At 38.8% G+C, this 115,606-nt stretch overlaps 5 protein-coding genes across 7 annotated transcripts; all 5 read left to right on the top strand.

The window, feature by feature from the left end:
• The first annotated feature begins 2,084 nt into the window (after positions 1–2,084).
• Positions 2,085–15,559, top strand: LOC121389555. 3 transcript variants are annotated; one of them, XM_041521225.1, is made up of 4 exons: positions 2,085–2,927; positions 10,912–10,948; positions 11,854–11,940; positions 13,660–15,559. In XM_041521225.1, the coding sequence occupies exons 1-4, from the start codon at positions 2,424–2,426 to the stop codon at positions 13,665–13,667; spliced, it is 636 nt and encodes a 211-aa protein (XP_041377159.1). In that variant the 5' UTR covers positions 2,085–2,423; the 3' UTR covers positions 13,668–15,559. The 3 variants fall into 3 exon arrangements, with proteins under 3 accessions (XP_041377159.1, XP_041377160.1, XP_041377158.1); XM_041521226.1 differs by lacking the exons at positions 10,912–10,948; positions 13,660–15,559 and having other exon boundaries at positions 11,854–11,933; XM_041521224.1 differs by lacking the exons at positions 10,912–10,948; positions 11,854–11,940; positions 13,660–15,559 and adding an exon at positions 7,960–8,295.
• A 5,748-nt stretch (positions 15,560–21,307) lies between these two features.
• Positions 21,308–36,218, top strand: LOC121388090. The gene is made up of 4 exons (XM_041519306.1): positions 21,308–22,216; positions 28,347–28,383; positions 30,537–30,623; positions 35,525–36,218. The coding sequence occupies exons 1-4, from the start codon at positions 21,656–21,658 to the stop codon at positions 35,917–35,919; spliced, it is 1,080 nt and encodes a 359-aa protein (XP_041375240.1). The 5' UTR covers positions 21,308–21,655; the 3' UTR covers positions 35,920–36,218.
• A 2,902-nt stretch (positions 36,219–39,120) lies between these two features.
• On the top strand, positions 39,121–39,754 carry LOC121388443 (CD40 ligand-like). Its single transcript, XM_041519762.1, has 2 exons — positions 39,121–39,130; positions 39,360–39,754. The coding sequence occupies exons 1-2, from the start codon at positions 39,121–39,123 to the stop codon at positions 39,752–39,754; spliced, it is 405 nt and encodes a 134-aa protein (XP_041375696.1).
• Positions 39,755–63,529: 23,775 nt separating this feature from the next.
• On the top strand, positions 63,530–74,363 carry LOC121388091. Its single transcript, XM_041519307.1, has 4 exons — positions 63,530–64,423; positions 70,423–70,459; positions 72,080–72,196; positions 73,744–74,363. The coding sequence occupies exons 1-4, from the start codon at positions 63,893–63,895 to the stop codon at positions 74,133–74,135; spliced, it is 1,077 nt and encodes a 358-aa protein (XP_041375241.1). The 5' UTR covers positions 63,530–63,892; the 3' UTR covers positions 74,136–74,363.
• A 9,342-nt stretch (positions 74,364–83,705) lies between these two features.
• On the top strand, positions 83,706–88,160 carry LOC121388442 (CD40 ligand-like). The gene is made up of 3 exons (XM_041519760.1): positions 83,706–83,718; positions 85,205–85,291; positions 87,549–88,160. The coding sequence occupies exons 1-3, from the start codon at positions 83,706–83,708 to the stop codon at positions 87,944–87,946; spliced, it is 498 nt and encodes a 165-aa protein (XP_041375694.1). The 3' UTR covers positions 87,947–88,160.
• The last annotated feature ends 27,446 nt before the right edge of the window (positions 88,161–115,606 follow it).

Here is a 115,606-nt window from a genome sequence, read left to right as displayed (position 1 = left end):
ACTTGCCACTACAAAGCTTTGTTTGTGTTTGTTTGTTTGTTTGTTTTGTTTAACGACACCACTGCAGCACATCAATTAATTAATCATCGGCTAGTGGACGTCAAACATCTGGTAATTCTGACACCTAGTCATCAGTAAAGTTTGTTTTTATATAACGACGTCACTAGAGCACCATGACCTAGTCATCAGAGGAAACCCGCTACATTGTTTCTGATGCAGCGAGGGATCTTTTATATACACCACTACGTGATGATGATAACTAGTTTAACGTGCCCATATACCTCTTGGGTTTCGAACAAGATCGGTGGCCCGACTCGGGATGGGGGGGGGGGGGGGGGGGGGGGGTAGTGTTGAAAATAGGCAGAATTTTTAAAATTAGCAATAAAAAAAAAAAAATTAAAAAGTTACGAGCCAAAAATAAAAAGAATTGACTGCTCGGCCGAATATCTAAATAATTTGGAGCATTTTAGTAGAACAGTCCAAAAATAAATAAGAGAAAGAAGAGAGGATCGGACTATTTGATAATATTTTTAAAAAAAGAAGTAATTTCGACATAAAATTTTGAACGACGGTCTAAATATTTAAAGTCCGATGTATATGTCCACGTGAGTGGCCTCGTTAAGGCCGTTAGGGTACGGAGGTTGAGCCTACGGCGAGCTAAGGAGCAGTGTCACACTCTGGGACGGGGGCAGATGTCGCTTCGTGGCCAAGTCTATCATGACGACACCACTACAAAGCCGTCTGCCATAAAATAATCAGTCAAACAGTTGACTACTTATGCGGATAGATTTCCAAAATGGAAAGATAACTGTGATCAATGATCATAACAAAAATACCCAAGTTTATACTGAAATAGAATCGAATGTGTCGCTTCAAATAACTAAGCACTATGTATAGTAGAAGACTGTGTTAAAGTCTAACAGGAAGTTACGGGTATTTCGGAATAGCAGTGCTATTTTTAGAGTAGTTCCTGTATATACCCGTTTCTCTGAGAATGTATGCGTCCGATGAATTACTAGATACATTCCCCGAACCAAGCGACATATTAAACTATACCATAGCTGTACACATACCTTTAACGTTCTAATTCAACACATTTGTAAGAACGAAACTGATTGGATCTCTACTAAAATAATAATAATAATTAAAAAATAACAAAAAAACATTAACATTATTAACATTAAACAAAAAATGAACCGAAAACCTGTAAATGATTTAAACTCATAATTAGAAATATATATATATATATATATATATATATATATATATATATATATATATATATATATATATATATATATATATATATATGTTTTTACTCAGATGATCGTCTTTCCGGGAGTGCATGCCCCCGTACCTCCCTATGAGTCGTGACTGCTTTGCATTATTATTTATAACCTGCTAAACATTATGTCCTTTGAACATTTTTTCTAAATAAGCCACTGTAATTTTGAAGATGTTTTGGGATGGCGCATTCTCATCTATGAAATTTTCAACTGGTTTAATCGTGCCAGTGGCGTAGGAAGGTGCCAAAAAGTGGGGGGGGGGGGGGGAGGGCAAACTTTTATATTTACACACTTTTACACTATTACAAAGAAAAATATCTGAAAAAGTGGGGGGCACATGTTCTTTCCCCCCCCCCCCCGCTTCCTACGTCAGTGCATGCGATATACCGGTTGCAAGTTATCAGGTCGATCGGTCATTCAATCAATGAACCATTTGACCCGTGCTTATTTCGCTGAAGGTACAAGGCGACTGTCTTGGGCACATCATCTGAAATTCCCCTAGATGTGTCCAAGACAAGGGGCTTGGTGGGGGTAATAAGGGTATGGAATTTACAATTTAAATTAGAAGAGAAAGACCTTTTACATCGTTTATAAATACTGATACTTCACCGAGATGCAATGCCTTCAAATGCTATTGTGTGAATATAACTTCCTTGATGGTCGCCGAACGGTGACATCATCTGTTGACATATTATTAATATACTACTGGGCGAAAATCGGAAAACCCCGTCTAAATTTAAACACACTAATCCAGTTCATGTTTTTCCAGGAATCGACTGAGAATATCAATTCATTCAATGACAGCGACTGTAATAGTAATGGTGTTCTTGACCTACATTGAGGAAGAACATATTTGAGTTCACTGTTGATTATTTAACACTGGTGAATTTTATTTATTTGTTTTACTGACACGTCAGTATACTGAATGTCTCAAGGACTGGCGTTCAGTACAAAGGTGAATTATATTTCTAATATTTCTAAAGGTGGATATTCATTGTGCTAGTGTTTACGCTTCATTACGATCAGCGAGTTGCTACTAGACACAACATAACCTCAGCAGTTAGGGTACCGCATTTTGAAAAATAACAAAATATATTTTGTATTTTAACTGCTAGCAAAACGACCGAAACGAAAGAGATGGATTCGTCAGTCACAAATTGCGAGGCTGAATTCTGTGACAGTGTCCATAGTCTGGAACTTCACGCTGATCAAGACGAGTTTCACAGTACGGTTTCCAGATTATATCTAAACTTGAAGGACATTGATAATGGTCAAACGTCATTAAACGAGTCAGACGTCTCTTTAATAAAACCAGAAACAGAAAAAAACGTCGTGATAAACCAGAATGTTGAAAATAAAGACAAACAAGACGGCCACCTGTGGAGAAACCTGATCATTAGTTTTGGTCTGCTGAATCTCATCTGGATCTCGGCCATAGTCGTTCTCCACGTGGAAATCATTCCACCGACCGGCGTCCGAACGCGTCACGTGTTCACGGAAGTTCACGACGACTTCTGCGTCCCGTGCGATGCTGTGTATCTTACAGAGGACGACGTCCACGACAACATTCACCGCTTTAAGAAACGCGACGACGACTGCTGTGTTGGAAAGGAGTCTACGCTGACTGACATCGTAACCAAGGTAACGTACTAGCTAGTATATTCATGAGCTGAACAATATCACGCAGTTTCCATTCACTGTTCGGAATTCCGCAATAAATGATGCAAAATATTAGGAAGGAAGAACAATTTTCATTTAACGACGCACTCAACACATTTTATTTACAGTTATATGGCGTCAGATATATGGTTAAGCCAAATATTCGGATTTTGTTTTTCAAGTTCACAATTATTTTTTAAAGTATTAAAGTATGTTTTTATGTTACGAGCCATTACTAAGTCTATTGGCTGTATTTGTCAGCAACCAACCAATGAACATGTTTCTCACAGTCAAGTAAACTGAAGCGAAATCTATAGAACAAATTCTATGTTACGTTTTTATACTCGGGTAGTTTATAGATTATTTTTTTAAAGAGATTTTCAAATAGTATAGATTGATGTTCCTACAGAACAAGCTTTGGTTGTATGTTGATACATGTATGTTCTGTATTGTCATCAATATGCATTCATTCTACTTTTAATACATTTATTAATAACAGTGGGCCTGTGGATGTTTTTTAGTATTCACTTTTGCCTGCCTAGAGCAAAATATCCTAGACAGGACAATCCCTTTTGTCCAGCTCTTTCTTTCATTAACTTTATTAACGTGCCTATATCAAAATAAAAGTGCCGGAGTGCACCCATTTTTACATTTGCATTAGTTGGAATTACCACAAAAGTCATGTGTTGTCAAGTTACAAATTACGTTTGCAAACTACATGTTTTATTTCTGTCAACTTCAGTCTAATAATTGTCACTTCAAAGCCGTCTGCCATAAAATAATAACAGTCAAACAGGAGTCTATTTTTGCGGATATATTTCCAAAAGGGAAGATAACTGCGATCTGTGATCATAACGAAAATCCCCAGAGGACTGTGATAACGTCTAACAGGAAGTTACGGGTATTTTGTACTAATATTGCTATTTTTAGAGTAGGCAAAACCCAGTTTCTCCGAGAATTCGTTCATCCGATGAATTGACCCCTCCGTATGACGAGTTAACCACGCCCACCGTGACACGTGATACAAGGTTAGACAAACTTTCAATAATGGCTGCCAATTCGCATAGGTCGATAACAAAATCAACCTATCTGTCGATTACGTTTTTGCCTTAATTTATTTACAAATATCGTTGTTTAATTAAAAAGCCGACAAGAGATATTCAAGTATTTTACTACAGGGTACATTTACGATGACAACGTGATTTAAATCGACGAAACCAGTTTTACTTCAGTAAATTTTATCGAAGCACAAGAACCCGGAAGTGAACGTCGAATGCAACCAAAAGAACATTTAAAACATCCTATGCTAGTTTTTTTTTGTCAGAACTGATAAATTAAAATGTCTTGTTTGTTTTTTTTTTTTTCTTCTTTTTCATCTTAACTTTTGTTGTTGTTGTTGTTGTTCGACTTTTATATTAATGGAATCCCGATATGCCGAAGAACATGACCCGGCCTCGATCCGTTTAAAACCGTCTTTATTTTTGGTCGGGTTGCGTTAAATGTTTTGTTTAAAAAAAACTAAAGGGAGGGACGTGAGCAGTAACATTAAAATACAAGGCGTGTGGGAATGCTATCAGTATACCATAATTTTATGCACGAAAGGTTACAAAACTATAGCAGGATAGTCGCCTGTTCCAAAATTATGCAGGCAGTGGTTTAGATTGTGGGGTTGCGATGTTTATGGGGGTGTGTTCTTACATAGCTGCACTACTTGAATCAACCGATATACTGCACTTTCCCTATTTATGAAACCAAAGACATACACGAAATTAAAAAAAATAAAAATAAAATTAAAATCACAACTGGCCCTCCAGTTATGTATACTGACATATTGGGGTCTCCGTTCTGACAAGACATATTAGGGCTGTTTACGTCTGGGTGCCCCATCCCTTTATAAAATCTGGCTGTCTAGCACACTCTTTTGAAAAAGTTGGACACAATTACGAATGAAAATATAGAAAATGTAGGACAAAAGTAGGAAAACGTAGAACAAAAGTAGAAAAACTAAGTATTCTGAAGAAAAAGTAGGAAAAATAGGACAAAGACCAAAAAGTACGAAAAAGTAGGATAGCTGGACAGTCTGTAAAATATTTGCCAATTAAGCCAGTACAACAGTGTTTAAATAAATTATAAACTCGTGTTGTGGCAACAACTGTTGGGAATCAAACTTGAAGCTTCTGCCCCCCCCCCCCCCCAATGTCACACACCCCGCCCATTAGTTATCCTACTGTCACACAAACTGTACTCACAAAGCTTTATCTGTTCTAGAGGCATAGCCAGATAAAAAAAATAGTAATAAATATTATAAGACAACCCATGCCTACAGAACAATAATAATAATACAAAATAAAAATTTAATTAAAAAAATGTATATATATATATAACCCCAAATAAGAGGCAAAATTATATATATATATATATATATATATATATATATATATATATATATATATATATATATATATATATATATATATAATGAAACTAAACCACAGATTGCAGTTTGCACAATTTGTTTAATATTTATTATGAGAATACTTCCTAACATTTTCCTTTTTCTCAAAGAGAGGGTCTTTACATATTAATCCCCATGCAATCTGGTACAGGTAAATATAGGATTACCATTTGATGGGTGGTGTCAAACTGAATCCCAAGTCTTGGAAGTCTGAATTACTCCTTAGCAGCAATATGTCAAACACAAAAAAAAAAAAAAAAAAAAAAAAAAAAAATATTGTATTAAATGAAATTGTTGAAAGTGTTTCATTTTCAGCAGCAATTTCATCCCCTGCCCCAGTTTTTCTTTCACATATCAGTTGAAACTGTTCTATTATTTCTATCATTCTGTTCTCATATCAATATGCAATGTAATTTGTTTAATAGTTTGTCTTCAGAATCTCATTTTCGACATATAATCAATGACTCCACATCCATTGGTCCAGTTGCTGAAATATATAAAAACAAACATGTTAAGTATTTCACATCCATTTGAAGAAGTACATTAGTCTGTAACTTAATTACATATCGTTGTATTAATTTAAAGTTTAATTTAATTTTAGGAAAATATTTTTTTAACAGGAAACAAAATCAGTGTGACTAAACAAAGTATAACATTAAAAAGTATAGCAGTAAATTAAGAAAAGTAATAAACAATGTATTTAACTTTGATGATGTTATTTGATTTCTATTAGAAAGTTGCACAAAGCTACATGTAAGATGACATGTGGAAGAAGAAAAATGCCCATGCTTTGCTAAAATTTGGGGTATAAAATAATGATGAAAAACAAAACTACTGTCTCCAAAAGAAAATCATATTTAGGGTAGGTAATAAAAAAACAGATGTAAGTGCCTCATCTAGGTGGTTATCGGTTTGAAATGTTTTGAAATTAGGGTTAGGACATTACATTTCAAGCGCATGACCATTTATAAACCAGTTCTTTTACTATCATTTATCTAAACATTAAAAAATATATCTATTAATTTCCAAGATTTTAGGGTACATAAGTTTAACCTCAGTACCCTCTGGCAGAAACCATTAAGTTGAAAATTCTAAGAACAACAATAAAGGAATAATAAAATGTCTTTTAAATTACCCAAGATTGGTAATTGATCTGCTGTTAGGTGAGGAATTGTTTTAATATATATTATGGTAAAATTGGGTTCTTTTAATTGAGGGGTGGGGTGGAGGGGGACTAATGAATAAGTTAAAGTTTGTTTTGTTTAAAGACACCACTAGAGCACATTGAATTATTAATCATCAACTATTGGATGTCAAACATTTTGTACTTTTGACATATATAGTCTAGAGTGCAAACCTGCTACATTAGTAGCCAGGTATCTTTTATATATATATACACCACCCAACAGACAGAATAGCACATACCACAGCCTTTGATATACTAGTCGTGATGCACTGGCTTAAATCGAATCAAACCGAGAAACCGTAACTGGCAGATATGTTCCGATTGCAAAAAATCACAATTTTTTTTTAAATTTTATTTTGCTTCGAAACATTTCAGGGTCCGTCCCAACATAAAATTTGCCTAATTTATAACTTTCCAGACAATACTTCCTTATCCCCCTAAAGCTCACAACCATATAGGTTACTCCCTCACCCCCCCCCCCCCACACACACAAAAGCACATACACACACTCACGCCTACAAACAAAAAGAAAAGGAAAAAGGCTAATACTTCCAAACGTTTCAGCATTCTTGTTAATACCATCACTAACCCTAAACCTAACTTAAGCCTGAATTAACTGAATGCTGGAACGATCGGAAGTCTTGCCAAAACTTTTATTTTGGCCATTCATCTGACTGTGCAGTTTAACGACGGATTCTTAACGACAATATATACATTGAAGACTGATTAAATGAGTCAGTAAATTCCATTACATTAGAGGGAAAGTGATTCTTAAACTCTTACCTTCGTACAATATTAGTTGAATTTTGATGGATTTTGGCAAAACTTCACTTTCAATACCATGTGACAGTTTCGCAGGAAAACACTGATTTTACGTCAATCGTAGGCTCATCGCCAAGCCCGTAGCCAGGATTTTTGAAGGGGGGTTGTTTTTGGTATTAAAAGGGCACTTGCGAGCGTAGCGAGAAACACTTGGCTGGGGGCTGCCGGGGGGGGGGGGGGGGGGGCTCTAGCCTAGTTTGAAAGGGCACTTCAGAAAAAGGGGGGTTCGTTCGAACCCTACGAACCCCCCTGGCTACGGGCTTGATCGCTGTTAACACATGTCAGCAGAAGTATATGTTTACTATGATTATAATTCAGTTGGAGGAGACAATTATTTTAACTAATTTTAATGCTAACTATACAAAAACGTTACACATCGAAAAAAAATATGTTGTCTAAGGGGGCATACTTTTAGTACGTACGCATTTTGGGGGAGTGGGGGGGGGGGTTGAAAATTTAAGAGCCATTTTGCGTACGGGGGGGGGGGGTGTTATTAGGGTAAAATTAAAAAAAAAATATATAGTTAATTTGATTATTTACTGACGTTCTAGATCGTCGGCGCCTGTTTTGTTCGCCATACTAACCCTTTGCGTCATGATGATCCTGAACACTTCAACGGTGACGCAGTCTTAACTGAGGAAGCAGAGCCTGTATTTGCACCGCCGATCTACAGAAATATTTTTGAGGCCCTTGGTGTACCTTGGGAGGCATTGGATGAATAACACTACAAATTTTCTTATTGATCTAGGCAGTCCTATTGTTTATCAATATTTTGTTGTCATGTGCCCCAAAAAGTTGTACCTACTGGTACTAAGTTCCGACTTTTAGGTTTATAGTTCCGAGTTAGTTCCAGTTTTATAGTTTTGTGATTAAATCATTAAACATGATTTGAATTTTTTTGTAATTAAAATAGAGCAGACGTTCCGGTTTATAATACATTTAGAAACATTTTATTCGTCGTCAAGCGTTGTTTAATACATTTGTACAATGAGCAGTAGTCATTAATTATAGTATACCATGATGACATCGACGGTGGCATTGTCTACATTTACTGGTACTGACTGACGATCTTTTGCGTATGTACGCAAGGGGGGGGGGGGGGGGTATGGGCACTGGCGAACGCATGCGGGGGGGGGGGGGGGGGGGGGGGTGCAAAAAATAGGAAAATTGTGCGTACGTACTAAATGGATGACCCTAACCTAATGGCGTCCAAGCAAATTTGAGCCCGCGGTTTTTGAACCGCGAAACATGATTGGTCCAGTGCGGTTGTCAATCACGCCGTACGGAGGGGTCAATTACACAGATCAACGCAGACGATCTCGATCGATTCCCCGAACCAAGCGACATGTTAAACTATACCATAGTTGTACACACCTATAGTCCGTCACACGGGGAACGCCTTTTTTTTCTTCATACTATGGAATTTAGTACAAGTTATTTATTGCTTCGCCGATTGATTTTTAATTTGCATATAAAAAATAGTAATTTGTTGTTATTTCCAAAACACTTTTCTTCTTACGGCAAACCAAACTGAAATTGTTTACCAAAAAACATGTATATAGAGTGATGGGACGAACTGTACGTATTTAACCGGAACATTATTGAAAGCCCCCCCCCCCCCCCCCCCCCCCCCCGGAGAAAATCTTCAAATTCGGGTATAAACAATAGAGAAATTTGGGCCCCCCAAAGTTCACCATGTATTTTCATTATTCTACCGGAGAAAATCTTCAAATTCGGGTATAAACAATAGAGAAATTTGGGCAAAATGAGCTGACCTGAACACTCTTCACCATGTATTTTCATTATTCTACCCAAAATATTAGTTGTAACCCATGTCAAAATACATTGTGATACCATGGGCGTACATAGGATTTTGAAAAGGGGGGTTCCAAAATATATTGCAGAGATATTGGGCATATATTTCTATGTTGAGTAAATATAATAATGTCAGATATCAATGTCAGATATATTAAATTATAAAAAAAGCGATTTCAGGAGGGGTTCGGTCGAACCCATCGAATCCCCCTATGTACGCCCATGGATACGTTTGCAACCCTTTATAGCTGTTTGGTAGTAATGCTAATATGAATAAAGGAAGGAAGGAAGGAAATGTTTTATTTAACAACGCACTCAACACATTTTATTTACGATTATATAAAAGAAAGAAGTGTTTTATTTAACGACGCACTCAACACATTTTATTTACGGTTATATGACGTCAGACATATGGTTAAGGACCACACAGATTTTGAGAGGAAACCCGCTGTCGCCACTACATGGGCTACTCTTCCGATTGGCAGCAAGGGATCTTTTATTTGCGCTTCCCACAGGCAGGATAGCACAAACCATGGCCTTTGTTGAACCAGTTATGGATCACTGGTCGGTGCAAGTGGTTTACACCTACCCATTGAGCCTTGCGGAGCACTCACTCAGGGTTTGGAGTCGGTATCTGGATTAAAAACCCCATGCCTCGACTGGGATCCGAACCCAGTACCTACCAGCCTGTAGACCGATGGCCTGCCACGACGCCACCGAGGCCGGTTACGATTATATGACGTCACACACATATGGTTAAGGACCACACAGATATTGAGGGGGGAAACCCGTTGTCGCCACTTCATGGGCTACTCTTTTCGATATGCACCATCCCACAGACAGGATAACACATACCACGGCCTTTGGTATACCAGTCGTGGTGCAGTGGCTGGAACGAGAAATAGCCCAATGATCCCACCGACGGGGATCGATCTCAGACCGACTGCGCATCAAGCGAACGCTTTACCACGTCAAGTCATTTTGTAGTACTTTGGTAACTGTCTACGCTGACTGATATCGTAACAAAAGTAACGTATCATACTAATATTCATGAGCGGAGATTTTTCACCTATTAGAACATGGTTAATAGGTTTGGTAGTGTCGGTTATTGTTTTTGTTTTCTTTAACGACATAATTAAAGCACATTGATTTATTAATAATTGGTTCTGGGATATCAAACATTTGGTAATTTTGATATATAGACTTAGAGAGGAAACCCTTTATATTTTTTCATTAGGAAAATTGATATTTCATGTGCATCAACACACAAACAGGGCAGCACATACCACGACAGCAATCGTGGTGCACTGGCTAGAACGTGAAATAGCCCAGTGGGTCCACCGACGGAGCGGTGTCGGGTGCTAGGCATTGATAATTATTATCATATACCAGAAATTGAGCAAACCTACGTTTTGCGGATTCACACGGTTTGCGCATGTTTGTTTCTTTATTTGTTGTTGTTGTTGTTGGGGGGGGGGGGGGGGGAATTCTTTTAGTTATTGCTTTTGGTGTGATGGTTGTTTTATTTCGCTTCATTTTTGTCAGTTGCACCTTCCCTTTAATTATTTAATTAGTTATTTGGTTTTTACCCCACATTTATTTGAGTTTGTTTATGTATTTTGTTTCTTTTGTGAACGCTTTCTAATTGCATTTTTTGTGATTTGTTTTGTTTGGTTTTGTGTTTTCAGTTTGCAGATAAACAGTATTGTCAACAGAGAGCAAGAGGTAAATATCACACCTGCGTATATAAATGCATCTAAATACATTCCTCTTAGTCCAGAAACTTTAAACTTAAACCTATACGGTCCGTCCCATCATTCATTAAAACTAATAATTTCATTTTATTGCGTGAGAAGAAAATCTACGGTCAAAAAAACCCATCATTCTAACAAACAAAAAGCCAAACTTTTGTTTTTAAATCTTTCCAGGTCTTTTGGAATTAAAAAATTAATCCGCTATCCATGGAAAATGTTAAAATTCATATATATATATGTGTGTCAATTTTGTATAGATGTGCCATTGTGTATATGTGTGCATTGTGTGTGTGTGTCATTGTGTGTGTGTGTGTGGCATTGTGTGGCATTGTGTGTGTGCGTGTTTGTGTGGCATTGTGTGTGTATCATTGTGTGTATGTATGTCTGTCATTGTGCGTGTGTCATTGTGTGTGTGTGTGTGTGTGTGTGTGTGTATATATATATATATATATATATATATATATATATATGTGTGTGTGTGTGTGTGTGTGTGTGTGTGTGTGTGGAAAGAGGGTGTATGTATGTAATTCTTTATTTAGAAATACTTATTATACAGATTTTGATGCCGTGTGTTTATATGATACTATATTTAGAAATATTTATTATACAGGTTTTAAAAAACGTGTTTATATGATACTATGTTTAGAAATATTTATTATACAGGTTTTAAAGAACGTGTTTGTATGATGCTGTATTTAGAAATATTTATTATACAGGTTTTAAAGAACGTGTTTTTATGATACTATATTTAGAAATATTTATTATACAGGTTTTAAAGAACGTGTTTTTATGATACTATATTTAGAAATATTTAGTATACAGGTTCTGACGCAACGTGTTTGTAGGATGCGGTATTTAGAAATATTTATTATACAGGTTTTGACAGCGGCCGGCCGGATGGGACACACACGGAGTTGAATGATCGATCAGCTGAACTGAGACAAATCGACGTGCATCAGTGCGGTAAGTAACCCAAAGGAATTGGATCAGTCTGAACTGGAAAGCAGTGAAATATATTTGTATAATGAAACCTTAGTACTATACAGAACAGTTTAAGAAATGAAAAACATGTAATTTTAATAATAAAGCACCCATGGCCACAGGTTTTCAGTTGTTAAACTGTCGGTATGTGTTGGTGGACCGAGTATGCATCTTTCCAACACATAAGGCTCATATTATTTGACCTGATTGTTCCTTTTTGATGATTTGTGTAAAATTCCGAACAGACAGGAAGTGAATCTGATTGGTCAGCTGATTTGAAAGAAGTTGGCGGTCTGATTGGGTCGACAGATTGGAAGCTGCACTGAAAGACGGGTAGCCGATGGCGCTTCTATGAATAAAATGGATCGATCTTTGACAAATAGGGAGCTACAATTCGACAAACTAAGTCAAAATTATTCAAATAGTCCCCACGAACACTGCGCAATCTTTTATATTTTGGACGTAATCCTACGGGACATTCAAAATTCAATAGCACCACCAATGCCCCCGTCCGCTGTTTAGGCTGCTGCTTGCAGTTGCAAGCGTGGGCTGTCCCTCCGCCAACCCACCCAAGGCCGTTCCTGCGCCGATAACAGGCGTGCGCTACAACAGCTTGCTCTGAATGTCCACATTAAACCTTTAGACCACACCTTACCTGAGACATAGGAACAATTTGTCCAAAATGCCGCAATCGGTGGCTATGAGAGTACCGTGTTAACACTCGGTCGATTTAAAACGGTGAATTTGCATGTTAAATATCGCGCAAATGCGATGTGGCGAAATTGTTCGCATCATCTTCTAGTTCTGTATATAGATCTGCAATCTAATTAAAATTAGCTCCACTATTACATGTGGATCTAAAGACAGCCAGTTGGAGCTCATGTCCACCAATCAAAACCTTACTTGCAGAATCCTGCCAGTGATTTAAAAATAATTTGAAAACATTCCGAATTATCCTGAGGGTATACGACATATTTCGTGTGAATTACGAATGCCTTAAAACATGTTTCATTTTATAAAATAAATAATTTGTAATGTAAAACTGAAGACTGATTTTGTTTTTTTAAATTTTATAAATAAATAAATAATTTTTAATGTAAAATTGAAGACTGATAACCCACCCCGTACGTATTGGTATGGTTCGCTGTACTGCGGCCACTAACATAGACTCGCCCGATATTTTTAGAATTTGTATGCTCCCAAATAACGTTATAAAAGGCGAAGTGTGATTGGTCAATATTTAAATTATTATTTACAGACGAAATGTTACCTGGACATTGGGGACTACGCAGTGTTGTTAGTTTTAAATCACTGGCAGGATTCTGCAAGTAAGGTTTTGATTGGTGGACATGAGCTCCAACTGGCTGTCTTTAGATCCACATGTAATAGTGGAGCTAATTTTAATTAGATTGATAGATCTGCAACCAGGGAGCCATTTAACAACGTGATCATTTAGCGCTAAAATAACCGTAGGTGCTTATGATAGTAATCACTTAAGGTGATCTTAGCGCTAAGATCGCTTCGTAAAACGGGGCCCAGATTCTGACGTCAAACTCGGTTGACGGCAAATGTTTCGGACTAATTAAAACTGCACTTGTGTTTGTATTTTGCATTAGTAAATGATGTTATAATAAGGCGATACGTGCTTGTAAATAAACACTAAGCTGTTACATGTCTTTCTTTTCTTGGTTTTCTGCTCAGTAAGCTAAGATGGAAGACGGCATCGTCGTCCATTGGACGGAACATAACGTACCTCCAAGATGGTGGCCTGCAGGTGAATGTTGCTGGGTTGTATCACATCTACTCACGGCTGGTGTTTGTGGATGACGGGAAGGACACAGCTGACAGAACGTTCTCTCAATCCATCTGGCTGCGCAGCCCGGGCAAGGAAGACGAGAAACTATTGAATACAATGGACTCTGCTTGCGGCGAGTGTAAGATGACGCCATCAGCTAATGGCGTCATTCCAAGCTTCCAAAGCGGAACGTTTGTGCTGGAAGTAGGTGATATTGTCGGGGTGCGCATGAGTGATGTGGCACATCTTCAGAACGATAATTATTTTGGACTTTATTATGTGATGTAGGGAAGATACCAGTAACTGGGGGAGGGAGGCAAACTGGAGAGTCCCATTATAAAATGTGAGGTCATATATATAATATCTGAAAACCCGAAACCGAAATTTCCTTAAAACTAAACGTCTCTGACGCCATATAACGGTAAATAAAATGTGTTGAGTGCGTCGTTGAATAAAACATTTCTTTCCTTTCCTTTCTTTCATAGTCCCTTTTTAAATATCAGTAGAGAACAAAACCTCTTTAAACCGAATACCCCTTACAATAGAGCTTTTTACTTGGTCGTGGAATTACACATACACACACATAAGCGCGCGCGCGTACTCGCGCACAAAAACTTGTTATGTGGGATTGAACGGCAGTGATGTGGGATTGAACGCCATTGTCATTACTAATATATGTATCTGCGGCTGTGACTCATCAATCAGAGTTGGCGGTGAAATTTTGAAACTTGCTTTATTCTACCTGTCTTTGACAAGGGCAAAACCAAGCAAGGGAACCTGCCCCCCCCCCCCCCCTTTTAAAAAGAAAAATTAAAGTACCTCTTTTCTGTACACTTTTCCACAATTTTCAACAGTGCCGTTTTTAGGAAGTTGGCGTGTGTGTTCTTTTTGCACTAGGTCTCCTCTGATATATTGTCTTGGTCCACCCTTGTTTAAGTCTAATGCATCAGAAATAATAACATTTCGCCAATTCTGCTCCAAGTGGTTTGAAACTGAATTAAGTTTTGAAAATTAACAAAATTGCCGCGTCAACTTTGAAAAATTATATGTCTACATTTTTGTTAATTTTTCCAACTGTGATTAAATCATACTAAAAATGTTTAATTAAATAACGGAGCCGTTCATGCCAAGACGTTTCTTAATTCTTGGTAATATTTTACAATATTTATTTTTACACTAGAATAGTTTGTGTAGACGCCATTTTAGGTGTCCGCTTATATTTTTCAAATTCTAGCTAGGCTAAAATGGTGATAACTTAAGTCTCAATACACGGATGTTATCCACAGTAGAAATACATATAAAATCGCTAAACTTTAAATTATCAAAATTGCCCATATAATACAATGGTTTCTTGTTGGCTCCAAAGACATATACCAAATTGGAGATATTTTATGTCTTCATTATCACTCCACAGTTAAGGACATTTACGTCTCAGATTTGTTTGCTATTGTATCGGTAAGTACAGTTGGTGTAGGAACCGATTCACACCAGTCACCTGTTCTGCTGTACGCTCGTGTCCCAAAACGTTCAGTGCCCAAACTTACAAAATAGCATGGGTAACTTCTAAGCAGAGGACTTATAAATGGGGTAAAAAAATCATTCGAATGTTTTTGCTATTACTAGAAGTGAATATGTGAAGCACACCTAGTATCAAAATTACGAATTATTGAGGTTGAATTCATTGACCCGTGAAGTGAGACTTAACATTATTCTATTGTGATGTTATTTTTACAATTATACATATATGTATATGTATATGTATACATATGTGTATGTATATGTGTGTGTGTGTGTGTGTGTGTGTGTGTGTGTATATATATATATATATATATATATATATATATAATGTATCTTATGGTTTGTAGTATTTTTGTACTTTTTGTAGTACTTTTTATTTAAAATGTTTTGTTTTATATATATATACATATATAGATTTTATAGCATTTATTAATATTGCATTATATTACTTTTTACTTTGTATATTTAACAACAACACTGAACACGTGCTAGGTTTAGAAAGTAAATGCTACTCAAAATTCACATTTTGATTTCTGATAATCATGTAGCTTTTAATTTCTTTTTTTTCTTCTTTTTTTTCGTTTTGGGATGGGGGTGGGGGTGGGGGGGGGGGACAGTATTCCAGATATATCTAAAAGTTCTGATTTTGAGAAGTGATAATATAAAATTTATTTAATGATAAACTTTTATTTTTCTCAAGTTTTCCGCATTGCTGTTAAAAAGGGGTTACACTATGAGCAAATAATGAGTTTACTTTGTAGAAATGCTTCTAATATATGCTTCTGCAAAGTGAATTTCCAGACTTTATCAAACCTACATACCAGGTGTGTGTATTATGTGTGTAGGTGTTGTAGGGTTTTAACGTGGATTTCATATTTACAGTTTTCACTGTGTGTCAATAAATATTTTTTCTATTTTATATATTTTAGGAAATGTAATAATTATGGGATATTGGACGAACTTCTGTTTTGTATGGTGTTTGTATCCCGAGTGAAATAGTTTTCAGTTGTTACCAGCTTTAGCGAGTGGCACTAAGAATTGTTTCATGAGGGACATAGGCGTGATGCAGGATGGTGGCGAGCTTATTATCCTATTTATTACTCATAGTCGAGCTTAATTTATATTACTCAACTTGTTTGGTTGGCGTCCATGGAAGGTTGTAGTGCGATAATCGATGATATGTAGCAAGATTTGCTTTTGACCATATGTGTAATAATAAATGCTTCTTTTTTTGTGTTTCTAAAACAAGCTGGCTAATCGTTTGAACAACTGGTCCCAAAATATATCAATATATGACTGTATATATGGGCTGATGGCCTTACATACAGTAAAATAATTGATTGAACAAATATAGGTGACAAGATCAAATATTATAAATGTTATAGTAGTAGGAGAGGGAAGGGAGACAGCATAACGGGTTATTGCCTTCTGACGTGCGCTATGGGTTATAATGGAAGACCCTAAATCTGGACTCGGTCACAAACTTAAGATCATCACAACCTAACTTGAATGCCCTCTAGCCCAGCCCTGTTTGTATTACACGTGAGGTTACGACCAGCGTACGTAGTGTTGGAAAGTAATATTTTCCAACGACTAAGATGTGGGTTAGTACTGTGTTTAAAATAGTTTTATCATGTTCGAGTATATTTATGAAAATCTTCTGGTATCAGGTGGCGGGTTTCTTCTTGTATCGTTTTTACTAGATACCAACGTATCAATTTACAATCGTGACTAAAATTCAAATTTAAACATCTGTGGCGTCAGATTTAGAAAATTTTGCGAATATTTTAGACAAAGGACTTGGGTTAGCAAGTAAAAAAACAAAAATTGACAGTTTTTAACACTACGTACACTCTACCCCTGATCTCACAGGTAAACAGGACAGAACTAGAGGGCACTCCAGCTAGCCGCAACCTTGGATATAATTCTAGGCTCAGACTGTCAATTGTCAGGATGAAGTTGACCAACTCGACGGTTACGTTGTAGTTTATCCATCTCTCGACTTACGACGGGTGCGCTCAGACTAACAATGCATGGGTTATACGACGAGAATCGAGTTGTAAGAGCGCTCAGACTAACAACGCATGGGTTATACGACGAGAATCGAGTTGTAAGAGCGCTCAGACTAACAACGCATGGGTTATACGACGAGAATCGCTAAGAGCGCTCAGACTAACAACGCATGGGTTATACGACGAGAATCGAGTTGTAAGAGCGCTCAGACTAACAACGCATGGGTTATACGACGAGAATCGAGTTGTAAGAGCGCTCAGACTAACAACGCATGGGTTATACGACGAGAATCGAGTTGTAAGAGCGCTCAGATTAACAACGCATGGGTTATACGACGAGAATCGAGTTGTAAGAGCGCTCAGACTAACAACGCATGGGTTATACGACGAGAATCGAGTTGTAAGAGCGCTCAGACTAACAACGCATGGGTTATACGACGAGAATCGAGTTGTAAGAGCGCTCAGATTAACAACGCATGGGTTATACGACGAGAATCGAGTTGTAAGAGCGCTCAGATTAACAACGCATGGGTTATACGACGAGAATCGAGTTGTAAGAGCGCTCAGATTAACAACGCATGGGTTATACGACGAGAATCGAGTTGTAAGAGCGCTCAGACTAACAACGCATGGGTTATACGACGAGAATCGAGTTGTAAGAGCGCTCAGATTAACAACGCATGGGTTATACGACGAGAATCGAGTTGTAAAAGCGCTCAGATTAACAACGCATGGGTTATACGACGAGAATCGAGTTGTAAAAGAACACAGACTAGCAACTGGACAGTCGTGACAGCAGAAAGTTGGCCAAGTTTGTGCTGGTAGTTGGTAGTCTGAGCCTAACATAAGCAGATTAAATACGAATGGTTTTAACTTGGATATATGTATACATTTTGTTGTTCCGATTGTTAAGGTTTTAGCATCCAGTCCAGATCACGCGAGGATTTAAATATTCTATCGATCATTTTCTTTCAAAGCCTCTACCGTGATAGTACACTATTTTGATGGAGGAGTGATAATTTGATATTTTAATTCTTGGACCTTCTGACCGAAATACTGGCACGTTTTGATCACAGAGTGGGTACGTTTCGACTAATAATGGGTAGGTTTTGTTTGCGCATGTTTCTAAGCGGGTACATTTTGACCTGCTTCTGAGAATTCGCCATTCGACCTGAGCAATCGATAGGAAGGCAGTAACTAGGTGGGGTTTTTATGTAAATACATTCAGAGCAGACGTGTTATATTCAGTGTTGTAGGTTCCACACAGTGAATTGATTTTCAGTAAAATCATACCCCGAAGATGGGTGCTAACCTACAATATTGTTTCCTAGCGGGGTCGGAGGTGAGGGCGGGGGTGGGGAGGGGGCACTAAACCTTACAGATCATAGCAATATGTATTTAGAGAGTCGTTTTGAAAGGTTGGGACACTAGGCTTTCAGTTAAATTATTATTATTATTATTATTATGCTGTTTTTGTTGTTTCTTTTTGCATAGCAAATAACTTGGCTTTTGTTACATTGCTTTGTGTCAAATAAAGTGTGTTCTTGTCTGTGTTGTGTTGTTGTCAACTATAGTGGTACGGTGGGTTATAATTAGTTAATGTACTTCAAGTGAATAGACCACACCCAGGTTTGCAGTTTTCAGTCTCGGTGAATTTCTAATATTTTAATTTTAAATTACGCTATAGTTGTATATAATATTGTTAAGATGTTTGTAGGGTTTTTTGTTTGTTTTGTTTTAGTAGGGTTTTGTTGTTGTTGTTTTGTGGATGTTTGTTTGAGTGTGAGGTATTTGGGGTTGTTTGTGTGTTGTTGTTAGGGTTTTTTGTTTGTTTTTGTTTTGTTGTTTAGTTGTTGTTGTTTTTTTTTTGTTTTTTTTTGTTTTGTTTTTTTGGGGGGGGGAGTTTGGGGGGGGGGAGGGTGATTATTAAATGTTGATTTTAGAATATAATGATACACCCAAGTCACAGGGTATACGGAATGAACGTAAAACGTAAACAAATCAACAAACAAAACGACATGCACCCAACAACCACACACCAACTTACCTTGAGTAGGATAAAACTAAATATTCAGTGTTAGCGTCAAATATCTTGTATATGTACATATATTTTGTATACTTATATAACGTGTTATATAATAATAATAATACAAAATAATTTGTATACACACATAACCTGTTATATATATAAAAAAATTCTCATTATGACTTTTTCTTATTATTTTGTTTTATTTTATTTTATTTTATTTATTTATTTATTATTATGATTTTATTATTATTGTTAGTTTTTAAAATTTTATTTTGCCTATTTATTTGTTTTGTTGTATGTATGTGTGTGCCTTTAGTTTCCTTATGCACGTGATGTGTTTCTATTTCATATCTTCTTTATTACTACCCACGTAAGTATTTACTAGGCATGTGTGTTTGGTTTATTTTGTTTATTTTAGACATGTATTGAATTTTATGCGTGCGTGTGTTTTAGATAGTGTTAAAGCGCTCCCCACCATTATCAAATATTGTAAATAATATATATATATATATATATATATATATATATATATATATATATATATATATATATATATATATATATATATATATACGAATAGAAAATCCTTCTTTGTTGCTGGTACCTCTCCTCTAAAGTAGCAAGGGGGCTTCATGAAAACATGAATTCATGCAGGATGGTTTGACTTCTTTTAGCTTAGTTTTAAAATTTCCCTGAACAGGCGAAAATTTGAATTAAAGAGGGGTATATGACTTTTAAAGGAGGCTTCTGACTTTTTCTTTATATAATATATATATATAATTTTGTACTGGTATTCCTTGGTTCAGTCGAAAATAAGTTGTATAATGAGTGTACACTCTTTAACGCCTGTTCTGACAAAGTTTCGCATGCTAATTTAAAATTACTAGTGTAATTAAATGTAATACGTAAGTAAGTAAACGGATAACAATATTCAACCATGTAAGTTGGTAACACCATGGAAATACTTTGGTAAATTTACGACTTTCAAACACCTATTTGTGTTTTGTTTTCATTTAGTTCGAGGTCTCACATATCTGTAAATCTCTTTCCGATTTAGAAACTAAAATCGTTTTTTGCTTTAGAAACTAAAATCGTATCGTCTGCATAAGTAAATAGAAATCCTCTAGTAATCTAATTGGATCGACGATATCACAAAATTCAGACTGTATATCATTAACAAGCATAATAAATATCACAATAACGAAATGTGCAACTTGTAACTACTACTCCGATATAGGACCTTTAAATGCAATATATTTTATGGGGGGTGGGGCAATCTGGCAATAATAAAATAAATAGATTTGAGTACATGTACGGTGGTGTGTGGGGCAGACGGCCGGGCACCTAGCCCCTCAATACTTCTGAATCAAACATATTATTGGTGGTAAATCTTAAGGGAGAGATGAATTTTACTTGTAGAATGCAGGATATTTTACAAAGAAGCATACCCCGAACCCCTTAGAAGCTTTGCTTTGCGCCCTCGATCTCAGTCAAACCCTCCCCCCCCCCTCCCCCAATCTCGGTCAGCCCCCTCAATGTCTACTTGCTTCCGCCGTGCCTGTAGTATCATTATTAATTCGTTTTAATTTTTATTTTGCATTGTTAACGACAGTTATAATTTTGGATATGGGAATTGATCAGTTTGTTTAGCGAACAACTTAATTTATTACCTGTGTTTTTGTGTTTGATTCTACGTGCTTTATTATTTATGCTAATAATCATTAACACACCTCCATCGACTTTGATATCAACGTACACACTCCTTAAATGAGGCTGAATTATCTAATACTCGTTTTGCTTTCACAAAATTTACCAAAACGTCATAAATACTAAAACTGCACTCAAGATGCAATGCCTTCAGAAGTTCTAATTTCATTGCTGCGTGAATTTCACTTCCTTGAGTACGGCGGCGCCATCTATCGACACATTATTATTAATATACTGCTGGGCGAAAATCGGAAAAACCCGTCTAAATTTAAATACACAGTAATCCAGGTGTTCTTTCCAAGAATCCATCGATTACTGGTATACCCAGAAGTGACGACGACTGTAATAGTAATGGTGTGTATGCACTACATTGAAGAAGAACATATTAACACTAGCGGATTTTATTTATTTATTTTACTGAAACGTCAGTAGGCCTATACTGAATATCTCAAGGACTGGCGTTCAGTACAAAGGTGAATCATTCACTGTGTTAGTGTTCCCATTTCATTGCGATCAGCGAGTTGCTACCAGACAGAGCATAGCTTCATCAGTTACTGTACGTTCAAACCGAATTTTGAAAAATAACTAAAGATATTTTGTGTTTTAACTGCTAGCTAACCGACCGAAACGAAAGAGATGGATTCGTCAGTTATGTTCATGGGTCCTTTACTTATTAATGGTCAAGCCACCTTTCACAAAATGGTTTCCACACCAGACTATAAAGACATTAATAATAGTCAAAACGAGTTTCACAATACGAATTCCAGATTATATCCAGACTTGAAGGACATTGATAATGGTCAGACGACAACACAGTCGAGTTCGACGTCATCAAACGGGTCAGACGCCCCTTTAATAAAACCAGAAAAAGAAGAAAACGTTGTGATAAACCAGAATGTTGAAAATAAAGACAAAGAAGACTGCCACATGTGGAGAAACCTGATCATTATTTTTGGTCTGCTGAATCAGTTGTGGATCTCGGCCATAGTCGTTCTCTACTTGGAAATCATTCCAGCGACAGACGTCGAAACGCGTCACGTGTTCACGGAAGTTCACGACGACGGCGACTTCTGCGTCCCATGCGATGCTGTGTATCTCACTAAGGACGACGTCCACGACAACATTCACCGCTTTGAGAAACGCGACGACGACTGCTGTGTTGGCAAGGAGTCTACACTGACTGACATCGTAACCAAGGTAACGTACTAGCTAGTATATTCATGAGCTAAACAATATCACATAATTGTCATTCACTATTCGAAATTCCTAAATAATTGATGCCAAACATTCAGATTTGTTTTTCAAATTCACTATTATTTTCAAAGTATTAAGTATGTTTTTATGTTACGAGCCATTACTAAGTCTATTGGCTGCATTTGTCAGCAACCAACCAATGAACATGTTTCTTACAGCAGGGCTTCTAGATTATGGTAGCCCCACTCCCATTGCTAGTGATATTCAATGTTGGGCTAGTAAAGAACTACTATTGCCATGCCCGACGGCTGGTGATTTTTGAGGGGTCCAATGTTGTAGTTGAGTCTTATTTTGTAAATATGAATATCCTGCCCCAACTCCAACGTTAGTGTTTAAGATCTATCTCCCTATTTAGGTGACATATCTGATTATTACTATTATTTAGTAAATTTGTATTAACTTTTAAAAAAAGTAGGGCTAGTGAATTTTTAATTGTGTCTAGTAGATTTTTTAAATCAATGATCCAATGGCTAGTGGATTTTATAAAAATTCTAAAAGACCTGTTAGTCAAGTAAGCTGAAGCGAAATCTATAGAACAAATTCTATGTTACATTTTTATACTCGGGTAGTTTATAGATTATTTTTTAAGGATATTTTCAAATAGTATAGACTGATGTTCTTACAGAACAATCTTTGATTGTATGTTGATACATGTATGTTCTGTAAAAACGTATTGTCATCAATATTTCATTCATTCTCCTTTTAATATTTGTGTACGTCTTTTACAAGAAAGAAATAGTAGTCCGTAACATAAGTAAAAGTAACCTTACGAATGTCTAGGTAATATGCATAGGTTACGCATACCGCATTTTTTCTTCCTTTGTTTTTCCCCCATAGTCCTATATGAGGTACAAGTCCGGCGGAAAAATGCGATTTTTCTAGAAAGTCAAATTTGGGGTATTAAGGTGTTGTTTATTGTTGATTTTGTTTCAGTACATATCCTAGAACATATTTCCAGCGAATGACATTCTGTCACCTTTGGGCATTTTAATTTATAAATATCTACATAAACAGGCCATACTCGTCAGCATAACATTTAAGCGTACGAGACGGGGCAGGGGCAAAACTTCAAATACGGGAAAACATTATAGAGATATTCGGGAAAATGTGCTAACCTGAGACATTTTTGCTATGCATTTTCATCATTCTACCCTCAAAATTAGTTGTAATTCATATAAAATTGCGTAGACATTCGTTTGCAAACCAATTTATTCATATTAGCATTACTACCAAACATTTAACTGTTTGGTAGTAATGCTAATATGAATAAATGCTATGCAAATTCGGACGTCGTCCCCCACCTCCCACAAAAATGAGAGCCCGTACGCCTATTATCGTCAGCAATATTATAAGGTCACAAACTGCAATTATTTACGTTATATAGGATTCTATATATGTGTTAGTGGCGATAGTACATTTATTAATATCAGTCGGCCTGTGGATGTTTTTTTATACCTTTGCCTGCCTGGGGCAAAATATCCGAAACAGGACAATTCCTTTTGTCCACCTCTTTTGGTTTAAATAAAACCTACTTTCTTTATTTTTTTAACTTTATTAACGTACCATAAAATAATAACAAACAGGAAACTACTTTTGCGGATATATTTCCATATGGGAAGATAACTGCGATCTGTGATCATAACGAAAATCCCCAAGTTTATACTGAAATAGAATCGAATGTGTCGCTTGAAATAACCACCAGTAAGCACTATATCTAATAGAGGACTGTGGTAACGTCTAACAGGAAGTTACGGGTATTTTGTAATAGCACTGCTATTTTTAGAGTAGGCAAAACCCAGTTTCTCCGAGAATTCATTCGTCCAATGAATTACCCCGATAAACGCAGACGATCTCGATGATTCCCCGAACCAAGCGACATGTTAAACTATATACCATAGTTGTACACACCTATAGTCCGTCACACGGGGAACGCCTTTTACTACAAGGAATTTACTACAAGTTATTTATTTCTTCGCCGATTGATTTATAATTTCCATATAAAAATAGTAATTTGTTGTTATTCCCAAAACACTTACTTTTTTTCTTATGACAAACCAAACTGATAGTATTTGCAACAACAAAAAGCCAACAAAAAAACCACATTTATATAGAATGATGGGACAGACTATGCGTATTTAACCGGAACATTATTGAAAAGGTGTGTGTGTGTGTGTGTGTGTGTGTGTGTGTGTGTGTGTGTGTGTGTGTGTATTATTGGTAAATATGTGAAATATTTGTTATTGGCGAACTCGAAAATGATTGATGTAATGGTATTTAGCGTCAAATATACATAAGCGAGACAGGGGGTTTAACATTGCCAGATTCGGGCACTTTTGTTTAATTCGGGCAAAAATCCTCATCCTCCCCCCTTCGAAAATGGGTTATTAACTGTTGTATTAGAGTTATCTCTGACGACAGATTGATTATAACCGTCCAAATGTCCGTCTAGCTCTATAGGTTCTAATAGCCCAAATCAATTCCTATTGTGGATAATGTTAACGTTTACTAATAAAACTGATATAAGCAGGGCATCAGCACACATAGGAAGTACAGCAATAAAAAGTGTGGCACCTCACATCTAATCTACCTGCAAGAAAATGGAGGATGGGGGGGGGGGGGGGTGTCACATACCATTTAAGAGATTTAATTAATGTTTTAATAGCACCGTAATTTTTGCTGAAAATTACAGTACCCCGCATTGGTTTCAACCTCTGGTATATACTGCATAATAACTGTATAACAAATAAAAGTGTATTTATTATTGTCAATGGATAATAGTATTTGCACAAATAATCAGTGTCACATGTTATTACCAATCACATCCACAGCTGCTTTTATTCCGTAAATATTTTACGGTGCACCTCGAACTTTGACAAAAAAACTCTCTTCTTTGGTACCATGCAACCTCAAACGGCAGAATCCGGTTGTAAATTATCAGGTTGAGATACGTCACATGTGTTGAAGCCCAAGATGTCCGGACATCGACCCAAGATGTCCCAATTCTAAAACTTATGTACCAAAGCGGCCCAAAATGCCCCAACTGCTCACTAGTGTGTTGAAGTTTGTTTTGTTTAACTCATCGCTAGAGCACATTGATTTATTAATCATCGGCTACTGGATGTTAAACATTTGGTAATTTTTACATTAGTAGAAAGGGATCTTTTATATGCACCATCCCACAGACTGGATAGCACATACCACATGCATTTGATATACCAGTCGTGATGTGTGTATGTGCGTGTGTGTGTGATGAATATGTTAATCTGAATCAGAAGTTAGAGGGCGCTCATCCTACAAACAAATTGTAAATGCACTTTGTTCTGTCCCATTCTTTTTGAAAAGCAAAATCCGCATGGTGGTTTTTCAATCTGTATTTCTTGTTCTTTTTTTCTAATTTGTTATAGTTTTGTTTTTTGTTTTTATTATTGGAGGGTTGGAAGGGTAATCCGCTGGTTTTCAATTTATTTGTTTTCTCTGATAGAAATTCTGGATACACTACATGAACAGTGTGTGATAGGGCCCACTGACAAAACCATCATATTTAAGCCCTTTTATATTAAATGTCTCCTAAACGAACTTGGGTTGATAATTCGAGTAGTGCTACATATAAGACCACTATGTTATCTGAAGAAGACATATGCTAAACACACGAACTATCCTTCGGACATTTAGTTTGAGCTTAAAATCCGAAGACATGTCCATTTCTTATATATTAGATTCCAATACGTCATAAGAATTCATACAAGGAGAGATACATCGCGGTGTCCAGCAAATACACCACCAAATACTTGCCTCAAAGACTGACCAATATCCTAACTTTTTAGGTATTGCCAAAAAGTCTTCGACAAAAAGTATTAATCGCATGTGGATTCTCAAGTGTTCCAAAGATTTACTTGAAATCATTCACTCTCAATCCAGATCAAGTTCACTGATATTAAATCATTTGAATATTCAGCATTATACACAACAATCTCTCATAACAACTGAAGTAAAAACTCCATTTCTTAATCAGCGGAACAAACATTTGTTACAAAGAACGGTGAACGCAGGTATATGTCCATTCTAATCTTCCATTGATCTGGACGATTCGTAAAGACCGAAAGTGAATCCAGACTACAGTATACTCGGGAAGACATAACGTATAACTTTGCTCTTCGCTATATTGACGATCTTATATCATTCAATAATAGCAGAATTACAGATTACCTTCCATTGATTTACTCACGATGGTTTGTGTCACGGGTCGGTATCCCAAAAGAAACAAGACGACAACTCAGGAATCATTCATACACATTTATTTACATAACACTTTACCCTCCCAACCAATACATATTGCACTATCACGCATGTAATATATATCACATGTAAATTAAACTATGAATCAATATTAAATAGAGTAAAAATCAATTTAACCACAAAATAATACTAAAATGTCTGTCTTCCACTATTCATCACATTTCACAATTCATCATCATAAGTCACCCTCATCATCATCCTTGTCATGATCATCTTCACCATTCCCCATTATCATTATTATCATTCACTAGAATCATCACACCTCATAATGATCATTCACTGATCACCGTTGTCGTTTACCATTAATACCCCTGTCGTTCACCAGAATCACTAACCCCCTCGTCACGGTCATTCACCATAATCATTGGTACCCTCATCACGATCCTTCACTGATCATCTCCTCCATTCACCAGTATTACCACCATCATTCACCCGAATCATCAACACTCTTTGTCAGGATCATTCACAGATCACCTTCGTCGTTCGCCAAAATTATTGACACCGTCGTCACGATCATTCACTGATCATCTTCTCTGTTCACCATTATCACCACCGCCATTCACCAGACTCACTCTTCGCCAACTCCCAGAATACATCATCTACGTTCGTCATCACCAGGACCCAATACACAAATACACTGAAATACAATATACCCTAATCAAAACCATGTAATATTTATATTACCATATCAGATGTTAGACAATTTTCTCTTAATATAATGTCCGCACTTCACAAGTGTCTTAAATATTACATAAATCAGATTTACTTAAGACTTTTGTTTTGCAATGACGTTACATACAACTACTAACACATATACACAATAGTATACCACAGTTATACAACAAACAAACAAAATCTACTTACGGTTGTCATCAACCCAGAGTTATACAGAATAAAATATTTCACAATATCTTAACACACAGTTTCTCTCTCAAGAACGTTATGTGACTGCCCACAACTCATTACATCTCCCAACTATATTCCCACTATGCATGCCTTCACTCACAAACAAAAGTGTTCACCAATGTAAGCCCAAGCCCAAGTTCTTTACAAACACCTCTGCTGGTGATTACAGTATAAAAATATAGTTTGCCTTAGCAAGCTATGACACACAGTTCAACAATATATTCTCAATTACCCAAGTATTTACAATAAATGTTCTAAAATATAATATGGTTCTTATATTAGTACCCTTGACTTGTGACAGTTTGAAATAAAAGAAACATCTAAAGGTATTAGATCAGCTTCACACCTCGATCTATGCATAGAGATTCAAAGAGACAAAGGTTTCCAAACAAAGCTGAATGAAAAAATGGATGACTTCAGCTTTCCAGTAGTCAATTATCTCTTTATGTCGAGCAATATACCTTCAGCTCCAGCATTTGGTTCCTAAATATAACAACTTGCGCAAGACATTAAAACAACAATGGACCGGTTGGCTTCTATTTCAGGCAGCAACAATAAAAACAACAACAAAATAGTAGTAGTAGTAGTGGTAGTGGTGGCGGTGGTCGTGGTGGTGGTCGTGGCGATGGTGGTGGTGGTGGTAGTTGCAGTAGTGGTAGTAGTTGTGGTGGTAGTTCGGTAGTGGTAGTTGTGGTGGTGGTGTTGGTGATAGTAGCAGAAGTAACAGTACAGTACAGTACAGTACAGTACAGTACAGTACAGTACAGTACAGTACAGTACAGTGTACGATACAAGATTACAGAAGGCCCACTTTTGTAAAACAAAAATTATGAATGATGAAATAAAAAATTATCTCTTTTTTTCGTTTCAGTTTGCAGATAAACTGTATCGTCAACAGAGAGCAAAAGGTAAATATCACACCTCTGTATATAATTAAATCTAAATACATTCTTCTGAGTCCAGAAATTTGACCTAAATATACTGCTCTTTTCACGTTTCTGGACTACATATATCCCTCTATAAAACTACTATTTGAACATTGCTATCTAAATATCACGCCATTGTATAAAATATATACATGGAGGAGGGGCGGTAGGCGAATTATTTTTTTGTTTCAGTCATTATATTTTTTTTAAAGTATCTTTTTTAGTATACCCGCACACAAAATAACATCTTATTGAAACGATATGTTCAAAGAATGGACAACAAATCTAATCCATACGCCTCCACAGATTCACACATTCTTCCAGTGAGGTAGGACAATGGAAAAGCGCTCAGAATGACTAACATGGTGTCTGGTACGAAATTTGGCCTCAAGTCACAGTTATTTCTCCATTTGGTGGACCAAAATCCAGAAATATATCCTCGCAAGTAGTCTGTTGTTTGACTGTGATTATTTCATGATAGACAGCTTTGAAGTGGTAACTATTAGACTGAAGTTGACAGGAGAACATGTAGTTTGTAAATATGTGTAACTTGTTGACATTGAAGACTTTTTTTTATGGTGCTAATTCTGGCCCATGCAAAAGTAGTGCTTTTTGTGTAAAATGGGTGTACTCCGGCAAGGTTTAGTGGGTGTGTTTGTTTAAACCAATATCCTGTGAGAAACAGCTGGACAACAGGGGTTGTCCTTTTCACGGTATATTGCCCTCAGGCAGGCAAAGGTGCATAAAAAACAATCCATGGGCCTACTGACTCAGCTATATAGCAACATATAAGTCATATATACAAATTAGTTATGAAAGTGTGTTTGCAGCTACACACGCCAAAAAACGAGTCGTCTAAAATCGCGGACACTTCATATAATATGGTATAAGCTTTTAAAATGAGCTTTTTGGAGAATTAATAATGAAATATATTCTTCAAATTCCAAAAACTTTAATTTTGGTGAACGGCAGCTTTTAAAATCCCTGTGTATGTACGCTAAACAGTGAAAGAAAAATTATAGATACCCACATGACATGAAACAATAATTACAGTTCCTCCCACCTCCTCTCCCCACCCACCTTCCCAATGTGTTTGTATCATACTATATTTAGAAATATGTATCAAACAGGTTTTGATTCAATTTGTTTGTACGATATTATATTTAAAATGTTTATCTAACAATTTTTAACTATGTGCTTGTTTGCAGGGGTCGAATTTTACGCTATTCCGCAAATAGTAAATTTCAAAACGGAATAGTAAAACAATTCTTCCAGTATTCCGTCATGAAAGTGAAAATAAAGCTAGGAATACCGAAATTCGCCTGCGACTATTCCGCTTACGCTTTTTCTTCAGCTACATTTTTCTGCAGAACAAATCTTAGCGCTACTAAGACCTTTCTCGTGCACTCACCGGTACAAAATAAACGTCTTTTTGATCGAGACTAATGTTTGGAGTGAGCTTGTTTGTAATTCCAGCTAGTACGCAGTAATGCATAGACTGGTATATAAACAATTGTTCGTTACGCAATGTTGTACAGGGCGACGTAGCACAGTCAGGAAAACTAGTCGTACATTAATAATTGAAGGGATAGTACATTTTTAGACGGAATAATGTTTTTTGAAATTCACTATTCCTTTGGGATAGTGGTAAAAAAAAAAAAATTTCAACCCCTGGTCTGATGCTATATTTAAAAATAGTTATCATACAGGTTTTGACGCAATGTGTTTGTATATTACTATATTTAGAAATATTTATCATACATGTTTTAACGCAGTGTCTTTGCATGATGTTATATTTAGAAATATTTATCATACAGGTTTTGATGCAATGTGTTTAACTGATACTATATTTAGAAATATTTATCATACATGTTTTCACGTAGTGTTTATATGACGCTATATTTAGAAATATTTATTATACAGGTTTTTACGCAGTGTTTATATGATGCTATATTTAGAAATATTTATCATACAGGTTTTCACGCAATGCTTTTCTATGATTTTATATTTAGAAATATTTATCATACAATTTTTGAGGCAATGCATTTGTATGATGCTATATTTAGAAATATTTATTATACAGGTTTTGACAACGTGTTTGTATGATGCTGTATTTAGCAATATTTATCATACAGGTTTTGACAGCGGACGGCCAAATGAGACACACATCGAGTTGAATGATCGATCAGCTGAACTGAGTCAGCTCGACGTGGATCAGTCCGGTAAGTAACTCAAAGGAATTGAATCAGTCTGAACTGAGGCAGCTCGACGTGGATCAGTCCAGTAAGTCACTCAAAGGAATTGAATCAGTCTGAACTGAGGCAGCTCGACGTGGATCAGTCTGGTAAGTAACTAAAAGGAATTGAATCAGTCTGAACTGAGGCAGCTCGACGTGGATCTGTCTGGTAAGTAACTAAAAGGAATTGAATCAGTCTGAACTGGGAGCTCGACGTGGATCAGTCCTGGTAAGTACCTAAAAGGAATTGAATCAGTCTGAACTGAGGCAGCTCGACGTGGATCAGTCCAGTAAGTCACTCAAAGGAATTGAATCAGTCTGAACTGAGGCAGCTCGACGTGGATCAGTCCAGTAAGTCACTCAAAGGAATTGAATCAGTCTGAACTGAGGCAGCTCGACGTGGATCAGTCTGGTAAGTAACTAAAAGGAATTGAATCAGTCTGAACTGAGGCAGCTCGACGTGGATCTGTCTGGTAAGTAACTAAAAGGAATTGAATCAGTCTGAACTGAGGCAGCTCGACGTGGATCAGTCTGGTAAGTAACTAAAAGGAATTGAATCAGTCTGAACTGGGAGCTCGACGTGGATCAGTCCTGGTAAGTACCTAAAAGGAATTGAATCAGTCTGAACTGAGGCAGCTCGACGTGGATCACTCTGGTAAGTAACTCAAATGAACTGGATCAGTCTCAACTGAGGCAGCTCGACGTGGATCACTCTGGTAAGTAACTCAAAGGAATTGAATCAGTCTGAACTGAGGCAGCTCGACGTGGATCACTCTGGTAAGTAACTCAAAGGAACTGGATTAGTCTCAACTGAGGCAGCTCGACGTGGATCAGTCCGGTAAATAACTCAAAGGAACTGGATCAGTCTCAACTGAGGCAGTTCGACGTGGATCAGTCTGAACTGAGGCAGCTCGACGTGGATCAGTCCGGTAAGTAACTCAAAGGAATTGAATCAGTCTGAACTGAGGCAGCTCGACGTGGATCAGTCCAGTAAGTCACTCAAAGGAATTGAATCAGTCTGAACTGAGGCAGCTCGACGTGGATCAGTCTGGTAAGTACCTCAAAGGAATTGAATCAGTCTGAACTGAGGCAGCTCGACGTGGATCAGTCCGGTAAGTAACTCAAAGGAATTGAATCAGTCTGAACTGAGGCAGCTCGACATGGATCAGTCTGGTAAGTACCTCAAAGGAATTGAATCAGTCTGAACTGAGGCAGCTCGACGTGGATCTGTCTGGTAAGTAACTCAAAGGAATTGAATCAGTCTGAACTGGGAGCTCGACGTGGATCAGTCCTGGTAAGTACCTAAAAGGAATTGAATCAGTCTGAACTGAGGCAGCTCGACGTGGATCACTCTGGTAAGTAACTCAAAGGAACTGGATCAGTCTCAACTGAGGCAGCTCGACGTGGATCACTCTGGTAAGTAACTCAAAGGAATTGAATCAGTCTGAACTGAGGCAGCTCGACGTGGATCACTCTGGTAAGTAACTCAAAGGAACTGGATCAGTCTCAACTGAGGCAGCTCGACGTGGATCAGTCCGGTAAATAACTCAAAGGAACTGGATCAGTCTCAACTGAGGCAGTTCGACGTGGATCAGTCTGAACTGAGGCAGATCGACGTGGATCAATCCGGTAAATAACTCAAAGGAATTGAATCAGTCTGAACTGAGGCAGCTCGACGTAGATCAGTCTGGTAAATAACTCAAAGGAACTGGATCAGTCTCAACTGAGGCAGCTCGACGTGGATCAGTCCAGTAAATAACTCAAAGGAATTGAATCAGTCTGAACTGAGACAGCTCGACGTGGATCTGTCCGGTAAGTAATTCAGCTGAATTGAATCAGTCTGAACTGGAAAGCAGTGAAATATATTTGTATAATGAAACCTCAGTACTATACAGAACAGTTTAAGAAATGAAAAACATGTAATTTTAATAATAAAGCACCCATGGCCACAGGTTTTCAGTTGTTAAACTGTCGATATGTGTTGGTGGACCGAGTATGCATCTTTCCAACACATAAGGTTCATATTATTTGATCTGATTGTTCCTTTTTGATGATTTGTGTAAAATTCCGAACAGACAGGAAGTGAATCTGATTGGTCAGCTGATTTGAAAGAATTTGGCAGTCTGATTAGTTGGCAGATTGGAGGCTGCACTGAAAGACGGATAGCCGATGGCGCTTCTCTCAGTGGCGTAGCGTGCGCTTAGTAGGCGGGCAGAAAATTTTTGGGGAGTGCTAACAGGTCCACTGGTTAGGGGGTGCAATACTTGCCTTGCTCCTGGTGCCTTGCGCCGAGCGCTGGCAACCCACGCTACGCCACTGGATTCTGTGAATAAAATGGATCGATATTTGAGAAATAGGAAGCTACAATTCGGCAAACTAAGTTAAAATTGCTCAAATAGCCCTCATTTCTTTTCGATGAACCGTTCAAAATTACCTCATGAAAACTGCGTAATATTTTATATTTTGGACTTAAATGAAGGGACAATTAAGGCATTTGACCTGGTATGCATATTCAACGATATATAATGCACATTATTTCTTAATATAAACAAATATAATCGTATAGTTAATTAATAAAACAGTTAAATGTGACGGCTATTATATAATAATAATAATAGATTTTTATTTCAGATCAGAGATCCATAGAACATATATAAACATCACATACAAAACTGATTACATAATATACAGCAGCTTGTGCAAGCGATTTACACATACAGATTTGACGTACACAGTTGTACACCTCAGGTGGGCAAGTAGGTCGTTTGAAGTTGTTTCGATTCTGCTCTTCAGCGAATATGCTGTTGAGCGAAGTAAAGCGCCAAAGCGTTTTACTCGATGACTGACAAACATCTTGCTGGCACTGTATGGTCGTCGTTGTCCGATCATCCATCGGTATGCATTATTATAACATATGTTAAGATCCTTCATGGTATCCTGCTTAAATTTCACCCATAATGCACCCGCGTACAAATTACTACAATAACTCACAAATAATTGTGTTTAAACAGATTCTGAACATTTTGCAAATCGCCGCAACAACATGTTTGCACGTACACAAAGGGCTCTATACTGTCGTTTAATGTCTTTATCGTCTTTCATGTTTTTGCATATAATATGACCTAGATATTTATAGTTGTCAACATATATATACCGGGTGCAGACATTTTGTACCATTCCAGTGAATACGCCCTCTGGCTAGCTGGTGGTTACGTAATACCTAACGTGTTACGTCAGGAATTAGTCTTCGAACTGAAGAAACAAAACATACCTGATTTTTGCGGATGCATCGCAATATTCTGTAATAATAGCCATCCCAGTAAGCCACCAACAATTATATATTATTTTTAATACTAAATAAACCACCATTGCCAAAGTGTTGAAATAACTGTATTATGTTTTGTACATAAATTAACCCACGTACTGAAATAATCGGAGTGTTTTCTTAGTTAATTGGTATTTTCTTTCCGTGACCTGTACCTGTGGTTCCTGATTGGCAGGTGTATATTTTGACGGTCCCCAGACACTGTGTCTAGACACACTAAAAAGACGTGCCTCTTTTATTAAGATCACAGGGTATTGTGTGACAACCGCACGGACACCCGTCTAATCGTAATTGACATTATCAGCCGTCCTGCTTTATTACTGTAAGTAATTCTGTAAAACCTTTGATTAAGTAGACTTTCCCATCTAAAATCACAAAACAGACTAATTATGTAGTCCCAAAGAAAAGAAAATTATCACTTGGGTGTCGTGAGTGGTCGTTTTTGCTCGAACGTAGCATACCAATATGCCTAATAATATGCATTGTTTTCTTTGGATTTTTAAAAAAAGAAAAATACTATCACTCCATTTCATTCTATTGATGCAAATTGAAATATATTTAGTTAAATAATTTATGATACTATCAAGTCATTTATGTTGTTTTACAAGTTAGGTTGATGAATGCGAAGCGCCTTGTCGCAAATTACAGCGTTTGTTTACACTGTGCATAGAGGAGATGGACGGAGCTGATGTCACTTCGCCCCAAGCTATACCACCGGACGTCACAAAAACAAAACAAAATGGCTGCCCCCAGTTAGCAGGAATAATCATGGTTTTTTATTAACTCTAAAATTACGCGTTTTTCGTTTCTTAAAGTGTCAGTATGTGTTGGTGGTCCGGGTATGCATCTTTCCAACACATAAGGCTCTTGTTTGAGTTTACTCTCCCTTTAATCCTACGGGACATTCAAAATTCAATAGCACCACAAATGCCCCCGCCCGCTACCGACCCTAGTCGGGCTGCTGGTTCTCTCTTGCACTTGTCAGCTCGAACAGTCCCTCCTCAAACCCACCCAAGGCTGTTCCTATCCTGGACGGAGGAGCCGGCATGGGTCAATACCTGCGCCCATAATAGGCGTGCGCTACAACAGCACGCTAAACCCTTAGACCAGACCTGACCTGAGACATAGGGATAATTTGTCGAAAATGTCGCAATCGGCGGCTAGGCGATTACCGTGTTAACACCCAGTCCATTTAAAACGGCGAATTTGCATGTTAAATATTGCGGAAATGCGATGTGGCCAAATTGTTCACATCATTTTCTAGTTATGTACATAGATCTGTAACCAGGCAGCTATTTTATGAAGCGATCACTTAGCGCTAAAATGACCTTAAGTACGTATGGCAGCTGTTCACTTAAGACGATCTTAGCGCTAAGATCGCTTCGTAAAACGGGGCCCAGATTCTGACGTCAAACTCAGTTGATGACAGATGTTTCGGACTAATTAAAACTGCACTTGTGTTTGTATTTTGCATTAGTAAATGATGTTATAATAAGGCGATACGTGCTTCTAAATATACACTAAGCTGTTACATGTGTTTCTTTTCTTGGTTTTCTGCTCAGACGGAAGTAAGCTGAGATGGAAGACGGCATCGTCGTCCATTGGACGGAACATAACCTACGTCCAAGATGGCGGCCTGCAGGTGAATGTTGCTGGGTTGTATTATATCTACTCACGGCTGGTGTTTGTGGATGACGGGAAGGACACAGCTGACAGAACGGTCTCTTACTCCATCTGGCTGCGCAGCTCGGGCAAGGAAGACGAGAAACTATTGGACAGCGTTTCCTCCGAATGTAAAATGACGTCATCAGTTAATGGCGTCATACCCAGCTTCCAAAGCGCAAGCTTTGAGCTGGAAGCAGGTGATATTGTCGAGGTGCGCGTGAGTGATGTGGCGCATCTTCATAACTTTGGCGATAAGAACGATAATTATTTTGGACTTTATTATGTGAGGTGATATATATAATATCTCAAAACCCGAAACGTCAGTAAACTGAAATTCCCTTAAATCTAAACGTCTTTCATAGTCTGTTTTTTTAAATATCAGCATTGAACAAAACCTCTTTAAACCGGATATACACAGTGGCGGATCAAGAAAATCCCTTCATGGGGCCCGGTGACATTCCCAAAAGATTTCTCTGTTTCTTCAACGTCAACATTGAAAAATTAAATGTCTAATTTTTTATCTTTTACAACTGTGATTATTAAATCATGTAAAAATGGTTTAATTAAATAGCGAAGGTGTTGAGACCAAAATATTTCTTAATTCTTTATAATATGTTACAATATTTATTTTTAGCTCGACGTGGATCTGTCCGGTAAGTAATTCAGCTGAATTGAATCAGTCTGAACTGGAAAGCAGTGAAATATATTTGTATAATGAAACCTCAGTACTATACAGAACAGTTTAAGAAATGAAAAACATGTAATTTTAATAATAAAGCACCCATGGCCACAGGTTTTCAGTTGTTAAACTGTCGATATGTGTTGGTGGACCGAGTATGCATCTTTCCAACACATAAGGTTCATATTATTTGATCTGATTGTTCCTTTTTGATGATTTGTGTAAAATTCCGAACAGACAGGAAGTGAATCTGATTGGTCAGCTGATTTGAAAGAATTTGGCAGTCTGATTAGTTGGCAGATTGGAGGCTGCACTGAAAGACGGATAGCCGATGGCGCTTCTCTCAGTGGCGTAGCGTGCGCTTAGTAGGCGGGCAGAAAATTTTTGGGGAGTGCTAACAGGTCCACTGGTTAGGGGGTGCAATACTTGCCTTGCTCCTGGTGCCTTGCGCCGAGCGCTGGCAACCCACGCTACGCCACTGGATTCTGTGAATAAAATGGATCGATATTTGAGAAATAGGAAGCTACAATTCGGCAAACTAAGTTAAAATTGCTCAAATAGCCCTCATTTCTTTTCGATGAACCGTTCAAAATTACCTCATGAAAACTGCGTAATATTTTATATTTTGGACTTAAAATGAAGGGACAATTAAGGCATTTGACCTGGTATGCATATTCAACGATATATAATGCACATTATTTCTTAATATAAACAAATATAATCGTATAGTTAATTAATAAAACAGTTAAATGTGACGGCTATTATATAATAATAATAATAGATTTTTATTTCAGATCAGAGATCCATAGAACATATATAAACATCACATACAAAACTGATTACATAATATACAGCAGCTTGTGCAAGCGATTTACACATACAGATTTGACGTACACAGTTGTACACCTCAGGTGGGCAAGTAGGTCGTTTGAAGTTGTTTCGATTCTGCTCTTCAGCGAATATGCTGTTGAGCGAAGTAAAGCGCCAAAGCGTTTTACTCGATGACTGACAAACATCTTGCTGGCACTGTATGGTCGTCGTTGTCCGATCATCCATCGGTATGCATTTATTATAACATATGTTAAGATCCTTCATGGTATCCTGCTTAAATTTCACCCATAATGCACCCGCGTACAAATTACTACAATAACTCACAAATAATTGTGTTTAAACAGATTCTGAACATTTTGCAAATCGCCGCAACAACATGTTTGCACGTACACAAAGGGCTCTATACTGTCGTTTAATGTCTTTATCGTCTTTCATGTTTTTGCATATAATATGACCTAGATATTTATAGTTGTCAACATATATATACCGGGTGCAGACATTTTGTACCATTCCAGTGAATACGCCCTCTGGCTAGCTGGTGGTTACGTAATACCTAACGTGTTACGTCAGGAATTAGTCTTCGAACTGAAGAAACAAAACATACCTGATTTTTGCGGATGCATCGCAATATTCTGTAATAATAGCCATCCCAGTAAGCCACCAACAATTATATATTATTTTTAATACTAAATAAACCACCATTGCCAAAGTGTTGAAATAACTGTATTATGTTTTGTACATAAATTAACCCACGTACTGAAATAATCGGAGTGTTTTCTTAGTTAATTGGTATTTTCTTTCCGTGACCTGTACCTGTGGTTCCTGATTGGCAGGTGTATATTTTGACGGTCCCCAGACACTGTGTCTAGACACACTAAAAAGACGTGCCTCTTTTATTAAGATCACAGGGTATTGTGTGACAACCGCACGGACACCCGTCTAATCGTAATTGACATTATCAGCCGTCCTGCTTTATTACTGTAAGTAATTCTGTAAAACCTTTGATTAAGTAGACTTTCCCATCTAAAATCACAAAACAGACTAATTATGTAGTCCCAAAGAAAAGAAAAATTATCACTTGGGTGTCGTGAGTGGTCGTTTTTGCTCGAACGTAGCATACCAATATGCCTAATAATATGCATTGTTTTCTTTGGATTTTTAAAAAAAGAAAAATACTATCACTCCATTTCATTCTATTGATGCAAATTGAAATATATTTAGTTAAATAATTTATGATACTATCAAGTCATTTATGTTGTTTTACAAGTTAGGTTGATGAATGCGAAGCGCCTTGTCGCAAATTACAGCGTTTGTTTACACTGTGCATAGAGGAGATGGACGGAGCTGATGTCACTTCGCCCCAAGCTATACCACCGGACGTCACAAAAACAAAACAAAATGGCTGCCCCCAGTTTAGCAGGAATAATCATGGTTTTTTATTAACTCTAAAATTACGCGTTTTTCGTTTCTTAAAGTGTCAGTATGTGTTGGTGGTCCGGGTATGCATCTTTCCAACACATAAGGCTCTTGTTTGAGTTTACTCTCCCTTTAATCCTACGGGACATTCAAAATTCAATAGCACCACAAATGCCCCCGCCCGCTACCGACCCTAGTCGGGCTGCTGGTTCTCTCTTGCACTTGTCAGCTCGAACAGTCCCTCCTCAAACCCACCCAAGGCTGTTCCTATCCTGGACGGAGGAGCCGGCATGGGTCAATACCTGCGCCCATAATAGGCGTGCGCTACAACAGCACGCTAAACCCTTAGACCAGACCTGACCTGAGACATAGGGATAATTTGTCGAAAATGTCGCAATCGGCGGCTAGGCGATTACCGTGTTAACACCCAGTCCATTTAAAACGGCGAATTTGCATGTTAAATATTGCGGAAATGCGATGTGGCCAAATTGTTCACATCATTTTCTAGTTATGTACATAGATCTGTAACCAGGCAGCTATTTTATGAAGCGATCACTTAGCGCTAAAATGACCTTAAGTACGTATGGCAGCTGTTCACTTAAGACGATCTTAGCGCTAAGATCGCTTCGTAAAACGGGGCCCAGATTCTGACGTCAAACTCAGTTGATGACAGATGTTTCGGACTAATTAAAACTGCACTTGTGTTTGTATTTTGCATTAGTAAATGATGTTATAATAAGGCGATACGTGCTTCTAAATATACACTAAGCTGTTACATGTGTTTCTTTTCTTGGTTTTCTGCTCAGACGGAAGTAAGCTGAGATGGAAGACGGCATCGTCGTCCATTGGACGGAACATAACCTACGTCCAAGATGGCGGCCTGCAGGTGAATGTTGCTGGGTTGTATCATATCTACTCACGGCTGGTGTTTGTGGATGACGGGAAGGACACAGCTGACAGAACGGTCTCTTACTCCATCTGGCTGCGCAGCTCGGGCAAGGAAGACGAGAAACTATTGGACAGCGTTTCCTCCGAATGTAAAATGACGTCATCAGTTAATGGCGTCATACCCAGCTTCCAAAGCGCAAGCTTTGAGCTGGAAGCAGGTGATATTGTCGAGGTGCGCGTGAGTGATGTGGCGCATCTTCATAACTTTGGCGATAAGAACGATAATTATTTTGGACTTTATTATGTGAGGTGATATATATAATATCTCAAAACCCGAAACGTCAGTAAACTGAAATTCCCTTAAATCTAAACGTCTTTCATAGTCTGTTTTTTTAAATATCAGCATTGAACAAAACCTCTTTAAACCGGATATACACAGTGGCGGATCAAGAAAATCCCTTCATGGGGCCCGGTGACATTCCCAAAAGATTTCTCTGTTTCTTCAACGTCAACATTGAAAAATTAAATGTCTAATTTTTTATCTTTTACAACTGTGATTATTAAATCATGTAAAAATGGTTTAATTAAATAGCGAAGGTGTTGAGACCAAAATATTTCTTAATTCTTTATAATATGTTACAATATTTATTTTTAATTAGAATTCTTTGATAATTTGTATAGGTGCCATTTAAATGTCTGTATATTTTTTTCAAATTATATCTAGGCTAAAATGGTGATAAGTTAAGTCTCAATACACGGATGTTATCCACAGTAGAAATCCATATAAAATCGCAAAACTTTAAATTATCAAAATTGCCGATATAATACAATGGTTTCTTGTTGGCTCTAAGGACATATTATACCATGTTGAAGATATTTTATGTCTTCATTAAGACTCCACAGTTAAGAACATTTACGTCTCAGATTTGTTTGCTAGAGTATCGGTACGTACAGCTGGTGTAGGAACCGATTCACACCGGTCACCTGTTCTGCTGTACGCTCGTGTCCCAAAACGTTCAATGCCCAAACTTACAAAATAGCATGGGTAAATTCTAAGCAGAGGACTTATAAATGAAAAAAACCCAAATCATTCAAATGTTTTTGCAATTACTAGAAGTGAATATGTGAAGCACACCTAGTGTCAAAATTAAGAATTATTGAGGTTGAATTCACTGACCCGTGAAGTGAGACTTAACATTATTCTACTATGATGTTATTTTTACAATTATATATACACTTTTGTACTTGTTGTAGTAATTTTTATTTAAAATGTTTTGTTTTATATATAACGAGTTACCGGTTATTATCAAATTTATGTCCCGAGTGAAATAATTTTCAGTTTTCAAATGAAAATTATTTCACGTGGGATATAAATTTGATAATAACTGGTACCGAGCTTGTTATTCTATTTATTACCTCAGCTACTTTTTCTCTAGAAGCCTTTATCTTCGACGCACATGCACGAAAGGTCAACCTGTATAGAAACGATGTAAACCACTTTGCGCACTTTTCTGAGAATTGCTATAACTTTGTAATTTAATCACGTTCATAAATAATTTGAAAAACCCAAAAGTGTTCTTTATTCTGCTAGAAAATCTATAAGGAATTGCATTACAATGACACTTTGTTATAAATTTAACACCAAAAATAGAGAGCCGTAAACGCAAATTCTTTAAACTACATGACGTCATTTTGTGTGTTTGCCAAATCGTGATGACGTCTTATTTAGTACCGACAAGGTCATTGGTTTGTGAGCGTCAAATTGTCCAATAGTATTGTTCGTTAGACCAATGCAGAATATTTCTCACTGAGAAAATATGGAAAATATTTTCCCTGTTATGAGTGACCGCTGGGATAATAAATAGAGGTTATTACCAGAGTGTTTTTCGGTATCGTCAGTATCTTATATTAGGAATAAAAATTGTATTATGCGAGCCTCTCTTTATCATATAAGCTCAAGCTTAATACAACGTGTTTTTGTAAACTGTACACGCAACTTTAATTCCAGTCCGCCATTACTAGATATTCAAATGACGTAAGAATATGTCATGACATGTCACAGGGTTTTACGTGCACATTCAGAACAAGCTGTTGTAGCGCACGCCTGTCGTGGGCACAAGAACCGGCCTTGGCCGGCTCCTCCGTCCATGACAGGAAAGGTGGGGGGAGGGGAGAGGAGGGACCGCTTGCACTGGCAGGTGCAAGGGAGCACCAGCAGCCCGATCAAATCGGTAGCAGGCGGGTGGGGGTGGTGGTGGTGCTATGGAATTTGAATGGAGCAGTTAAATGCCAAAGAGAAAAGGGTGCGCAATTTTGATTGAGGGAGTCAAATTCAAATTCGAAAATATGTGGCATCAGATTTGGACTATCTTGAGTATTTTAGACGTAAAGGACATTTGGTTGTTAAACGTCTTTAAAATTAGCAGTTTTTAACACTACTACACTCTATCCCTGATCTCACAGGTAAACAGGACAGAGCTAGAGGGCAACCTTGGATATAATGCTAGGCTCATACTGCCAATAGTCAGGATGAAGTTTACCAACTCGACGGTTGCGTTGTAATTTCCCCAACTCTCACCTTACAACAGGTGCGCTCAGATTAACAGCAAACAGGTTATGCGACGAGAATCGAGTTGTAAGAGCGGTCAGACTAGCAACTGGTCAGTCGTAGAAGTCGTGAGAGCAAAACGTTGGCCAAGTTTGTGCTGGTAGTTGGTAGTCTCAGCTAGTATAAGCAGATTAAATACGAATGGTTTTAACATCGAGTCCAGATCACGGGAGGATTTAAATATTCTATCGATCATTTTCTTTCAAAGCCTCTACCGTGATAGTACACTATTTTGGTGGAGGAGTGATAATTTGATATTTTAATTCTTAGACCTTCTGACCGAAATACTGGCACGTTTTGATCATAAAGTGGGTACGTTTCGACTAATAATGGGTAGGTTTTTGAGGCGTATGTTTCTCCGCGAGTACATATTGACCTGCTTCCGAACATTAGCCATTCAACCTGTACATTCGACAGAAGGCAGTAAATAGTTTTTATCTAAATGCACACAGAGGAGATGTCTTTCATCCAGTATTTTAACTGATAGCTTTTTTTTTGTTAGAAGGGGACATAGGTGATGAGTAAAACTGGTAAATAGTCGGTTATATTAATTATAATCATTGCCATTACATGTTTGAAAGGCTCGTTACATTGTTTTGACAACACGGATGAAAGACCTTTCATGGACGACGGGCGTAGGAAGGTGGAGGACACGCACAGACCACCACCCCTCCTAGGACAATGTATACCTATATATACCAATCTGTGTCAAGTGCTTGATAATATATGAAGGGCAACGTTTTAATGTATATTTTTTATTGGGATTTTTTCGACCATGTAATTTCATATTGATGTAAATAACAGACGCAAAGTATTATATTATTTAAAACTTGAACCCCCCCCCCCCCCCCCCCAATAAGCTTTCAAATTGAAGTTAACAAAACATCATAAAATTTTGTATTGTTTACTAGGCGCGGGTGCAGCAAATTTTGCAGTGGCGGGTCTAGACTGTTGCGAGCTAAATATCTAGGTGGGTTCGTCTCATGCCCGCACCTCCCCTCCCCCGAAAAATACATTTTTAAAAAAGTAGAAAAATCGCTTTTAGCAGGGGGTGGGTGGGCTGTCCCCCGAAACCCTCCCTGCACAGGCGCCTGTATACTAGTATAATGGAGTAAATAATTAGTTTCTCGTACTAACCTCCATGTCGACACACATATATATATATATATATATATATATATATATATATATATATATATACTAGTAGCAGTATGTAGGGGAATTAGACAGGGCTGCCCGATCAGCACAGTATTATATATTTTAGTAGCAGAAACTTTGGCAGAGGCTGTTCGGGAAGATTCCAAAATTAATGGGATAACTTTACCAGATGGCTTCGTTAGTAAGTGGGTAGGGTACTCAGACGACGGTAACGCGACCTTATCAGACTTAGACTCAGTAAAACAATTATTTAAAACCTTAAATATCTATGAACGTGCATCAGGTGCTAAAGTCAATCTTCAGAAAACTAACGGTTTCCTAATGGGAAAACTTAGGTACGAGAAAGATACGCCTCTTGATATAAGATGGACAAACGATAAAATTAAAATTTTAGGCTTTTATTTCGGAAATATTGACGTCTCAGCTGATAACTGGGAACCCAAAATTCAAAAAATCAAAACAATCTTAAACATATGGAGTAACCGAAATTTAACCTTACATGGTAAAGTAGTTGCAGTAAATTCTTTAGCAACTAGTGGCATTTGGTACTTATCAAACGTTTTGGAACTTCCGGAAAAATATGCCAAACAAATTGATAAAATAATTTTCGACTTCATTTGGAGCTACAGGAAACATTTTATATCAAAAGAGCAAATTCAACTACCTAAAGAATTAGGTGGGTTGGGTGTTGTAAGTATTCGGCTAAAAATTAAAGCACAAAGAATTAAATTTGTAAGTAGACTATTAAGTCTAGAAGGGGAAGGTAATTGGAAAGCCCTAGCGGATTATTTTTTAGGCCAATACAAAGATTTAAATATCGAAAGACACATTCTAAAATGTAAGATTATAAATAATAAAGCTAACTTTAAATCAATGCCGAATATATACAAGGATATTCTTTTAATTTGGAATGACCTTGACATTACTCGAGACACTGACAGCTACCAACGAATAATCTATGAACCGCTTCACGACAATCCGACCATATCACACAAACAGCACAATGTTATACTTAGAGAAAGACTAAATTTAGTCAAAGACATCTGGGACATGGGAACGAACGACTTTTTGGACTTCGCTGGTTGTTCAACTAGCGCGGCATTTTACCGCCAATTAAAAGACCTACAAGACAACATACCGCCGACCTTACGTCCGAAAAGCTGAGGTCCACTTTTTCCCTGTTTTAATATTACACAAATAGTTGACTGTAACTTTTGCAACTCTCCCATAAAACAATATTTGCTTGTTTTAAACATTTAGCGTACTTCCCTTACCAAAGCTGCAGTGTACATGACTCAGAATCTCTAAATAATCTGGCAGGCAAAAAAAAAAAAAAGGAACCTACATGTAGCAAACATGTTTAATTATTGTACTTTCTGTTATATTGATGACCTCGTAACCTTCGATACTCACATAACAATCACAACAGTTCACCTTCCATTGATTTATCAACCAAAGTTAGAAACAAAAGGATAACAATAGAAAGTAATCCTGTTAGGTCAGATCAGAGGTTTTAGGTCAGGTCATAGGTTTCAACGTGCACATTCAGAACAAGCTGTTGTAGCACACGCATGTCATGGGCGCATGTGTCGACATTCCCCCGTTCCTCCGTCCAGAGCCCTGTTCCACAAAGAAATCTTAGCACTAAGATCACCGTAAGTCCATAACTACTCTATGCACTTAAGGAGATCGTAGCACTAAGATTGCTTCGTGGAACAGGGCCCTGAACAGGAAAAGGTTTGGATTGGGTGGGAGAGGGGGGTCACCTGGACTGACATGTGCAATGGAGCACAAGCAGCCCGACCAGGGTCGATAGCGGACGAGGGTTGGTTTTGGTGCTCTTGAATTTGCAAATGTTCCGTAGGATTAAGGCTAATTAGAAAATGTTGCATACTTTGTTGAAAGTAATTTCCAAGTATTTCAAAAAGTTTTATGGCCAGAACGTTGATGCCATTTTGATGATATATCGCATCGGTGACAATAATGAAATGGGATGCAATACCTTTTGTTGAAAACGTTTGAGGACTACACCTATACTCTTAAAGGGACATTCCTGAGTTTGCTGCATTGTAAGATGTTTCCGAATAATAAAATATTTTTATGATTAAACTTACATATTAAATATATTTTCTTGTTTAGAATTATCAGTGTCTGTATATTCAATGTGTTTCTGGTCGTGTTAATATGTGTAAGAAGCCTAAACTGGATTTTGTCTTCAAATAATTTCGTAAGTATGAAAAAATTATAGTTTTGAAATAAAATGAAATTTAACCTAGTACAAATATTAGAACGACCAGAAACACGTTTAATATGCAGCCACTAATATTTTATGCAGAAATTTTTTATATTTGATATGTAATTACAATCGTTAAAAAGGCACTGTTAGTCGATAACATCTTAAAAAGCGCAGCAAACTCAGGAATGTCCCTTTAAAAGGGGTTGCAGCTGTTGGCGGTGATTGATGATAATACACTTTTTATGAACGTAATGTGTTTCGTTTTTCCTAAATATGTTCATTATTAAAGTAACTGATAATAGTTCCTAGGTACACATATATTTTTTTGTTACTAAGGTTATAATAACAATTGTCGAACATATTTAACATACTCTGTTGTGTGCTAAAATTTTATTATCTTGAATTTATTATTATGATTTTTAAATAACCTTAATAACAAAAATACAGTCTTCAAAATAGTCGAAAATCATTGTTTTAAAATATGAAATTTTATATTCCAGATGCCAAGAAAACGTATTTTAGGCTTTCAGATATTTAAACATTTCCGAGGAAGCATGCCCCTGGAACCTCATACAAAGTTCGGACGCTTGGCACCCTCAAGTAACTTCATATCAAAAAGAACCCGGCAAATACCTAGTCGAACCCTTCCACTCGAAATGCTGGCTACAGGCCTGTATATATACATAGAACCCGACAAATACCTAGTCGAACCCTTCCACTCGCAATGCTGGCTACGGGTCTGTCTATACATAGAACACGACAAATACCTAGTCGAACCCTCCCACTCGCAATGCTGGTTACGGGTCTGTCTATACATAGAACCCGACAAATACCTAGTCGAACCCTCCCACTCGAAAAGCTGGCCACGGACCTATATATACATAGAACCCGACAAATACCTAGTCGAACCCTCCCACTCGAAATGCTGGCTATGGGCCTGTATATACATAGAACCCGACAAATACCTAGTCGAACCCTCCCACTCGAAAAGCTGGCCACGGACCTATATATACATAGAACCCGACAAATACCTAGTCGAACCCTCCCACTCGAAATGCTGGCTATGGGCCTGTATATACATAGAACTCGACAAATACCTAGTCGAACCCTCCCACTCGAAATGCTGGCTACAGGCCTGTATATACATAGAACCCGGCAAATACCTAGTCGAACCCTCCCACTCGAAATGCTGGCTACGGGCCTGTCTATACATAGAACCCGACAAATACCTAGTCGAACCCTCCCACTCGAAATGCTGGCTACGGGCCTGTATGTACATATAACCCGACAAATACCTAGTCGAACCCTCCCACTCGAAATGCAGGCTACGGGCCTGTATATACATAGAACCCGACAAATACCTAGTCGAACCCTTCCACTCGAAATGCTGGCTACGGGCCTGTATATACATAGAACCCGACAAATACCTAGTCGAACCCTCCCACTCGAAATGCTGGCTACGGACCTGTATGTACATAGAACCCGACAAATACCTAGTCCAACCCTTCCACTCGAAATGCTGGCTACGGGCCTGTATGTACATATAACCCGACAAATACCTAGTCGAACCCTCCCACTCGAAATGCAGGCTACGGGCCTGTCTATACATAGAACCCGACAAATAACTAGTCGAACCCTCCCACTCGAAATGCAGGCTACGGGCCTGTCTATGCATAGAACCCGACAAATACCTAGTCGAACCCTCCCACTCGCAATGCTGGCTACGGGCCTGTCTATGCATAGAACCCGACAAATACCTAGTCGAACCCTCCCACTCGAAATGCTGGCTACGGGCCTGTCTATACATAGAACCCGACAAATACCTAGTCGAACCCTCCCACTCGAAATGTTGGCTACGGGCCTGTATATACATAGAACCCGACAAATACCTAGTCGAACCCTCCCACTGGAAATGCTGGCTACGGGCCTGTCTATACATAGAACCCGACAAATACCTAGTCGAACCCGACAACTGGAAATGCTGGCTACGGGCCTGTCTATACATAGAACCCGACAAATACCTAGTCGAACCCTTCCACTCGAAATGCTAGCTACGGGCCTGTGTATATATAGAACCCGACAAATACCTAGTCGAACCCTTCCACTCGAAATGCTGGCTATGTGCCTGTATATACATAGAACCCGACAAATACGTCGAACCCTCCCACTCGAAAGAAAGAAAGAAAGAAAGAAATGTTTTATTTAAAGACGCACTCAACACATTTTATTTACGGTTATATGGCGTCAGACATATGGTTAAGGACCACACAGATTTTGAGAGGAAACCCGCTGTCGCCACTACATGGGCTACTCTTCCGATTAGCAGCAAGGGATCTTTTATTTGCGCTTCCTACAGGCAGGATAGCACAAACCATGGCCTTTGTTGAACCAGTTATGGATCACTGGTCGGTGCAAGTGGTTTACACCTACCCATTGAGCCTTGCGGAGCACTCACTCAGGGTTTGGAGTCGGTATCTGGATTAAAAATCCCATGCCTCGACTGGGATCCGAACCCAGTACCTACCAGCCTGTAGACCGATGGCCTGCCACGACGCCACCGAGGCCGGTCCTCCCACTCGAAATGCTGGCTACGGGCCTGTATATACATAGAACCCGACGAATACCTAGTCGAACCCTCCCATTCGAATTGCTGGCTACGGGCCTCTATATACATAGAACCCGACAAATGCCTAGTCGAACCCTCCCACTCGAAATGCTGGTTATGGGCCAGTATATACATAGAACCCGACAAAAAAAAAGAAGAGTAAAGTTTGTTTTATTTAACGACGCCACTAGAGCACATTGATTTTTTTATCTTATCATCGGCTATTCGACGTCAAACATATGGTCATTCTGACATTGTTTTTTTTTTTTAGGAAACCCGCTGTCGTCACATAGGCTACTCTTTTACGACAGGCAGCAAGGGATCTTTTATTTGCGCTTCCCACAGGCAGGATAGCACAAACCATGGCCTTTGTTGAACCATTTATGGATCACTGGTCGGTGTAAGAGGTTTATAGAACACGGCAAATACCTAGTCGAACCCTCCCACTCGAAATGCTGGCTACGGGCATATATATATATATATATATATATATATACATACATACATACATACATACATACATAATATACTTATTTTCGACTGAGTCAAGGAATAACAGTATATATATATATATATATATATATATATATAATTTTGTACTGGTATTCCTTGACTCAGTCGAAAATAAGTTATATAATGAGTGTACACTCGTTAACGCCTGTTCTGACAAAGTTTTGCATGCTAATTTAAAATTACTAGTGTAATTAAAGCCGCACGTCCTAGTTCCATCCAGCAAAAATAAATTATAATTTTGGTTAATCTACAAACCTGTAACACACTTAGATCACGTTTTTATAAAATGGAGTGAAAAAGCAGGTTTGATATCGATAAATACCATGGGAATTCCCAATTGCTTGAAATAATTTTGAAAGTTAGTATTCCGATGTCACCGGTAGATGTCGCTCGAAGCACACAAATGCCTACGACACGACAAATTTGACAGAGTGCGCATAGACTTGGGGTGCGTTCTTTCAACTCTCCTGGACATGTTCCAACTGTTCTGTCATGGACAGTGAAAGGAATGAGTTTTGAACAGGAAGTTACTTTACGAACATGGGTGCTTCTGTTTAGGAAGTGGCTGCTGCAGCAATCATAATACTTGAATCGGAATAAGACGACACTGACCATGTTGACTATACTACAGTGTTTGAAATAATAAATTTTATATATTTTGTATAAACCGCAATTAGCCTACATTTGCTATTCGGAACCGGGTACTAGTGCCTAACCTATTGTTATTAGCAATTAGATGCACCGTTTATTATTGGTGGTGGTGGTGGGTGGTAGTGGTGCTGGTGGTGGTGGTGGTAGTAGTAGCAGCAGTAGTAGTAGTAGTAGTAGTAGTAGTAGTAGTAGTGGTCGTAGTCGTCGTCGTCGTTAGGGGTGGAGAGGCACTTCCCCTCCCCAGAACGAAAATGTAAAAAAAAAAAATCCTACTCTATTTAAATAAAGGTAACAATATAGCTTCTGTCCCCCACCCCCATCCCCCAAGGTTGTATCCCATCTCCAGATATCGTAAGACAACAAGCAAACGACAACAAATCGGATGTTGATTGCGCGAACCGTGCACGAGAAAATAAACCGAACCAAAATGATAACGGTCACGTGGTATACCAACGTCTGTGACATTGAAATGGGAATATCCCCTCTAAAAATAGATTAGACCTTGTCTGCTCAACGGTTTTTTCTCAGAGGCATGTGGCTTTTTAAGAAATACGAAAAATGCATTTTGTGGCATTACAAACACCAGGATTACCAGGATTACCAAAAATCCACTTCAGGTGAATGGAAATCTAATTGGATCGACGATATCAGAAAATTCAGACTGTATATCATTAACAAACATAATAAATATCACAATAACGAAATGTGCAACTTGTAACTACTACTCCGATATAGGACCTTTAAATGCAGTATACTTAGAAAAAGTTATTTTATGGGGGTGGGGCAATCTGGGAATAATAAACTAAATAATTTCAAAAGTAATCTGCAACCTTATTATTGGTAGTAATTCTTAAAGGAGAAATGTATTTTACTTGTAGAATGCAGGATATTTTACGAGGGAGCATACCCCGAACCCCCTAGAAGCTTTGCTTTGCGCCCTCGATCTCAGCCCCTCCCCCCCCCCCCAAATCTCGGTCAACCCCCTCAATGTCTACTTGCTTCCGCCGTGCCTGTATTATTATTATTATTAATTAGTTTTAACTTTCATTTTGCATTGTTAACGATAACTTAATTTATTGCCTGTATTTTTGGGTTCGATTCTACGTGCTTTATTATTTATGCTAATAACCATTAACACACTTCCATCGACTTTGATATCAACGTACACACACTTCTTAAATGAGGTTGAATTATCTGAGATACTCGTTTTGCTATCATAAAATTTACCACAACGTCAGAAATACTAAAACTGCACTCAAGATGCAATACCTTCAGAAGTTCTAATTTTATTGCTTCGTGAATTTCACTTCCTTAAAGTTACATCGTCTGGTTACCATATTATAACGTCATGTACAAATATGAAATACAAGCTCAAATGCACTTTTAAAAAAATCGTTTGTGTTCGCTGTGAACGGAGATCGTCAAAAGTATACGCTTGATTCGTCGCCTGTGCCGCCATAGCTTGGCAAAGCACAAACGACAGCCTGTTGTCAGTTTCAGTTAACACGTGCGTTTGCCGATTTCAAATTGTAGGGTTCGTCTCAAAAAATTAAAAGAGAAATCTTGCGCTGTACGAAGAACGTTCGGTTGAGGATACGGTACTAGTCTTTTGTTAAAACCGGTTTGATCTTGACAACGTATTATCGACAATCGTACCTTCCTATTTCAGAATTAATATTTTATAAAGTGTTAGTAGAACTTTCAAAGTTTAGTTTGTATACTAGTAACACATTAATCATGTATATATTTTTAAAATAAAATATATTAAAGTAGACAATGAACGTTTTCACTTCTTAATTTTACGTGTTAAAATCGACAAATTCAACCTGGGTGTGGTCTATTCACTTGAAGTACATTAAAGTTACATTCTCTGGTTACCATATTATAACATCATGTACAAATGTGAAATACAAGCTCAAATGCACTTTTAAAAAAGTTGTGTGTGTTCGCTATGAACGGACATCGTTAAACGTATACGCTTGATTCGTCGCCTGTGCCGCCATAGCTCGACAAAGCACAAACGACAGCCTGTTGTCAGTTTCAGTTAACACGTGCGTTTGCGGATTTCAAACTATTCGTCTCAAAAAATTAAAAGAGAAATCTTGCGCTGTACGAAGAACGTTCGGTTGAGGATACGGTACTAGAGTCTTTAGTTAAAACCGGTTTGATCTTACCAACGTATTATCGACATTCGTACCTTCCTATTTCAGAATTGTTATTTTATAAAGTGTTAGTAGAACTTTCAAAGTTTAGTTTGTATACTAGTAACACATTAATCATGTATATATTTTCAAAATAAAGTAGACAATGAACGTTTTCACTTCTTAATATTACGTGTTAAAATCGACAAATTCAAATAAATATTATTTCGTTTGGAAAGGGTAAAGTTAAGGGGGGGGGGGGTGTTTAACGACATCAAAGTTAGAGCATATTGATTTAATAATCATCCGACGCCATACAACCGTAAATAAAATGTGTTGAGTGCGTCATTAAATAAAACATATCCTATCCTTCCATATGCTGTTGGATGTCTAAAATTTGGTAATTTTGACATATAATCTTAGAGAGGAATCGGGTGCTTGTGCAGGGGGAGGGTATTGGAGGTCGAAACCCTTACTTGCCCAAGCTTAAAAAAAATTGAAATGTATTTTCTGGGGGAGCAAGGCCCCATATAAACGTCGCTCAACACACTCTATAACCCCAAACCCGCTGAAATCCCTGCACACGCGCCTTGGAAACCCGATACATTTTTTTTTAGCAAGGGGTCGTTTATATGTACCATCCCACAGACAGGATATCACATACCATGGTCTTTTATATACCCGCCGATGGGGATCGATCCTAGACTGACAGCGCATTTCCAGAAAACACCTTTCTAGGTCTAAGTAATGAATAAAAATAACATACAGTCTTGAAAAATGTTACGTAAATCGAACACAGTACCCTCTTCCTCTACCCCTAAAGCGTTACGTAATTAGTAACACCCACTTACATGTAACGCGTATGCCAACAGCTGGCCACTGTCAAAATTTCAAGGCAAATCCTCCACCCACCGATCCCTGGAAAGGCGTTGTACCATACCTCTATGGATATAAATATATTTTGGAGATATGAGACGACCCCTCAATCAAGATAGTTATATTTGTTCAAAAATTGCGAAATCTCACGTGATCTCTTGTTGGGGAATTCCACACTTGTGATAAGCCAATGAAAACCGAGATCGGTAGGAGCCCGTCAAAAGTGTCCCACTTTTGAAATACTGGTTTTGTTTTTGACCTGGATAAGCCAGCGTAGTGAAACCAATGCCGAGTGCGGCGTAATATATGCACCAAACATAATTGGATTTTCTGTTCTATATCCTTAAATAATAAAAAATATTCCGGATACTGCCGCTTTAATGTCCGCCGTACGGTGGCGCCATCTATCGACACATTATTATTAATATACTGCTGGGCGAAAATCGGAAAAACCCGTCTAAATTTAAATAAACAGTATTACAGGCGTTCTTTCCAAGAATCAATTCTCCGATTAGTGCTGCACGTCACATCCGCTGACCTTCACCCTAGCATGCCTAGCAACCAGTGAACTGGGTGAAAACAAATGGCTCATTTACACTGTGGTGCCCATCAGTGTTAGGCATTTTTGTCCATTGAGAAGCATAGCACTTCTATTTTGGATTCTGTCAGTATTCTTGTTATACTATAACTACACCTGAACGGTAGTCCCAAGTGTTAATCTGTTGCCAATCAAAACATCGAAAGTTACTATAGGCACCCTGTCACGGGGATTCTATAATACCCGTAACTGAATAAAACACGATTGTCCAAATATCTCTCCTAACTGTATATCTATTAGATCTCTCTGTAACGGGCGGTTATACCCTAATGTGGCTCGTCTAGGTAGATCAGAGATACGATCTTATATAAAGTATATATTATTATAGCACGTTTAGTTCACTAGAAAACACAACAAAAACACAATACACTTTGGAATCTGTATTAACCTACGCTGACAAATGTACTGCCGCAGTAGTTAATTAATAACAACAATAATAACAACCCAGAACTGATCACTTAATTAGTTAATCTCTAGGTGTCTAGTTTACACAGTTTGCTAATCACTTCACCGTGACACAACACCCACACGTGTGATAATTGAGAAACGCTAACACACACACGTGCGATAATGGAGAAACGCTTCCAGGGGAATTTAATTAATAAAGGAATTACAACACTATTCCTAACTGGTTAATTTTTAATTAACCCTAACTACTCATTCAATAACCTTGTAATACAGAATTAATACTGGTACCTATCACAATAAAGACAATAACCTACAGTTTACCTAGGTCCTCTAGGATGACTGGCTAAGCTTTATATATATATATCAGAACGGTGAGCCTACAGAATACTGCGTCAGATGACCGGCAGCACCGTCTAAATAATATTGGTATAATACAGTATTAAAATAATTAAAGTCACATGAATCACATCAAGGTTATACACAGAGCAGAAAATATATATTTACCAAAGTCCCGTCTGAACTAATATAGATCGTTCAGTGGACGGACAGCGATCCCCTGGAGCCTTCCAAATGTTTCTCCTCGATATATCTAAAATCCTAGCTATTTATTCAAAACTCTCAGAGACCGCGAATATCGCCTGGGGGTACAAGGCGGTACCTCACGTATCATGTGGATTTTCCACAGCCACCATGCCGGCATATTTTTCTCTGATCGTCAGACTGGCTGTCGCCATACCGCGAGCAATCCCCTGGCCATAAACAGCACTACCGGAGATATTACGTAACTACTAGCCACATGGCCTCCACACCTGCGCTGGGTGTGTATTAGAAAAGCTTGATGACCGTCGCGCAAAGGTATCACGTAACAAGTTGCCCACCTGGGCTAAGTGCATTTGGAACTGCACACGGCCTTCTAAAACAATTAATATCGCCACAGGCGAAAAGAAATTAAGAGCATGTACCGTCACACACCCCCACCTCAAAAAGGATATTTCCTCTACTCTAGGAATAGGGAAATATACTACATTAAAACAAAAGGGTGCGTTAACCGACGCATACGGGCATTTATAACACATGTAATAATAGGGTGACTACCAGTAATCACACTGAGTCTCTGAGTCCCTGGTATACAAATAAAATATATAAAAACAAAACAGAATTCAAGAATGTCAACACATTATCATAACGTTCAACTTCGGGACAGGGAATCAGCGATTACATTAGAAGTGCCCTTGATATGTTCAATGGTAAGAAGAAGACTCCACCTCAAAACTCTCTGGTTGGTGGCTTTCATTCTGTGAATGAAGGTAAGCGGATTATGATCAGTAAAGACCACCACTTGATGCACTGCCGATTTCACGTAGATCTGAAAATGCTTCAGAGCTTGTACCATGACCAACGCTTCCTTCTCTATAGTGGAGTAGTTCACCTGGTGTTTGTCAAACTTTTTGGAGAAGAAACTTACAGGATGGCCCAGTCCATTTTCGTCTTCCTGGAACAGCACAGCTCCATCTCCCACGTCACTGGCATCCACAGCTAGCTTGGACGGCATTCGGTAGTCTGGCGCTGCCATCACGGGAGACGAGGAGAGCATCTGCTTGAGACGGTTGAATGACTTCTCGCATTCATCTGACCACTGGAACTTAATTTCCTTCTTTAGCAGCGATGTGATGGGGGCCGCTACCGTCGCAAATTTAGTACAGAAACGACGATAATAACCGGCCATACCAAGGAACCGGCGAACTTCACGACGGTTGGTCGGTGCAGGGTACTGGCTGATGCTTAGTGTCTTGGCCTGCAGTGGGGCGACGCAACCATGTCCGACAGTATGACCTAAGTAGGTCACTGAAGCTTTCACGAATTCACATTTGCCCAGGTTCACAGTCAAGTTAGCTTTCTGTAGGCGACTGAATATTTGTTGTAACCCGGTTAAATGTTCATCCCAAGTGTCGGTGGCTAACACCACATCGTCCAGATATACACTGACGTTTTCTAGGTCTGATAACACCTGGTTCATCATCCTTTGAAAGGCAGCAGGGGCAGTCTTCAAACCAAACGGCATCACTCGGAATTTGAAGAGGCCGTCAGGTGTGATGATCGCCAAAATGTCCTTAGCTTCCTCCGTTAACGGAATGGCATAAAAGGCCTTCAGTAGGTCCAATTTGGTGATGTATTGCGCGTGTCCAACTCGGTCGATGCAATCGTCAAGGCGAGGTAGAGGGTAGGCATCTGCCTTGATGAGTTGATTCACGCGACGTAGGTCAGCGCACACCCGGAAACTGTTATCTCCCTTTTGAATCAGAATAACAGGTGATGCCCACTGACTGTTTGATGGTTCCAGAATGTCGTGTTCCAACATGTAATCTATCTCCTTTTTTAGTGCCGCGCGTTTTACAGGATTTATCCGATACGCATGCTGTCGAATCGGCGTAGCGTTGGGTTCCAAGCGCACATCCTGGATTAAGGTATTGGTAACCGTTGGAAAGTCCTGACAAATGGAAACATTGTCTTGTATCAACGTGGTCAACTTTGCTCGCTGGGTGCTGTCAAGATGCTGTAGATAAGAACTCAAGTCTGCTAGAATCTGGCTGTTGGTTAACTTGATCTCTGCAGTCTTGACGTCATCACAGGAAGTTGAGTGACTCTCAATTTGGACAGGCAACACTGGAACTATCGGCAGTCTGTCAAAATAACCTTTTAGCAAATTGATGTGACAATACCTACTTTTCCTAACCCTATCAGGAGTGTTTATCACATACCCTGTCTCATTAACCCGTTTGTGCACAACATAGGGACCGAAATACCTGTTCTGTAATGAACCCCGTTTAATGGGAAGGTACAGCAGCACTTTATCCCCTGGTTTAAATTCCCGACTCTTAGCCTTCCTATCAAACACTGATTTTATTTTGCTCTGAGCATAGCTCAGATGCTTCCTAGCCAGTTCGGTCGCCTGCCACAACCTATCTCTAACTCTCCCTACATAAATCAGCAGGTTTTCGGCATTATCCTTGTCTAACCAACTATCTTTTACCAATTTGAGAGGGCCTCGGGCTGAATGCCCATAGACCAACTCAAATGGGGTGAATCCTAAGGATTCTTGCTCAGCATCCCGTGCTGCGAACAACATGAAAGGAATTGACTGGTCCCAGTCAGTACCATTGTTGAAACAATGGCAGCAGAACATACTTTTCATGCTCTGGTGGAAACGTTCTATGGCGCCCTGGCTCTCAGGGTGGAATGCAGAAGAACGAATCTGTCGTATATCTAACATAGACAGTACTTGCTGGATTAACTTGCTCATAAAGTTCGTACCCCGGTCGCTTTGAATTTCACCTGGTAAACCCGTGTACGTGAAGTACTTAAGCAGCGCACACTAGCTACAACAGACGCAGTAACCTTCCTTAAGGGAATCGCCTCTGGAAAACGCGTAGTTAAGCACATAATTGTTAACAAGAATTGGTTGCCTGGACGCGTTTTCGGTAATGGCCCCACGACATCTATCAACACTTTTGAAAAAGCTTCCCCAACTATGGGAACCTTCTGCAGGGGATAGGGAGGAATTAGCTGATTTGGTATGCCCACAACCTGACACACATGACATGACATACAATGCTTACTGACATCTGCAAACATTCCCTTCCAATAAAACTCTGAGGCAAGTTTACTATGAGTTTTATTCCGCCCTAAGTGGCCAGCAAACACGTCCTCATGTGCTAACAATAACAATGACCGACGGTACTTAGAGGGCACCACAATTCTACATCTTGTCACACATTCCTCACTATCAGGCACAACCTTTTCCACACTCTTATTCATTAACACTCCCATGTCCATATAATACCCTGACATCTGATCCTCCATCTCACCCTCAGTTAACAAGGTAGTGCGAGATGCCAACAGACTTGGATCAGCCCCCTGCTCTAGGATTAACTCTTGTCTATTACAAGATAAGTCCCCCCTATCAAACACAACTGGTTCATTTCCCCTCTGCGGGAGATCAACAGGTTCCACTACATTTAATTCCTCAGTTGACTTATCTACCATTTTACTGATAACCTCATCCACTCCAATTTCATGGCTCACACACGTATCAGACAAATCACAAATATCCTCTGGGTCTCGTGCTAACCTACTGGCCATAGCCCTAGTCATTACACACGCAGGATATCTAGTCTCATCAACCTCACACTCTTCTATGGGTAAAGGGCTGTCTTCAATTAACAATTGGTCACATTGCGGCTGACAACATTGACTAGTCAAATCATTACCCAACAAAACTCCTATGTTTTCAAAAGGCAGGTCCTTCACAACACCCATAATGACTGGTCCCGTCACAAACTTCGAACACAAGAAAACGTTATGTAACCGGACAACCATATTTTCTCCAGTAACTGAGGTTAAAGCCAAACTACGTCCTGTATCTGAATTTTCAATACCAGCTAAACACTCTTGCGTGATCAGCGACTGACTACAGCCGGTGTCTCGATAGATTGATATTGCCTTAGGACTCAATTCTTGTTTCACATCACAAACCATACCAGTGGACACATACGGGTTTACTTTCTCTGCCATGGGACTAACCATTAACTCTCTCGCTAACGGAGCTAACCTCACTAAACCGACCACTTGCGCATTATCGCGTTTCCTTTTAAAACAGTCCCCGACAAGATGGTTATCCTTTTTACAGTAACTGCAATGTGGACGAAAAGTTCGTGCATTGGCTGATAATGCAGGTTTATCCTTACTTTGCCCACCAGGTGTATTCCTTGTCTGACTAGCTGACCAACTAGATGACTCTCCCCAATAGTTACTTTCCCGGGCAAAACCTGGCTGAAATTTCTTCTTATCACCCTGTTGTATAGAGCTACCCTGTACTGCCTGAGCTTTGTGTATTAACACGTAGTCATCTGCCACTATGCCTGCCTCCTCTATCTTTTTGACATCACGATCCTCTAAATGAATACGTAAGCTAACTGGTAATCCATTTTTAATGTCCTGTAAGATCAACAACTCCCGTAACTCGGTATATGACTCTACCTGATGAGACACCACCCATTTATCAAACATCCCTGCCTTCTTAGCCACAAACTCACTATAAGACTGACCCTGCGTTTTTCTCAACTCGCTATACCGTAAACGATAATCCTCAGGTCGTAATTCATACGTCCTCAACACTTCCGCCTTAACTAGGTCGTACTGACTTCCTCGCTCATCACTCATTGAATTATAAGCTACACTAGCCTTCCCCTTAAACTTAGACACGGCTAACAATGTCCACTTAGATTGCGGCCAATTTAGCTGCTTAGCGGCCCGTTCAAAAAGTTGGAAGAACATATCTACCTCCTGGTCATCAAATACAGGCACTGATCTATAAGCCTCCGACATGTTAAAACCATTTCCTGCCTCACGTCTAACTTCTTCAGTATTCAACTTTAACTCATGTTCCACTTTTAATTTTTCTAACTGGAATTCTCTATCCCTCTCTTCTCTTTCTCTCTCTCTCTCTCTCTCTCTCTCTCTCTCTCTCTCTCTCTCTCTCTCTCTCTCTCTCTCTCTCTCTCTCTCTCTCTCTCTCTCCCTCTCTTCTCTTTCTCTATCTCTATGTCTATCTTCTCTATCTCTCTCTTCTCTTTCTCTCTCTCTCTCTATCCCTCTCTCTATCTTCTCTATCCCTATCTCTATCTTCTCTCTCCCTCTCTTCTCTTTCTCTCTCTCTCTATATCTATCTTCCTTTTCTCTCTCTCTATCTTCTTTTTCTCTCTCTCTCTCTCTATCTCTATCGCTCTCCACACTTAACTCATTTATCTCTATCTCTGGAACAATCTCACTGTCGTCCATAACAGGCCTATCACCAAAAACTTCCTGGATAATAATTGTCTTTATATCACCTAAGGTTTTACTTGATGTTAAATCAATTTCTCGCTCACCCGCGATTTCAACTAATTCGGCCTTACGTGCTCGCTTAATCTCCACTACACTGAGCGTATGCCTATCCAGCAAATTCTTATCCATGTTTAGATATGACGCACTTAATATTAATTAATTTTCTAGTGAACAACGTTGCTACTTCTAGTTATTTGTAAAAATAATTTATAAAGCCCCCATTTACAAACAATACTTTTTTAAATATGCATGTCCCGTTTCAGATTCCGGACGAGCGCCCCAATTTTCTACCCCTGTCACGGGGATTCTATAATACCCGTAACTGAATAAAACACGATTGTCCAAATATCTCTCCTAACTGTATATCTATTAGATCTCTCTGTAACGGGCGGTTATACCCTAATGTGGCTCGTCTAGGTAGATCAGAGATAAGATCTTATATAAAGTATATATTATTATAGCACGTTTAGTTCACTAGAAAACACAACAAAAACACAATACACTTTGGAATCTGTATTAACCTACGCTGACAAATGTACTGCCGCAGTAGTTAATTAATAACAACAATAATAACAACCCAGAACTGATCACTTAATTAGTTAATCTCTAGGTGTCTAGTTTACACAATATGCTAATCACTTCACCGTGACACAACACCCACACGTGTGATAATTGAGAAACGCTAACACACACACGTGCGATAATGGAGAAACGCTTCCAGGGGAATTTAATTAATAAAGGAATTACAACACTATTCCTAACTGGTTAATTTTTAATTAACCCTAACTACTCATTCAATAACCTTGTAATACAGAATTAATACTGGTACCTATCACAATAAAGACAATAACCTACAGTTTACCTAGGTCCTCTAGGATGACTGGCTAAGCTTTATATATATATATCAGAACGGTGAGCCTACAGAATACTGCGTCAGATGACCGGCAGCACCGTCTAAATAATATTGGTATAATACAGTATTAAAATATTTAAAGTCACATGAATCACATCAAGGTTATACACAGAGCAGAAAATATATATTTACCAAAGTCCCGTCTGAACTAATATAGATCGTTCAGTGGACGGACAGCGATCCCCTGGAGCCTTCCAAATGTTTCTCCTCGATATATCTAAAATCCTAGCTATTTATTCAAAACTCTCAGAGACAGCGAATATCGCCTGGGGGTACAAGGCGATACCTCACGTATCATGTGGATTTTCCACAGCCACCATGCCAGCATATTTTTCTCTGATCGTCAGACTGGCTGTCGCCATACCGCGAGCAATCCCCTGGCCATAAACAGCACTACCGGAGATATTACGTAACTACTAGCCACATGGCCTCCACACCTGCGCTGGGTGTGTATTAGAAAAGCTCGATGACCGTCGCGCAAAGGTATCACGTAACAAGTTGCCCACCTGGGCTAAGTGCATTTGGAACTGCACACGGCCTTCTAAAACAATTAATATCGCCACAGGCGAAAAGAAATTAAGAGCATGTACCGTCACACACCCCTCCCACACACACACACCCATCCCCCCCCCCCCCCAAAAAAAAAAAAAAGAAAGAAAGAAAGAATAAAATAATAATAACAAGTATTTATCAAGACGTTGTGTGGGTCCGAACATAGGCCCCTTCCCAAAAGAAAGTGACACTGAAAATTCCCAATTTCTATGTTAAAAAAGTCCTAGTATAGGGGGCTATATACATATTTAATTTGTTATGTCTGTTCAGTGTTTCTGCTAGAAATTATTTGAAATGTTTGGGTATGGCGCTATGGAATTGAATGCAACCACAGTCAACAGGGGATGGGGGGGGGGGGGGGGGGGGGGGGGGGCGGCTTTTTTTAAATAAAGAAAATGAGTTAATTTTAGAAATAGGGTTAAGAAAATCATACTGTAATGATAAGAGTAATTAATTATGTCAAAAAGTTAACGTTAAAAAGATAATCTGCAAAACAATTTGGGTATGGCGCCAGGTACCCGTTTCACTCTCTGGCAGAAACTCTGCTGTTCTAATAAATTAATTTAACAGTGGTGTATTGCATCATTCAGTGGCCTGAACAAAATCTCAGATATAATTTACTACCGCTAGTTTTCCTAATCCCACCAGACATGGAACACTGGCAAAAAAAAAAAAAACCCAACAAAAAAACAACAACAACAAAAACAAAACAAAAAAACAACCCAACCACCTGGATAAATCCATGAATAAATATATAACCGGTTTCTGGTCAAACCGAAGTTGCAAAATTGATGCGGCGCCTGGTTTAGGTTTTGGGTTTTGTCTTCTTTTTTTAAAGCATGGAGCGGACAGAAAAGGTGGGTATAATATACCGTATATACTTTTTTCGTTTTTTTAAATGTCCTCTGCCTCTGCTTTGGTTCCTTCTGTTGTGCTGTCGGCATACGCATTACGTGAATGTCTATTATAAACTGCCCAAGCATTTATAGATTAATGACCTAATGTTGAGTGTGATATATATGAATAGCTTACAAATATTCCTGAGGAGTACCTGTAGTAGGGAAACCATGAAAAATCGAAAGTCACTCGAAGCGTACAACCAGTTGTGTGTGTATGTGCGTGTGTGTGTGTATGTGTGTGTGTGTGAACAAAAATATATATAAAAGGTAAAATATATATAACTTGTGCATCTCCCCCACCCCCCCCCCCCCCCACACTCACTAGAGGAAGGGAACCCCAAGAGATTGTGCCCCCTACACAGACACACTCCAGATACCGTTCCCACGGGCATGCACTGCTAAATTACGAAACCCACAATGCTGACGTTATCATCTTCACAGCTGAAGTAATGCCATTACAAAAATTAAAGGATGCCCCCACATCGTCCCAGGGTTACAGTGGATGAGAAAACTAGATATAGTATTGCCTTTTTTGTAAACTGTCCGTTTTTATGAGGATCTTCGTTTTAATTTGTTCCAACATGCTCAGTTATGTTGTAAATTTTGTTTATGTTTTACCTAATTTAGAAAAGTTATGTATTTTAATGTCAGAGCCTAACCATTTGTAACAGCCAAAACCTGGGTTTTTTTTTAATATTATACATCGTAGAGACACAACAGTATTATTATTTTAATTGTACATACTTCTATTATTTAACTATACTGTCTTTCATAATCCCATAAGGAATGGCTTATGTATTTTTATGTTTGTTTTATTTAGTAAATATGTGATGTACATTAGGTGAGACGTTAATAAATTACCTGTTAATAAAGTATCTGTTTGTCTATATTGTGACAGCACACTGCACCTGTATGGCTGGGTTAAGTTAATACCAACGACTTTAAGTTATATATTTACTACATTACAATAAGCATGCAATTTAAGCACAATATTTTAACCGATTCTGTATTAATATGCCGACAATAATAGACCTATGGCTTTTATATTGTTCTGAAAATTCTCAATGTTTTGCAAATGCTTAGGTAGACTAAATAAAACTATTGGGATACTTTCCAAGCATACGTTTGTATTTAGCTATCAATAAACTGATTAGTATTTTACATAATCACCTAAACGCATTAAAAAAGAAGAAAAACACAAAAAGAAAATGCGCTAATTCAGTACCACATTTTATTTTTTTAAATTTACAAAATATATAATCACATTTTATTTACAAAAATGTACAAAATATATAAGTAAAAAGTGTGACATGTTAATGCAATAGAAAAAAGAATACATGTATAGCCCTTCCCACAGGGAACGTGTATTTTTAATACTATGAAATTTACTACAAATCATTTATTTCACACAATTGCACACAAAAATAGGTTTGGTTTTGTTATTTCCAAAACACTTTTACTTTTCTTCTTAAATCAAACTGAATTTATTTACAAAGTAGGAGGATGTGACGACGGACTATAGGCCTATGAACCGGCCCTACGTTAAGTCAAATGTGCTACCGATAAGTAATCACCGATTCCTTACAAATCCATATTCATATTCACACCAACATGTCAAATGTCTGTTTGTTTTATTTACACTCCTACGTCCTCACTGATATGAACTGATGAGTAGGTCTACAGAGGTGGATAAAGTGGGATCGTTGCACCCGTGGTTTCCCCCGTCCTTTGCAAGCATTGGCCCACAGACGTTTTTTAACCTCGTCTACGGGAAATATTAAACCTTTTAACTTGCTGTCTATCATCATAATATGATATGTATTGCCAAAGGCTGCTCACGTTTTCGGCATTTTCGATTTGCGCGGACAGAAGTCCCGTAATTAACGATATTCCTCTAGTGCTCCCATTAACTCCCATACAAATAACGGTTTGTTTTCACCCAGTCCCGTAGTCGTCATGGTAACCTGCTCCTGCCACCATGCGATTTGTCGGGATGCGCGCGCAACCCGAATCGGAGACTTGAATTATATCATTCAACGACGGCGACTGTAATCAATTATTTAACACTGGTGGATTTTATTTATTTGTTTTACTGACACATCAGTATACTGAATATCTCAAGGACTCGCGTTCAATACAAAGGTGAATGATTCATTGTGCTAGTGTTCCCACTTCATTACAATCAATACAAAGGTGAATAATTATTGATTGTGCTAGTGTTCACCATCCATTACGATCAATACAAAGGTGAATTATTCATTGTGCTAGTGTTCACCATTCATTGTGATCAGCGAGTTGCTACGAGACACAACATAGCCTCAACAGTTACTGTACATTCAAACCGAATTTTGAAAAATAACAAAAGATATTTTGTGTTTTAACTGCTAGCAAAACGACCGAAACGAAAGAGATGGGTTTGTCAGTCATAAATTGCGAGGTTAAATTTTGTGACAGTGTCCATGGTACTTTACTTAATAATGGTCAAGTCAAGTCTCGCAATACGGTTTCCAGATCATATCCAGACTATAAGGACATTGATAATGGTCAGACGACATCACAGTCGAGTTCGACGTCATCAAACGAGTCAGACGTCCCTTTAATAAAAGAAGAAAAAGAAGAAAACGTCGTGATAAACCAGAATGTTGAAAATAAAGACAAAGAAGACGGCCTCCTGTGGAGAAACCTGATCATTATTTTTGGTGTGCTGAATCTGTTGTGGATTTCGGCCATAGTCGTTTTCTACTTCAAAATCATTCCACCGACAGACATCCGAACGCGTCACGTGTTCACGGAAGTTCACGACGACGGCGACTTCTGCGTCCCGTGCGATGCTGTGTATCTCACTGAGGACGACGTCCACGACAACATTAACCACTTTGAGAAACGCGACGACGACTGCTGTGTTGGCAAGAAGTCTACACTGACTAACATCGTAACCAAGGTAACGTACTAGTATATTCATGAGCTAAACAATTTCACGCAATTTTCATTCACTATTCGAATTTCACGCAATTTTCATTCACTATTCGAAATTCCGGAATAGTTGATGCCAAACATTCAGATTTGTTTTTCAAATTCACTATTATTTTTAAAGTATTAAGTATGTTTTTATGTTACGAGTCATTACGAAGTCTATTGGCTGTATTTGTCAGCAACCGACCAATGAACATGTTTATTACAGAAGGGCTTCTAGTTTATGGTAGCCCCACTCCCACTGCTAGTGATATTCAATGTTGAGCTAGTAAAGAACTACTATTGCCATGCCCGACGGCTAGTGATATTTTGGGGTCCAATGTTGTAGTTAAGTCTTATTTTGTAAATATGAGTCACTATTTAGGTGACATATCTGATTATTACTATTACTTAGTAAATTTGTATTAACTTAAAGAAAAGTAGGACTAGTGAATTTTAATTGTGGCTAGTACATATTTTAAATCACTGATCCAATGGCTAGTGGATTTTATAAAAATTCTAGAAGCCCTGTTACAGTCAAGTAAGCTGAAGCGAAATCTATAGAACAAATTCTGTTACTTTTTTATACTCGGGTAGTTTATAGATTATTTTTTTAAGGATATTTTCAAATAGTATAGACTGATGTTCCTACAGAACAAACTTTGATTGTATGTCGATACATGTATGTTCTGTAAAAACGTATTGTCATCAATATTTCATTAATTCTACTTTTAATATTTGCTTACGTCTTTTACAAGAAAGTAATAGCAGTCCGTAACATAAGTAAAAGTAACCTTACGAATGTCTAGGTAATATGCATAGCTTACGCATACCTCATGTTCCCCCTTTTAAGCGTACGAGACGGGGCAGGGGCAAAACCTCAAATCCGGGCAAACATTATAGAGATATTCGGGAAAATGTGCTAACCTGAGACATTTTTGCTATGTATTTTCATCATTCTACCTTCAAAATTAGTTGTAATCCATATAAATATGCGTTGAGATTCGTTTGGAAACCAATTTATTCATATTAGCCTTACTACCAAACATTCAACTGTTTGGAGGTAATGCTAATATGAATAAATGTTATGCAAATTCGGACGTCTTCGCCTATTATCGTCAGAAATATTATAAGTCCACAAACCTCAATTATTAACGTTATATAGGATTCTATATGTGTTAGTGGCGATAGTACATTTATTAATATCAGTCGGCCTGTGGATGGGTTTTATACCTTTGCCTGCCTGGGGCAAAATATCCGAAACAGGACAATTCCTTTTGTCCAGCTCATTTGTTTTAAATAAAACCTACTTTCTTTCTTTCTTTAACTTTATTAACGTGCCTATATGAAAAAAAGAAAGAAAAAAAAGCCGTCTCCCATAAAATAATAACACAGGAAACTACTTTTGCGGATATATTTCCATATGGGAAGATAACTGCATCTGTGATCATAACGAAAATCCCCAACTTTATACTGAAATAGAATCGAATGTGCCGCTTGAAATAACCACCAGTAAGCACTACATCTAATAGAAGACTGTGGTAACGTCTAACAGGAAGTTACGGGTATTTTGTAATAGCACTGCTATTTTTAGAGTAGGCAAAACCCAGTTCTCCGAGAATTCGTTCGTCCGATGAATTACCCAGTCGGATCAACGCAGACGATCTCGATCGATTCCCTGAACCAAGCGACATGTTAAACTATATACCATAGTTGTACACACCTATAGTCCGTCACACGGGGAACGCCTTTTACTGCAAGGAATTTACTACAAGTTATTTATTTCTTCGCCGATTGATTTATAATTTGCATATAAAAATAGTAATTTGTTGTTATTCCCAAAACACTTTTACTTTTTTTCTTACAACAAACCAAACTGATAGTATTTACAACAAGAAAAAACAAAAACAAAAAAACAAGAAAAAACAAAAACATTTATATAGAATGATGGGACAGACTATACGTATTTAACCGGAACATTATTGAAATGGGGGTGGGGGATATATATTATTGGTCAAAAGGTGTGTGTGTGTGTGTGTTATTGGTCAATATGTGAAATAATTGTTATCGGCGAACTCGAAAATTATTGCTGTAATGGTATTTAGCGTCAAATATACATAAGCGAGACGGGGTGTGTGTGTGTGTTCAACTGCCCCCCCCCCCCCCCCCCCCCCCCAGTTCCGGGGGAAATCTTCAAATTCGGGCAAAAACAATAAAGAAATTCAAGCAAACTGAGCTGGCCTGAACACTTTTCACCATGTATTTTCATTATTCTACCCAAAATAGGCCTATTAGTTGTAACCCAATGTAAAAATACATTGTGATACGTTTGCAACCCTATATAGCTGTTTTGGCAGTAGTACTAATATGAATAAACGTTGTAATCTAGATTCGGGCACTATTGTTTAATTCGGGCAAAAATCAGCCTGCCTCCCCCCCCTCCCCCCCCCCCCCTTCAAAAATGGGTTATTAACTGTTGTATTAGTTATCTCTGACGACAGATCGATTATAACCGTCCAAATGTCCGTCTAGCTCTATAGGTTCTAATAGACCAAATCAATTCCTATTGCGGATAATGTTAACGTTTACTAATAAAACTGATATAAGCAGCGTATCAGCACACACAGGAAGTACAGGAATAAAAAGTGTGCCACCTCACATCTAATTTACCTGCAAGAAAATGGAGGGGGGGGGGGGGGGGGGGGGGGTCACATACCATTTAAGAGATTTAATTAATGTTTTAATAGCAACCGTCATTTTTGCTGAAAATTGCAGAACCATTTTGGGGGTACCCCGCATTAGTTTCAACCTCTGGTATATACTGCATAACAACTGTATAACAAATAAAAGTGTATTTATTTATTGTCAATGGATAACAGTATTTGTACAAATAATCAGTGTCACATATTACTACCAATCACACCCACAGCTGTTTTTACTCCGTAAATATTTGAGGTGCACCTCGAACTTTGACACAAAACTCTCTTCTTTGGTACCATGCAACCTCAAACGGCAGAATCCGGTTGTAAATTATCAGGTTGCGATATGCCACACGTGTTGAAGCCCAAACTTTTTAGGTATGGCCAAACAGTCTTCAAGACAAATAGTATTAATCGCATGTGGATTCTCAAGAGTTCCAAAGATTTACTTCAAATCATTCACTCTCAATCCATATCAAGTTCACTAATATTAAATCATTTGAATTTTTAACATTATGCACAATAATTTCCCATAACAACTGAAAAAAAAATCCAGTCGTTAATCAGCGGAACATTTGTAACAAAGAACGGTGAACGCAGATACATGTCCATTCTAATCTTCCATTGATCTGGACGATTCGTAAAGACCGAAAGTGAATCCAGACTACAGTATACTCAGGAAGACATATAACGTACAACTTTGCTCTTCGCTATATTGACGATCTTATATCATTCAATAATAGCAGAATTACAGATTACCTTCCATTGATTTACTCACGATGGTTTGAAATAAAAGAAACATCTAAAGGTATTAGATCAGTTTCACACCTCGATCTATGCATAGAGATTCAAAGAGACACAGGTTTCCAAACTAAGCTGAACGAAACAAGGGATGACTTCAACTTTCCAATAGTCAATTATCTCTTTATGTCGAGCAATATACCTTCAGCTCCAGCATTTGGTGCCTAAATTTAACATCTTTTAAGATACCTTATAACATGCAAATATGATACAATGCCATATCATTCTGGTACCGAAGTTGTTCCATCAGGGTTATGATGTCCAGAAATCTGTTAGGGCCCCATTACTGGTATATCAAAGAATTTTGTATGTGCCGTACTTTCTGTGAGAAAGTGCATATAAAAGACTCTTTGCTGCTAATGGAAAAATATGACAGGTTTCCACTTAAGACTTCTTGTCAGAATTACCAATGTGCTCTAGAGGTGTCGTTAAACAAAACAACAATTTGAACGATATAAGCAAATGTAACGAAGCATATGGCATCTCTTGGCCCAAGATATCCCAAGACATCTTGGTCCGAGCACTGACCAAGATGTCCCATTTGGGACATGTTGGGCCTGTGCTTGGTCCAAAATGTCACAATTGGGACATCTTGGGAAATTGGGGACATTTTGGGCTTCAACACACGTTAAGTGCGTTTTTTGTATTCATGCGCATACATTTGCTTGTCAACAAAATACAAGAAGCCGTTGAACACACAGTGATACTGACGTAGATTCTAATAGTTACAGCTTTTCGTAATCTGTACAGCATTTCAGCAAGTATATAGCTGCTGCAGCTAAAACACGTTTGGTTGGAGATGATGCGAGTTCGCACGTGTAACAGCTATATAGGTATAAGTCGGAAGTGTAGTTATCCGCACTTGCGCAAGACATTAAAAGAGCAATGGACCGTTTGGCTTCTATTTCCAGCAGCAACAATAAAAACAACAACATAGTAGTAGTAGTAGTAGTAGTGGTGGTCGTGGTAGTTGCAGTAGTGTTAGTTGTGGTGGTAGTTCGGTAGTGGTAGTTGTGGTGGTGGTGGTGGTGATAGTAGTAGATGTAGTAGTAGTAGTAGTAGACGTAGACGTAGACGTAGTAGCAGTAGTAGTAGTAGTAGTAGTAGTAGTAGACGTAGTAGTAGCAGTAGTAGTAGTAGTAGTAGTAGTACAGTAGGCCTACAGTGTACAATACAAGATTACAGCAGGCCCATTGGGTTTTTTTTTATGAATTATGAAATAAAAAATGTTCTCCTGGAGCCTATTTTACTAAACATCGTAAATTTACGTTTACGTGTAAAACTTACACCAAAATTCTTTTTTTGGTTTTGGTTGGGTGCTTTTTTGTTGTTGTTATTTTTTTGTCTAGACAACTTTCACCCCAGTCAAAATAATAGTCAGTTGACCAGGCAGTCATTTGTGCATGGATATATCTTTTATTTCTAAATTGTAGAGAAAATATGATGTTGAATTTTAAAAAGATGAAAGTAAAACATGGTACAGTGCGTCAAATATAAGTTTTAAAATAATACATTTGATAGCAGAGGCGGATCTAGACATTTGTAAAGGGGAGAGGGGTGTCACATAATTGTAATAGGAGCAAGTTGAATTTGTGCAAGGCAAATGAGCCGAGGTTCGAAATATTCGTAATGAAAACAAGAAGAGACGCGTTTTTAGGACAGTTTACCACACCCCATGTCCAGACCACGGTACGGCCCTGCGTTTAATGGGAGCTGGTACAGGAAATAGGTACTGGGGGAAAATATCGTCTGTTTTTTTTGCTGCATACATTTGCATAATTATATTAAAAAATATGCAGACTCGTCTTAATAGAACGCTATCAGCCTATTTGAATTTTTTTTTTTTAAATTGAGTGGATTAAAAAAAAAAAAAGTTTTTGTTTAACGACACCACTAAAACATGTTGATTTATTATTCATCGGCTATTCGATGTCAAACATTTGGTAATTCTGACAAGTAGTTGTTAGAGGAAACCCGCTACATTTGTTTCCTAATGCAGCAAGAGATCTTTTATATCCGCTTTCCCACAGACAGGAAAGCACATACCACGGTCTTTGACCAGCTGTGATGCACTGGTTGGAACCAGAAGAAAAACAAATCAGTTGAATGGATCCACCGAGGTGGTTCGATCCTGTGACACTGGCACCTCAAACGAGCACTCAACCGACTGAGCTAAATCCCGCCCTAAGTGGATCAAATGACACAGGTAACAAAACTGACTATCACTGGATTAATAAAGGGAGTTAATTTGTTAAACACTTTACAAAAACCAAAAGTGTGACCATTTTATGTGTTATCGAAGTGGATGTAACAATTCACGTGTGCGACTAGTTGTAGTTGAGGGCACTCTTAGATTTACGTCCAACTTTACTCGTAACTTACGTTTACACTTCTTTTATGAAATGCTCTTCAGTCGTAGATTAACGTTTACGTGCAAAACGTAGCTTACTATGTTTAGTGAAATTGGCTCCTGGTTTTTTCGTTTCAGTTTGCAGATAAACAGTATCGTCAACTGAGAGCAAGAGGTAAATATCACATCTCTGTATATAAATACATCTAAATACATTCTTCTTAGTCCAGAAACTTAACCTAAATATACTACTATTTTCACGTTTCTGGACTACATATATCCCTTTTTAAAAAGTATATGTTTTAGTATACCCCGCACACAAAATAACATCTTATAGAAACGATATGTTCATAGACTGGACAACAAAAATTACATACATTTTGGCGAATCTAATCCATACGCCTCCACAGATTCACACATTCTTCCAGTGAGGTAGAACAATGGAAAAGCGCTCTAAATGACTGACATGGTGTCTGGTACGAAATCTGGCCTTTTATCACAGTTATTTCCCCATCAAAATCTAGAAATATATCCTCGCAAGTAGTCTGCTGTTTGACTGTGATTATTTCAGGACAGACAGCTTTGAAGTGGCAACTATTAGACTGAAGTTGACAAGGGAGACCACGTAGTTTGCAAACATGTGTAACTTGTTGACATTGAAGACTTGTTTGTGGTGCTAATTCCGGCCCATGCAAAAGTAGTGCTTTTTGTGTAAAATGGGTGTACTCCGACAAGGTTTAGTGGGTGTGTTTGTTTAAAACAATATCCTGGGGGAAAGAGCTGGACAACAGGTGTTGTCCTTTTCACGGTATGTTGACACCAGGCAGGCAAAGGTGCATAAAAAACAATCCATGGGCCTACTGACATTAATAAAAGTGCTATAGCCACTAACGCTATATACATGTAGCACCATATAGCGCAAATAATTGTGGTCTGTGGCCATCTTCCGAAGTGCTTCAAATTAGTTATGAAAGTGTATTTGCAGCTACACATGCCAAAAAAATATAGCTTTTTTGGAGAATTAATAATGAAATATATTCTTCAAATTCCAAAAATATTAATTTTGGTGAACGGCAGCTTTTAAAATCCGTGTATGTACGCTAAACCGTGAAAGAAAAATTATACATACACACATGGCATGAAACAATAATTACAGTTCCTCCCACCTCCCCTCCCCATGTTTGTATCATACTATATTTAGAAATATGTATCAAACAGGTTTTGATTCAATTTGTTTGTACGATATTATATTTAAAATGTTGATCTAACAATTTTTAACTCTGTACTTGTCTGATGCTATATTTATTATACAGGTTTTGATGCAATGTGTTTGTATATTGCTATATTTAGAAATATTTATCATACAGGTTTTGATGCAGTGCTTATATGATGCTATATTTAGAAATATTTATCATACAGGTTTTGACACAATGTGTTTAACTGATACTATATTTAGAAATATTTATCATATAGGTTTTCACGCAGTGTTTATATGATGCTATATTTAGAAATATTTATTATACAGGTTTTTTACGCAACGTATTTATATGATGCTATATTTAGAAATATTTATCATACAGGTTTTGACGCAATGTGTTTAACTGATACTATATTTAGAAATATTTATCATATAGGTTTTCACGCAGTGTTTATATGATGCTATATTTAGAAATATTTATTATACAGGTTTTTTACGCTAAGTATTTATATGATGCTATATTTAGAAATATTTATCATACAATTTTTGACGCAATGTATTTGTATGATGCTATATTTAGAAATATTTATTATACAGATTTTGATAGCGGACGGCCAGATGAGACACACATCGAGTTGAATGATCGATCAGCTGAACTGAGGCAGCTCGACGTGGATCAGTCTGAACTGAGGCAGCTCGACGTGGATCAGTCCGGTAAGTAACTCAGAGGAATTGAATCAGTCTGAACTGAGGCAGCTCGACGTGGATCAGTCCGGTAAGTAACTCAAAGGAATTGAATCAGTCTGAACTGAGGCAGCTAGACGTGGATCAGTCTGGTAAGTAACTCAAAGGAATAGAATCAGTCTGATCTGAGGCAGCTCGACGTGGATCAGTCTGGTAAGTAACTCAAAGGAATTGAATCAGTCTGAACTGAGGCAGCTCCATGTGGATCAGTCTGGTAAGTAACTCAAAGGACTTGGATCAGTCTGAACTGAGGCAGCTCGACGTGGATGAGTCCAGTAACTCAAAGGAATTGAATCAGTCTGAACTGAGGTAGCTCGACGTGGATCAATCCGGTAAGTAACTCAAAGGAATTGAATCAGTCTGAACTGAGGCAGCTCGACGTGGAAGGTAACTCAAAGGAATTGAATCAGTCTGAACTGAGGCAGCTCGACGTGGATCAGTCCGGTAAGTAACTCAAAGGAATTTGATCACTCTGAACTGAGTCAGCTCGACGTGGATCAGTCCGGTAAGTAACACAAAGGAATTGGATCAGTCTGAACTGAGGCAGCTCAACGTGGATCAGTCCGGTAAGTAACTCAAAGAAATTGGATCAGTCTGATAAGGAAATAAATTAGATGTATTTGTTGAATGCAGGCGTCTGTGAAGGACATTGCCAGTGGAGGAAGGGGTAGACTGGCGAAAAAAGCGTCTAGTGGATTCGAGTCCTCCACCAAACAATGTATTTTTTTTAAAAGAAGAAAATTTGCTTTGAGCAGGAATATATTGACAGCAATTCCCCTTTCCATGCACACACGCTTTTAATGCCACCTCAATATATTAAAACCACCACAACCAACATCCAATAGCGTATATTATCTTGTTCAGACAGATCCGGCTTTTCAATGACTGTATTTTCGTACAGCACTACACCTTCCACATCTAATGACTGTCACTCTAAGGGTTTTCTTGATGGGGTGCAACCTACCATGTCCCTACAAGCTGTACACCTTAACGGCCTTAATGAGGCCACACACGTGGACATATAGATCGGACTTTAAACGTTTAGACCTACGTTCAAATTTTTATGTCAAAATTACCTTCTTTCTATATTATTAGTCTGATCCGCTGGTCTTTCTCTCATTAATGTTTGGACTTTCCTGCTAAAATGCTCCAAATTATATAAATATTCCTTTTTATTTTTGACTAGTTAACTTTATTATTTTTGTTTTTTCTTTTCTTTTTCACCAATTGCTATTCCAAAATTATGTCCTTTCCAATTCCTCTCCCCCTTCTGTCAGAGACCTAGTCATTGGGGAGATTGTTCCCGGGAGAGACATGCTTGCACCTTAATTGGATATAGGCACGTTAATATGTTATTCAATCCAATTTAGTAGCGAATGATTAATACAATCCACGTCCTGTCATGGTGTTGTTTAACAATACAAATGTTTTAGTAAATGATGTTACAATATGGTCAGGCGAGACTGTACCTTTAAATATGCACTAAGCTGTGCTTCTTTTCTTGGTTATCCGTGTAGGCGGAATTAAGCTCAGATGGAAGAGGGCATTGTCGTCCATTGGACGGAACATAACCTACGTCCATGATGCCGGCCTGCAGGTGAATGTTGCTGGGTTGTATCACATCTACTCACGGCTGGTGTTTGTGGATGACGGGAAGGACACAGCTGGCAGAAATGTCTCTTACTTCATCTGGCTGCGCAGACCGGGCAAGGAAGACGAGAAACTATTGGACAGCGTTTCCTCTGAGTGTGAAATGACGTCATCAGCTAATGGCGTCATTCCCAGCTTCCAAAGCGGAACGTTTGTGCTGGAAGCAGGTGATATTGTCGAGATGCGCGTGGATAATATGACGCATGTTCATAAGTCTGGTAGTAACAGTCTTCATTATTTTGGACTTTATTATATATAATTATATGCATATCCCATGCAAGTGCTGTTCCTCAACGTGGTGCATGGGTGATAACATATCGTCAAATTGTTTACAGGCGAATGGCAAATACAGCACACTAATTTAGTTAATATACAAACCTGTAACACATTCGGATAAAGATACAAATGAGTGAAACATGAGTTTGTGACTTTGAAACAGTGAAATACCCTCTAAAAATAGACTAAAACTTGACTCCATAAGGTTCTAATAGACCAAATCAATTCCTATTGCCGATAATGTTAACGTTTACTAATAAAACTGATATAAGCAGCGTTTCAACACACCCAGGAAGTACAGCAATAGAAAGTGTGGCACCTCACTTCTAATCTACTTGCAAGACAATGGGGGGGGGGGGGGGGGGGGGGTCACATATCATTTAAGAGATTTAATTAATGTTTTTAATAGCAACCATCATTTTTGCTGAAAATTGCAGTTCCATTTTTGGGGGTAACCCGCATTAGTTTCAACCATTTATTAGTATATAGTATATACCATTTTTCTTTCTTTATTTTCTGTTTTAACTGAATATAATATTTATATTGTACGCATTACTACAATTTGTAATGTAACAAATCATTTACATAGTAATATTGGCAAATATAGCTTTACAAGTGTGGTAATAATGGAAGATAATACTAACACACTCCTAGGTAGATTAGCAAATGTGTCAAAATTGCTCTTGTACTTGGTATGTACTTCAAATACCCTTTACTATAGAAAACTCACTGAATATATGGACAATATTTAATGAATTGACCTAAAGCTATCATTACCAAGCTTATATTTGTGTACATATAAAGAAGAGAATGCAAAATGGCTACACAGAACCCACTTCTGTAGATTTTAATGTTTTTGCCAAACTCACAAAAACAATTGTAAAAACTCACGTGTTTACCTAAAACATAATTCACCAACCTAAAAAGTATGTTAAAATTACAGCAGAAATCAGGTTATTTAAATATAGTCATTCCAGAGCCAATTGCATTCAAATACACATTGTTAATGGAGATCTAAGAGATTAACCTAATATCAGCTAACATTATTTTTTAACTAAAAATGAATTATTACTAATAGCTTATTTCATCTTGCCTAGACTTATTATCCTAAATAAGATTAGTGTTATATGACATGTCCATCACCTTGGATAAATAAGCTTTAAAATATTTTAAGTAAAAAATATGGGCCAAAATCTCCAATTCGTCAGCACAGACTTTTTTTCAAACTCTATTCTCAGCAGTGCACAATAAATAACTGGCAAGGTCAAGGTCATTATGAACTCCCATGCCTGAGTGTAACCTAATTAAGCAATTATGACTGTCAAATAACAGTAAATGACACACAATATAAAATAATGATAATATAGTGAATATATGCTATAGGTTCTAATATAAGCAACGTTTCAACACACCCAAGAAGTACAGCAATAGAAAGTGTGGCACCTCACATCTAATCTACCTGCAAGAAAATGGGGGGTCACGTATCATTTAAGAGATTTAATTAATGTTTTTAATAGCAACCATAATTTTTGCTGAAAATTGCAGTTCCATTTTTGGGGGTACCCCGCATTAGTTTCAACCTCTGGTATATACTGCATAACAACTGTACAACAAATAAAAGTGTATTTATTTATTGTCAATGGATAATAGTATTTGCACAAATAATCAATGTCACATATTACTACCAATCACACCCACAGCTGCTTTTACTCCGTAAATATTTGATGGTGCACGTCGAACTTTGACACGGAACTCTCTTCTTTGGTACTATGCAACCCATAACTGTTCAGACGCACGTGCGTTTTAAAAAATATGAGAAGTGCATTTTGTGATATTAAAGGGACACGCCCTAGTTGTTAACCATTACACCGTTGTTTTTTGCTATTAAACCCATTTTTTCACAACTAAAATTGCACTTTACTTACCGTTTATTATTTAGAAAATACCTTTCCATTCACATGAAGTGTTTTTTAGTAATCCTGGTAATCCTGGTTTTTGTAATACCACAAAATGCATTTTTCGTATTTCTTAAAAAGCCACGTGCCTCTGAGAAAAAAACGTTGATCAGACAAGGTCTAATCTATTTTTAGAGGGGATATTTCTATTTGAATGTCACAGACGTTGGTATACCACGTGACAGTTATCATTTTGGTTCGGTATGTTTTCTCGTGCACGGTTCGCCTCATGTGTGAGGTTTTTCTTCACAGTTCGTGAACATTTTCATTAACAATAAAGTTCAGACACGCAAGTATCTCAATACAAAACGTTGCAAACCCTTAAAACCAATAATTTTGCTAAGTCTTACGATATCTGGAGAGGGGATACAACCTTGGGGGGTGGGGGTGGGGGACACAAGCTATATTGTTACCTTTATTTAAATAGAGTAGGAAAAAATAATCTTACATTTTCGTCCTGGGAAGGGGAAGTGCCTCTCCACCCCTGACAATGACGACGAGTACTACTACTACTACTACTACTACCACCACCACCACCACCACCCACCACCACCACCACCAATAACAAACAGTGCATCTAATTGCTAATAACAATAGGTTAGACACTAGTACCCGGTTCCGAATAGCAAATGTAGGCTAATTGCGGTTTATACAAAATATATAACATTTATTATTTCAAACACTGTAGTATAGTCAACATGGTCAGTGTCATCTTATTCCCATTCAAGTATCATGATTGCTGCAGCAGCCACTTCCTAAACAGAAGCACCCATGTTCGTAAAGTAACTCCCTGTTCCAAACTCATTCCTTTCGCTGTCCAGGACAGAACAGTTGGAACATGTCCAGGAGAGTTGAAAGAACGCATCCCAAGTCTGTGCGCACTCTGTGAAATTTGTCGTGACGTAGGCATTTTTGTGCTTCGAGCGACATCTACCGGTGACATCAGAATACTAACTTTCAAAATTATTTCAAGCAATTGGGTCATGGGGATTCCCATGGTATTTATCGATATAAAACCTGCTTTTTGACTCCATTGTATAAAAACGTGATCTAAGTGTGCTACAGGTTTGTAGATTAACCAAAATTATAATTTATTTTCGCTGGATGGAACTAGGGTGTGCGGCTTTAAAATGAGGTGTATGTTTCTGCTGAATAATAAGTTATAGTAGTCTTTCCAGAAATTATTTTTAATAATAATATTTCTTTTTTAGTTGAATGTAATAATCTCCATAGTTAATAATTGTCCATTTTGAGTTTTATATTAGGAGTCTTCTTAACTCAACACATTTTAATTACGATTATATGGCGCTGGGTATATGGTTACGGCCACATAGTTAATTAGATAGGAAACCCGATGCCTCCACTCCACGGGATACTCTCTTCAGCTGCAAAAATATCTTTTATATGCATCATCCGAAAGACAGGATAGTACATTCCATGGGGTTTGTTACACTGACTGGAACAAGAAATAGCGCATTGGTCCAACCGACGGGGTTGATCTTGGACGAGCATCAGATAAGCATTTCACTAACTGGGGTCCGTTCGGCGCTTCATAAACGTATAAATGGAGGTGGGGTGGGGGTAGGGGCGCAATTGAATTCGGGCAAACACGGATATATTCACGCAAAGTGAGCAGCCTTAAACCTTTTCATCATGTTTTTAAACTATCCGCATTAGGGATGGGATTTAGCTCAGTCGGTTGAGTACTGACGAGGTGTTTTTGTTGCAGGATCGAACCACCTCGATGGATTCATTCAGCTGATTGAGTTTTTTTTCCTCGTTCCAACCAGTGCACCACAACTGGACAAAGGCCATGGTATGTGCTTTCCTGTCTGCTGGAAAGTGCATATAAAAGATCCCTTGCTGCATTAGGGAAAATATAGCGAGTTTCCTCTGATGATTACGAGTCAGATTTACCAAATGTTTGACATCCAATAGCCGATGATTAATTCATCAGTGCTCTAGTGGTGTCGTTAAACAAAAACAAACTTCAATTCACCATATTACTTGTAATCCATGTAAAAATGCTTAGCGATTCATTTGCAACACTATAATATAGCTATTTGGAAGAAATACTAATTTGAATAAATCGTGTTAGTTTTTAACATTACTGTTATTGTAGTTTTAAATGTTTAACATTTTGATGTGTCCATATATATATATATATATATATATATATATATATATATATATATATATATGTATATATATATATATATATAGTCTTAATTGATGTTTACCGATTTGTCAAATAAAATTCAAGAATATTTTAATTATTTGTTTTATTATTTGATCTTGTAGATGTGGTAAGCCAGTTAATAAATGTGTTAACCTATTAGTTGTATTGGTTTTGTTGTGTTGCTAAATGTAAAATAAAGAGAGTGAATTTTATTTCCTGTGTTATGTTGTTGTACAAATACTTGGTGGGTTAAAAATGTATGCTATTTTTGTACAATTAAGTTTTCCCTGCATGTAAATGTGAATGCGTAAGTAGAAAGTTTGTTTATATATATATATATATATATATATATATATATATATATATATATACATATATATATATATATATACACACACACACATATATATATACACACACATATACTTATATAAATACATATACATACATACATACATACATACATACATACATACATACACTAGCTACATTCTGTCACATTCAAAAAGCGTTTCTAAACTAATTCATAATAAATATACAAGTTTTGTATTGTTATCGCAAAACTAAAAGTTATTTGTATTTACTGTTCTAAACACCGGACCATTACGCCTTTTATAATGTGTGTTGTGGTGTGGGCTATACGATATTAGTTGGACATCCTATATTACCGTAGTACAGACGGATTTTTAAAGTGATACTTCAGATATTATAAAAGTGCTTAATAAAACGGTTAAGTTGTATTTATACGGATATTAGTAACAATAAGACTGTGAAAATTAGTCTTGGTTGTGATTTTGTTTTTTGTGTTGTTATTATATAAAAGTACTCTTTAAAACTCTAAAATTCTTAAGTTGTAGTGAATAATTAAAAATTAGCATAACAGTGTGTATAAAAGTGTGTGAAATACAGGTAACAATCCCGCCCAGGGCTGCCAACCATTACGATTTATGCGGAATCATTACGATTTTCCATCACTTATTACGCCATTACGCCCGTAATCAGAAAGATTACGGGCGTTGTAATAACCTACCACCCCTACGAATCACATAAATTGGACTCGCCCAACTAGCCGCAAATGCGCACGGAAGTTTTTTTTGCGCGCGCAACGCACTTCGGGATGGACGTAGCTTGGGTCTCACTACACAGATCACTTCCGGGTGAGAGTTGATTGATGACAATCCACTATAGTTCCTAATTGTGGCACATGTTATGGTCCACATATTCACTTCTAGGAAATGGTGAAGAATTAAAAGAATATGTATGTTTAATGGTAAGCCTTATTGCTGTATTTTGCCCATGTTATTTTGTAATATTGTGCATCGACCTTTTGGGACATGGGTATATAGCGCAAGTGACAGCCGGAGTGAATCGGTTAATGAACCACCTGTTCGGACCGGTACTACAGCCAGATGCGGTCATATAGCAAAAAACTGAGACGGAAATGTTCACAATTTTGGAGTGAATATAAATACTTATATAATTCTGTTAGTAATACTAGTGCATTTTGCATTTTGCTGATTTTTTTGTTGCCCATGGCGGGAAAAATTATTGCCAAAGGCACATCAAAACGAAGAAACACCAGGACATCGTTGAGGCCAGCGATAAAACAATTCATAAACAAATATCTGGATATTTTACACAGCAAAAGGGTTTATACGACGGGTCACAATTCATGCGAAAATTATTACTCTTTCCCGTTTTTAAATGTTGGCAGCTATGCCCGCCTGCCACCAACATTGGACTGCTGGTGCTCCCTTGCACTTGCCAGTGCAGGCGTTCCCTCTCTACAACCTTCCCCCAACCCTTTCCTGTCCTGGACAGAGGGAACCGGCCAAGGCCGGTCCCTGTGGCCAGGATAGGCGTGAGCTACAACAGCTTGCTCTGAATGTGCACGTAAATCTCTTTAAAAAAAAAAAGAAAGAAAAAAAGGTAACAATCGAAAGGCGTATGAGTCCGGTGTTTAGATCGTCGCCATGAGGGTCTGCTGAAATTGGCTGCTAGCGTAATTGGCTGCTAGGAATTGGCTTCTAGAATCCGCTCGGTTTTTGTAATGCAACAATAGCCGAACCGTACTATTTTTAGCCCAGAGGGAGCCCGGCAAAAGTGTCCCATTTTCAAAATAGTGGGTTTATTTTTAACTTGGAAAAGCCAGTGTAGTGAAACCAATTCGGAGTGCGGCGTCTTATATGCACCAAACGTAATGGGATTTTCTGTTCTAAATGCTTAAATAATAAAAAAATATTCCTGACATAGCCGCTTTAACAAATGATTTAAAGAGTATGTTTATTGAAAATCTAGTCTGAATAGGGACCACGGACACTTTCTAAATATGACAAGAATGATAATATTTTTTTGCTGTACTGATGGAATACATTTTAAAGAACTATTAACAACATTTTTTTTTTAATTGCTCCTAACCCCCTAAAATGGAAATTTTCCATTAAGGGGAAATAACTCCGTTTAGCAAAAATTGTCAGAAGACGACAAAAAATTGGCACAGTAAAATGTTTTTAAATTTAAGCCTTATTTTGGGTATTAATACCTTTATTAGCATTTGGGTCATTCCACGCCAAAACAACCAAATTCCAGAAATCTTCACGGTTGACCATCTCCAATTTTGATGAAATTTCACCCATTTGTTCATCTATATAAATGATGGACAGATGGAAACTCTTAAGTCCAAATGCTAAGTAGTTTTGAAATTATGACTGGTCAAATGCAGGGCCCGTTGACCCATTTTTTGCACTCGCGACTGTGTCGAGTGATTTCGGACGATTTTTGGAAGCTGGTAATTTTTTTAATTATAAAGATATCAAGTTATATCAGCTAATTCATACCTGGAGAATCTATAATTGTACTCATTTTGTACATATCTGTCATAGTTTCTGACCTGGAGACCCCTAAAGTTTAGTTTTTTTATCATTCGGAAATTATATTTTTTATATTTTGGGAGACTATTACTCCGTTATTATTTATCACATACATGTACAAGCTGTTATTTAATTTGAAGTATATACCAATAGATGTTTCTTTATGAGAAAGATTATCTGAATCAAATGAAATATTAATGTGTAGTTAGGGTCCAAAGTTGAGAAAAAAAACTAAATTGTGAAAAATATACCTGCATACCAGGGGTGGTTTGACCACGTGTGCAATTACTCAGCCCCATGAGCTTTTAACATGAGTAACTCATGTACATATGCTATATATGTACCAAGATGACTTTGTGGCTCAACTCCTTGATACTGTAAACCGTATTAATACTGCGGCGTGTTTTTTTTGCGAATGTAGGCCTATACCTTAGCGCATGTTCGCGACGTGTAAATGTCGCGAACGACCGTTGACAGCTCAAAAACAAAAGTGGATAAAGACAGCTCACTGTAATTGTTATAAAGTTACTGTCTGTAAATCAATATTCTGTTATCCTACATCAAGCAATTGTGCCTGGTACTGAGTCTATAGAGGGTATTAGGCCCTACCCACCTCACCTGTATTAGAATCACAACTCACAGCTTCAGTTGTTAACTGATAACACCCTTTGGTAGATAAAACAATAAACGATTAGTTACCATCGATTGAAATTACATAAAACAATTAATGATTAGTCGCCATCAAGGCGAGCTCGTGTATTGGCTGTGCCTGTTGAGTGAATCTTTTTGTGAATTTTATTCTCAATAAAATATTTCAAACCAAAACAAATTACTTTAAGCACACTTCAAACTGGAAAATAGTGCGTGCGTATTAATTTCGCGACATAAGGATGGACGCGAACGACGCGAAATTTATACGCACGCATTTTTTTCACGGTTTACAGTAGTTACATGAACTTACATTTATAACCCTCGTACAAGAGCTCGTGAAATTGTCATGTGATTTTGTAGGCTTTTTTGGATGCTAGTAATTTTTTCAATTATAAAGATATCAAGTTGCAATTTGCTGTATTAGCTAATTCATACCTGGAGAATCTATAATTGTACTCATTTTGTACATATCTGTTACAGTTTCTGATCAGGAGACCAATAAAGTTTAGTTTTTTTTATCATCCGGAAATAATATTTAAAAATATTTTGGGGGACTATTACTTCCTGACTATTTATCACATATACAAAATGTTATTTTATTTGAAGTATATACTTATAGATGTTTCTTTATAAGAAAGCTTATGTGAATCAAACAAAATATTAATGTGTAGTTAGGGTCCAAAGTTGAGAAGAAAAACTAAATTGTGGAAAATGTACCTGCATATCAGGGATAGTTTGACCACGTGGGCAATTACCCAGCCCCATGAGCTTTTAACATGAGTAACTCATGTGCATTTGCCAACATGCATGTGGTTTCAACCAAAGAAAAACTGCAATGGACTGGTGGCAGTGTGTGGCACTACCAGTCTTCCTATGCGGTTAATTATATTATTATTATTATTATTATCATTCATTCAAGGGTATTCCCTTGAATTGTAAATAGATACGGTTAAGCTTTAAAAAACAAACATTTCGGGACTGCCTGAAAAGTAAAGAAAGTTAACAACAGAGAGAGAGAGAGAGAGAGAGAGAGAGAGAGAGAGAGAGAGAGAGAGAGAGAGAGAGAGAGAGAGAGAGAGAGAGAGAGAGAGAGAGAGAGACAGACAGACAGACACACAGAGAGAGAGAGAGAGAGAGAGAGAGAGACAGAGAGACACACAGAGAGAGCGAGAGAGCGAGCTATTGGTCTGTATATACATAGAACCCGGCAAATACCTAGTCGAACCCTCCCAATCGAAATGCTGGCTACGGACCTGTATATACATAGAACCCGACAAATACCTAGTCGAACCCTCCCAATCGAAATGCTGGCTACGGACCTGTATATACATAGAACCCGACAAATACCTAGTCGAACCCTCCCACTCGAAATGCTGGCTACGGGCCTGTATATACATAGAACCCGACAAATACCTAGTCGAACCCTCCCAATCGAAATGCTGGCTACGGACCTGTATATACATAGAACCCGACAAATACCTAGTCGAACCCTCCCAATCGAAATGCTGGCTACGGACCTGTATATACCTAGAACCCGACAAATACCTAGTCGAACCCTCCCAATCGAAATGCTGGCTACGGGCCTGTATATACCTAGAACCCGACAAATACCTAGTCGAACCCTCCCAATCGAAATGCTGGCTACGGGCCTGTATATACATAGAACCCGACAAATACCTAGTCGAACCCTCCCAATCGAAATGCTGGCTACGGGCCTGTATATACATAGAACCCGACAAATACCTAGTCGAACCCTCCCACTCGAAATGCTGGCTACGGGCCTGTATATACATAGAACCCGACAAATACCTAGTCGAACCCTCCCACTCGAAATGCTGGCTACGGGCCTGTATATACATAGAACCCGACAAATACCTAGTCGAACCCTTCCACTCGAAATGCTGGCTACGGGTCTGTCTATACAGGTGATGGGGATAACAGAAGGGTGTTTGGGAGAGGCATATACCTGCATACCGGCACAAAAACAAAAACAAAAATACAAAGAATTGTAACAAAATCTTAGAGATTCTTGTAGAAAACAAAAATACAAAGAATTGTAACAAAATCTTTGAGATTCTTATAGAAAACAAAAATACAAAGAATTGTAACAAAATCTTAGAGAAAAAAAAAGAAAGAAATGTTTTATTTAACGACGCACTCAACACATTTTATTTACGGTTATATGGCGTCAGACATATGGTTAAGGACCACACAGATATTTAGAGAGGAAACCCGCTGTCGCCACTTCATGGGCTACTCTTTTCGATTAACAGCTAGGAATGTTTTATATGCACCATCCCACATACAGGATAGTACATACCACGGCCTTTGTTACGCTAGTTGTGGAGCACTGGCTGGAACGAGAAATAGCCCAATGGGCCCACCAACGGGGATTGATCCTAGACCGACCGCGCATCAAGCGAACACTACCACTGGGCTACGTCCCGCCCCAAAAATCTTAGAGATTCTTATAGATAGAGGATTTTAGTATTGCACTCTTATGTATGTACATACTACATTCGACTACCAATATCAATCTGATTCTAATAAGAGTGTCTAGGCTTGGGCATTCCTTTCGGATTACAAGTATTTACGACTACGCTGTATCATGTTTCTCTTAACGGCACCACTAGAGCACATTGTTTACTAATCATCGGCTATTAGTTGTCAAACATTCAATAATTCTGACATGTAGTCTTCAGAGAAAACCTGCTACAATTTTCAATTGATACATGGAATCGTTTATATGTGCTTTTCCACAGACATGACAACACATACCACGGTCGTTGATATACCAGTCTTGGGGCATTGGATGGGACGAGAAAAAAACATTAATCAGAGAATGGGTCCACCGAGGGTGGGGTGGGGTGGGGGGGGGGGGGGGAGGCCTAAGGGGGACCGATCCTACGATCAAAGCACTACAGCCAAGCATTCTATCGACTGATGGGCGTGACGTAGCCCAGTGGTAAAGCGCACGCCTGATGCGCGGTCGGTCTGGCATCAATTCACGTCGGTGGGCCCATTGGGCTATTTCTCGTTCCAGCCAGTGCACCACGAGTGGTATATCAAAGGCCATGGTATGTGCTATTCAGTGTGGGATGGTGCATATAAAAGCTCCCTTCTTACTAATGGAAAAATGTAGCGGATTTTCTTTCTATGACTGTCAAAATGACCATTTGACATCCAATAGCCGATGATTAATAAATAAATGTGCTCTAGTAGTCTCTCTCTCTCTCTCTCTCTCTCTCTCTCTCTCTCTCTCTCTCTCTCTCTCTCTCTCTCTCTCTCTCTCTCTCTCTCTCTCTCTCTCTCTCTCTCTTTCTTTGTCTGTGTGTGTGTGTGTGTTATGACGCCCTGTGTTTGTATGATGCTATATTTAGAAATATTTATTATACAGGTTTTGACAGCGGACGGCCAGATGAGACACACATCGAGTTGAATGATCGATCAGCTGAACTGAGGCAGCTCGATGAGGATCAGTCCGGTAAGTAACTCAAAGGAATTGAATCAGTCTGAACTGAGGCAACTCGACGTGGATCAGTCCGGTGAGTAACTCAAAGGAATTGAATCAGTCTGAACTGAGGCAACTCGACGTGGATCAGTCTGGTCAGTAACTCAAAGGAATTGAATCAGTCTGAACTGAGGCAGCTCGACGTGGATCAGTCCAGTAAGTAACTCAAAGGAAGTGAATCAGTCTGAACTGAGGCAGCTCGACGTGGATCAGTCCGGTAAGTAACTCAATGGAAGTGAATCAGTCTGAACTGAGGCAGCTCGACGTGAATCAGTCCGGTAAGTAACTCAAAGGAATTGGATCAGTCTGAACTGAGACAGCTCGACGTGAATCAGTCTGAACTGAGGCAGCTCGACGTGGATCAGTCCGGTAAGTAACTCAAAGGAATTGAATCAGTCTGAACTGAGGCAGCTCGACATGAATCAGTCTGAATTGAGGCAGTTCGACGTGGGTCAGTCTGGTAAATAACTCAAAGGAATTGAATCAGTCTGAACTGAGGCAGATCGACGTGAATCAGTCTGAACTGAGACAGCTCGACGTGGATCAGTCCGGTAAGTAACTCAAAGGAATTGAATGAGTCTGAACTGAGGCAGCTCGACGTGGATGAGTCCGGTAAGTAACTCAAAGGAATTGAAATCCAGTCTGAACTGACGCAGCTCGATGTGAATCAGTCTGAACTGAGGCAGCTCGACGTGGGTCAATCTGGTAAGTAACTCAAAGGAACTGAATCAGTCTGAACTGATACAGCTCGACGTGAATCTGTCCGGTAAGCAACTCAGAGGAATTGAATCACTCTTAACTGAGGCATCTCGACGTGAATCAGTCTGAACTGAGGCAGTTCAACGTGGTTCAGTCTGGTATATAACTCAAAGGAATATAATCAGTCTGAACTGACGCAGCTCGACGTGGATCAGTTCGGTAAGTAACTCAAAGGAATTGAATCCAGTCTGAACTGAGGCAGCTCGACAAGGATTAGTCCGGTAAGTAACTCAAAAGGAACTGAATCAGTCTGAACTGAGGCAGCTCGACGTGGATCAGTCTGGTATATAACTCAAAGGAATTGGATCAGTCTGAACTGGAAACCAGTGAAATATATTTGTATAATGAAACCTCAGTACTATACAGAACAGTTTAACAAATGAAAAACATGTAATTTTAATAATAAACCACCCATGGCCACAGGTTTTCAGTTGTTAAACTGTCGATATGTGTTGGTGGACGAGTATGCATTTTTCCAACACATAAGGCTCATATTCTTTGACCTGGTTGTTCCTTTAAGTGATTTGCGTAAAATTCCGAACAGACAGGAAGTGAATCTGATTGGTCAGCTAATTTGAAAGAAATTGGCGGTCTGATTGGTCGGCAGATTGTTATCTGCACTGAAAGACGGATAGCCGATGGCGCTTCTGTGAAAAATATGGATCGATATTTGAGAAATAGGAAGGTACAATTCGGTAAACTAAGTCAAAATTACTCAGATAGCCCCATTTCTTTTCGATGAACCATTCAAAATTATCTCATGAAAACTGCGTAATCTTTTTTATTTTGGACTTAATCCTACGGGATCAAAATGTAATAGCACCACCAATGCCCCCGCCCGCTACCGACCCTGGTTGGGCTGCTGGTACTCTCTTGCACTTGTCAGCTCGAGCAGTCCCCCCTCAAACCCACCCAAGCCTGTTCCTATCCTGGACGGAGGAGCCGGCATGGATCGATACCTACGCCCATAATAGGCGTGCGCTACAACAGCTTGCTCTGAATGTGCACGTTAAACCCTTAGACCAGACTTGACCTGAGACATAGGGATAATTTGTCGAAAATGTCGCAATCGGCGGCTAGGGGATTACCGTGTTAAAACCCAGTCCATTTAAAACGGTGAATTTGCATTTTAAATATCGCGCAAATGCGATATGGCCAAATTGTTGACATCATCTTCTAGTTCTGTACATAGACTTGCAACCAGGGCCCCATTTAACGATGCTATCACTTAGTGCTAAAATCACCTTAGGTGCTTATGGTAGCTATGCACTTAAGGTGATCTTAGCGCTAAGATCGCTTCGTAAAACGGGGCCCAGATTCTGACGTCAAACTCAGTTGATGACAGATGTTTCGGACTAATTAAAACTGCACTTGTGTTTGCATTAGTAAATGATGTTATAATAAGGCGATACGTGGTTCTAAATATACACTAAGCTGTTACATGTGTTTCTTTTCTTGGTTTTCTGCTTAGCCGGAAATAAGCTAAGATGGAAGACGGCATCGTCGTTCATTGGACGGGACATAACCTACCTCCAAGATGGCGGCCTGCAGGTGAACGTTGCTGGGTTGTATGACATCTACTCACGACTGGTGTTTGTGGATGACGGGAAGGACACAGCTAACACAACGGTCTCTCACTCCATCTGGCTGCGGAGCCCGGGAAAGGAAGACGAGAAACTATTGGACATCAGGTCCAGCTTCCAAAGCGGAACGTTTGAGATGGAAGCAGGTGATATTGTCGAGATGCGCGTGAATGATATGACGCATCTTCATAAGTTGGGCGATAAGAACGATAATTATTTTGGACTTTATTATTTGAGGCAAACCTCAGTAAACCGAAATTCCCTCAAAACTAAACGTCTTTCATAGTTCATAAACGTTTTGAAACATCAGTATTGAACAAAACCTCTTTAAACCGGATATACACTGTGGCGGATCAAGAAAATCCATTCATGGGGCCCAGTGACATTCCCAAAAGATTTCTCTGTTTCTTCAACGTCAACATTGAAAAATTAAATGTTTAATTTTTTATTTTTTACAACTGTGATCAAATCATGTTAAAATGGTTTAATTAAATAGCGAAGCTGTCCAGACCAATAAATGTCTTAATTCTTTGTAATATGTTACAATATTTATTTTTAATTAGAATTGTTAAATAATTTGTGTAGATGCCATTTTAAGAGGGTTTTTTTTAAAATTCTAGCTAGGCTAAAATCGTGATAATTTAAGTCTCGCTACACGGATGTCATCTATTGTAGAAATCTATATAAAATTGCTAAACTTCAAATCATGAATTTACTAATACAATACACTGATTTCTTGTTGGCTCTCGGGACATATTATACCACATTGGAGATGTTTTACAATCTTCATTATCGCTCCACATTTGAGAACATTTACGTCTCAGATTTGAATTTTTTTTTGAACCGATTCACACCGGCCACCTGTTCTGCTGTATGCTCATGTCCCAAAACGTTCAATGCCCAAACTTACAAAATAGCATTGGCAAATTCTATGGAGAGGACTGATAAATGAAAAATACAAATCATTCGAATGCATTTTCAATCACTAGAAGCGAATATGTTAATCACAACCCGTGTCACAATTACGGACTATCGAGGTTGAATTCATTGATCCGTGAAGTGATACTTAAAATTCTACTACTGTGATGTTACTTTTACATGTGGATTTTATATTTACAGTTTTCATTGTGTGTTAACAAATATAAACAACGAGATCAAATATTATATAATTTTATAGTAGTAGAGGTAAGGGAGATAGTACAACTGATTATTGCCTTCTGACGTGCACTGTGGGTTATAATGGAAGACCCTTGAATAAGGGCTCGGTCACAAACTTAAGATCATCACAACCTAACTTGAATGCCCTCTAGACCTACCCTGTTTGTATTACACGTGAGGTTAGTGTTGGAAAGTAGTATTTTTCAACGACTAAGATGTCGCTTAGTACTGTGTTTAAAATAGTTTTATCATCTTCGAGTATATTTATGAACATCGCATTGCATATTAATGACTATAATACTGTCGGAAATAGAATAAAAATGATTTTCGTCGATTATTTCTTACATATTAAACTGACATGTAAATATTTTGTAAATATCTATTTAATTATAGTCTACCTAATTTAGCATTTACTTGTTTGGGCGCTCATTGATGTTCAAGGTGGAGTTTACTTTTGAAATTAAAAGAAAAATGTCGGTAAACAGGTGATTTGTGCATTTTATTGGAACAGACTATAACAAATTTTGGTCAACATGTGTCAATTTCATTGCTGTTAAAATATGTGAAGGACGTTTCTGATGATGGTTTGCCCCTATCCCTCTCCAAAACAAAATATTTGTAGTCATTTATAAGTAACTTTTGAGCAAAACTGTCAAGAACCATTATGAGTTATTCATTATACCGGTATTAATGGTGCTATCTCAATGTTGCTCAATGACAGCTATTGCAAATCTTTTTTTCTTTTTTTTTAAATATAAAATTTTGATTTAACATTTAAAGAAGACACCTTTAACAATATGCCCATGAATGATTATAGGAAATAATTTTATCTACTGGTAGAAAATACATTTTTATTTGAAAATCTTTATCACAGCTCGCATTAATCAGTTAACTTGCAGTTTTAAATTAAAAGTTTGTTTAAGGGTAAATGAAATTGACACATATCGATCAAAATGTGTTATAGTCTGTTCCAATAAAGGTCACAAATCACCTGTTTACTGACATCTTCAGTTTAACACTACCTTGTACATCAATGAGAGCCCAAACAAGAAAATGCTAAATTAGGTAAAGTATCATTGAATGGGTATTTACAAAATATTTACTTGTCAGTTTAATATGAAAGAAATAATCGACGAAAATAATTTGTATCCTATTTCCGACAGTACTTTAGTACAAACGCTACAAGAAAAACCAAGACACCTCTGTCTGGTATAAGGTGTCGGGTTTCTTCTTGTATCGTTTTCACTAGATACAATTTACAATCGTGAGTCAAATTCAAATTCGAAGATCTGTGGCATCAGAGTTAGACTATCTTGAGTATTTTAGACGTAAAGGACGTTTTTAAAATTAACGTTTTTTAACACTACGTACACGCTATCTCTGATCTCACAGGTAAACAGAACAGAGCTAGAGGACACACCAGCTAGCCGCAACCTTGGATATAATGCTAGTCTCAGACTATCAATTGTCAGGATGAAGTTCACCAAATCGACGGTTGCGTTGTAATTTACCCAACTCCCACCTTACAACAGGTGCGCTCAGATTAATAGCAAACGGGTTATGCGATGAGAATCCATTTGTAAGAGTGCTCAGACTAGCAAATGGTCAGTCGTAGAAGTCGTGAGAGCAAGACTTTGGCCAAGTTTGTGCTGGTAGTTGGTAGTCTGAGCTAGTATAAGCAGTTTAAATACGAATGGTTTTAACTTGGATATATATGTATACATTTTGTTGTTCCGATTGTTAAGGTTTTAACATCGAGTCCAGATCACGGGAGGATTTAAATATTCTATCGATCATTTTCTTTCAAAGCCTCTACCGTGATAGTACACTATTTTGGTGGAGGAGTGATTATTTGATATTTTAACTCTTGGATCTTCTGACAGAAATACTGGCACGTTTTGATCAGAAAGTGGGTACGTTTCGACTAATAATGGGTAGGTTTTGGTGGGGTATGTTTCTCCGCGAGTACATATTGACCTGCTTCCGAACATTAGCCATTCGACCTGTACATTCGACAGAAGGCAGTAAATAGTTTTTATCTAAATGCACAGAGAGGAGATGTTTTTCATCCAATGTTAATCGGATTATTATTTTAACTGATAGCTTTTTTTTTGTTTGTTAGAAGGGGATATAGGTGATGAGTGAAACTGGTAAATATTCGGTTATGTTAATTATAATCATTGCCATTGCATGTTTGAAAGGCTCGTTAAATTGTTTTGACAACAAGGATGAAAGACCTTTCATGTACTACGGTCGTAGGAAGGTGTCAAAAAGTGGAGGGCACACACAGATCCCCCCCCCCCCCCCCCCCCCCCCCGCTTCCTAGGACAATGTATACCTATATATACCAATCTGTGTCAAGTGCTTGTGACATCAAATCAGAGAAAACAAATATTTTCTGTTTACAGACATTATTTAACTACAGTAAAATATTTAATATACGAAGGGCAACGTTTTAATATATATTTTTTATTCAGATTTTTTAGACCATGTAATTTTGTTTCAGATTAATGTAAGTAACAGACTCAATGTATTATATTATTTAAAACTAGAAAAAAACCCCCAATAAGCTTTCAAACTGAAGTTAACACAACATCGTAACATTTTGTATTGTTTACTAGGCGCGGTTGCAGCAAATTATGCAGTGGCGGGTCTAGACTGTTGCGAGCTAAATATCTAGGTGGGTTCGTCTCATGCCCGCACCTCCCCTCTCCCGAAAAAAATATTTTTAAAAAAGTAGAAAAATCGCTTTTAGCAAGGAGTGGGTGGGCTGTCCTCCGAAACCCTCCCTGCACAGGCGCCTGTATACTAGTATAATGTAGTAAATAATTAGTGTCTCGTACTAACCTCTATGTCCACACACACACACACACACACCCCCCCCCCCCCACACACACACACACACACACTCAAACACACATACACATACACACACACACACACACACACACACACACATACATGCATACATATATATATATATATATATATATATATATATATATATATATATATCTATATCTATATCTATATCTATATGTATATATATATACTAGTAGCAGTATGTATGTATCTAGTATTTGTGAAACTAAATTGTTATAAATATCGACTAGTGAAATGTTTTTCAACCAGACTGGTACCATCCCTTTAAAGGAGACATTTGTTTACGTTTAAAGAGGCGGTAAATTCTAAACAAATACAAACAAAACTACGTACGGTAGGAGAGACGGATTAATTTCAGTGTAGGCTGTTAAAACTAACTTAAATGATGGGGAAGGTTAAAGAAACCAGAATACGGTTTTTATGTCCCTGAAATTGTTAATATTGTGAATGCAACAAAGCAATTGTTTTGTTTGTTTGTTGTAATATAATAGTTCCTATTTGATTATTACAAGTGCATTCCTTTAATTCCGTAAAGCTATCTCATTAACACAATTCCATTGTGTAGGACCGACACCGGATATTGGTTCTGTCGTAGCTATAATCTTGCTACTTATCTTAGCACCATAATTGAACTACATATAACTTAAAGTTACAACTGATAATAAAACAATCGTAGACCCTTATTTAAGACTTTTAACAAACAAATACGCCAACAGTTAATTCTGAATAATAAATATAAACGTTCGAAAACGTAAAAATCCCCTGGTGCAGCAATTAGCCGTATAGTCGCAATTTAAATGTTTAATAAAAGAAATGCGTTATTATGTGTTTTGTGTTTTGCAGTGTTAAAGTTATATGACCTTGTCCGAACTTTATGAGTGGGTAAGTGACTTCCAAAACTTTAATACTTAATTTCTCTACATTCTCTACATACTCTAGCAAGGACAGTATCAATATCCGATATGGGTTCCACACAGTGAATTCATTTTCAGTAAAATCATACCTCGAAGATGGGTGCTAACCCACAATATTCTTTCCTGGCACTGAACCTTATAGATCGTAGAAATATATGTTTAGAGAGACACTAATTTGAGAAAGGTTGGAAAACATTGCACTAGAGTTTCATTTAAATTATTGGGTTTTCTTTTTGTGTACCAAATAAAATAGCTTTTGTTACATTCCTTCGTGTGAAACAAAGATATATATATATATTGTCTTTGTTATGTTGTCGTCTTCCGTAGGTGTACGGTGGGTTACAATTAGTTAAAACTACATTCCCTGGAATATTTTTTATTATTTAAGCATATTTAACAAAAAATCCAATTACGTTTGGCGCATATGACGCCGCACTCCGCATTGGTTTCACTACGCTGGCTTATCCAGGTCAAAAACAAAGCCATGATTTTGAAAGTGGAACACTTTTGACCGTCTCGTACCGATCTCGGTTTTCATTGGCTTATCACAAGTACAGAATTCCTCAACAAGAGATTACGTGAGATTTCGCAATTGTTGAACAAATTTAACGGTCTTGATTAAGGGGTCGTCTCATATCTCCAAAACATATTTATATCCATAGAGGTATGGTACAACGCCTTTCCAGGGGTCGGTGAGTGGAGGATTTGCCTTGAAATTTTGACAGTGGCCAGCTGTTGGCATAGGCGTTACATGTAATGGGGTGTTACTAATTACGTAACGCTCTAGGGGTAGAGGAAGAGGGTACTGTGTTCGATTTACGTAACATTTTTCAAGACTATATATTATTTTTATTCATTACTTAGACCTAAAAAGGTGTTTTTTTGGAAATGCGCGGTCAGTCTAGTATACAAACTAAACTTTGAAAGTTCTACTAACATTTTATAAAATAACAATTCTGAAATAGGAAGGTACGAAAGTCGATAATACGTTGGTAAGATCAAACCGGTTTTAACTAAAGACTCTAGTACCGTATCCTCAACCGAACGTTCTTCGTACAGCGCAAGATTTCTCTTTTAATTTTTTGAGACGAATAGTTTGAAATCCGCAAACGCACGTGTTAACTGAAACTGACAACAGGCTGTCGTTTGTGCTTTGTCGAGCTATGGCGGCACAGGCGACGAATCAAGCGTATACGTTTAACGATGTCCGTTCATAGCGAACACACACAACTTTTTTAAAAGTGCATTTGAGCTTGTATTTCACATTTGTACATGATGTTATAATATGGTAACCAGAGAATGTAACTTTAATGTACTTCAAGTGAATAGACCACACCCAGGTTTCTAGTTTTCAGTCTTACTAATATCTAATACAGGCCTACCTGTCTCCGTGAACTTCTAATATTTTAATTTTAAATTGCGATATATATATATATATATATATATATATATATATATATATATATATATATATATATATATATATATATATATATATCAGGCCCGTATTTAGGGGGGGGGGGGGGGGTCGTCCGAACCCTCCCGTAAAAGCTGAGGTCCACTTTTTTCTTGTTTTAATATTACACAAATAGTTGACTGTAACTTTTGCAACTCTACCATGAATCAATATTTGCTTGTCTTCAACATTTAGCGTACTCCCCTTAACAAAGCTGCAGTGTACATGATTCAGAATATCTAAATAATCTGGCAGGTGAAACAAAATAAGGAACCTACATGTAGCAAACATGTTTAATTATTGTACTTTATGCTATATTCGTGACATCGTACCCTTCGATACTCACATATCAATGACAGCAGTAGTAGAGGGGGGAGCACTTGAGAGCCATGTGTACTCGTTGACCCCTGATGTCACGTGACCTGGGCGTGGCCTCTTCTGATTGGCTGATCTCTAAACGTGGGGTGTGACGTCACGGGGACGCTAACCTTGACCTACTTAGAGTACCTCTGGGTTAAGGACTTGGACAGCTATGGGCGTGGGAACCTGACCTGTGTGTCAGGAAACACCAGATGTCGACCATCCTCGTCATCATCAGTATTATCACCATCGGTAATGTCGCCGTCTAGTTCATCCAACTATTCGCCGATCCACGAACGATACTGATATAATTGAGAACGAATTTGAGGTCTTTTCGGATTCACAGACTGTAGAATTTTGTTTAAGTAATGCATATAGGCCAGGAAGCGAGAGTACGTGTCTTTAAATAACTTCCATTGTAAAGTCTTCAAGTTTCTTTCGATAGCATCTTGGGACATGTTTTTTTCTTCGTAGCGTTTCACCGGCCTCGGTGGCGTCGTGGCAGGCCATCGGTCTACAGGCTGGTAGGTACTGGGTTCGGATCCCAGTCGAGGCATGGGATTTTTAATCCAGATACCGACTCCAAACCCTGAGTGAGTGCTCCGCAAGGCTCAATGGGTAGGTGTAACCCACTTGCACCGACCAGTGATCCATAACTGGTTCAACAAAGGCCATGGTTTGTGCTATCCTGCCTGTGGGAAGCGCAAATGAAAGATCCCTTGCTGCCAATCGGAAGAGTAGCCCATGTAGTGGCGACAGCGGGTTTCCTCTCAGAATCTGTGTGGTCCTTAACCATGTCTGACGCCATATAACCGTAAATAAAATGTGTTGAGTGCGTCGTTAAATAAAACACTTCTTTCTTTCGTAGCGTTTCCTCTTGCTTTCGATATAATCACGACTGATGTCGAATTCACGCTCGATCCTCAGACATACGCCTTCGTTTTCCAGATCGGACGACGGCTCCTCTTCTTCATTTCCCTCCTCGCACGTTTTAAATCGCTGATGTCGCTGCAAGTCACTCCCGTCTTTAAAGACCAGACCACACGTATCGCAAGACTGCATCCTCTTGACTTTTTTCAGATAGGGCTCTACCTCATCTTCTTTGTCGTCACTTTCGTAGGTGGGTATGCCTGGTAATTTTCTCTTGAATGCGTTCCTTTGCATGATTTGCACGTAGAACTCTTTCTCTGACGGTGGTTGAAACTCTTCTGAGACATTCGCCGTTACGTTCGTGCTTTTATACCATTCGGACGGCCCCGTCTCTAAACCATTAGGTCGAAGGCGCCAATGTTCGGGCGTGGTCGGTTTCAAGTCCACCAAGAGATGTCCGTAGGGCCTGTGGGTAACTTCCTCAAACCGTTGCATGAAATGACGAGTATTTCCAGGATACATCTGCTGGTTGTAATGTACCAATCATGTGATTGTCAGGTCAGAGTTCGAAGTGCACCGTCAAATGTTTAAGGAGTAAACCGTAACTATGGCCGTGATTGGTGGATATATGTGACTCTGGTTATTTGTGCAAATAATATGACAAATGCCCCATCAGTTCCACATGTTTTATTACGTGAACAATTATTACACTAGTGACACTGTGTACTTGTCAGTAACTGGGGTGGGAATAAACATTTCCACTGGCATTTTGTGCGGACCAGACGGTGGGTACTGTAAACTTCCTGTAAGTGCTTAAAACGATACGTGACAGTTTAGTTTCTTCGAATAATTATCAGTGGGAGGTACCACACTGTCAGTGTATATACTGACCCGGTGGTTTGAAACGTTGCTTCTGTTAGTTTTATTAAGAATTTTTACTATGGTTTTATTAAGAATTGTTACTATGGTCATCAATAGGAATTTATTTGGTCTAATGGAACCTATACAGCAATTTCCATGAACAATTAAATTTGTTATTAATATTCAGGTTTGTCTGTTAATTAGCATATACTGGTACCAGTCTATTAGCATTCACAATGGATGACTTTTGGCACCATTTAAAATATCTGCTTGATAAGAAAAGTAAATTTAATGTTGAACAATTCAAATGCACTGTCTGGCAGGGAAGTGTCACACCCGATGGGTATGGAAGACAGAGAATTGTGTGGCCTTGTTCCCCAGGAGCAAAAGTTGAGAGGGCCCATCGCCTGGCCTACATGGCAGAGAACAAATTACTTCCCACAGACATGGCTATGTACCATGGGATTTTTGAAATAAGCCATTTATGTCATGTTCGCTGTTGTGTAAATGCAAGTCACCTGGTTTTGGAATCCAGGCTTGCTAATAATGGTAGAAAAGAATGCAAACTGCAAGGCTTTTGTAACCAACAGCATGTACCACACTGTCTTCTGTGAGGTGAACTGCTTTTAAAATCACTGTTTTCTTTTAGTATTTAATTTTTATTTGTCTGAATTTTTTTTTTTTTGGCATAATTATGCTCAGCTTTTTTGTGTTTGGTGCTTTGTTGTAGCATAATGCCTTTCTGATATGTTTGTTGTTCCTGATGAATCTCATATAGTGCATACAGAGACTTTCTAGTTTGACATCTTTTTCTTTTATACTCAATAGATTTCTTTTTAAGCCGCTGTCCAAATTTGTACTCTTGCATTTTTTAAAAAGATTTTACAACTTTACTTCCAGGTGAGAAGCTGCAACCCATACGCTGTGACAGCTGTATTACAGATTCAGCGGGCCCATTGTTGATGATGCGTACTGCGCTGTGAGCTCTGCCGGCAAAAGTTCTAGAGAATGTTGTGTGTCTCGGTAAAGAATGTCTTAGGCATCTGTTTACGGCCTCACACTTCTGTGTATTCGTGTTGAATTTGGTGTGTTGCAGTATCTTTGGGCCTAGGCGGTAGTCGACACATGCTCTTAAAGTGTTGGTGTTGTCTTCTGTAGTGTCTATCTGAAAGTTATTAGTTAGGAAACAACTCTTAGAGATCCAGTTGTGTGTAATATTTCTACAGACATGTGAGTATCTTTTACACTTGTCGTGTAAGCCCTGGTAGCAGGACACAATGGCCTCGCGAGTGTATGATATTGCACGCATGAATTTAGAAATATTTCCTGCATGCATTTTAAAGGCTTGATCATATTCAGCCTGACATCTCATGGCAATGTCATTGGAAAACCTAGATTGTAATTTAACTCTCTCTGTTTTTGTTCTACCTGGCATCATTGTTTCTACTGATTTAGAATTTTTGACAAATTTTCTTTGGTTTTCAGAAAGATGCCTGGTGTCGAGAAGAAAATGCGGTTCGGTTTTGGTGACATTTTTCTGATACAGTTCAGTGGCGGCTTTGAAACCCTTTGTGTCCGGATCTGTCGTCAGGTATTGTACTTCTAAATTGTTCTCACTTTTAATTTGTAGTAAACAATCTTTAGCCCATTCCTTTTCATTTTCTATCGACATTGCCATGGGAATGTCACACGAACATGACATATTTTCCGCACATTTTTGCGAATCATTTATACTGTGCCGTTTTGAACATAATTTATTTTTTGTGGAAATTGCTATAACCTTTTTTTGTCTTTGTAGTGTGTTCTACAGCAGTATATACCACTTGCGTGGCAGGTTGGAACGGGGTTTTGCCTATGCCAGAATACAGGGCATTGTTATACATGCCGTCACATTGAATGTTGATAATGTTGGATTGTGTACCCCTGACTGTGTTAATTACTTTAAGTTCCTCCCGTTTGACATACAAGTCTTCTTGATTTACTTGTGTGATTGTGTCAGCTACTTTATTGCTATTTTTCTGACAGCCCTTATGTGAAGGTGGTGGGATATTTTAGCAGGTACACAGCAACCGAAAATTGGTCGTACTTATTGGCATCTTTGTGAGGACTACTTGTACTGTGACATTAGGTTGTGCTAGTCGTCTGCCCCTGCCCCTCCGTGTGTGTGTCAGTGTTTCTGTGTACAGATTAAATGTTGGTGATTTGTACATGCATGATGTGCAGTGGACTTGCTGGCGGGTGCAGACACCTCTTTGCTCTTCTGCGGCAAAGTTGAATTCTAGTCGACCTGAATTGCAGTTGGGAACGGCACTGGCATGTTCTCTCCAAACCCTGTTCATCATGTCCTCCAGCTTGCCCATGTGAATCAGCCTGTAGGAGTCTGCCTAAGGCCTGTTAATCAAAGGTACCTCATTTAACTTCAGTGTAAGTAACCACTGTTACTGTATTCCCTACACTTTTATGCATTTATTCTCATGTAGTTTTTCATGAAGATTATCTCCCCTTACACTGTAGTGTGTATTTTGTATAGTGCAACATTCCTATCTTTGATGTTTTATCATAGTTTGATACTTGCAGATGTAAATTTCATGCAGACACTTATCCACTTAATCTGAAATTGGTGATGTTAAGCCCGAAAAACCTCAGCGATTATTCTTAGGCCAGATAACGTGGTCTGTGTGATGATTTGTTAACTTTTGGTGAAAATAGCCCTCAAAGGGCTTTAATATGCTACATGTATGTTCAGTGAGTGATTTTATTTTCTGTAATCAATGTGTCATGCAGTGGTAATTGTTTACCTTGCACCAGCAGGAGCCACAGAACACAGTTCTAGCTGTGTTGGGGTATTCCGCAGTCCACGCAAAACCCGACAGGAATCCGCAGCCTGAACTTGTGTCACCTGTACACCATGAGCACTGGTGTGCAAGACCCTTTCAGTCATTGTCTTTGTAAGTCTGACTGTCTCTCTCACTTTTGATGTGGTCCACCCCCTTGTGACTGGTCTTCCGTTCTTGTGGTATGAAACATGTCCTTTCTTGAAACCAAATTGTAATGATTTTTTCACTGCTGGCATTGTAATAAATGTGTAATGGTTTGCTTAAAACTATGATGATTGTCAGTCTGATTTCTGAAATTAAATGACAAACTTTGCTGGTGCATGGATAGTAATATTAAAAGAAGGCAATTTATTTTCCATGTGTTGATACATGCAAACACATTTGTCACCCCCCAGATTAGCCAGATTTCGTAATGTCGACACGTTGTCACTTCATTTTTGACTCATTCCCCCTGTGTATATTGTACACTTTGCCACAATGGACATTAGTCTTTCAATGCTTCCAGTGATTAATTGGGTGCTAGTTACAGCTGCCTCATCAGTTGTTTTGTCACTAATTGGGGGCGACTTTGATGTTATGAGGATTATTTCCTGATTTTTGTGGTTCACTCAGTACATAGCATCTCCATGTAAAGTTCTTCTAGTGTGGGGTATTCTGAATAGCTCAGTTTGGAGTATGTACCCTATACAGTATACAAACCCACATGGGTGTTATATTATTCAGCTGTGCTACCTACCAGACAAGGATAAAATATGATGTACCTCATTCCCATGTATATTTATTATGCTGTGGATCCATTTTGGTAGGTACTATTTAAGACGCTGCTCTGTAGTTCCACTTACTCTGCTGGCTGTATCATTTTATACTGGAGTACACAAGAAAATAACCTTCTTAAAAATATGCGATTGGACACCTTTTGAAATTGGAACTTTTTCAATATAGGTTGTAATGTACCAATCATGGTATTGTCAGGTCAAATTCGAAGTGCACCGTCAAATGTTTAAGGAGTAAACCGTAACTATGGCCGTGATTGGTGGATATATGTGACTCTGGTTATTTGTGCAAATAATATGACAAATGCCCCATCAGTTCCACATGTTTTATTACGTGAACAATTATTACACTAGTGACACTGTGTACTTGTCAGTAACTGGGGTGGGAATACAAATTTCCACTGGCATTTTGTGCAGACCAGACGGTGGGTACTGTAAACTTCCTGTAAGTGCTTAAAACGATACGTGACAGTATAGTTTCTTCGAATAATTATCAATGGGAGGTACCACACTGTCAGTGTATATACCGACCCGGTGGTTTGAAACGTTGCTTCTGTTAGTTTTATTAAGAATTGTTACTATGGTCGTCAATAGGAATTTATTTGGTCTAATGGAACCTGCTGTGCCAAGGTTAGGACTTGCTGCTTGTCGATGGGGTTGTTGAACAGTACGAGGTAATGACAGTTTCTTCTCTGTGTCGGGTCCTTGCTGCTATAGAGGTTCTGGTTGATGGCAATCACCGAGAGGTTTCTGTGGTGACTTCCTTCCGTGAACAGATCAGTGACATCAGGTCATCCAATACGATGAGATTTCTGACTTTGGGATCCAAATAACGATCCTTTTCCAAATTCTCGGGTATGCCTTGAAAATTTTTTACTCGAGCAACCATTTTGATTGTATCATAGAGAGGTTGCCATCGTTTGTAGAGCCATATGATGCGCTGGGGAGGCGGGTGGATTTTACCATTCCTTAGCAGTTTGTTGCTGCTGCTGCTGTTGCTGCTTCTGCTGTTGCTGCTGTTGTTGCTGCTGCTGCTGCTGTTGTTGTTGTTGCTGCTGCTGCTGGGAAGGCTTATTTTCAGATTCCAAGAGTCCATGTTTATTTCGTACGTGCCGAGTTAGGTCGTGGGTCCAAACATATTTTTTTTTCTCGCAAATGTGACACTGATTCATGATGTTGATTGTTGAAGTGTTCGACGCGAACTGGCGATGTTGAAACTGCCATGTCCCCTTTTATAGTTTTCTCAGAAATGCTTGTGCCGTTTTTGCCCAGTCTGCTCTCGTCGTTTCTGTTCCACGCAGCTCTGTTCTCGTTTCCGTTTCTGTTCGGCCTTGGCTTGTTCTACCACCTGTTGCGTTGGGGAGACCATGACGACTTTAGATGTCGGGGGCTTGTTCTGTTCCTCTTTTTCTTTTTTCCAAGTGGGATCGTAGAGTTCTAGACATCGATCCACGCTGTACATCATCTGACTTTTCCCACCACGCTGCACTGGAAAATGAGGTTGAAGTTTGCCTTGGGCTTGCAACTTGTAAAAGCGGGTCCACTTGTCCGCCTCGGGAACGTACAACTCTGAAGGTTCTATCTCAAATGACGATGTTATGTCATGTCATGTCATAGGGTTTTACGTGCACATTCAGAACAAGCTGTTGTAGCGCACGTCCGTCCATGACAGGAAAGGTGGGGGGGGGAGGGGAGGGTAGAGGAGGGACCGCCTGCACTAGCAGGTGCAAGGGAGCACCAGCAGCCCGATCAAATCGGTAGCAGGACGATGTTACCCATTGCCCTTTTATTTATACTCTCTGTAATTTCGCGCATGCGCAGAAAGATTAAATTTTGTATGATACGTATGGTCCATGCCCCCCATCCCAAAGAATAACTTGTGCACAGCTCAGGGCCACTCTCGGAGTCACTCTCAGGGCCACATGGCCACACTCAGGGCCACAGGGCTATACTCAGAGCCACACGCAGGGCCACAGGACCACACTCAGGGCCACACACGGGGCCACACGCAGAGCCACATACAGATCCACACACATACACACACACACACACACAGAGTCACCCTTACATTAATAACAAACAAAACGTGTTATTCACATGTTTATTTTACAAAACGAAAAGTAGCACACACGTGTTTAATGTCTCAACACATTGTTAATGTAGGGACATCTTGGGGACAGCCTGTAATGTTCCATCACTGGATCGTCCATCTTCTGCCATCTCCACAACAGTAGCAGACGACGGCATCGTGGTCTCTCGTGTAGAAGAAACCGGCCTTGGCGAGTTCCCTCGGTTTCTGGCGTAACTGTATGGGCCACCACCCAAACGTGCAGAGTCGTCGGTAGAATCCTCTCATTTCGGGTCGATGACAGAACAAGTACTGTCTGGAAAGGCCATCCCATTCGTCATCGGCTTCGTAGGCATCATCATCGTAGGGAGCCGAGTCCGTTTTATATTCCCGAGCAGCATCCGTCAGATCCATGCATTTTCAGACTTTATCAAACCTACATACGAGTTGTGTGTATTATGTAGATGTAGAGTTTTAACGTAGATTTTATATTTACCGATTTCATTGTGTGTTAACAAATACAGGCGACAAGATCAAATATTATATAATCTATAGCTATAATCTTGCTACTTATCTTAGCACCATGATTTAACTACATATAACTTAAAGTTACAACTGATAATAAAACAATCGTAGACCCTTATTTAAGACTTTTAACAAACGAATACGCCAACAGTTAATTCTGAATAATAAATATAAACGTTCGAAAATGTAAAAATCCCCATGTGTAGCAATTAGCCGTATAGTCGCAATTTAAATGTTTAATAAAAGAAATGCGTTATTATGTGTTTTGTGTTTTGCAGTGTTAAAGTTATATGATCTTGTCCGAACTTTATGGGTGGGTAAGTGACTTCCAAAACTTTAATACTTAATTTCTCTACATTCTCTACATACTCTAGCAAGGACAGTACCAATATCCGATATGGGTTCCACACAGTGAATTAATTTTCAGTAAAATCATACCTCGAGGATGGGTGCTAACTAGGGGTGCAACGATACGGTCAAAACCGTATTGCGATATATTGCGATATAAGAAACTGTATTGCAATATGTATTGCAATATAATTGATATTATTTATGGGTTGGTTTTTTTTTAATGAAAATAGAAGGCATAACTTTTTAATGATCTTTATTAGGTTCATCTGTCAGGCTAAATGTTTTAGGCCATATTTTTATTTTTTAACACAATACTAGTCTACTAGAACACTGGCGTGACGGTGTCAAACTATTGATGATGATGATGATGATGATGATAACTAATTTAACGTGTCCATATACCACTAGGGTTTCGAACACGCCCATCCCGAGTCCGACCTCCGATAAGATCGGTGGCCTGACTCGGGATGGAGGGGGGGGGGGGGGGGGGGGGGGGAAAATGGGCAGAATTTTGAAAATAGCAATTAGTAAAAAAGTTAATAGAATAAAAAAAGAAAAAGAAAAAAGGTTACAATCCAAAAATAAAAAGGAATTGACTGCTCGGCCGAATATTTATATAATTTGGAGCATTTTAGAAGGAAAGTCCAAAATTAAATAAGAGAAAGAAGAGAGGATTGGACTATTTAATAATATTTTTTTAAAAAAGAAGTAATTTCGACATAAAATTTTGAACGCAGATCTAAAAGTTTAAAGTCCGATCGATATGTCCACGCGAGTGGCCTCGTTAAGGCCGTTTGGGTGCACAGCTTAAAGGGACGAGATAGGTTGCATCCCGTCAAGAAAACCCCTAGATTGACAGTCGATAGACGTTGAAGGTGTACTGCTGTGCTGAAATACAGATCTTAAGAAGCCGGATCTGTCTGAACGAGAGAGAGTATCAGACTAGGGTATAGTCCAGTCGTCATGGGTTGGTATAGTGGTGCGGACAGGCCCGACTCCGGAGGATACGAGATGGTATCACTATAAAGCAAGGTAAAGTCTAGAAAAAGAGTAGTAGGGGCCGACCCCGCTTCCTATTTCTTCTCAGAGTGAAGCGGGCAATCTTCCAGTACTGCTAGGACAGGCTCGGACATGTAGAGACTAAACGCGAACAACCATGGCGTTCTGCAGAATGGCCGTCATATGAGTCACGAAAAAAACCTGTCGACAGTCAGACAGAGAAATGACGTGGAAGCAAGGAATCTCGCTAAAAAAGAATCCAACCTGGTGCTGCAGGCTGTCGAAATGAGAAGCGTTCCAGCGTTCAATCAGTTCCAATGGCCGCATACATTCCAGTAGAAAACTTCATTTCGCTGACAAAAACAACGAAATGAGGGACCCCCCAAGTCGAGCACACGAAAGCACGTGCAGTGTGCACAAGCGAAACAAACACGTCTTACCGCGTGGAGCTCCAGACTGTGAATGGTCAAACTATTCATAAATTGTCACATTCGGAAATCCTTACTATCGGGCTTTTCCGTTGCTGCTCGCTTAACACGGAAATGTATGTATTGAGTCACAATGTTTCGCCAGATCGACCGAACCAGAGCCGAGGTTATTAGCCGAGGTATTTTGAACGATCGGCCGAAATATTCCGAGTTCAGTGAAAAATAGCGAAGTGTGATTCTCATTTGTTGGTTTATTTCTTTGAAGATGATAGCCGTAGCCGTAGCCGTAGCCGTAGCCGTATTCCAACATAAATGAACAACGAATGATAATGTGTAAGTAACAAAACATTTATTTGTAATTATCGTTAACTGGTTATTTTCACTGGACTTTTAACACATTTTGTTTAGAAGTTAGAACCAAGTATAACCGACCTATCACTTCGTATGTCAACAAGTAAGCCGACTACGCTTGACGTGATTGTTACATTTCCTGTCATCACCAATTAATAAAATGATGTGGTTTTTGTTTGTTTGTTTGCCTATTTCAAATCAAATAAGTTACAAGGAAAAAAAATCGCGGTACACAAAACTGTACCGCGGTTCGTATCGAGCTGATCAATTATCGCGGTATACCGGTATACCGGTTTATCGTTGCAGCACTAGTGCTAACCCACAATATTCTTTCCTGGCAATGAACCTTATAGATCGTAGAAATATATGTTTAGAGAGACACTAATTTCAGAAAGGTTGGAAAACATTGCACTACAGTTTCATTTAAATTATTGGGTTTTCTTTTTGTGTACCAAATAAAATAGCTTTTGTTACATTCCTTCGTATGAAATAAAGATATATATATATATATATATATTGTCTTTGTTATGTTGTCGTCTTCCGTAGGTGTACGGTGGGTTACAATTAGTTAAAACTACATTCCCTGGAATATTTTTTTATTATTTAAGCATATTTAACAGAAAATCCAATTACGTTTGGCGCATATGACGCCGCACTCCGCGTTGGTTTCACTACGCTGGCTTATCCAGGTCAAAAACAAAGCCATGATTTTGAAAGTGGAACACTTTTGACGGGCTCGTACCGATCTCGGTTTTCATTGGCTTATCACAAGTACAGAATTCCTCAACAAGAGATTACGTGAGATTTCGCAATTTGTGAACAAATTTAACGGTCTTGATTAAGGGGTCGTCTCATATCTCCAAAACATATTTATATCCATAGAGGTATGGTACAACGCCTTTCCAGGGGTCGGTGAGTGGGGGATTTGCCTTGAAATTTTGACAGTGGCCAGCTGTTGGCATACGCGTTACATGTAATGGGGTGTTACTAATTACGTAACGCTCTAGGGGTAGAGGAAGAGGGTACTGTGTTCGATTTACGTAACATTTTTCAAGACTATATATTATTTTTATTCATTACTTAGACCTAAAAAGGTGTTTTTTTGGAAATGCGCGGTCAGTCTAGGATCGATCCCCATCGGCGGGTATACAAAAATACCATGGTATGTGATATCCTGTCTGTAGGATGGTACATATAAACACTCCCTTGCTAAAAAAAAAAAATGTAGCGGATTTCCAAGGCGCGTGTGCAGGGATTTCAGCGGGGTTGTGGTTATAGACTGTGTTAAGCGAAGTTTATATGGGGCCATGCTCCCCCAAAAAATACATAAGCTTGGGCAAGTAAGGGTTTCGACCTCCAATACCCTCCCCCTGCAGATGCACCCGATTCCTCTCTAAGATTATATGTAAAAATTACCAAATGTAACAGCAGATGGAAGGAAGGATAGGATATGTTTTATTTAACGACGCACTCAACACATTTTATTTACGGTTGTATGGGGTCGAATGATTATTAAATCAATATGCTTTATCTTTGATGTCGTTAACCCCCCCCCCCTCAACTTTACCCTTTCCAAACGAAATAATATTTATTTGAATTTGTCGATTTTAACACGTAATATTAAGAAGTGAAAACGTTCATTGTCTACTTTATTTTGAAAATATATACATGATTAATGTGTTACTAGTATACAAACTAAACTTTGAAAGTTCTACTAACACTTTATAAAATAACAATTCTGAAATAGGAAGGTACGAATGTCGATAATACGTTGGTAAGATCAAACCGGTTTTAACTAAAGACTCTAGTACCGTATCCTCAACCGAACGTTCTTCGTACAGCGCAAGATTTCTCTTTTAATTTTTTGAGACGAATAGTTTGAAATCCGCAAACGCACGTGTTAACTGAAACTGACAACAGGCTGTCGTTTGTGCTTTGTCGAGCTATGGCGGCACAGGCGACGAATCAAGCGTATACGTTTAACGATGTCCGTTCATAGCGAACACACACAACTTTTTTAAAAGTGCATTTGAGCTTGTATTTCACATTTGTACATGATGTTATAATATGGTAACCAGAGAATGTAACTTTAATGTACTTCAAGTGAATAGACCACACCCAGGTTTCTAGTTTTCAGTCTTACTAATATCTAATACAGGCCTACCTGTCTCCGTGAACTTCTAATATTTTAATTTTAAATTGCGATATATATATATCAGGCCCGTATTTAAGGGGGGGGGGGGGGGGAGGGTCGTCCGAACCCTCCCGTAAAAGCTGAGGTCCACTTTTTTCTTGTTTTAATATTACACAAATAGTTGACTGTAACTTTTGCAACTCTCCCATGAATCAATATTTGCTTGTCTTCAACATTTAGCGTCCTCCCCTTACCAAAGCAGCAGTGTACATGATTCAGAATATCAAAATAATCTGGCAGGGGAGAAAAATAAGGAACCTACATGTAGCAAACATGTTTAATTATTGTACTTTATGCTATATTCGTGACATCGTACCCTTCGATACTCACATATCAATGACAGCAGTAGTAGAGGGGGGGGGGGGGGGGGGGGGGGCACTTGAGAGCCATGTGTACTCGTTGACCCCTGATGTCACGTGACCTGGGCGTGGCCTCTTCTGATTGGCTGACCTCTAAACGTGGGGTGTGACGTCACGGGGACGCTAACCTTGACCTACTTAGAGTACCTCTGGGTTAATGACTTGGACAGCTGTGGGCGTGGGAACCTGACCTGTTTGTCAGGAAACACCGGATGTCGACCATCCTCGTCATCATCAGTATCATCACCATCGGTATCGTCGCCGTCTAGTTCATCCAACTATTCGCCGATCCACGAACGATACTGATTTAATTGAGAACGAATTTGAGGTCTTTTCGGATTCACAGACTGTAGAATTTTGTTTAAGTAATGCATATAGGCCAGGAAGCGAGAGTACGTGTCTTTAAATAACTTCCATTGTAAAGTCTTCAAGTTTCTTTCGATAGCATCTTGGGAAATGTTTTTTTCTTCGTAGCGTTTCCTCTTGCTTTCGATATAATCACGACTGATGTCGAATTCACGCTCGATCCTCAGACGTACGCCTTCGTTTTCCAGATCGGACGACGGCTCCTCTTCTTCATTTCCCTCCTCGCACGTTTTAAATCACTGATGTCGCTGCAAGTCACTCCCGTCTTTAAAGACCAGACCACATGTATCGCAAGACTGCATCCATTTGACTTTTTTCAGATAGGGCTCTACCTCATCTTCTTTGTCGTCACTTTCGTAGGTGGGTATGCCTGGTAGTTTTCTCTTGAATGCGTTCCTTTGCATGATTTGCATGTAGAGCTCTTTCTTCGACGGTGGTTGAAACTCTTCTGAGACATTCGTCGTTACGTTCGTGCTTTTATACCACTCGGACGGCCCCGTCTCTTAACCATTAGGTCGAAGGCGCCAATGTTCGGGCGTGGTCGGTTTCAAGGCCACCAAGAGATGTCCGTAGGGCCTATGGGTAGCTTCCTCAAACCGTTGCATGAAATGACGAGTATTTCCAGGATACATCTGCTGGTTGTAATGTACCAATCATGTGATTGTCAGGTCAGAGTTCGAAGTGCACCGTCAAATGTTTAAGGAGTAAACCGTAACTATGGCCGTGATTGGTGGATATATGTGACTCTGGTTATTTGTGCAAATAATATGACAAATGCCCCATCAGTTCCACATGTTTTATTACGTGAACAATTATTACACTAGTGACACTGTGTACTTGTCAGTAACTGGGGTGGGAATAAACATTTCCACTGGCATTTTGTGCGGACCAGACGGTGGGTACTGTAAACTTCCTGTAAGTGCTTAAAACGATACGTGACAGTATAGTTTCTTCGAATAATTATCAATGGGAGGTACCACACTGTCAGTGTATATACTAACCCGGTGGTTTGAAACGTTGCTTCTGTTAGTTTTATTAAGAATTTTTACTATGGTTTTATTAAGAATTGTTACTATGGTCATCAATAGGAATTTATTTGGTCTAATGGAACCTATACAGCAATTTCCATGAACAATTAAATTTGTTATTAATATTCAGGTTTGTCTGTTAATTAGCATATACTGGTACCAGTCTATTAGCATTCACAATGGATGACTTTTGGCACCATTTAAAATATCTGCTTGATAAGAAAAGTAAATTTAATGTTGAACAATTCAAATGCACTGTCTGGCAGGGAAGTGTCACACCCGATGGGTATGGAAGACAGAGAATTGTGTGGCCTTGTTCCCCAGGAGCAAAAGTTGAGAGGGCCCATCGCCTGGCCTACATGGTAGAGAACAAATTACTTCCCACAGACATGGCTATGTACCATGGGATTTTTGAAATAAGCCATTTATGTCATGTTCGCTGTTGTGTAAATGCAAGTCACCTGGTTTTGGAATCCAGGCTTGCTAATATTGGTAGAAAAGAATGCAAACTGCAAGGCTTTTGTAACCAACAGCATGTACCACACTGTCTTCTGTGAGGTGAACTGCTTTTAAAATTACTGTTTTCTTTTAGTATTTAATTTTTATTTGTCTGAAATTTTTTTTTTTGGCATAATTATGCTCAGCTTTTTTGTGTTTGGTGCTTTGTTGTAGCATAATGCCTTTCTGATATGTTTGTTGTTCCTGATGAATCTCATACAGTGCATACAGAGACTTTCTAGTTTGACATCTTTTTCTTTTATACTCAATAGATTTCTTTTTAAGCTGCTGTCCAAATTTGTACTCTTGCATTTTTTAAAAAGATTTTACAACTTTACTTCCAGGTGAGAAGCTGCAACCCATACGCTGTGACAGCTGTATTACAGATTCAGCGGGCCCATTGTTGATGATGCATACTGCGCTGTTAGCTCTGCCGGCAAAAGTTCTAGAGAATGTTGTGTGTCTCGGTAAAGAATGTCTTAGGCATCTGTTTACGGCCTCACACTTCTGTGTATTCGTGTTGAATTTGGTGTGTTGCAGTATCTTTGGGCCTAGGCGGTAGTCGACACATGCTCTTAAAGTGTTGGTGTTGTCTTCTGTAGTGTCTATCTGAAAGTTATTAGTTAGGAAACAACTCTTAGAGATCCAGTTGTGTGTAATATTTCTACAGACATGTGAGTATCTTTTACACTTGTCGTGTAAGCCCTGGTAGCAGGACACAATGGCCTCGCGAGTGTATGATATTGCACGCATGAAATTAGAAATATTTCCTGCATGCATTTTAAAGGCTTGATCATATTCAGCCTGACATCTCATGGCAATGTCATTGGAAAACCTAGATTGTAATTTAACTCTCTCTGTTTTTGTTCTACCTGGCATCATTGTTTCTACTGATTTAGAATTTTTGACAAATTTTCTTTGGTTTTCAGAAAGATGCCTGGTGTCGAGAAGAAAATGCGGTTCGGTTTTGGTGACATTTTTCTGATACAGTTCAGTGGCGGCTTTGAAACCCTTTGTGTCCGGATCTGTCGTCAGGTATTGTACTTCTAAATTGTTCTCACTTTTAATTTGTAGTAAACAATCTTTAGCCCATTCCTTTTCATTTTCTATCGACATTGCCATGGGAATGTCACACGAACATGACATATTTTCCGCACATTTTTGCGAATCATTTATACTGTGCCGTTTTGAACATAATTTATTTTTTGTGGAAATTGCTATAACCTTTTTGTCTTTTGTAGTGTGTTCTACAGCAGTATATACCACTTGCGTGGCAGGTTGGAACGGGGTTTTGCCTATGCCAGAATACAGGGCATTGTTATACATGCCGTCACATTGAATGTTGATAATGTTGGATTGTGTACCCCTGACTGTGTTAATTACTTTAAGTTCCTCCCGTTTGACATACAAGTCTTCTTGATTTACTTGTGTGATTGTGTCAGCTACTTTATTGCTATTTTTCTGACAGCCCTTATGTGAAGGTGGTGGGATATTTTAGCAGGTACACAGCAACCGAAAATTGGTGGTACTTATTGGCATCTTTGTGAGGACTACTTGTACTGTGACATTAGGTTGTGCTTGTCGTCTGCCCCTGCCCCTCCGTGTGTGTGTCTGTGTTTCTGTGTACAGATTAAATGTTGGTGATTTGTACATGCATGATGTGCAGTGGACTTGCTGGCGGGTGCAGACACCTCTTTGCTCTTCTGCGGCAAAGTTGAATTCTAGTCGACCTGAATTGCAGTTGGGAACGGCACTGGCATGTTCTCTCCAAACCCTGTTCATCATGTCCTCCAGCTTGCCCATGTGAATCAGCCTGTAGGAGTCTGCCTAAGGCCTGTTAATCAAAGGTACCTCATTTAACTTCAGTGTAAGTAACCACTGTTACTGTATTCCCTACACTTTTATGCATTTATTCTCATGTAGTTTTTCATGAAGATTATCTCCCCTTACACTGTAGTGTGTATTTTGTATAGTGCAACATTCCTATCTTTGATGTTTTATCATAGTTTGATACTTGCAGATGTAAATTTCATGCAGACACTTATCCACTTAATCTGAAATTGGTGATGTTAAGCCCGAAAAACCTCAGCGATTATTCTTAGGCCAGATAACGTGGTCTGTGTAATGATTTGTTAACTTTTGGTGAAAATAGCCCTCAAAGGGCTTTAAAATGCTACATGTATGTTCAGTGAGTGATTTTATTTTCTGTAATCAATGTGTCATGCAGTGGTAATTGTTTACCTTGCACCAGCAGGAGCCACAGAACACAGTTCTAGCTGTGTTGGGGTATTCCGCAGTCCACGCAAAACCCGACAGGAATCCGCAGCCTGAACTTGTGTCACCTGTACACCATGAGCACTGGTGTGCAAGACCCTTTCAGTCATTGACTTTGTAAGTCTGACTGTCTCTCTCACTTTTGATGTGGTCCACCCCCTTGTGACTGGTCTTCCGTTCTTGTGGTATGAAACATGTCCTTTCTTGAAACCAAATTGTAATGATTTTTTCACTGCTGGCATTGTAATAAATATGTAATGGTTTGCTTAAAACTATGATGGTTGTCAGTCTGATTTCTGAAATTAAATGACAACCTTTGCTGGTGCATGGATAGTAATATTAAAAGAAGGCAATTTATTTTCCATGTGTTGATACATGCAAACACATTTGTCACCTCCCAGATTAGCCAGATTTCGTAATGTCGACACGTTGTCACTTCATTTTTGACTCATTCCCCCTGTGTATATTGTACACTTTGCCACAATGGACATTAGTCTTTCACTGCTTCCAGTGATCAGTTGGGTGCTAGTTACAGCTGCCTCATCAGTGGTTTTGTCACTAATTGGGTGCGACTTTGATGTTATGAGGATTATTTCCTGATTTCTGTGGTTCACTCAGTACATAGCATCTCCATGTAAAGTTCTTCTAGTGTGGGGTATTCTGAATAGCTCAGTTTGGAGTATGTACCCTATACAGTATACAAACCCACATGGGTGTTATATTATTCAGCTGTGCTACCTACCAGACAAGGATAAAATATGATGTACCTCATTCCCATGTATATTTATTATGCTGTGGATCCATTTTGGTAGGTACTATTTAAGACGCTGCTCTGTAGTTCCACTTACTCTGCTGGCTGTATCATTTTATACTGGAGTACACAAGAAAATAACTTTCTTAAAAATATGTGATTGGACACCTTTTGAAATTGGAACTTTTTCAATATAGGTTGTAATGTACCAATCATGTGATTGTCAGGTCAGAGTTCGATGTGCACCATCAAATGTTTAATGAGTAAACCGTAACTATGGCCGTGATTGGTGGATATATGTGACTCTGGTTATTTGTGCAAATAATATGACAAATGCCCCATCAGTTCCACATGTTTTATTACGTGAACAATTATTACACTAGTGACATTGTGTACTTGTCAGTAACTGGGGTGGGAATAAAAATTTCCACTGGCATTTTGTGCGGACCAGACGGTGGGTACTGTAAACTTCCTGTAAGTGCTTAAAACGATACGTGACAGTATAGTTTCTTCGAATAATGTGTGTCGGGTCCTTGCTGCTATAGAGGTTCTGGTTGATGGCAATCACCGAGAGGTTTCTGTGGTGACTTCCTTCCGTGAACAGATCGGTGACACGAGAGTCTTTTCCAGTTGTAGATATCAGGTCATCCAATACGATGAGATTTCTGACTTTGGGATCCAAATAACGATCCTTTTCCAAATTCTCGGGTATGCCTTGAACAAATTTTACTCGAGCAACCATTTTGATTGTATCATAGACAGGTTGCCATCGTTTGTAGAGCCAGATGATGCGCTGGGGAGGCGGGTGGATTTTACCATTCCTTAGCAGTTTGTACAACAAAAAAGTTTTTTCACACGACGTAGGTCCCGACACGATCATGGTGAACAGATGTAACAATCTTAAGGGCTGCTGCTGCTGCTGTTGCTGCTGCTGCTGCTTCTGCTGTTGCTGCTGCTGTTGCTGCTGCTGCTGCTGCTGCTGTTGTTGTTGTTGTTGCTGCTGCTGCTGGGAAGGCTTATTTTCAGATTCCAAGAGTCCATGTTTATTTAGTACGTGCCGAGTTAGGTCGTGGGTCCAAACATTTTTTTTTTCTCGCAAATGTGACACTGATTCATGATGTTGATTGTTGAAGTGTTCAACGCGAACTGGCGATGTTAAAACTGCCATGTCCCCTTTTATAGTCTTCTCAGAAATGCTTGTGCCGTTTTTGCCCAGTCTGCTCTCGTCGTTTCTGTTCCACGCCACTCTCTTCACGTTTCCGTTTCTGTTCGGCCTTGGCTTGTTCTACCACCTGTTGCGTTGGGGAGACCATGACGACTTTAGATGTCGGGGGCTTGTTCTCTTTTTCTTTTTTCCAAGTGGGATCGTAGAGTTCTAGACATCGATCCACACTGTACATCATCTCACTTTTCCCACCACGCTGCACTGGAAAATGAGGTTGAAGTTTGCCTTGGGCTTGCAACTTGTAAAAGCGGGTCCACTTGTCCACGTCGGGAACGTACAACTCTGAAGGTTCTATCTCAAATGACGATGTTATGTCATGTCATGTCATGTCATAGGGTTTTACGTGCACATTCAGAACAAGCTGTTCCATGACAGGAAAGGGGGGGGGGGAGGGGAGAGGAGGGACCGCCTGCACTGGCAGGTGCAAGTCAGCACCAGCAGCCCGATCAAATCGGTAGCAGGACGATGTTACCCATTGCCCTTTTATTTATACTCTCTATAATTTCGCGCATGCGCAGAAAGATTAAATTTTGTGTGATACGTATGGTCTATGTCCCCCATCCCAAAGAATAACTCGTGCACAGCTCAGGGCCACTCTCGGAGTCACTCTCAGGGCCACAGGGCCACACTCAGGGCCACAGGGCTATACTCAGAGCCACACGCAGGGCCACAGGACCACACTCAGGGCCACACACGGGGCCACACTCAGAGCCACATACAGATCCACACACATACACACACACACACACACACACACACACACACAGAGTCACCCTTACATTAATAACAAACAAAACGTGTTATTCACATGTTTATTTTACAAAACGAAAAGTAGCACACACGTGTTTAATGTCTCAACACATTGTTAATGTAGGGACATCTTGGGGACAGCCTGTAATGTTACATCACTGGATCGTCCATCTTCTGCCATCTCCACAACAGTAGCAGATGAAGGCATCGTGGTCTCTCGTGTAGAAGAAACCGGCCTTGGCGAGTTCCCTCGGTTTCTGGCGTAACTGTATGGGCCACCACCCAAACGTGCAGAGTTGTCGGTAGAATCCTCTCATTTCGGGTCGATGACAGAACAAGTAATGTCTCGAAAGGCCATCCCATTCGTCATCGGCGTCGTAGGCATCATCATCGTAGGGAGCCGAGTCCGTTTTATATTCCCGAGCAGCATCCGTCAGATCCATGGGTTCTTCGTCCACGGGTTCACGGGTATCCATGGGTTCTTCATCCACGATTTCGACGGGTTCACGGGTATCCGTGGGTTCTTCGTCCACGATTTCGACGGGTTCACGGGTATCCGTGGGTTCTTCATCTACAATTTCACCAGGTTCACGAGCAGCGTCCGTTTGATCCATGAAATGTTCTTCTGGTTTGGTAGCCACTCTTTTGCATTGGATCGTGTGTCTTTCAGAACATTTCAATACCAAGACATCATCACCGCTACTGCTACAACTGCTGTTACTACTGCTGTCCATTCTCGAATATCCCGATGCCATCTCTGGAGCGCACGTCTTCACTCTACAACGGTCGACTGACGAACGACGAACAGTTCTAAATCTAAGGTTTATATGCACAATGTCTGAGCATGTCCAAACACGTCCTGGGTGTTTTCCCGTGACGTCACGGAACATGTCTGGACACGTCTGATATCTCGGATTGCATTCCGAACACTCTATGGCACCCGTCGGATTTTGATGATCTTCTCGTAAGTGACGTCTCTCAGTTCAGGCACAAAGTCGTAGGTAGTGTCAAAACATTTCTGGAGCTCTTTCCACTGTTCGGCAGTCAGTCGAACGCCGCGACAGGAAAGTTTCAGTTCTTGATCACAATACCACCACTGACGAATATCCACACCTTTGTAAATGGTCTCGACGTAGACGTTCCCACCGAGATGCTGCGGTACACTCGATTCTCGTTTGAAGGTGGCTAGTTCCAACCACTGTTTCATCGTCAGAGAAACGCCTTTCTTGGTGGGAAAATGTTTTCCACGGTCCTCGTCGAACTGACGAACGTGAATGGCAATGCCCCCCTTCCACAGTTTAGCCACGACGTACACGTTACCGCCAAGGTCTAGTTTGCATCTCGTTTCGTTTTCTTCGTTTTTGGCAAGGCCCTCTGTAGTGTTTTTGTTATATCTCGATGCCATTTCATATATTATATTATATATCGTATGTATCATTCATCAACGGTATACTTCTTCTCTCTAGCAGTGTCGCTGAGCGAATGGCAAACGCCCTGAATTTGGGGGTTTTATAGGCCCCACGGTAGCGTCCCCACGCTATCTGGAGGTAAAGACGTGTCTGAACACGTTCTGGGATGACTCATGGCCAACGCCATATATGGGCACGTTTCAAATCTTTCCCCGACATCTGGCAAAACCCTGGGGTTTTCCTCTGGAATTTTCCACT

This window comes from Gigantopelta aegis, chromosome 14 (assembly GCF_016097555.1).
Source record: "Gigantopelta aegis isolate Gae_Host chromosome 14, Gae_host_genome, whole genome shotgun sequence".
NCBI lineage: Eukaryota > Metazoa > Mollusca > Gastropoda > Neomphalida > Peltospiridae > Gigantopelta > Gigantopelta aegis.
The sequence above is the reverse complement of the archived record's forward strand: the minus strand, read 5'-3'. Positions and strand labels throughout refer to the sequence as shown.

Bases quoted from the DNA above. Each gene is read 5' to 3' on its own strand.
- LOC121388091 (XM_041519307.1), top strand. From the start codon at position 63,893: ATGGGTTTGTCAGTCATAAATTGCGAGGTTAAATTTTGTGACAGTGTC. The intron at 70,460-72,079 runs GTAAATATCACA...TTTATTATACAG, and splicing joins TCGTCAACTGAGAGCAAGAG to ATTTTGATAGCGGACGGCCA. The intron at 72,197-73,743 runs GTAAGTAACTCA...TTATCCGTGTAG, and splicing joins GCTCGACGTGGATCAGTCCG to GCGGAATTAAGCTCAGATGG.
- LOC121388090 (XM_041519306.1), top strand. From the start codon at position 21,656: ATGGATTCGTCAGTTATGTTCATGGGTCCTTTACTTATTAATGGTCAA. The intron at 22,217-28,346 runs GTAACGTACTAG...TTTTCGTTTCAG, and splicing joins TGACTGACATCGTAACCAAG to TTTGCAGATAAACTGTATCG. The intron at 30,624-35,524 runs GTAAGTAACTCA...TTTTCTGCTCAG, and splicing joins GCTCGACGTGGATCAGTCCG to ACGGAAGTAAGCTGAGATGG.
- LOC121388442 (XM_041519760.1), top strand. The intron at 85,292-87,548 runs GTAAGTAACTCA...TTTTCTGCTTAG, and splicing joins GCTCGATGAGGATCAGTCCG to CCGGAAATAAGCTAAGATGG.
- LOC121389555 (XM_041521224.1), top strand. From the start codon at position 2,424: ATGGATTCGTCAGTCACAAATTGCGAGGCTGAATTCTGTGACAGTGTC. The intron at 2,928-7,959 runs GTAACGTACTAG...CTGACGTTCTAG, and splicing joins TGACTGACATCGTAACCAAG to ATCGTCGGCGCCTGTTTTGT.